Source organism: Rana temporaria, chromosome 10 (assembly GCF_905171775.1).
Source record: "Rana temporaria chromosome 10, aRanTem1.1, whole genome shotgun sequence".
In the NCBI taxonomy this organism is placed as follows: Eukaryota; Metazoa; Chordata; class Amphibia; order Anura; family Ranidae; genus Rana; species Rana temporaria.
In genome coordinates this window covers 115,383,628-115,527,806 of record NC_053498.1, presented here as the reverse complement: position 1 = coordinate 115,527,806, position 144,179 = coordinate 115,383,628, and the positions used below count along the sequence as shown (strand labels likewise).

The window sequence follows — 144,179 nt, the reverse complement described above, 5'->3', positions numbered from 1 at the left end:
GACATTTCTATAGAAAATGTTTTTTATTTGTATTGTTGGATCCTGGCAATATAAATACAAATCATTGAAAAAAAGGGTTAATTTTGTGCAGGGACTGTTATAAACACACGTGAAACCTGCGATACATTTACAGGCATACTATAGACAACCCAGGTACCAAATTTAAAGGAATATTTCACTTTTATTGTTTCACTTTAAGCATTATTAAAATCACTCCTCCCCCTGAAAAAAATTCAGTTTTTAAAACTTTTTTTGCATTGATATATGTCCGTTGGGGCAGGACCCAGGTCCCCAAATACTTTTTATGACAATAACTTCAATATTAACCTTTAAAATTTGCACTTTTGATTTCTCCAATAGACTTTTAAAGGGTGTTCCGCGGCTTTCGAATTTGCCGCGAACACCCCAAATTGTTCGCTATTTGGCAAACGGGCAAACAGCCGATGTTCAAGTCGAACTCATGTTCGACCCGAACATAAAGCTCATCTACTACCTACTAAATATGTATTGGAGAGGCTTAAAACATAACAATGGCTCCCCGTGTTAAATGTTTTAGTGTATTCTGACTTTGAGTCATATTTCATTTCAGTTATTTTTTACATTACAATTTTAATATCAAAAGAGTGAATATAAACTTGCAAGTTTCTAAATATTTTGCACAAAACTACAAACTTTCAAAGAAAAATAAGAGGGCTCTAGTGTAGCCTTGATACCAGAATAGTTGAGGACAGTACGGATGAAACAGGGACCAAAATAAATCCCATTTGTATCCATTTAACAAGCTAGTTTGTAATTTATACCACAGTGTAAGAATTTATCATGGACTACCATAAAGAAGAAAACACCCTTCATTTCTGGATTGCCAGCATATAAGGCATATTCAGAGACTCAGATTGGGTGCCAAATGAGTAATGAAAGCTTTCTCTTCTTTCAACTTTTTAATAGAAAACCTAATTGAATTTTGGAAACAATGTTGACTATCACTTTCTCAAAACAATGTTTGTTTGCTTGTAGAATTAGAACTTTTCTAGGGTATCATATGAGTTGGACACTTTTGGTTGTTTTACTATATTTCAAGTTGAATAAATTAAGGTTACAAAAAGTTGCAAAACCAATGATTATATTTTGAGTATTAAAGACAAGGAATATATCTTGCAATCTACTCAATAATAGCACAAAGCAAAACCATTTTTCAATAAAAATTATTATGTAATTCTTTTCTGTCCAAAGACTGCTAAAATCTGCTGTTTATTTCCAGTCCAATACATACATCAAAACACTTTCTATTGTATTTTTATTATTCTAGCTTATTCTTTATTACCTTTCACTTTTATTTAAAAATAAAACTTCTCTTTATTGCATGCAATATCTTTCCAGTTTGTTTTACAATACAAATTGTACTGGTTGATACAAATCTTTTTTGTAACCCTTTCTTCCTCTCAGACAGTTAGCTCTTAAGAGCAGGGCCTTTATTAACCTTGTTTTTCCAGTATTTTTATATTATATTAGCAAACATTTTCCAATTTATGATTGATTGTTGTAATTTTGCTCATGTGAAATATTTCATTTACAACATAACTGGACGCTAACAATGAGCTTCTCATATCAAATCTATTTGGTCTGCTAAATACTCTATACCAGGGATATGTAATTAGCGGACCTCCAGCCTTTGCAAAACTACAAGTCTCATCATGCCTCTGCCTTTGGGTGTCATGCTTGTGGCTGTCAGAGTCTTGCTATGCCTCATGTAGTTCTGCAACAGCTGGAGGTGCGCTAATTGCATATCCCTGCTCTATACCATTGAAAGCATGTTGTCACATTTGTTTAGTAAGTACAAAAAAGTACCTGTTGATCTTGCCAGAACCTAGTGAGCTGATAACAGTTAGTACAGGTAGAGAGCACAGAAAGTTATTAGTTACTTTTTTCTCTGAGCACTACAGAGCGTCACCCCATTCGAAAAGTAATGGGTTTCCTAGCCTGTTCTTGTTTCTGTTGTCTTGATACAGAAAGATGAGTGAGTCTTGTCATCCTGGGGTTTGTCCCTGGCAGAATCACCAGGAAAAAAAGAAAGAAAAAAGCTAAAAAAAAGAAAGCCCATCTAAAGACTGTTAACGTGATACTATAGGTTATTTTATAAATGTTTTATAACAAATACAGCATATCATACTTACCTCCACTGTGCAGCTCGTTTTGCACAGTGTGGCCCTGAACGCCGTCTTCTGAGGTCTCACGGCGGCTCTCTCGGCTCCTCCCCGCCTCAGATAACCCCCTCTGGGATGCGCTCTGCCAAGGGAGTTACATTGTGGGCACTCTCCGGTGTCATACACTCGGAACCCATGGACGCTGAGTGTATGATTCAGCTCAGCCACACGGTGCCCGCGTCATTGAATTTGATTGACAGCAGCGGAAGCCAATGGCTGCACTGCTATCAATCTAGCCAATGAAGAGCCGAGAACCCCGGGCAAAGATCCAGCACGTTCTCGATGCGGGACTTTCGAGGGCTCAGGTAAGTAAAACGGGGGGCTGGGGGCCTGTAATTGTCAGATGTTTTTTCACCTTAATGCATAGGATGCCCCTACAGTATGGGCTCTATTCACTAAATTTCACAAGGCATATCACTTGCGGTATTTGCGTCACGTGAAATATTTTTCCCAAATATTGCATGCAATACTGAAATTGTAAGTTCACTATGCCTTTATGTTGTATTTACCTCAAAAAGATTGGCGAATATCACATTTTCAGCTTTCAGCACTGTCACAATTTGAATGATAATTGTGCTGTCATGCAACCCTTTACCCAAATTAATTTTTTATAATTTCTTCCCACAAATAGAGATTTCTTTTGGTGGTATTTAATTACTGCTGTTTTTTTTGTTTGTTTTTTTTTTGCTAAAAAAAAAAAAAAAAAAAGAGCGAAAAGTTTGAAAACAAAACGTTTTTTTTTTAGTTTCTTTCTGAAAATTTAGTAAATAAGTAATTTTTCTCCTTCACTGATGTGGACTGATGAGGCTGCACTAATGGGCATTGATAGGCGGCACTGATCGGCCACACTGATGAACCACACTAATGGGCACTGATGGGCAGCACTGATGAACAAGCACTAATGGGCACTGAAAGGCAGCACTGACTGGCATCACTGATGGGCACAGAATGGCCTCACTGATGGGGAAAATTTGACATCACTGATGGGCACAGATTGGTGTCACTGATGGGCAGAGACTGGCATCACTGCTGGGCACTATTGGGGCTGTATTGATAATCAGTCAGTAAAAGTCTCCCCTGTGAGGAGATGCCGCTGGTCGGCTTTCCTCTCCTCACACTCTGTCAGTGTGAGGCAAGGAGAGTCGATTAAAGACTCTTGTGTGTACATGTGATTGGCTATTTACCGAGATCGGGGTTCCGCCGTGTCCCAGGGACACAGCACGCCCCCCGAGGGCACATGATCATGGTGAGACTGGTCGACATCATTTGATGTCGTCTCAGAACTAGAATGGATTCCACCCGCCGTCATTGGCTATACGGCTAAGGAATGTATGAATTTTCAGTTGGATGTTCAGGAGCAGGCCATTTTGTTTTGGTGAATGAGTAGTTTAGTAATTTATATGGGGGTGCCGGGATCTGAAGACACCCTTGTTAAAGTGGGCTTTCACTACCATCAGGGTAAGGGGTTGTAGGGAAGAGGCCCTTGTCCTTATCAACATGGGAATGAGCTGCGTTAGAGAAGAGTCCCCCCCAAAGAACCCCCCATATTGAGGGCATATGATCTGGTGTGGTCCCCTTCCTTTCTTGGCTGGGCTGCACACTCAATAAGGGTCTGGTATATGTTTTAAAGGAGGACTTCACACCAATTAAAAAAAAAATGGTGTGAGATTTTCTTCAAAATCCAATCCAAAAGAGTATAGATTGAGAGGGACTCCACACTTTTTGCCGTTTTTTCTTTTGTTTACATTTTGTTTACATTTTGCTAAGATGATTCATCTTCAAGGAATCAAGCATGCAGTATTTCAGTACAATTTGTTAGTGAATTGCTATGTTTGATGAGATGATTTTCATACCAATGGTGGAGACATAAGCAAAAATCTGATATGTGAAATTGAATATCACTATAAAGGTAGCATCCAGGGAATAGTGGATCATTGGTTGGAAATTGTCATCAGTGTTCTACCACAGGTCACAGAACAATCATCGTTCATAAAGATCATCTTTAATCATTAACCCTAACAAACAATAATAAAAGAAGAAGTCTAGGCAAACAAAGCAGTAAACTTTATCTCCTATATTTAAGCACCTAATAGGACAGCACAGTTGACACCAGCAATAGCCTTCTGTTATAAATTCAAGACTATGCTTTGCAGCACATGTCAAGTTCATAAATGACTCACGCATGTAAACTGCTTGTTTAAAAATCTATTTTGCTTTATGGCACAGAAGAAAAATGCTCATATGAGCAGACGTACAAGGTTACTTTTGAAGTGACTGCTTTATGGATGTTTAGTCCTTTTAAGATTTGAGGCTGAGAACAAAACATCCATTATTTATTATCACACTTAAGCCTTCTATGGCTCTCCGTAAAAATTCAAGCAGACAGAATTCTTACATCTGAGCTGTGAAATGACAACCTGTCACCTTCCCATCACAGGCATCATTGGTTAGAATCTTCAATATTAAATTGTTATTAATAATTATTTTAAATCCTTCACGTCCTGGAATAATGTTCAGAGTTTTGCTTTTCTTTCAATTTGTGTTAATTTATTATTATGTTGTGGTTGCAAAGGCTGTGCTGTGGCAGCACTATAGCAGTGGGCTTCTCACTGCAACTTCATAGTCAGACACACAAAAATACTTAAGACAAAATAGGGTTTAAAGAAAACTAAATGGGATAAAGGAACAGGTTTTCTTGTAATAAGAACCCTCCAACTCCCTAATATTCATTTTCACTGTGCTCCCCTGACCCTCTTGCTCCTTTAGAGCTCTCAATAATTACCTGATCCTACCAGAATGAGCGTATGATTTGCCAGGCCCACCAGCAATGAACACACAAAAAGAAGTAAGAAATCTTGTATATGCTCTAACACTACCTGACACAAGGTTAGAACTCTGCCCTGAAGAGGCAAAGTGACAAAAAAGTGTATGTATACTCTCAGAAAGAGTCTCTCGATGCAATTCTATATCAAATTAATAGTACATTCTATTGTTTCTCATCTTGGAAATGGTGAAGGTCCTCCCATTACAGATACAGCTTTTGGGGGTCGTCTCCATCCTGCAATTTACAAGTTTCGAGATAATGCCCCTCTAGAAGACACTCCGGGCCAATCAAACTGTGTGTATGCACATTATGTCCTCCCCTGGCTCCAGATTAGTAGTGGGCCAGTCAAACCACATGCTTGTGGATTATGCGGTCATCTTTTCTAGCTGAGCTCAGGACATAGAGGAATAAAAAAAATATTCTGGAGAAGATCCCCAATTGCTGCATCTGTAATTACATCAATTGCAACAGAAGGAGCCCTGGTATGTACTTATCACTGAATATAGAATTGTACATGAGGATTTTATAATAATCTTCCTGAATGTGAATTTACACTTTAATCCCTTGATGCTGACATAACAGAAATATGTGGCCCACTGCACTGGGCTTTTTGCCATGGGGCCACATATTTGCTAATCTCTCTTTGTGCTGGGAGCGCACCACAAAGCGCACTCCCAGCACCGAGCCTAGGGTCTCACTGAGAGTCCCGGACCCTGCACTAATGATCAGGACCTGGAACTCCCGATTCCGGGTCCTCTGATTGGCTACCACAGCAATCAGTCACTGTGAAGCTTGCGCCTGTGTTTCTCTTGGTGAATGGAGAGGAAAGATACATCGTATCTTTGTCTCTCATGGCAGAGAGAAAATAAAACTTTGGAGTGCTGATCTCTCATCAGTAGACAATGTTCCCACCTGAGTTTCCTAATGTCATTGGTGACTGCTCGTACAAAGCAGACCACCATGGAGACTGCAGACAAAGGGGGAAAAACTCTTGATCGATTTTACAAACCCACATCCCTCAATGTAGTGACCTTAACAGAGCCCGTACTCGATCCCTCCATAACCTTCCAAGGTCATATTCAGCATAAGTCCTGCAGGATCTACCTCTGATTCTTCATGTTGGTCCACATGTCCCTCCTCCCATAGATCTATCATATCTCTAAAGGTTTGATATTCACGCCTGGTCAAATTTGACCAGTCACCCAAGGGTCCTAGTGGAGTACCATTCTTTTTTCTATCATGAAACACTAGGAACATCAACTTTCTAGCAAATAAGTATGTAAGTGTCTTTCACCATGTTGAATATGTAACCTTTCATGGTGGGACAGAAAGTTGGGCCCCTGGTCAAAAGTGTGGTCTGTGTGTCTGTCAATTAATATGTGGATAAATTCAAGATTTTCAATTGATCCTGTCCCCCCCTGGTGTCACATACCTGTCCATCCCAAATTTCTTCATTATTGGGGTACTCAGAGAATGTGTACGGTGGGGGCGGATGGTGTGGAGTAGGGGGTTGAGGGATTTGTGTACGTCCATCATCATGGTTGACTGAGGGAGTCCCCTGTCTGCATTCTCCCCACGAGGCCTGCAGACCCCCCCCCCAGTTTTTTGCTACATTTGCATCCGCCAATGAGCCTCTCCTCTCCATCTTCTGACTGCAATGTGTAAGTATTATCCAGGTCCTCTAATGCTTTTATCTTCCTTTTCTGGGAATTTACATTCTTATTGGGTCTACCCTGGCCTCTGCCCCTCCCTCTACCCCTCTGGGTTGGTAGGCCACTCCCACCACCATGAGAGGGTTCTGATTCTGATTGATTACATTCCTTATTAGTGTTGTAATTTCTACGGGGTATCCTTGTTTATTAATGTTGTGAGAGAGATTCCACATATATGCCTTGTTAGTGGTGTAAGCAAATCTGTCTCTGCCCAGTCTAAAACTTTTACTACTTACTATTTCTTTACTTGTTTTCTCAATAGAGAGACAGATAGCCTTCTCTTTCTGTACACATGTGGGTCTTTGTCTAAAGGGAGTGAGTAAATCCAGAGTTTCTTGTATTTCCTTGTTGATTTGGAGTAATTGTTGTTCATAAAAGTCCACTAATAAAACAATCATATTTCTAGTGCACTGTTGTAAATTATGTTCCCATTTTACTCTGAAGTCATTACTGACCTCTCATATCTTAGGAAATATCTGGATTCTCAATCCCTTTGGATAAACACTCTCTTGAATATATTTCCCCCAAAAATATATGTTCCACCAGATTCTGGATTTTCTCTCATAAAGATCTTTGGCTCCATACACATGTCCGAGGAACTCGACGGGCAAAACACATCGTTTTGCTCGTCGAGTTCATTGTGAAGCCGCCGAGGATCTCGGCGAGCCAAGTTTCCCTGTTGACTAACGAGGAAATAGAGAACATGTTCTCTATTTGGCCCGACGAGATCCTCGTCGGTTTCCTCGGCCGAAAGTGTACACACGGCCGGGTTTCTCGGCAGAATACAGCTCCGATCCAGTTTCTGGATGAAACTCGTGTGTACGGGGCCTTTGAGTTTGAATAATAATGTATTCTGTTCCCTTTCATGTGTGCCTTCCTTAGCATCTCCCTGACTCTGCATTTTAAGAGTTCTAAACATGTCTTCCAAGGAGTGGGGATCCATTACTGCTGAGGCGACGATACAAACACAAAAAAAATGCTTAAAAATTAAATAAATCTACCAAAACGCATGCATATACATGAACACCGTTAAAGGGGTTGTAAAGGAATTTTTTTTCCCCTAAATAGCTTTCTTTACCTTAGTGCAGTCCTCATTAACTTACCTCATCCTTCCATTTTGCTTTTAAATGTCCTTATTTCTTCTGAGAAATACTGATTGGTCAAGTGTGTGCTGGGCTTTTAGTAGTAACCCGTCAATGGATCTGGGATCCACCCCAGCACACAGGAAGTCTGAGTACCAGGAGTCAGGAGGACTCCACAGGGGACCCAGTGCAGAAAGAGGCTGTTAGCTGTGTGCATCAAGGTGGTCGGTGAAACAGTCTGTACGAGACAGACAAAGGGAGTGTAAGGCCAGAGCAGCAATGCTGCAAGTGAGAACTAACTAGGCTGAATGTCATTTTGTTGATGAAAAGGAGTGCTGAAACCCCTGCGAGGGAAACCTATCTTTGTTTGTTGAACTTTCTTTTAATAAAAATGGGCAAACAAAGCCCTTAAAAAGAAGAACCAGCGAGTGGCGGTGTCCTTCAAGCTCTACATTTGATGCTAGTCCTTTACAACTCTTATTGCAATTTTTTTTTACAAAAAATATGTGGAAGAATACATATCAGCCTAAACTGAAAAAGAAATGTGTTTGTTTATATATTTTTTGGGTATACTTATTATAGCAAAAAGTAAAAAATATTGTTTTTTTTTTCAAAATTGTTGCTCTTTTTTTGTTTACAGCACAAAAAATAAAAACTGCAGAGGTGATTAAATACTACCAAAAGAAAGCTCTATTTGTGGGACAAAAAGGACATCAATTTTGTTTGGGAGCCATGTCGCACGACGGCGCAATTGTCAGTTAAAATGACACAGTGCCGAATCGCAAAAAAATGGACCGGTCATTGGGCAAGCAAATCCTCTGGGGCTGAAGTGGTGTTGTCTGTCACCATTTCATAGGTGTGCACAATTTTAAATCTTGACATGTTTCTTATCTATTTACTTTAAGCAACATCAACCTTTATACTGTACCAAAAATTGGGTATTAAACAGCGGCGGTGCATCCATAGTGGGCGCAGGAGCGCCGCCCCCTCTCTCCTGCACCTGTCAATCAACAATACATAGATTCATGCATTGCATGAATCTATGTATTGTCGCCGCTGCCGCCCACTGTTCAGGTGTCTGGCCCCCTGTTGAGCGCCGGCCATCTGAATAACAGCAGTGGGTGTGTTTTGGAAGTGCCTGATTAGAGCCAAATGGTTAAACAGAGGGCGCACGGCTGTGCGTTCCCTCTTTAAACAGTGCAGTGTTAGGGAATCCCTTCCCTGAGGCCGCGTACACATAACCGGTCCATCCGATGAGAATGGTCCGATGGACCGTTTTCATCGGTTCACCGCTGAAGCAGACTGATGGTCTGATGTGCGTACATCCCATCAGTTCAAAAACCGATCGGGTCAGAACACGGTGACGTAAAACACACGACGTGCTGAAAAAAACAAAGTTCAATGCTTCCAAGCATGCGTCGACTTGATTCTGAGCATGCGCGGGTTTTAAAGCAAATTCTCTAATTTTTGTCCGAAGGACAACAGGCCGATGGGCCGTACACACGGTCGGTTTGGACCGATGAAACTGAACTTCAGTCAGTTTTCATCGGTTTGGACCGGTCGTGTGTACGCGGCCTAACACTGACCCGCATCTCAGCCAATCAGGTGCACCTGGTCTGGTTACCGGTCACCTGATTGGGTAAAGCAACAAGCGAGCAGAGATGACATTGAAGAAAGCATGGAGAGGGCGGCTGACCCGAGAAAGGTAAGTGCCGGGCGGGGGGGCAAACTGGCTGTATTTAAGGGTCAAACTGGCGGCATTTGAGGGGGCAAACTGGTGTTATTGGGGGGCAAACTAGCGGTATTTGAGGGGGCAAACTGGTGGTATTTGAGGGGGCAAACTGGCGGTATTTGAGAGGGCAAACTGGCTGTATTTGAGGGGGCAAACTGGCAGCATTTGAGGGGGCAAACTGGCGGCATTTGAGGTGGCAAACTGGCTGTATTTGAGGGGGCAAACTGGCGGTATTTGAGGGGGCAAACTGGCGGGATTTGAGGGGCAAACTGGCGGTATTTGAGGGGACAGACTGGCGGCATTTGAGGGGGCAAACTGGCTGTATTTGAGGGGGCAATGGCTGCATTTGAGGGTGCAAACTGGCTGCATTTGATGGGGAAAACTGGTGGCATTTGATGGGGCAAATAGGCGGCAATTGATAGGCACAGTGGCTGCGTTTGATGGCACAGTGGCAACAATTGATGGGCTCAGTGGCTGCGTATGATGGCACAGTGGCGACAAATATATTGGCACAGTGAGGCTGCAATTGATGTTTATTTATTTTTTTCAGTTTGTTTGCGCCCCCCAAAAATGTGGGGCACCAGCCGCCACTGGTATTAAATTGCGTTTGTGTGCATTACAATTCATTTAAGTGTATTTTTTCCCGAAAATATGTGTTTGATAGACACATGTGCAAATATTGTGTGAAATAAAAAATTGCAACAGCTGCCATTTTTCTAAATATATAACGTTTGAGGGTTCTAAACAATTTTCTAGCAAAATAATGCAGATCTTAACATATGCAGTACTGTATGTGAGAAATTTCAAAATTGTGGTTAAAGAAACCATTATTGAGAGGAATATACAGTATTGGTTGCTACTGCTGCCCATCTCAATGCTACTTCCCTGAATCTTGTAATAGTCAAGTGTCTTTAATGCTTTTTCAGGCTCTGGCCTGAAACAAGGGTACAAAAAAGGAATTCTGACTTCAACTCAACTTTTTTTATATGTTTTTAAAAAAATTCTAGCTAGGGCTAGATGAGTGTGGCCCCTGTGCTTTCACTGTGACCTTTGCGTCTAGTTAAGAGACAAACAGAACACATGTACCTGTATACTTGTGGACAGATCTGCCTTATTTAGTAGAACATATTCCCACAAGAGCAAGGAACAGAATGTCAGCCTCCTCTGGGTGAATATCCACAGAGCAGTATCAAGAACATTAAAGTTTAATAGTGCACACACAAAGCAAAAGAGAGTATTCAAACATGACCCATCTAGACAAGACAGTGAATAAAGAATTTTACGTCTCTCTTTTATGTTTTCCTGGAATACTGCATTTGATTTGGCTTAACCATAGATCCCTACTTTCATAGACTAAGGCCCAGATTCACGTAGATCGGCGTATCTTTATGCCGGCATAGCACATCTCATATGCGTTACCCCGACGTAACTGTGAGAGACAAGTGCAGTATTCACAAAGCACTAGCTCCCAAACTTGCGCCGGCGTAACGTAAATTGGCCGGTGTAAGCCCGCCTAATTCAAAGAAGAAAGGTAGTGGGCGTGTTACATTTAAATTAACCATGACCCCATGTAAATGCATGGCCGAACGAATGGCGCATGCATGCGCATGCTCAGAATCACGTCGCATATACGCCCTAAGATACGACGGCTCAATGCCTTTGAGATGATTGTAACCTACGCCCAGCCCCATTCACGTACAACTTACGCAAACGACGTAAAATCCGACGGCTGTTCCCTGGTCCATACCCTAACATTACTTACCCCTGCTTTATGAGGCTTAACTTTACGCCGGACGTACGCCTTACGTAAACGGTGTAGATTACAGCGACGAGCGCAAGTACGTTCGTGAATCGGCGTATCTCAGTCATTTGCATATTCGATGCGTAAATAAATGGAAGCACCCCTTGCGGCCGGCGGAAATATGCGCCCAAGATACGACGGCGTAGGAGACTTACGTCGGTCATATCAAGCCAAAATTCAGGCGTATCTTGTTTCCTGAATAAGGCGCATAGATACGACGGCGCATCTGTGGACTTACGCGGCGTATCAGAAGATACGTCGGCGTAAGTCCTTTCTGAATCCGGGCCTCAATGTTTATTTCATGAAGCAGTATAATAACATGTTGATACATTTTGGATGCTGTTCTTTTAATTTGAAATGTTGAAAACCGCATTCACTGTATATGATTTTGAAAATATTGGTTAATTTTCACATATTAGCTGTTTATTTATTTCTCATCAAAAGTCTATCAAAGCCTTTATGGATACTTTTTGTAACTGTGAAGTAGAGAGAAAAAGATTAATTTTTAAAGTTGCCTTAATATGGTATGAATTTTGCTATTTGATCTTTGAAGAAAGTTCCCTTATAAATTCACTGTATATATAATATAATACAATATAGGAGACACACTCCTAAACCTTGTGCAAAGGGGGGGCCAACTCAATATTGAACCCTACGATCTAAGACTGGGATGCCATTAACGTTCATGTGTGTAAAGACAGGCATTGCATTACTTTTGTTGATATAATGGGCCTGATTCTCAAAAGAGATACGCAGACTTAACTGCTGTTCAGCCTGCGTATCCCTGTGCCTAACTTTGGAAACGATTCTCAAAAGGCTTTTTCCAAAGTTAGGCAGAAAATCTGACATGTGTAAGACACTTACACGGTCAGATTTTAGGATGCAGTACCGCATCCGCCACTGGGGGCATTTCTCATTGAAATGCAGCTTTGCGTAAGCAAATGAGGACTTAAGCAGATTTTCAAAGCATTTCAGCACTGTGATTTCTAGGGCTGGTTTTATAATGTGGAAAGTTAGTCACACATTGTAAAGGCCCGTTCCAGCGACGGCATTTGGTATGCATTCCTGAGGGAGAACTCCACGGCAATTTTTAAATTCAAAACCGGCATGGGTTCCCCCCCAGGAGCATACCAGGCCTTTAGGTCTGGTATGGGTTGTAAGGAGACCCCCCCACGCCGAAAAATTGACGTAGGGGGTCCCCCTACAATCCATACCAGACCCGTATCCAAATCACGCTACCCGGCCGGTCAGGAATGGGAGTGGGGACGAGCGAGCGTCCCCCCCACTCCTGAGCCGTGCCAGGCCGCATGCCCTCAACATGGGGGGGTTGGGTGCTCTGGGGCAGGGGGGCGCACTGCGGGCCCCCCCACCCCAGAGCACCCTGTCCCCATGTCGATGAGGACAGGACCTCTTCCCGACAACCCTTGCCATTGGTTGTCGGGGTCTGCAGGCGGGGGCTTATCGGAATCTGGGAGTCCCCTTTAATAAGGGGGCCCCCAGATACCGGCCCCCCACCCTAAGTGAATGGATATGGGGTACATCGTACCCCTATCCATTCACCTGGAGGCAAAAAGTAAAAGTTAGTAAACACACAACACAAGGCTTTTTAAAATAATTTATTATTCTGCTCCGGATGCCCCCCCTGTCTTCGTTATTAGCTCAATTACCAGGGGGGGCTTCTTCTTCCACTCTCCGGGGGTCTTCTCCGCTCTCCGGGGGGGGTTTCTTCTTCCGCTCTCCGGGGGGGGCTTCTCCGGACTCCGGGGGGCTTCTTCCATCTTCTCCCCTCTTCCGCTGTTGACTCGGCGAACCCCGGTTCTTCTGCAGCTCTCCGGTGCCTTCTTCTTCAGCGCTGGCTGCCTGCTATGTTTGTGTGTTAGCTCAATTAGTAACAGGCAGCCGGCGCGGTCTTCTGTGACGTCAGGGTCTTCTGTTCTTCTCTCTTCCGATGTTGACTCGTCGCCTGTTGTCGCTGTAATGATGGAAGCGCGCCTTGCATTCCATTTATATAGGCATCACCGTCCCATCATGCTCCGGCAGGTACCCACGTGGTGGGTGCCTACCCACGTGCACCCACCACGTGGGTACCTACCGGAGCATGATGGGACGGTGATGCCTATATAAATGGGATGCAAGGCGCGCTTCCATCATTACAGCGACAACAGGCGACGAGTCAACATCGGAAGAGAGAAGAACAGAAGACCCTGACGTCACAGAAGACCGCGCCGGCTGCCTGTTACTAATTGAGCTAACACACAAACATAGCAGGCAGCCAGCGCTGAAGAAGAAGGCACCGGAGAGCTGCAGAAGAACCGGGGTTCGCCGAGTCAACAGCGGAAGAGGGGAGAAGATGGAAGAAGCCCCCCGGAGTCCGGAGAAGCCCCCCCCGGAGAGCGGAAGAAGAAACCCCCCCCGGAGAGCGGAGAAGACCCCCGGAGAGTGGAAGAAGAAGCCCCCCTGGTAATTGAGCTAATAACGAAGACAGGGGGGGCATCCGGAGCAGAATAATAAATTATTTTAAAAAGCCTTGTGTTGTGTGTTTACTAACTTTTACTTTTTGCCTCCAGGTGAATGGATAGGGGTACGATGTACCCCATATCCATTCACTTAGGGTGGGGGGCCGGTATCTGGGGGGCCCCCTTATTAAAGGGGACTCCCAGATTCCGATAAGCCCCCGCCCGCAGACCCCGACAACCAATGGCAAGGGTTGTCGGGAAGAGGTCCTGTCCTCATCGACATGGGGACAGGGTGCTCTGGGGTGGGGGGGCCCGCAGTGTGCCCCCCTGCCCCAGAGCACCCAACCCCCCATGTTGAGGGCATGCGGCCTGGCACGGCTCAGGAGGGGGGGGGGACGCTCGCTCGTCCCCACTCCCATTCCTGACCGGCCGGGTAGCGTGCTTTGGATACGGGTCTGGTATGGATTTTAGGGGGACCCCCTACGTCAATTTTTCGGCGTGGGGGGGTCTCCTTACAACCCATACCAGACCTAAGGGCCTGGTATGCTCCTGGGGGGGAACCCATGCCGTTTTTTTCTTTGAAAATTGGCATGGAGTTCTCCCTCTCAGGAATGCATGCTGAGCGACGCTGTCATTTTTTTTTATAATTATTTGTTTTCCCGGCGCGTCTTTTTTTTTCACCCGTCGCAACTTTAGTGTCCCGTCAAAATTCTCAAAGCCGCCCGGCGTTAATTACGTTCGCGCGCTGCACGTCGGGAAAATGACGTCACACGCATGCGCAGTACGGCCGGCGCGGGAGCGCGCCTCATTTAAATTTAAAACGCCCCCAGGAGAGGAGGACCGCCTTATGACGGCGGCACTTAAGTTACACAGCCTGAAATTTCTACCTAAGTGCTTTGACGATCGGGCACTTAGGTAGAAATTTTAAGTCAGTGTAACTTAACTGCTGAAATTTAAGTTACGCAGACTTTTTGAGAATTTGGCCCAATGTGTATACATATATATATATATATATATATATATATATATATATATATACACACACACACTGCCTATTTATAAAATGTTGTTTTAAATTCTTCACAGTTCATTTGGGTGCTATTGTTTCATAATTCTGCATATTTGTTTCAGTAGACTTTACCAAGAAAGTTGGAGTTAAACTGGAAACTTGATAGCACTTTCACTAGATTAACAGGATCACTCTGAAATGTATCAGTGGTCAACTCAAGACCTGGTGATGTCAAGTGCGCGTGAATTTTCTTACAGATGAAAATACTATATCTGTCTAGTTGCCAGGGCTTTTCTAGACATTCCTGGTTGACACATAAATTTTTAACCTCCCTGGCGGTATGATTCTTTCAGATTTTTGGTGCTGAAAGCGGTAACATTATTTTGCATGGAAATTTGGGCCCAGATTCTCATAGAAGTACGTTGCTCCTGGGCAGCGTAACGTATGTGATTTACGTTACACCGCCGCAGGTTTACAGCGTTAGTGCCTGATTCTCAGAACACTTACCTGTAAACTTGCGGCGGTGTATCGTAAAAGCGCTCGGCCAAGCCCGCCCAATTCAAATGGGGCGGCACCATTTAAATTAGGCGCGTTCCCGCGCCGAGCGTACTGCACATGCTTCGTCGGGTAAATTGCCCGACGTGCATTGCGCTAAATGACGTCGCACCGACGTCATTTGCTTAGACGTTAACGCAAATGGCGTCCAGCGCCATTCACGGACGTCTTACGCAAACGACGTAGATTTTTAAAATTTCGATGCGGGAACGACGCCCATACTTAACATTGGCTGCGCCTCCATAGACCCAGGGGCAACTTTACGCGTCGCAAAGGCTACGGAAACGACGTAAATTCTCTGCGTCGAGCACGCGTACGTTCGGGAATCGTCGTAATTTGCTAATTTACATAAGCGACGGGGAAAACGACGTCGGCAACACCTAGCGGTGGGAAAAAAAATTGCATTTAAGATCTGACACAGTAAGAGCCTTACGCCTGTCAGATCTAATGGGTATCTATGCGTAACTGATTCTAAGAATCAGTCGCATAGATACCCGGGGCCAGATTAGGACTTACGACGGCGCAAATGGTGTTGCGCCATCGTAACGCCTTTGAGAATCTGGGCCTTGGTGTTTTATATTGTAGGCCTGTTATTCCTAGGTATAACTCACTTAAATCTGTCCAAACAAGAGTCTAGTAGACATCCCGGGTATGATAAAGTTTGAAACACAAAATCATAAATTATAATATAATAAAAAACTATAAATAATTTAACAAATAATAATGTAATTATAATAAAAATTATTCAATAACGTAATCAAATCAAAAACACTGAAATTTGCCAAGTTGCAGAATTGTCGCTGTCATTACTTTCAATTCTGCAAGTGATTCTAATTTATTATCGTTTTCTAGCTGTTCTAAAACCACTTTTGACGTAAACGGACACTTTTTGGTTGCTATGCACAATCTCTAGTTTCCAGGCAGAAAGAACAGTTTTTATGCATCACACTGGGCAGACCACTAGGGACAAGGGGGATGTGTAATTATTTGATACAGTACTGTAATCTGTAAGATTCAAGTATACTGTATCTATACTGTGTTTTTCATTTTTTGAATTTGGTGCCGAACTCCGCCCCTGTGCGTCGCGCCGCTCGGGAATGGAGCTTGGCACTCGCAGTCACCAGTGTGTGAATCAAGTGAGATGACAGCTCGCACACACTGCGGGGAGACATCGCAGGATCCAAGGACAGGGTAAGTAACTTCCCCTGTATCCTGCAATGCAATCCCAAGTCTGACTCGGGGATACCGCTTTTGGTATGTAAAATTCACCCCGAGCCAGACTCGTGAATACCGCCAGGGAGGTTAACTAAAGCAGACCTTCACCCTTTTTTTATGTTCCTCTCCCCTCCCTGTAACACAATTGCAAAAAGAAAAAGCAAAGTAAAAGGCAGTAAAGTAAAACGTTTTTCCCCCAAAGTTCAGGTCCACCATTTTTATCTAGGCTAGGAATACCTACTTGGACTCCGCACACATGCAGGAATGCTACAGGTTACTCTGGTATCCATTGTGGCATTTCTGTATATGTCCCATTAAAATGGATCCTGGGATTTCTACTTCACTAATCCCAGGAGGCAGCTTGCTGGATCTTGCACATGCACAGAAATAATGCAGGGTCTTTGCCAGTTTACTGGCAGGCCCATTATATGTCTGCTCAAGTGATTGTTTCTTCTTTTTTTTCACTTCCATGGGGAACATTTAACAAAACAAAAAAAATCTAATAAAAAAATACATCAATGAGAGAGTCCATTTAACGTGACAAAGAAAAAAAAACATCAGTTCTTTAAATTACATGCTGGGAAGATGCTTTTAGGCTATATGAGGTGTTATGGAATGGTTTGATTTTCACACATAGCACCAGTGGCACCATATTCTGGCATCACATATTATGGAATGTAATTGATTTTTTAATTGTTACATTTATCTTGGCCTAAATACAACAAAATCACCCTAATCAAATGTATTTTAACTTGAAAGAAAAGTATTTTCAGGTAGTTTTATTTTTATTTATTTTTTATTTTTTTATCAACAGTAATAGGTCGAAATTAACAAGTGCAGCTACAACAGATTTTAAGCTATTTAAATGTTTACACTTATAGAGACCATTAACCATAGGAGATTTTACAGGTGCTAAAAAGATCAAATATATAGATAGCAGAATAATTTATGATGTTTAAATGTTTAAAAAATATGCAAACTTATTTTTAAATGTTTTAATTTTTATGACAAATACAGATACATAGTATAAAACCATTCACTGATCTACAAAGATAACGTGAAAAATATGATCTGGTATATTTGGGAAGAATTGTGGGAGGATAAAGCATTGTAAACTAAGTTTGGAATCCTGTCTTTTAGCCAGATTCAGAGAGAGTTACGCCGGCGTATCAGTAGATACGCCGTCGTAACTCTGAATCTGCACCGTCGTAAATTTAAGCGTATTCTGGAAACCAGATACGCTTAAATAAGGCTAAGATACGAGCGGCGTAAGTCTCCTACGCTGTCGTATATTAGAGTGCAATTTTTCCGCTGGCCGCTAGGTGGCGCTTCCGTTGAGTTCGGCATAGAATATGTAAATGACTAGATACGCCGATTCACGAACGTACGTGTGCCCGTCACAGTAAAGGTATGCCGTTTCCGTAAGAGGTACGCCGGCGTAATGATAAAGCTGCCCCTAGTTGGCCTAGTCAATGTTAAGTATGGCCGTCGTTTCCGCGTCGAAATTTGAAAATTTTACGTTGTTTGCGTAAGTCCTCCGTGAATGGGGCTGGACGTAATTTACGTTCACGTCGAAACAAATACGTCCTTGCGGCGTACTTTGGAGCAATGCACACTGGGATATGTACACGGACGGCGCATGCGTAAAAAACGTCAATCACATTGGGTCACCAATCATTTACATAAAACACACCCCCTCATCCTCATTTGAATTAGGTGCGCTTACGCCGGCCCCATTTACGCTACGCCGCCGTAAGTTAGGAGGCAAGTGCTTTGTGAATACAGCACTTGCCTCTCTGACTTACGACGGCGTAGCGTATATACGATACGCTACGCCGCTGGAAAGATGCCCGCCGTACCTGAATCTAGGTATTTATCTAGAAGCGTTTGCATTATTGTTTTGAGACATCGCTATTTACAGGAAATGTGAAAAAAGCACCAAAGTTCTGGGTCTTGTTTTTATTTTATTACCAGGTGAAGAAAAGATTTGAGGAGGGTGATATAGGATGGGCTGATCGAGAGTGGGTGTATGGAAAAGGGGATTATGGGGCATTGGAGGAAGGGGGTGATAGTGGTGGGAGGTGTGGAGAGGAGGACATATCAGGTCAAAGAAGGGAATATAGGGGAAGGGGCATGGGGTGTGGCAGAAAGAAATGGCTGGAAGAAAATAGGAGGAGGAAGAGTAAGGTAATCCTCTTGTGGGTGCCAGGGTGAAGGGTAAATGGGCATCTTTAAAGAAGGGCTTTTCCCTTTTCTGAGAAAGTGAAATCATGTAGTAAAACTATGGAAATGAGTATAAGTCTTGCCTGCTTTGAGTGTAAAGAATGAGGTCCTATTCTGATATCTTTTACCACACTGAAATCAATAGCTGAGAGATGTCTATCCATTTCAGGGGAGTACAGGATTTGGCAACATTTAGGAGGTAACAAAAGATGGATTTATTTTAGGTTTTAGTGAATAGTGCAGAAGGCCTCGGTCATCTGGAGTGTTAAAATAAGTAATATTTTGGGAAATATCTCGGGACCTTAGATGCCATGAGGGCCCAACCACTGGGAGTGTTTTAGGATATATAGGTAGCCCCAGGCATGTTCACTTAAAGCAAAATTTGAGTTGGCTTTTTCAAGAGTGACTCATTGTTCAGTAATATCATGTTTGCACCAATCAGTCAGTCTAATTACATGGTAAGCTGCATGATATTTGGGTATATCAGGGAATTCTGGACCTCCGTGAGATTTGGAGAAGTGGGGGAGACAGAGTTTATTTATCATGAAATGTTCACCACATGTCGGTAACAATCCATGTAATCCATACATATAAAGAAAGCAAATAAATTCAGAAATTAAGTTATGTGTAATAAAATGGAATGGCACAGCGAAAAAGTATTGAACACATGAATAAAGAGAGGTGTAAAAAGGCATGGAAAGACAAGACACCAGCTGAAATCTATCAGTAATTAGAAAGCAATCCTGCCCCTTGTCAGTGCAAGTTAAAATCAATTAATTTAATCTCACCTGGGGGGCTATAAAAAGGTGTCTCATTACCAGGGTGTCACAAGAAACATCGCATGATGGGTAAAAGCAAAGAGCTCTCTCAAGACCTTTGCAACCTTATTGTTGCAAAACATACTGATGGCATTGATTGCAAAATGAATTCTAAACTTTTGAGTAAGCACTGTTGGGGCCATAATCCAGAAGTGGAAAGAACATAATTTCACAAAGCTTCAGAAAGACCTGGAATTAACAGTATAGCAGTACCCCCATAGGGACTGCTAAGTGATGTGGTCCATCTGTCACCCTGCCCAGCTGGGCATTCGCTTGGAGACAATGAACAGTCCAGATGTTTGTTTTGTTGTTTTATTGAGGGACTAGAACTTGGATGGGTAGGGGAATTTATGGGATGTCCCATGGAGCAAACATTTGGACAATTGTATAGCAATATAAATGTTTAACCGCTTAACAACCACCGCATGTATATGTACGTCCACAGAATGGCACGTACAGGCATATGGGCGTACATGTACGTCCCTGCCTTTCCGCGGGTCGGGGGTCCAATAGGGATCCCCCCCGGTACATGTGGCGGTCGGAAATCGCCGGGGAGCGATCCGGGATGAGGGCGCGGCTATTCGTTTCTAGCCGCCCCCTCGCGATCGCTCCCCGGAGCTGAAGAACGGGGAGAGCCGTATGTAAACACAGCTTCCCCGTGCTTCACTGTGGCGGCTGCATCGATCGTGTGATCCCTTTTATAGGGAGACACGATTGATGATGTCAGACCTACAGCCACACCCCCCCTACAGTTGTAAACACACACTAGGTAAAACATAACTCCTTCAGCGCCCCCTGTGGTTAACTCCCAAACTGCAACTGTCATTTTCACAATAAACAATGCAATTTAAATGCATTTTTTGCTGTGAAAATGACAATGGTCCCAAAAATGTGTCAAAATTGTCCGAAGTGTCCGCCATAATGTCGCAGTCACAAAAAAAATTGCTGATCGCCGCCATTAGTAGTAAAAAAAAATAAAGAATAAAGAATGCAATAAAACTCTCCCCTATTTTGTAAACGCTATAAATTTTGCGCAAACCAATCGATAAACGCTTATTGCGATTTTTTTTACCAAAAATAGTTAGAATAATACGTATCGGCCTAAACTGAGGGAAAAAAATGTTATATATGTTTTTGGGGGATATTTATTATAGCAAAAAGTAAAAAATATTGCAGTTTTTTCAAAATTGTCACTCTATTTTTGTTTATAGCGCAAAAAATAAAAACTGCAGAGGTGATCAAATACCACAAAAAGAAAGCTCTATTTGTGGGGAAAAAGGATGTCAATTTTGTTTGGGAGCCACGTCGCACGACCGCGCAATTGTCTGTTAAAGCGACGCAGTGCCGAATCGCAAAACCTGGCCTGGGCATTTAGCTGTCTAAAGGTCCGGGGCTTAAGTGGTTAAAGTTTTCTGCACAAACATTTAGACAAGCCTGTGAAATACTGGGAGAATATAGTCAGATGACACCAAAATTTAAGTCTTTGGATGCCATAATACACACCATGTTTGGAGGTCAAATGGCACTGCACTCACCCCAAAAACACCCGTTTTCCAGCATACAGTGCTTGCAAACATCATATCATTGAAGGAAGATTGAATGGGAAAATGTACCAAGACATTTTTGAAAAAAATATGCTGCCATCTACCACGATGATGAAGATCTAATTTCAATAATTTTTATTAGGGTTTAACACATAATACAGACAAAGTGCAAGTATTCAGATTCTCCACATCGCAGTGTGGGGGAGACATCCAGCTTTACAGTGCGTTTACATGACATACGTACATACTAACAGGTCTATGGATTATCCACAACAAGAAAAACCATGTAAGAGTATGTATGCCATCGGTATATAGTCACCACCCCATCAGGGAAAGATAATGCACTTTACTAACGGATGTCCTGTATTTTTAACCAATAATAACTAAGAAGTACCAATAAGTGCTCATTGGTCAAACGAAGAGAGAAGCTAAAAGAGAGGAAGGGATGTGAGAATAGAGAGAAGAAAAGAGAAAGGAAAAGAAGAAAAAGAAGAAGAAAAAGGAGGAGCCACGTCTAGACCGAAGTGAGGAGTATGTAGTTCAGATATAGACCATTAATGAGTACCAGTTGGAATGGAGGGGACACATAATTAGTTAATTGTTGTACCAGTTATTCCAAAGTTCCCAGCATTTACCTACGCCAGATCTGCCTCCCATCCCAGAGTCAAACATTTGTTCATAAGTACCATGTGTATGGATTATTTGCACAGTTTCGGCCAGGCCCGGAGATGACAAGTCTCTCCAGTGTCTAACCAGTGCTAGTCTAGCCGCCATTAATATATGGGACAGCAAGGATCTTAGATGGTGTGGCACCGAATCCATCTCCAGGGAAAGCAATGCCATCCCCGGCCCTGGGTTCAGAGCAAGACCTGTCACTTGTCGTACCAACTTGAATACAGAATTCCAGTATTGTGAAACTCCAGGACATGCCCAAAGCAGATGATACAGTGTGCCAGTGTTCCCGCACATCCTCCAACAAAGGGAGGATCCTCCAGGGGAAAACTTGGAAATACGATAGGGTGTGAGATACCATCGCAGCAGAAGTTTTTGATACAACTCCCACAGGTTGGCACTCCTGGTGGATGAATATGTGACCTTGAGGGCTAATTGCCATTGGTCCTCCAAGTACACTGTATTAAAATCTTTCTCCCATGCTCTCATATTGAGATTCTTTTGAAACCCACATTTATTTTGCAAAAGGGAGTAGAATAAGGAGATGCCTTTCACTTTTGGTGACTTGGACATGTAGTACTGGGAGATCTGCCACGGGAGAGAGATAGAGGTCTTCTGAAATGTTTTCAGGAGGTGGCCTATTTGTAGATATTTGTAGTGATCGGTGGAAGGTATCGCTAATTCTAATTGGAGGGTTCTAAAGGTCTTGATAGCAGGCCCAACATATAGATCCCCGATATTCAACCCCCTTTCCCGGTCCCACGTGGAGAGGGACAAGTTGGGAATGAGCAGTGACAATGCTGATATGGGGATCTGCAACGGTACAGATCTCTGCTCAGGGAATGAATGCAGCACTAGTGACCTCCAGGTAGCTATTGAACTATGAATTGTCGGACTCATCATGGGAGATGGGCGGGGGAGGGAGGTACTGGACATTAAGTAATTATGTAAGTTTCCCCCTGGGACCTGATGGCTCTCTAGCATGGACCAAAGACTAGGTGGCGTGGATGGAAACCAACCCCTCAGCTGGGCGAGAATGGATGCAGAATGATAATCTCTAATATGCGTATGTCCTATCCCCCCTGCTGATCTATGCTTGATTATCTTGCTAAATGCGCAGCGGGCCCTCTTGCCTCCCCATAGGAACTTATTGATCAGGGATTGCAAGGAAGAAAAGAAAGAGGCTGGAGCTGGTATAGGTACTGTTCTAAAGATGTAAATGATTTGTGGGAGGATTTGCATCTTGAAGGCCGCTAGGCGGCCAGACCAAGAAAGTTCAAATCTTGCCAGGTTGTTTAACTTAGAGGGAAGTGATTGCAAGAGGGGGTAGTAATTTTCTTTAGCCAATTCAGAAGATTTAGGAGTGAGAGTGATACCTAAGTACGAGACCCCCTTTTCTCTCCAAACATATGGGAATCTCGAGCTCAAGGATCGTTGAAGCTCTGGAGGAATAGCTATTCCCAGGATGTAGGACTTGGTGTCATTGACCTTGTAGTAGGACACTGATGAGAACAGTTTTAGTGCTTCCTGAACTGATACCAAAGAGTTTTCTACATCTGTAAGCATCAGGATGATATCATCCGCGAAGAGGCTTATAGTATGCACTGAGTCCCTGCTTCTAATACCTTTAATCTGGGGATGCGATCGAATGTACGAGGCCAGAGGCTCCATAAGGAGGTTAAATATAAGCGGGGATAATGGACACCCCTGTCGAGTCCCATTAGTGATACTGAACGAAGAGGATAGCATACCGGACATATATACTTGTGCTGAGGGGTTGGTATAAAGCGCCATTATTGCAGAATGGATTTCGCCCATAAAACCAAATTTGGTAAGAACCTTTGTCAAGTATTCCCAATGGATCCTATCAAACGCCTTCTCTGCATCCAAAGCGAGGAGCAGAGAAGGCGTTTTGGTCACATTTACTGCATGGATAACATTTATCAGACGTCTTGTTGCATCTGCCGTCTGCCTCCCCTTCGTGAATCCCGATTGATCCATATGGATCAGGGATGGCAATAGATCCACCAACCTGTTTGCGATGAGCCTGGCATAGAGCTTCAGATCGCTGTTCAACAAGGAAATCGGTCTGAAATTCTGTGGTGTGGTTGGGTCCTTCCCTGGTTTTGGAAGCGCCACGATAAGAGCACGGAGCATCTCAGCCGGGAAGGAGGAGGAGGAGACAGCTGTATTGTATACCTTGGATAAGTAGGGAGCTAATTCAAATTTAAAGGATTTAAAATATTCCCCAGTGAACCCATCAGGTCCCGGAGACTTGTTGATAGGAAGGGAGTCAATGGCTGTAATAATTTCTTGGATTCCAAAAGGTGAGTTAAGGTCTGCTAACTGGGACGGTGTAACTCGGGGGAGATTAACCTGATCTAAGAAGTTTGTTATCATGGAGTCGGTAGGTTGAGTCGTAGTTTGGTCATCTCGCAAGTTATAAAGGGAGTTGTAATAGCAACTAAACGCATCTGCTATGGCCTGTGGATGATACAACTTTTCCCCCGTGAAAGGATGTAAAATGTAAGGCACTTTGGTCTTGTATCTAATCCCTCTAAGGCGGTTGGCTAATAGTTTCCCGGCTTTATTGCCACTAACATAATACTGCATCTTAAGGCGCTTGGTTGCAAGGTCAAAGTTATTCAATAAAACTAGTCGCAAGTCATACCTGAGCTGCGATAGTTGAGTAGATAATATCGGGGAAGTGTCTTTCTTATTTTGAACCTCTAGGGAGTGAATTTTGGTTAGCAAGTCTTGTATATGCTGTCTCCTCCTTCTCCGCACCCCTGCCCCCATTTTAATCAACACTCCCCTCATATATGCCTTATGGGCATTCCAAAGAGTCATAGGGTTGGCAACAGAGTCAGCATTGTTAGTAAAAAAGGTAGACAGTTCTTCCTGCAGCAAGGCCCTAGAGTCCCCATCCTGGATCAGCCTCGAGTTGGACCGCCAGACGAAACATGAATTCACGCCTGGCGAGTCAGCAACCGACAGCGTCACCGAGGCATGGTCAGACCACGTAATGTCATTAATTTTAGATGCAGAAAGTTTGGGTAATAGCCACTTGTCTGTAAGAAATAAGTCCAGCCTGGTGTAGACTTGATGACTGGGTGAAAAATAAGAAAAGTCCCTCTCTGACCCATTAAGGCATCTCCAGACGTCGTAGAGTTCTTGTGTATGTAAAAGTGGTTGCAACGAGAGGCGATGTCTGTTTGAGCAGGACGTTGAGTCCACTAGCGGGTCAGGAGGGAGGTTGAAATCTCCACAGAGGAGAAGATAGCCCTTTTGCACCTGCTTGACCTTTCTGAGGACTTGGTGCAAAAATCGGATCTGGTGGTTGTTGGGCGCATACACATTTACTATGGTGTACGTAGTGGAGGCAATGTCGCATACTAGTATATGGTATCGGCCTAGAGGGTCGGCCGTTTCACTGTGTTTGGTGAATGAAACCGTGTCCCTAATCGCAGTAAGCACCCCTCCTTTCTTGGCTGGTGCACTTGCCGTGAATACGTGAGGAAACTTAGGGTGATTGCAGGTGGGCATTTTCTGCTTGTGGAAATGAGTCTCTTGGGCACAAAGTACGTCACCTTTATGAAGGATGACCTCATTCCATAGGGATTTCCTCTTCACCGGATGGTTCAAGCCCTTGGCATTAATTGTCAGAAATGTGACTGGCATGGCGGGTCAGAAGAGAAAGTCATTGCTAAGCATAGAATGGGTGCATCACTTACAGTTGTCGAGATTTGCGTAAGATGGAGGGACTCCTTCCTTATCCGGTAGGATCTTGGTGCGCTTTGTGACTTTTCGAGGTCTAGAAGAAATGTGGTGTCGCCGGCTGTGGTAGATAGGCTCCAAACAAAAACAGAAGAGAAAGAGAAAAAAACGTGAACCAAAACAAACATCATAATTAAACGGGTGAGGTAGGTCACGACTACCCGAGTGTAGCGTGTACAAACGCTAGATCAGATCAGGGGAAAAAGTCTAGCTTGGTGAACAAGCTCCTCAACAGGGGTTTACAGCTGTAGATAAAGTGATGCATGTGTTTATCTCAGCGGGCACTTCAGCGGTGCGAGCAGGGGTTTTTTGCGTCGACTAGGTGCCATTCATCCCTGACACGTGATGGATCCTCTCTGTTCGGGCCCCGTGTGTCTCCCTCAGGGATAATGAGCCAGGATTTGAGCAGGTCGAGCCCTCTGGAGAGGGAGTCAACAACAAAGTCTTTGCCTTTATTGGTGATAATAAGTTTAGTGGGGAACCCCCATTTATAGGCAATATTGTGGTTACGTAGGGCCTTGCAGATGGTGTTCAAATTGCGTCTCTTCTGCAGTGTGTACTGGGACAAGTCGGCAAAGAACTGCAGATCTTTGCATTGATCAGGGACCAGATCCTTGTTACGGGCTGCTCTCATCAAACGGTCCTTTATGTGGTAGAAGTGGAGGCGTAGTATAACGTCCCGGGGCACATTGTCAGGCAAATGGGAAGGTTTGGGCAATCGGTGTATCCTGTCTATAGTAACATCCATCTTGGAAACATCAGGCAAGATAGAGGTGATTATAAGGGTAACATGGTCTTGTAGGTCTGACTGCTGAACCGTCTCAGGGACCCCCCTTATTTTAAGGTTGTTCCTCCTTGCACGGTCCTCAATGTCTGCGATTTTGGCCCTCACTGCTTCCATCTCCTCATCTCTAGCATCATGTGCGTCTACCAGGTTGTTAATGGTGTCTGCATATTCCCCCATTTTGGTCTCCACATGGTCCACCCTGGCTGATACATTTTGCAGGTCTTTGCCAAGTTTACGCATGCAGGACATCATATCGCCATGAAGCGAGGTCCTGAGCGAGACTAACATGTCCTTAAGTGTCGTATCCAGCACTGGCTGGTTAGTAGTAGGGAAGCGGTCTATGGATTCATGGAGTTCCCTAGTGTCATCCCCAGAGTCTAGGCCCACACTAACCTCCGGAGCAGGATCCGTGCCATCCAGCTTAGGCCGCGACTTTTCCGGACTCCCCGAGGCAGAGGAGGACACAGGAGATTGTTTTCTGGCTGAAGGTGAGTTCCTTTTAGCTGCTTTGGCGTTGGATTGAGCCGCCTGTGGAGTGCTGGCTGCGGATGGTCCGAGAGGCCCGGCGCCATCTTGCCTCTGCTCCCATGCAAAGTACTCCGTCAGTTTTTGGGGCCTCTGGAGGCCTTTTCGTTTGTTCGGCATCCCGTGGGAGGTCAGCGGGACCCGGACGCCCGGTCAGTGAGTTTTAATCGCCGCTGAGTTGGCTGTAGTTAGGCGCTGTATCCCCGTTGTTGCTGGAGCTCTCCTCTCATGCGGCCATTCCGGTCCTCGCCAAGCTCCGCCCCTACGATGATGAAGATCTAATGATGGTGGACATTTCAGCAAGACAGATCCCAAACACAAAGCCAAGGAAACTCTCAATTTATCTATGGAAAGAACTAAAGATCAGAGTTCATAAAATAGGCCCATGGAACTTTCAAGATTTGAAGGCCAAAATCACACCCAAGCAATGCATGCGACTATTTTCTCCATACAGGTCATTACCAACAAAGGATTTTGTACAAAGTATTAAATAAATTGCAGTTAGTGTGTTCAATACTTTTTCCCTGTGTCATTCCATTTTATTACACATTTATTACACATAACTTAATTTCTGAACATATTTGTTTTGGTTTCTTTGAATATATGGATTGCGTGGGTTGTTACTGACATGTGGTGCAAATTTAATGTCAATTTCACCTTTAGAAATATATTTACCTAGAAAAATGGTGACATGTTCAATACTTACTTTACCCACTGTGTATATGTGTATACTATGGGCGCATCTTTAGAGTGGCATAGCGCATCTCATATGTGCTACGCCGACGTAACACAGGGAGACAAAAACAGTATTCACAAGGCACTTGCTCCCTTTGTTGCGCCGGCGTAACGTAAATTGGCCGGCGTAAGCCTAATTCAAAGTAGGAAGGTAGTGGGCGTGATCTATTAAAACTGAGCGTGACCCTATGTAAATGAAGGGCCGAACGAACGGCGCATTCTCAGAATCACGTTGCATATACTCCCTAAGATACGACGGCTCAATGGCTACGACGTGAACGTAACCTACGCCCAGCCCCATTCACGTACTACTTACGTAAACGACGTAAAATATGACGGCTGTTCCGTCGTCCATACCTTTGCATGGCTTGCGCCTCCTATATGGTGGAATAACTTTACGCCGGACGTATGCCTTACGTAAACGGCGTAGATTACAGCAACGGGCGCAAGTACATTCGTGAATCGGCGTATCTCGGTCATTTGCATATTCAACGCGTAAATCAATAGAAGCGCCCCTTGCGGCCAGCGTAAATATGCGCCCAGGCTCCGAGGGCGTAGGAAACTTACGTCGGTCGGATGAAGCCACAATTCAGGCGTATCTAGCTTTAAAAATCAGGCGCATAGATACAACCGCGCATCAGTGCACTTACGCGGCGTATATAAAGATACGTCGGTGTAAGTGCTTTAAGAATCCCGGCCTATATATATATATATATATATATATATATATATACACACACACACACACTATATTATATTACCAAAAGTATTAGGACGCCTGCCTTTACATGCACATGAACTTTAATGGCATCCCAGTCTTAGTCCGTAGGATTCAATATTGAGTTGGCCCACCCTTTGCAGCTATAATAGATTCAACTCATCTGGGAAGGCTGTCCACAAGGATTAGAAGGATGTCTATGGGAATGTTTGACCATTCTTCCAGAAGCGCATTTGTGAGGTCAGGCACTGATGTTGGATGAGAAGCCCTGGCTTGCAGTCTCCACTCTAATTCATCCCAAAGGTGTTTTATCGGGTTGAGGTCAAGACAAGCCAGTCAAATCCCTCCACTGCAAACTCGCTCACCCATGTCTTTATGGACCTTGCTTTGTGCACTGGTGCGTAGTCATGTTGGAACAGGAAGGGGCCATCCCCAAGCATGAAATTGTCCAAAATGTCTTGGTATGCTGGTGCCTTAAGAGTTCCCTTCACTGGAACTATGGGGGCCAAGCCCAACCCTTGAAAAACACACCATAATCTCCCCTCCACCAAATGATTTGAAGGGTTGTCCAATACTTTTGAGAGAGTTTGGGGTGGAGGAACTTGATTTGCCTGCACCTCAAATCGATAGTTTATTTTTCTTGGGTTTAAAAATGCTTTAACTTCTTTTAGAAGTAATTGTGCACAATCCTAGCAAACACCCCATTTTCCTGAAGCTTATTCAACAGATACATCTGAAACATAAAACAGGCCAAGGGTGCACAGGTAGCATAACAATATTTTTGGAATTCCTGAAAAACCCTCCTAAATCGAATTCCACCAGCATAAGGTTGCATTCAACAACAATATTGAAGAAACTGAAAACAGGGCAAATAGACTGTAGTTGCTTTTTCCTAAATTTTTTGTATTTTAGGTACACAGCTGCTTACTACTGCCTTCCAAATAATGATTGAAGCATTGAATAAATTTGACATATTTTCAAATATTTAACAAGACTCAACTATTGAAGAATAGAAATAAGCTTAAATACAGTAATATGTAGAAAAAAAACATACAGAGTGAATACATTATGTACATCATATTTACACATTTAATTAAAATGGTTCCTGCATGCACGCACGCACCTATGTATGTGGTAAATTGTATGTGTGTCCAACAACAAACAGATACCAAATATTTAAAGCCCAACTGAAGTTGTAGTAATAGTTGTGGAGTCAGATTGTACTAACAAAATCCATTTCTAAAGCCTCGTACACACGCTCAGTTTTCTCGCAGAGTAAACCGAGCATGTGTACGAGGCTTTCAGGTTTCTCGTCAAAAACACTGCCTAAAATCTTGATGATTTTTTCCAGCTAAAATGTTGGTTTTGGAATATACTCGCCTTATAAGACGACCCCCCTTCTCCCCTCACTGTGCCATTGCATGCCTCACTGTGCCATTGCATGCCTCACTGTACCATTGCATGCCTCACTGTACCATTGCATGTCTCACTGTGCCATTGCATGCCTCACTGTGCCATTGCCTACCTCACTGTGCCATTGCAACCTCACTTCGACGATGTCAGCCTGATGAGATGACGTCTGTGATAGGCGGAACACTGAACACAGGCTTTGCTGTGAAACTGAGTGTTCCACCTATCACAGAACAGCACAAGGAGGAGGCGCGGCTTTTGAACAATGGATGCCCACAGTCTGATTGACTCTGCATCCAGCGTATAAGATGACCCCCGATTTTCGAGGCATATTTTTAAAGGGGTGGTTCACCCTAAAAACTACTTTTTTTTATTACACTGGCCCCCCACATTACAATACGATTAAGGCTATTATTTTTTTTTGATGCTGTACATACCTTTGTACAGCATATTCACCCGTGGCTTCCGGCTTGCGAGTCCCGCGGGAGTGGGGGCGTTCCTAACATGTCTGTGATTGACGTTTTGACCAAAAACGAGCTCCCCCCCGTTGCGTAAGCCGCGTCACGATTGGCGAAAGGAGCCGAACGGCGATGCGCATGCGCAGTATAGCGCCGACTCTCCGCTCGGCTCCTTTCGCCAACCGTGACGCGGCTTACGCGACGGGGGGAGCTCGTTTTTGGTCAAAACGTCAATCACAGACATGTTAGGAACGCCCACTCCCGTGGGACTCGCAAGCCGGAAGCCACGGGTGAATATGCTGTACAAAGGTATGTACAGCATCAAAAAAAAAATAATAGCCTTAATCGTATTGTAATGTGGGGGGCCAGTGTAATAAAAAAAAGTAGTTTTTAGGGTGAACCACCCCTTTAAGTATAAAAGGTTGTCTTATACGCCGGAAAATACGGTATGTCAAGAACAACTTCAATTGAATTGTACAATCTATTATTTATAAGTCTTTACAGAAAAATTATGGTGTTAGTTCTCTCTGAACTAGTGTTCCTTGTGACACCTAGCTGGTATTGATTTGTTTTCACTTTTCACCCAATTCTGCAGGTAAACCTTTAAGTATTGAAAGGAAATCCGACAAGGAGAAAAATTGTAGAACACACACGTGAATTGAAAATGGGGTTTGAAGATGGCTTTCACTATTACTAATGCTCTAAGCAATGGCTCACAAATCTTTATGAAAAAATACAACCTTAATACGAACCATCTCAATCCAACTACACCTCTTACTGCTCATGCACTATGTACCTGTCAGGCCCCGTACACATGGCCGAGGAACTCGACGTGCCAAACACATCGAGTTCCTCGGCCAGTTCAGCCCTGAAGCCGCCGAGGACCTCGGCGGGCCGAGAGCTCCCATAGAACAACGAGGAAATAGAGAACATGTTCTCTATTTCCTCGCCGAGGTCCTCGTCGGCTTCCTCGGCCGAAAGTGTACACACGGCCGTGTTTCTCGGCAGAATTCAGCCAGAAACTCGGTCGGAAGCTGAATTCTGCCGAGGAAACTGGTCGTGTGTACGGGGCCTAAGAGTTATTCATTGAATTTTGTGGAGTATTTTTTGACATGGTGAGGGGCACATGAGTGAGCAGTAAGATATCATGGATGGAAATGTCACAATGGCATATCATCCCAGGAGAAAAATTTTAACAATATATAGTATAGGTTTCCAACATAATTTACATAAAATCTGAAGTTCACACATAGTTTTTCCATAATTAACCTGTAATAATATAATAAAACACAACAACAAACTTATGTTCTTCACATTAAACAAGTTGATAACATATTGATAGTGTACAGTATATAAATTGGTAGAACTGTAAATTCACATATACGTTTTCAAGTAGAAATATGAATTTTAGAACCTCTAATTGTGCAGAGTTAAATCTTGGAAATTCAGGTAAGGTCCCAATTCTTCACTTACTTCCTCTGAACTGGTAGAAGAGGTATCTAAACCTCCCTCCAGCAGAGTGGCAATGCTGTTTTTATGATTCCTTACTGCCAGCTGTAAGGGTGTGCAACCGCTACTGTCTTCTATATTCTGCTTGGCATTAGCCCGGAGAAGAGTCTTTACAATGGCTGCATTAGCATTTAGCACTGCCACATGTAACGGAGTCCAACCAAACTTATTTTGAGCATCCACATTAGCTTTCTTCTCAATAAGTTTGATAACATTGCCAAACGAACTCCGCTGCACTGCAAGATGCAGCGGTGTCCAGCCAGACATTTCTGCAAAATTTGGGTCAGCTCCAAAATCCAAAAGAAGAGAAATGATGGAGTCTTCACTGTAGCGTACTGCCAGGTGGAGTGGTGTCCATTTCATATCACCTTCAGCATCTAAGGCAGCATCATTGTCCTTAAGCAAATGTATTATTTCAGTATGTCCTTTAAAAATTGCAAGATGCAGTGGTGTCCAGCCCTGATTGTTTTTGATGTTCACCTGAGCACCATGCTTTATGAGGAGTTTACAGATCATGCTATTACCTTTTACAGCCGCCATATGCAAAGGGCTGTAATGGCTTTGATCACCACAGTTGACATTAGCTCCTTTTTGTATTAAATGCTGTACCACTCGGAAATATCCTCTATCTGCAGAAATGTGAAGGGGAGTCCTGAGATTCTTCTGCTTGGCATCTCGGTCAGCTCCTTGGCTAATCAGTAGTTTAACAAGTTTGTAGTGACCAAAATAGGAAGCTATATGAAGAGCTGTTTTCCCATCTGTTTCCTGGCAATTTGGGTTTGTCTGACGGGTGAAAAGGACCCTGGCAACATTTTCAAAGCCATTTTGAGAAGCTAGGTGAAGTGCTGTCCAATCATCTCGTTCCACTGCATCTACCTGAGCTCCATGGTCCAACAGCAGACGTGCTATCCGATCATCTCCAGCCTGGGCTGCAAAATGTAAAGGTGACCATTTGTCCTCATCGATTATGTTTACATCTGCCCCATTTTCTATTAAAATAGCACAGATGTCAGGGAGCTTTTTCTGCACCGCCAAGATGAGCGGTGTATATCCACTCACCGTGCGGCTATTAATGTTAGCATTCAGGCTGAGGAAATGGTTTACTCTCTCAGGGTTTCCTTGAGATACTGCAAAGTGAAGAAGTGTGAAGTTGTTTTCATCTACCCAGGATATGTTATCACTGTTGTTTTGAAAAATTTCACTAATGAAGATCTCTGTTAGGAGAAAAAAAATTGTTTTAGTAAGGCTATTGAACTTTTCTCTGTCTACCTATTTTCCTTGAAAGAAAAAACTTGATGATCAGGGAGATTTAACATTGTGAATATTATGTGGAAAGTAAAGTGTATTTGCAGTTGAGCACATCATTTTTAATATCAGTGTTTACTTTATAGTAGTTTTTGATATGCATTCCCAGACATCGGGAGCATATCACTTTCTTCTCTTGCTTCTACAATGTAGTATATGGTGCCAATCTCGAACCCCAAGCTCTGCCATGCGAGGGCAAGGGTTAGGTCTTGCAAAACAGGAAGTAAAAAAATGCACATTGCTTAGTAAAAACAGCACACACAGTAACACATGCTGTCCACACATTTAACCCCTTGATCGCCCTAGATGTTAACCCCTTCCCTGCCAGTCTCATTAGTACAGTGACCGTGCATATTTTTAGAACTTTTTACTGTATTGGTGTCACTGGTTCACAAAAAAGTGTCAAAAGAGTCAGTCAAGCCCTGTACACACGGTCGGAATTTCTGATGGAAAAAGTCAGACGAACCTTTTCCATCGGAAATTCCAACCGTGTGTATACCCCATCAGAGTAATTCCATTGGAAATTCCGATGAATTCCGTCAGAGTTTATATAGAGGACATGTTCTCTTTCCCTCCGATGTGAATTTGGTCGGACAAAGGTCCGATCGTGTGTACAGGGCATTAGGAGTCCGATTTGTCTGCCGCAATATCGCAGTCAATTACTAGAAATACTAATGCCACATACACACGATCGGTTCGATGGATTTTTTCATCAGATATCCGATGAAGCTGACTTTCATCAGTCTTGCCTACACACCATCAGTTAAAAATCCGATCGTGTCCAACGCGCTGACGTAAAACACAACGACTGACTTTTTCTATCGGATATTCCGATCGTGTGTAGCCCCATCAGAGTTTTTTTATCGGAAATTCCTATGAATTCCATCGGAGTTTACATATAGAACATGTTCTATTTTTCTCCAATGGAATTCTATACCCCCTTCACTTCACCCTTCTTTACCCATCTTTTTTTCCCCTCCCCCTCTTCCCAACCCTTCCCCTTCCCTCTTCCACTTTCCTCCCCCCTTTCCCCAAACCCCCCCTTTGTCCTCCACCTCTATTTGGGCACATAGCCTTGTATAATTAAATATATCATCACCAATGACATATACCATGGGTGCTCAACCTGTGGCTCTCCAGCTGTTGCAAAACTACAATTCCCATAATGCCTCAGCCTTTGGGAGACATGCTTGTACCTGTCAGCGGCTTGCAATGCCTCATGGGAATTGTAGTTCCGCAACAGCTGGAGAGCCACAGGTTGAGCACCCATGACATATACCTATACCAATAGGTGCTCCTCAAGATCTTTATCTTGGCCTCCGTGCGAGTCATCAACTCTGCGACCGCTTTGGATCTCTCTGGGGCTCTCTGACGTTACATACATAGTTACATAGTTACATAGTTACATAGTTACATAGTTAGTCAGGTTAAAAAAAGACACAAGTCCATCCAGTTCAACCTCAAAAAAATAAACAAACAAAATAAAAAACACAATACAATCCCATACACCCAACTCCATACCCACAGTTGATCCAGAGGAAGGCAAAAAACCCCAGCAGAGCATGATCCAATTTGCTACAGCAGGGGAAAAAATTCCTTCCTGATCCCCGAGAGGCAATCGGATTTACCCTGGATCAACTTTACCTACAAATCTTAGTACTCAGTTATTTTATGTACATTTAGGAAAGAATCCAGGCCTTTCTTAAAGCAATCTACTGAGCTGGCCAGAACCACCTCTGGAGGGAGTCTGTTCCACATTTTCACAGCTCTTACTGTGAAAAAACCTTTCCGTATTTGGAGGTGAAATCTCTTTTCCTCTAGATGTAAAGAGTGCCCCCTTGTCCTCAGTGTTGACCGTAAAGTGAATAACTCAACACCAAGTACACTGTATGGACCTCTTATATATTTGTACATGTTGATCATATCCCCCCTAATTCTCCTCTTCTCAAGAGTGAATAGATTTAGTTCTTCTAATCTTTCCTCATAGCTGAGCTCCTCCATGCCTCTTATCAGTTTGGTTGCTCTTCTCTGCACTTTCTCCAGTTCTCCGATATCCTTTTTGAGAACTGGTGCCCAAAACTGAACTGCATATTCCAGATGAGGTCTTACTAATGATTTGTACAGGGGCAAAATTATATCTCTGTCTCTGGAGTCCATACCTCTCTTAATACAAGAAAGGACTTTGCTCGCTTTGGAAACCGCAGCTTGGCATTGCATGCCATTATTGAGCTTATGATCAACTAAAACCCCCAGATCCTTCTCCACTACAGATCCCCCCAGTTGTACTCCCCCTAGTATGTATGATGCATGCATATTCTTAGCCCCCAAGTGCATAACTTTACGTTGTGCCCTTAGATATGAGACATGATCTTTAATCCCCCTACTAATAATGTTGTACTATGTTTTCCAGGGGTTGTCCATCGTATACACCCCCTGGTTGAAGCTGTATATACATTTTTGATGTTAATGTACTGTTTTTGTATTTTAATCTCTAGATTGTCTCCTGACGAAGCGATAGTAATCGCGAAACTAGTAGAGACTCGAGATTTTCTGTCTCATGGCTCCAACTCTTCACCTGAACCCTCCCCTCCCTGTTTCAGGGATTGCACGTTTGGTGATTAGATTGTTGTCACATTTTGTGTATTGCTTTTTAATTGTCCATGTATGATTTTAATTCTTTTTCATGTATACCATGCTAATAGATTTTGCTAAATTTACTTATGTGATAGCTCTGGTTTGAGTAGATTCACTTTATCCAGTACCGCTATAGAGCTCCCAGCCCATCCCTTCTTTGTTGGTGTTTCAGGGTCTATGGGGGTTTCCTGAACCCTTCGAAAATTCTATGAATATTAGGATGATGGTACACTCTCAATCTTTTTGTATTTTTCTAAATGCTAGAGGTTAAAATCTTTTTCCAATGGAATTCTGCCTGAATTCCGATGTGATTTGGACGGGCAAAAGCCTGATCATGTGTACGCGGCATTAGAGGTGCCTCTCTTCTCTTTTATACCCTGTAAAAAAAAAATGCTTTGATATACAAGTGCTTTGGATTACAAGCATGTTTCTGGAATGAATTATGCTTGCAAACCAAGGTTTTACTCTACTTCAATGATATTTCAGAGTTTATCAGTGGCTGTATTTAGCCTTCAGCTGACCTCCTTTTGAACTGTATTTATTACTATAAAATTAGGTAAAGTTTATCTCAAACTTACCACTGCTTATCGAACTGGAACATGATGGATTGCAACTTCCCTGTAAAAATGTGATAGTAAATCAACATATTGTTATTTGGAACAACCTTGATAAATGACTTTATATCACTGATAAATATTAGTACCATCATTCAGTATACCAACTTCCCTATATTTCTAAAATATTAAACCTAGTTGCAGTAGATTACAGTACTTTAGAAGTCTTCGCATTTGTCTTCTCTATCTGCCAATGCTCAATGAGATCAGATGTTTTCCATTGTTGACGGGGACAAGGGTCTCTTCCCGATAACCCTGTCCAGTGGTTGTCGGGTCTACGAGCAGGGGGCTTATCAGATTCTGGAACCCCTTTAACAAGGGGGCCCCCAAATCCCGGCCCCACCATGTGAATAGGTATCGGGTACATCATACTCCTACTCATTCACCAAAAAACAGATTATGACTCATGGTAGTTAAGTATGAAGATGGCCGGCTTCCTGGCCCGGTGCTTAACAACCAACAATTTTTTCACACAGAATTCAGATCATTTAATAGTTTTTCAACTGATCAGAATTCAAATCATTCTGAAAAGTTGAAATTCGTTAGAAGATTAATGAAGCAAATTTTAATGAAAACAAAATGAAATTTTATGAAAATGAAACAAAACTAAATTAACCCTCCTGGCGGTATCCCCGAGCGTGACTCAGGGTTGATTTTTTTGGCTAAAATCGGTAACCCAGAGTCACGCTCGGTGTAGCTGTGCAGAGCCTGCAGCGCGCGCTGGCTTACCTTCTCCTGGATCCAGCGATGTCACGGCGCAGTGTGAGCGAGCGGGACCTCACTCGATTCACACAGCGTCCTCCTGCGACGTTACGACGCACGGGAGCGGAGATCGGCGCCAAATTCAAAAACGTAAACAAACATAATACATACAGTATACTGTAATCTTATAGATTACAGTACTGTATGTAAAAAAAACACCCCCCCTTGTCCCTAGTGGTCTGTCCTGTGTCATGCATGTTCTTTTATATAATAAAAACCTTTCTTTCTGCCTGAAAACTGTAGATTGTCCATAGCAACCAAAAGTGTCCCTTTATGTCAAAAATGGTTTTAGATCAGCTAGAAAACAGCGATAATAAATTATAATTACTTGCAGAATTGTGGGATAGCGATTTGTGGGGAAATTCATCATAAAAAATAAATAATGACAGCAACAATTCTGCAACTGAGCAAATTTCAGTGATTTTGAGTTGATTACATTATTGAATAATTTTTATTATAATTATATTATTATTTGTTATAATTATTTATAATTATTTATTATATTATAATTTATAATTTTGTTTTTAAAAAAATGTCATACCCGGGATGCCTATTAAACTCTGGTTTGGTCAGATTTAAGTGAGTTATTCCTAAAAATTACAGGCCTACAGTATAAAACGTCAAATTTCCTTGCAAATAATGGTACCGCTTTCAGCATGTTTTTTATGAAAGAATCATACCGCCAGGGAGGTTAAATCTGAAACAGAACTAAACAAATGTTATAATGAAACAAAACAAATTTGAAACATATTTTTCCATTCTGCACCTCTAGTGATTATATAGTAGCAGGGGTTATTTCTGGTATTAGTAATTACTAACATACATTGCTGTATGGGATTTCTTGATAGAGGATTTTGTTGTTGTTTGGTTGTACAGATTGGTCCTATTTCCTTGCACACCCAGTGGTGCTGTTTCATTCAGACATGGAACAGGTTAAAGCTGCAAGGCACCTGGCAGGCAAAGAACACAGATCAGTGCAGTTTATGTCTTCTGAAATGCATCACCTGACTCACGTACCCATGTAAGCTTGTTATACATAGTTACATAGTTAGTCAGGTTGAAAAAAGCCCATACATTTTATTCCAAAACACAGGGCATTGATAGGTTAATGTAATGTGCACTTCAGATTTGTTATTTGCACTGCTATACTGAAATAAAACTGACCCTTCTGAGTATCTTTAAAAAGATGAATATAAAGGAAAATAATATAATAAGAAATAATGTTATTATCCTTAGAACTTACATCACTGCTTATGTTGTTGACTATTAAAGCAGAAGACTTGACATGATCTTTATCATCTTTGGACCATGAACCTACTTGCTCTGGTAATGGGCTTTGTACCAAACAGAGTAGCATATGGGATTCAACAATAATATCTAAAGAAGGAAATCAGAGAAAGGTAACTAGTACAAAGGAATTTGAATTGTAGAAAGTAAAATGTCAATAATAAATACATGGCAAAGACCACGGTGCATACAAAAAGTAAAAACATTTGAAAGGATCGGTGGACACAAGTCCATATAGCTGAGCAGTTATCAGTATTGATACAGCATAAATATTTATCCACTTGCCTACTGGGCACTTTTACCTCCTCCCTGCCCAGGCCAATTTTCAGTTTTCAGTACTGTCACACTTTGAATGACAATTGCACGGTCATGCTACACTTTTTTCATATAAAATGTTTATAATTTTTTACACTAATAGGGATTATTTTGGTGGTATTAAATCCCTGCTGGGTATTTTTGTTTTTTTGCTAAATAAACAAAATGAGACCAAAAATTTTGAAAAAAAAGTTATTTCATAGTTTGCACTAATGGGTACTGATGAGGCCACACTGGTGGGCACTGATGAGGCCACACTGGTGGGCACTGATGAGGCCGCACTGATGAGGCTGTACTGATAGGTGGCACTGATACTTGCCACTGATGGGCACTGATAGGCAGAACTGAAGGACACTGATAGGTGGCATTGATGGGCACTGATAGGTGGCACTGATAGGTGACACTGATGGATGACACTGATGGGTGACACTGATAAGGAAGTACTGATGGGCATTGATTGGCAGCACTGTTTGGCATCACTGATAAGCACTGAATGGCAGCACTGGTGGGCACTGTTGGGACTGCACTGATAATCAGGACACTGATAATCAGTGCCCTGATTATTAGTGCCAATGTCCCTTTCACACAAGCCGGTTATCCGGTCTCCTCTCCTCATGCTGAAATGCCGATAACCGGTTTGTGTTTACATCCGTGAACAGCTGTGATTGGATACAGCTGACCATGTGGTAAGAAGCTGCTGATTAGCTCTTTATTACTATCTGTGATCAGTTGTGTCCAAAGGGAGCGATCACTGAAAGACGTCATATGATGGCCTCCCAGAACTGGCTGGCCATGCTGTAGGTGTTATTTGCCTATAGCATGGTCGACAAGTGATTAAAGTGGTTATAAACCCTTAAATATACCCAGTGAAGTTACTGGCAACAGATGATACACAGAAATGAAATACATCCTCCTACCTAAGGTGTCACTGTCTATCTGCAGTCTTTTCTTCTCTACATCCATTCAAACTCCATAACTTATAAAGCTTTTCTTAGCTGTCAGAAAAAAGCAGGCAGAGAGCTGACGTTATATTCTGTAGAGCTCAGTGAGGAGAACTCTGAGAGCTTATTTGAGGTAAGGAACACACCCCACCCCCTTCACACAGCACACAGGAACAGAACTGAAGCTGTAAATCAGATGGAGCTCCCTCCCCTGTCACCATTTTCCTCTTGGTGTCAGGAAAACTTGTCAGAAGTGATTCATGCTGATAGCAGAGAAATAATGCATCAGACAGAAATGACACTTAATGCTCTGGATTGACACAAGCATATATTATAGAGGGCTATGCTTTGTTCATATTTCATGTCTAAGGTTTACACCCACTTTTAAATGAAGGAGGTCTAGATATGTAGTACGGCCCGCCATCAGGGCCGCCATCAGGGGGGTACAGGCAGTACACCTGTAAGGGGCCCCGAGGTCTCCAGGGCCCGGATGGCAACCCCCTTTATAAAAAAAAGGGTCCGGAGGTTCCCAGGGGCCCGGAGGCCCACAGGGCCCCAGATGGCAACTCCCCTTTTTTTAATTTATTTTATTTTTTATTTATTTATATATAGATATATATATATATATTTATATATTTTATTATTATTATTATTATTATTATTAAAGGGCCCAGAGGTCCCCAGGGCACCGGATGGCAACCCCCTTTTTTTTTCTTTCTTCTTTTTTTTCTTCCTTTTTTCATATATATATATATATATATATATATATTTATTTATTAAAGGGCTCAGAGGTCCCCAGGGCCCCATGTGGCAAACCCCCTTTTTTTATTTTTAAATAAATGTTTATTTTTGTTTATATATTTTTTATTTATTTTTTTATTTTTATATATTTTTCTCTTTATTTCTTGTTTTTTTGTAAAGCCCCCCCGCTTCTCAATTTCAGGCGATAGCACCCCCCCCTGGTTCTCTGCTCCAGGAGGGCCCATGCCTGAAGCTGTGTAAGGGGCCCCATAATTCTTCATGCACATTTCTATGGCCTGCCTAAATTTGACTTTGTATCAATTATTTATTTGCATTTACTGTATAGCAGAGTTTAGACTGAAAGATGGGCAAGACCTGTAGCTGTTACTTATTTGCAGCAGAACAATCAGGTCTTCTTCCCTGACAGACAGGGGTGTGCTATTTGTCAGTGCTATGAAAAATCTCAGTACTGGATGGAGAGTAATACTATTTTGTTGATAAGTAAAACAGGCCCCTTATACAGTATTTATTTTATCGGTGCATTTAGATGTTTGCATTCCTTTTCTGACACCTCTTAGGCCCCGTACACACGGTCGGACCGAACCGATGAGAATGAACCGAAGTTCAGTTTCATCGGACCAAACCTACCGTGTGTATAGGCCATCGGTCTGTTTTCTTTCGGTCCAAAATTTCAAAACATGCTTCAAAACCGAACTGATGGACCGCTGCCCGATCGGACCAAAACGATGGTTAGTACAGAAAAGCATCGGTTTAAAACCCGTTCATGCTCAGAATCAAGTCGACGCATGCTTGGAAACATTGAACTTCGTTTTATTCAGCACGTCGTGTGTTTGACGTCACCGCGTTCTGACCCGATCGGATTTTGGACTGACGGTGTGTACGCATATCAGGCCGTACGGCCACTTCAGAGGTGAACCGATGAAATAGGTCCGACGGACCAGTCACGTCGGTTTGGTCCGACCGTGTGTACAAGGCCTAACAGTATGAAATTGAAAAGGTCAACTGATCTTACAAAGCATTTTGTATGATTGGCACAAACTTCTTACCAGAGAAACTTGGTCTTTTATTGGGGTTTTGATTCCAACATCTCTGCATCAGGTCAATTATCTGTTGACATTCCACAGGTCCATCCTCAGAAATATCCTCTAATGGAGGTCTCTGCCCACCTGCCACTTTCACAATGACAGTCATCATGCTGTTACCTAAAGAAAATGAGATTCCTATGTATTATCACTAAACGTAAGCCATTAAAGTGAAACTTTCGCTACAAAAGAAAAGACCACAAAAGATTGCCTGCAAAAGAAGATGATCAATACTATGGGCTAACATTGATCAGCACTGCATTCAATAACAATGGCAAATTAAGTGTCTTTAGCACAAAGCAGGATCATCAACAAAGAAAACAAAAACAGGGGCCTAGGGCATGGGAATGTGTAATGGACCCAGCTACAACCTTGATGCTCCTTCAATTAACCAGGATATAATGTGATTAAAGTTGTGATTTCACAAGAGAGGTATGCACTTGCAAACAGCTGATATCTTATGGAATCTGCTATGCCAGTACAGACAATGCTAGTATGGTGGCTCCTTAGTGCATTTCCTATGAATATATATCAAAAAGATTAAAGGGGTGAAGTACACAACTTCCTTCCTGTAGTGAGGTAGGGGCTACTGGATGGAAACATAGCATGCAGCAAAGGGACTGACATCCAACACTCCTGGATGTATTTCAGATTCTGAGGATATTTCAGCTGCCATACCTCACAAAGACAGAGACAATCCAAGGAACTACCCTGGTAATCTCCTGCTTACATGATTCTTGACTGCATTTCTCTTTAGTTTGACTTTTTTTTTACAAAACTGTGACCGATAATGCGATTTTACCAGGTAGACCCTTCTATTCAAGAAATAGAATGTGACTGCGGGAAAGAAAGAATCAAAGAATGCCATGTGTCAGTAGGTATTTTGTAATGATGTTTTTTTTATCTTTGAAATATACACTGATCAGCCATAACATTAAGATCAATGATAGGCAAAGTAAATAACATTTATTATGTCTGTTCAATGTCATTTGAAAGTTGGTGGATAAAGGCAACAAGTAAACTTTTTTCCATTAAGTTGATGCGTTGAAAGCAGAAAACAATGGGCATTGCAGTTTGTTGTTTATAGGGCTGTATAGTTGCAAACCAGGCAGGGTGCCTATGCTAACCCACATCCACAGCCAAAAGCGCCTATAATCGGCACATGAGCATGACAACTGGACCATGGAGAAATGGGAGAAAGTAATCTGGTCTGATGAAAAACTTTTCTTTACATCATGTGGTTGACCAGGTGCATATGTGTTACATAACTAGGGAAGATATGGCACCAGGATGCAGTATAGAAAGAAGACAAGCCAGTAGAGGCAGTGTGATGCTTTAGGAAATGTCCTACTGGGGAATCATGGTCTTGCCATTAATGTAGATGTTACTTTGATGAATACCACCTACAGTACCTACATACTTGACCAAGTACATAATTTCACCGAAACAGTGTTCTCTGATGTCAGTGGCCTCTTTCAGCAGAATAAAGCATCCTGCAACATTGCAAAAATGGTTCAAGAATCATTTGAGGAACGTAACAACAAGTTTGAAGTGTTGACTTGGCCTCCAAATTATCCAAATCTCTATTCATTCAGCACCTTTGGAATGTGCTGGAAAAACAAGTACAATCCATGGAGGTCGGACCTTGCAACTTACAGGACTCAAAGAATGTTCTACTGGTGTCTTGGTGCCAGATACCACAGCATACCTTCAGATGTCTAGTGGTGCCCACGCCAAAATGGGTCAGGATTTTTGTGGGGCAAAAAAAAGATCTTCCCAATTTTTGGTGAGTCATCTTAGGCCCCATACACACGATAGAATCCATCCGCTGAAAAATCCCAGCGAATGGGTTTCAGCGGATAGATCCTATGGTGTGTACACTCCAGCGGATCTGTTTCCGCGGATATTTATCCCCTGGGATGGATTTCTAGCGGATAAATATTTGATGACATGCTTTCAAATCTATCCGCTGGAATCCATCCCAACGGATGGATCCGCTGGTCTGTACAGACTCACCGGATCCATCCGTCCAAAGGGATCCCCCGCATGCGTCGCAATGATTCGACACATGCGTGGAATTCCTTATATGACAGCGTCGCGCACGTCGCCGCGTCATAATCGCGGCGACGGCGCGACACGTCATCGCCAGAGGATTTCGGCGCGGATTTCGATTCGATGGTGAGTACACTCCATCGGATGGAAATCCGCGGAAATGCTCGAGAGGATTTATCCGTGGAAACGGTCCGCTGGACCGTATCCACGGATAAATCCTCCCGTGTGTATGGGGCCTTAATGTTATGGCTGTTTAGTGTATATAACTTATAAGAGAAGTATAATATAAGAGATACCAGGTGTCAGGGGATCAAGGGCACCACATCCCAAACAAAACAAATAGAAAAAGTAAAATTAGGGATTTTTAAGGTGCCAAGCATACTGTGTATTACAATAATAATTTTATTGTGTTTACAAAATATTAAAAACAACGCCATCAAGGTATCATTTTAAAACCATCACAGAAAATCTATGCGACTTGAACACGGCAGCAGTAAATTCAGCTCTACATGTCTTACCAGAATATGGCTTTTCCAGGAGTGTTACGAATACTACAATAAATGTGAATAAGGCAGCCCTCAGTTGAAGTCCGGAAGTGACGAAACGCGTCAGGGCGTGACTCTCCATACACAACAAACCGGAAGTGACGCTTGCGCTCCACGAGGAAGGAACCAGGAAGCCGCCGCAAGGAAACGAGATAGAGCGGTCTTCAGGGTCAATAATCGTGAGGCAAACGTTTTACATTACATGCCTGTTTTTTCATTTATGTGGTACGCATACTATTGAAGGGGAATTTATATTTGGGGGAGTGTTTTTCAATAAATCATCCAAACGGTACTACTCTATATGAGTTTTCTTTCTCCTCATACATGCTGAATATCATTATGGTGAAAGTCTGACGATTACTAGCGAGGTGGATTATATGCTGTTTCTTATCAGTCATCTGGTAAGTGCATCCCCTGAAGGGGTTTCCTATCCCCCACGTGGAGAACAACAACTGGTGATTGGAGCACATCTTTTCTACCTCTACACTGTATAGGATCACAACAAACGTAGAGTTTGCAGCGCTGCTGCAGGACTGCATTGGACTCATTGGGAGTAATTTTTTCATTTCTGCCTTATTCACTTTTGGACTGTTTTTTTAGCAGCAGCTTTTCGATCCATGGTATTGGGTCATTGACGTTGGACAATTTGAGTGTGTTTATCCTAAAGCGCAGAGCTGTACATAGATAAGCTGCGCCTGATATTTCTGTACATTTTCTTACAACTACAATAAATGTCACTGGATAAAACATATAATTTAAGAGTAAAGTAAAACAAAACCAAAAAAATAAAATAAAAATAAAATAAGAAGAAAGAAGGAAAAAAAAAATGTGTGTAAGAGAAAATACTCACGCTAAAACAACCTGTGAATAAATCCTGTGCAAAAGTCTGAAATCTGTAGTGCACCAAAATAAACAGTGTATCCAACAAAAATAAGAATGCTGGTTGAAATCACCTACATAATCAAATGTAAAGGACTAATGAAAAGCATAAACCAAAATGAATATAAAATAGAAATTAAATCTATAAGTCCAAAGTTCACACTGGTATGCAATAGATGAATAAAAATGAGGAAAAAATAATTAGTGTATACAAAGTGAAAAAAATGTCAACGAAAAAATGGGAAAATATATTAATACAAAGCGTCCAATTCCAAAGAATTAGGAAAACAAGATGGTGTGTGAATACATTGAATAAGTTGTGATTGAAGAAATAGATGTGTATCCACCGACACCGCAGAATAATCTTTTTTCCGTGATGAACACCAAAGGCAATGGGTAACCTTACCAGATGGGCCCTTTGAGAATGTCAAGTGTGATGAAACATGTCAGGGCCGTGCTACGTACTGACGTCACTACGCACTCACGTGACCCCGGAAGCCCTGTGTTCGCCTAGGCGTTATTTTATGCCGGCTTTTTTTAATATATTGTACACATCTTTTACTGTTATTCTTTACTTTTGTATTATGTTTTGTTTTTCTTAACTCATTAATTGTATGTTTTATTCATAGTCACATTTATTGCAGTATTCCTAAGACTCCTGAAGAAGCCATATTCTGGTGAAACATGTAGAGCTGAATTTACTGCTGCCGTTTTCAAGCCGCATGGATTTTCTTTGATGATTTTAAAACTATACCTTAATGTTGTTGTTTTTAATATTTTGTAAACACAATAACATTTTTATTTTATTATCTATATAATGGTCTTGTGAAATGTTTGCTTGTTATATTATATTTGATAAGAGAAAAACATTTTTGTTTTTGTTTTTTTTATTTAAAATATCACTAACAAGGATGAAAACATGCCTACAACTTATTGCAAAGCCACAAAGTATAAGGAAAATAAAAGCTAACTTTAAGGATAATCTTAAAAACAAATTTCTTGGCAAATTGCCACAATAACCATGGCTAAATACAAACCCACTATCACTTTCACCTTCTGTTGTCTACATTACAATACCATACAATAACATATCCGTTTACTTCATTTCAGACAGCATTTTCTTACTCTTTTGTTTGCTTGCCAGCTATTGAATCTCATGTTGTCATTCATACATACATTTATGTGCACTCTGTGCTCCACTTACAGTGCATTGTAGAAATATGTGTTTGACACAAAAGGAATGAAAAGCATGTTTACCTACAAATGGTTTCTTCTGAGTCAAAAGCTCCCAGATAACAATGGAGTAGCTGCAAGATGAAAGAAAACGACAATATTGGTGCCAGGTATGACAACTTCAGTAGCTTTTTTTTCTTGGCAATCCTGACCCTTTTCAGTGCAGTTCAATAATTCAATTTCAGGCATGGAAATGACCAACTGATGGTTCTAAGATCATTTTGAACAGGTATACGTTGTAGATGTGAAAGGAATGAACATAATCCAGAATTCTAATTCTTAAGTGCTAATTCTTATGAACCAATGCCTCGTACACACGATCGGAATTTCCGATGGCCTAAAATCCGATGGAATTTTTCGTCGGAATTCCATTCAAGCTGTCTTGCTGTCAGACCAAATTCTGACCGTCCAAAACGCGGTGACGTAAAACACTACGACGAGCCGAGAAAAATGTAATTCAATGCTTTCGAGCATGCGTTGACTTGATTCGGAGCATGCGTGGGGCTTTTCTCCGTCGGAGTTGCACACAGACGATGGGAATTTCCTATCGTTTTTTTTTTTCATCTGAAAAAAAATAAAGCATGTTCTATTTCTGAACACCAATGGAAAAAAGTCCAATGGGGCCCACACACGATCAGAATTTCCGATGAAAAAAGTCCATCTGACTTTTTTCATCAGAAATTCCGCTTGTGTGTACGCAGCATAAGACTCTTCTTTTTTACTTTCAGTGCCTTTACAACCACTTTAATATAGAAAGTCTGGATAAACCCTTAAATTATATTCTTTTTTAAATATAACATAATAATAATAATAATTTAACTCCCATTTATTTGCTGTTTTTTTTTATATCTTCCTTTACCTTCATTTTGAAAGTGTCTCCAAGCCACGCTGACACACTCCCAGTTCTATAGTTTCCCCATAGAGTCTCATAGAAGTCACGCCTCCCCTCTGTACAGTACTGAAACTGTACATATAGGGTTTTGAGTGCCACACATACACAGGCAGTGCCAGAGTGACCCACAGAACAAAAATCATGCCACAGCGGGGGTTGACAGTGGCTTTTTACCTTTTTGTCTCTTGTGCTGACTGGGTGTGCAGTGTTTGGAACGTTGCAGTGCAGTTGTAGTACAGAGCAGGGCTCATGTGGATCTAAAGCCATTGGGGCCACATAAAAATGAATGGAGTTAAAAGCCCAGTTGCATGATCTGTCAAAGTCATGTGACCAGGCTCTCCTCCCATCAATGAGTTCTCTCCATGACATACTGCAGGTTTCATAACGGAAATGGTCAGTAAAATGCAGATTGCAGTGTGAAGGTAACTGTGTGGTATATAAAGATAATTGTTTATGGCTCCCTAAGTCAGGGGTGCCCAACCTTTTGAAGAGCAAGGGCCACTAAAGCGACTTGGTAACCAGTCGCGGGCCACAATGAGTGGAGTGGGTGGATGGCAGCCCACTCGGCTCTATAGAGCCCACTCTACTCTCTGCACACCAAACTCGCAGGTAATATAGATCCGTTTGAAAGCAGCCCAGTAACCCCTGCAGAACAGATATGCCCATATATACAATGTGATTTTAGTAATAAAAACTTACCTTTAAAAACAGTATCCTATTCTATTTTATTCCATCCCAAAGCAGGAGGTTGTGGGCAACATCAGAGGGCTCCGCGGGCCACGTGTGGCCCCCGGGCCACTGGTTGGGCACACCTGCCCTAACTAACTAGTTTAAACATTTGACCTGCAGAAGATTTACCCCTCTTCATGACCAGGCCATTTTTTTGGCAATACAGCACTGTGCTACTTTAATTGACAATTGCACGGTCATGCAACGCTGTACCCAAACAAAGTGTGTGTTCTTTTTTCCACAAATAAGGCTTTCTGTTGGTGGTATTTGATCACCATTGCATTTTTTTTGCACTATAAACAAAAAAAGACCATCAATTTTGAAAAAAAATAAACAAAACAATATTTTTTACTTTCTGTTATAAAACATATAATGTAAAAATTTAAAAAAAATCTAATTTCATGATAAATTTAGGCCAATATGTATTCTGCTACATGTTTTTGGTAAAAAAAAATAATCCCAATAAGCGTATATAGATTAGTTTGCGCAAATATTACAGCGTCTACAAACTATGGCATATATGCTTGAATTTTTATTTATTTATTTTATTAGTAATGGTGGCGATCAGCGACTTATAGCAGGACTCCAATATTGCAGTGGACATTCCGACACTTACTTACTGTCACTGTACTAATAACACTGGTAAAGGGTTAAACATCTAGGGCAATCAAAGGGTTAAATGTGTGCCTAGCCAGTATTTTGGTGTACTGTGTTAGGTGCTTTGCAGGGAAAGAAAATCTATTACTTCCCCACTGAAAAACTGCTGCCTGAGTGTACACACAGTCCTTTCAAAAGAACCGCAGTTCTTTTGAAAGGCAAGAACGTGGTGACGTCATTGCGTACGACGAGCATGCGCTCGTCACATTCGATGGCGTCGCCGCTATCTTGCTTCACATTACCTATGGCGTGGAAGCTACCGCACATGCGTCAAAGTCATTTCGAGCATGCACAGGTTTTCACGGCGACAGGTAAGTATACACACTGTCGGGTTTCTCGTCGGGAAACAGGCCGACAAGAATCCAGACGAGAAAATAGAGAGCAGAATCTCTATTTTTCTCGTTGAGATTCTGGCCAGATTTCCCAAACAGAAACCTGGAAGCCTCGTACACACGCGCGGTTTACTCGGAAAACCGAGCGTGTGTATGAGGCTTTAGTCTTGTTTACAGAGGCTCTGTCCTGTGAAAATTCATGATGATTGCTGGGTGATGGCGGTAATCCATTGACCAACACCAGCGGATTGACATCTTCTGTGTTTAATAACGGCACAGCTGAGTTTTAAGTGGCGCGCACACGTGTTCTCACTTGGAAGTGTCAGATCATGCACCCAGTGTGTGATCTGACGCAGCCATCCTACATATATGTGTGTTAGGTTTAATGTACTTGAACTACTTAGACTGCCAGCCATGGGAAAATGCAAAACGCTGCAAAATTGCGGCACGATTTTACATGTTTTGCAGCTGGCGGTCAAAACGTTCCTATCCTGAATGTGATTCTTCCACGTTCAGGAGAGGGAGGTTAGGGGAGGTTGAACCTCCTCTAACCTCAGCAGCCCCTAAATTATCCCAAAAGCCTACACATACGGGGTTATTTACGAAAGGCAAATCCAATTTGCACTACAAGTGCACTGAAAGTGCACTTGGAAGTGCAGTCGCTCTAAATCTAAGGGGTAGATCTTAAAATGAGGAGAAGCTCTGCTGATTTTATCATCCAATCATGTTCAAGCTAAAATGTTTTTTATTTTCCCTGCATCTCCCTCTTAGAGTTACAGCAACTTTACTTTCAAGTGCACTTTCAGTGCACTTGTAGTGCAAAGTGTATTTGGCTTTAGTAAATAACCCCCATAGACTTTTATGGAGTTGAGTTTAGGAGCTTTGGGAAAATGTTTAGGAGCTGCTAGTGTGCATGGAGCCTTATACAGTTGGCAAGTGGTTAAAAAGCAAAATGTATTATTCCTAAGATTCCATCTCCCAATTAGAGACAAGTACACTATGGCCTCGTACACACGACCATTTTCCTCGACAGAATCCATCAAGAAACTTGGTGGCAGAGCTTTTTTGCAGAGGAAAACGGTCGTGTGTATGTTTTTCGTTGAGAAAACTGTTGTCTCAATTTCCTCGTCGTGTTTCTCGTCGGGCTGGTTTACGACGAGGAACACGTTTGTGTGTATGCTTAGAAACCTGCGTATGCTCAGAATAAAGTATGAGATGGGAGCGTGCCTTCGGGAAAAGTAGGGTTTGTAATGGAGATAGCACATTCATCACGCTGTAACAGACTGAAAAGCGCAAATCGTCTCTCACCAAACTTTTACTTAACACGCAGTAACATGAGATTAGCAAAAACAGCCCCAAGGGTGGCGCCAGTGGAATCAAACTTCCCCTTTATAGTGCCGTCGTACGTGTTGTACGTCACCGCATTTGAGAACGACGAGATTTTGTCCTGACAGTGTGTACGCAAAGAAAGCTTGACAAGATTCTCGACAAGCCTGACAAGGAACTCGTCGAGGAAAACGATGTTTCATTTAGGACAAGTTCCTTGGTCGTGTGTACGAGGCCTATCACTACAAATATAGAATACATCACAGATGACTTGCGTATGAGTATAGCACAGGCAGTATGGTAATATATCCTGGAATTTAGTTGGCCATTGTATCCATTTATTTGGAGTTATAATGAATGGTCTCATTGAAGCCCTTTGTGTAGTCAGTGAAATTATGTACATTTGTCATCATACCTGTACACATCATATTTGGTCCCCATTACTTGGCTGCTTTGAAGAAACATTTCTGGAGGGATATAATTCAGAGTTCCTTTGATTGCTGATCTTTCTATGTATTCCTTTCGGGTCGAGTTTTCTTTCCATTTAGAGAGGCCAAAGTCTGAAATCTGAAACAAAACAAATACATTAAAGATGAATATTGTATGTTTTAAGTGCATGCTTTCTAAAAATAAACATCTACGGTATAGCCTTTTCAAAAACCTCTGTGTTAATGCACAAAAATATCTTTGCCCACTACTTCATTTTATGATATCATTTCTACAGTAAATACTTATTCAGTTTTAACCGAACGACACTATATGATAAATGAAACATGCAGCGTCAAAATATGACAGCTGGCATTGTTGACGTACCCCTTCTAAATGTTGTAGGATCAGGTCCTGTATCTTTAAGCAAAATATTGTTTACTTACCGTAACTAATGATAAGATATAACTACACACTTTTTTTACTTTTGTGGCTATGGTATAATATATGATAAACAAGGCATAAAAAATTTAGCGCTTCAATACCAGGCACTTTCTTCCCCTTCCTGTCTAGGACAATTTTCAGCTTTCAGTGCTGTCACATTTTGAATGACACAAAATAGAGCGTTCTTTCAGTGTTTTTTTTTATTATTTTGCTAAATAAACAAAAAAATATTAACATTCTGAAAAAAAATATAAAATTCTTAGTTCCTGTTATAACATTTTTTAAATAAATAATATTTCTTCATAAAATTAGGCAGAAATGTATACTGCTACATTTCTTTGGTGAAAAAAATAACCTACATCAGTGTATATTATTTAGTTTGTAGGAAAGTTATAGCATCCACAAACTATTTATATATATATATATATATATGAAAATCGATCAATCCTGATGTACTGACGACATATCTTAATTTTTGAGGGCTGGAAATGCCAGGACAGTACAAATATACGCCAAATAAACCATTTTTGAAAGGTAGACAGTCCAGGGTATTTAGTAAGAGGCGTGGCAAGTTTTTTAAAGTTTAAATTTGTGCCACAATTTTTTTAAAGATAAGAAATTTTTAAAATATATATCTTTTATTTTTTTCATACTGTCACCAGTGCAGTACAACGTCATCATATAACTGGTTTGGCAGTGATTAGGGACACAGACTGGTGACAATATGTAAAAAAACTGTGATCAGAGCCATACAATGTTACCATAGTAACATTGCATTACTCTAGGGAGGTGATCAAGATTTTATTTTACACACTGATTATTTATAACTGTGAATTTTGCAGTGATAAGCAACTATTTTTTTCTGACTGAAAGCTATTCAGTGTAAAGGGGAGGGTTTTTTTGTGGGACTTTAACCACTTCCATACCGGGCCTATTCTGGCACTCCTCTCCTACATGAAAAAATCATAATTTTTGTTGCTAGAAAATTACTCAAAATCCCCAAACACTATACTGTATATATTTTTTTAGCAGGCACCCTATGAAATAAAATGGCGGTCATTGCAAATTTATATCTCACACAGTATTTGGCCAATAATTTTTCAAACGCCTTTTTTGGGAAAAAAACGGTTTCATGAATTAAAAAATAACAAAACAGTAAAGTTAGACCAATTTTTTTTTATAATGTCAAAGATTATGTTATGCTGAGTAAATATATACCAAACATGTCATGCTTTAAAATTGCGCACACTCATGGAATGGCATGAGTGAAGGAGGAAAATTACTAACAACATGTACTGACAGAAACTAAGAGAAACTTTATTTTTTCAAAATGTTCAGTCTTTTTTCTTTTTTTTTGTAAAAAAAAAAATCCCAGCAGTGATTAAATACCACCAAAATAAATCTCTATTTGTGTGAGGAAAAAGATAAAAAAACTGCTGCATTTTATAATCCCAAAACGTAAAGTATATAATGCTGATTGATGAACATATCAGAAGGTCATGCAGTAGTATACAAAATATTAACTTGTATCAAAGAAATAAACAAAGCCTCAAGTATGTACTTCTGAGATGCACACTCACCCAGTCATGTCAAAAAGACAAGTGTTCCAAACCAAACATATTGTACAAAGAAGTGCATTAGAGTTAGGGTCAGGTATATATGGCTCTTGAAAGAGAAATTATTCCCTGGGAGGGACATGATTCACAACATTTTAACAAAAGCATGTGTTTAACAATATACATTATATTACCAATCGAAACACCTGCCTTTACACGCACATGAACTTTAATGGCATCCCAGTTTTAGTCCATATATCCATTCAATATTGAGTTGGCATACTTTTTGCAGCTATAACAGCTCCAACTCTTCTGGGAAGGCTGTCCACAAGGTTTAAGAATGTGTCTATGGTAATATTTGACCATTATTCCAGAAGCGCATTTGTAATATCAGGCACTGATGTGGACAAGAAGGCCTGGCTTGCTGTTCTAATTCATCCAAAAGGAGGTCTAACGGGTCGGGATCAGGACTCTGGTTCACAGACTAGTGCACAGTCATGTTGGAACAGAAAGGGGCCATTCCTAAACTGTTCCCACAAAGTTGGGAGCGTGAAATTGTCCAAAATGTCATGGTATGCTGACACCTTAAGAGTTCCCTTAACTGGTACTAAGAGGCAAAGCCATACCTCTAAAAGAACCAAAGGGATGTCTGTAGTTTAAAGTCTAAGTTTAGCATAAAAAAATAAATAAAAAACAGCACAAGGGACATGACTCCAAATCCAATAAGTCCCTTATGCTGCTGGCTTCTCGTTTAGTTGAAATCTTCTTCCTACAAGCTCTTCCACCCTCCGCCAAAAGTTTGACAGGAATAAATAGAGTCAGGGGACTTGTGATTTGCAGTCATCAAGAAAGCTGACTATGTCTAACTGTACTATAACTTTAATGAATGAAAAACAATTTGAGTAGGAGACTAATAGGTGGATGAATGAAAGGTCTGCCTCCTCAATTCATAGACTGAATTGCTTGTATGAATGGAGGAGGTGGGTGGAAAAGGCTGCCAAAGTCAATACTCTAGATGAGTGCGAATCATAGGTTCCTTTTTTTATTACTAAACTCAGGCTTAAAATACAACATGGACATCAACTCTTGTAATTACTAATAGGTGTAGCAGATTGTGAGATGACAGTACAATGTATAAACAGGCTTAATCAAAATAGAAAACTATTAAATGCAGTAACCAATAAAGAAAACTTTTAGTATTAATAATTCAGCAATCTGACTTGAGAATAAAAAAGATTAATTTGTTGCTTGGGTTACTGCATAATATATTTTAAATATTGTCCTTCGTATTTTTGTATCTAATAAGCATGAAAGTATGCAAAAAAGACCCCTCTAATAACTTTACTTTAAATTGTAGTAACGATTACATGTATTGATAAAAAAACTAATTTAATTTTACAATGCAAATCTTCTAAAGCATAGTTCTGCCCTCATAAATATGTGCAACATAATACAGGGCAAAGCTTTGTGGATCATCATATCCCATGTGAGTATGGCTAAAATTATATGTCACTGCTGTAGTCTGGGGGACTAGCATGTACATGTAAACTAAAAAATGCAAACGTATTATCTGTCAATATGATACTCCTCAATGTCATTCCTAGGATATTTGCCTGTAAAATAAGACAGAGTAACAAGACCAAGTCTTTGGAAACAAGACAACTGCATTGTAAGTTGTAATCTACGAATCTTGTTGTATTTCTGTGCATTTTTGCTATATAGAAGGCTAATTAACTGATATATAAGAGGTTGATTTTAAATATCAATTTAAAGCAGAAATAAACCCACCCATGTAACTGTTTACCCAAAAGCTCAATCTAGAAATGTTCAATAATCATTAATAAAAAATGTAAACAAAATACCAATGTGGTGTTATGCATTGTTTTCATTTACATTATGCCTTCTAGCTTATGCTAGCTTATGCTACATTCAAGGCATGCCTCAGATGTATTCATGCCACCTCTCCTTCTTTCTTTCAAGACTTCAAATGGCTGATGCCATAGCTGGTCAGGCAACTACAGATCTTAACAGAGGCTAAGATGGCACTGTCCTTGGGGTATAGGAGAACAGAAGGGTTTAGTGCCTCTTTAAAATTGTGAGATTGAAAAATTATGATGCGTCATATATTTCAGTGGTTCCCCATAATGCATTAATTAGTATTCAGAAAGGTATTATTATTTATTCAGGGGATGCTTGTATTTCTTTAGTTATATATTTATTGGTTATTATTATTATTTTTTCTATACAGGATTTTTATAGTGCCAAGAGTTTGCTCAGCACTTTACAATATAAAGGGAGACAGAACAGTTACAATATAATTTAAGACAAAAGGGTTAGGAGGGCCCTGCTCATTAGGCCCTGTACACACGATCAGTCCAAACTGATGAAAACGGACTGAAGGTCCGTTTCATCGGTCCAAACCGATGGTGTGTAGGCGCCATCAGTCAGTTATCCTTCAGTCAAAAAAAATAGAACTTGCTTTAAAATTGAACTGATGGACTGATAACCGATAGGTCAAAACCGATGGTTAGTACGCAAAAGCATCAGTTCCAAACCCGTGCATGCTCAGAATTAAGTCGATGCATGCTTGGAAGCAATGATGATGACATCTCATTGACACGACACTTACCCACCTGGGTCACAGTGACAGTCTTTCTCCATGTCAGGCGGTCTCTTCTGTCCCCTCCAGTCCAAACAGCACTGACAGTCCTGCTTTCGTCCCGCAGACCCACACACTTGGCTCCACTCCCTTGCACCATGACATCACACAACATGCTCAGATAGCACCTCCACCAGGCTTTTCCCCTGTTGGCACCGCCTGGACACACTGTAGTAGGCACTCAGCCAAACTTTTTACTGGCAACCTTTTCCTTTTACTGACATTTACTGGCAGGAGAAAAGTGACAATTTTTTACTGGCTGCCAGTAAAAATACTGAAGGTTGGCAACAATGCTGTGTATAAGTAGGTTAATGAGAAGGGAGTTGCAATAGTTGAGGTTAGAGATAACAAGAGCATGAATAGGTAGCTTGGTGGTTTCATTGATTAACCACTTCCTTACTGGGCACTTAAACCCCCTTCCTGCCCAGAGGACTTTTTGCGATTCGGCACTGCGTCGCTTTAACTGACAATTACGCGGTCGTGCGACGTGGCTCTCAAACAAAATTGGCGTCCTTTTTTTCCCACAAATAGAGCTTTCTTTTGGTGGTATTTGATCACCTCTACGTTTTTTTTTTTTTTTTGCGCTATAAACAAAAATAGAGCGACAATTTTATAAAAAAAATAATAATTTTTACTTGTTTCTATAATAAATAGCTCAATTTTTTTTTTTATTTTTTTTTTTTTTTATCCTCAGTCTAGGCCGATACGTATTCTACATATTTTTAGTAAAAAAAAAATCGCAATAAGCGACTGGTTTGCGCAAAAGTTATAGCGCCTACAATTATTATTATTATTTTTTACTAGTAATGACGGCGATCTGCGATTTTTATTGCGACTGCGACATTATGGTGGACACATCGGACACTTTTGACACATTTTTGGCACCATTCACATTTATACTGCAATCAGTGCTATAAAAATGCACTAATTACTGTATAAATGTGACTGGCAGGGAAGGGGTTAACACTAGGGGGTGAGGAAGGGGTTAAATGTGTGTTCCCTATATAGTGTTCTAACTGTGGGGGGGGAGGGGGGGTGACCGATCTGTGTCTCTATGTACAAGAGACACAGATCGGTCTCCTCTCTCCCTGACAGCACCGCTGTCTGTGAGAGCCGGCAATGAGAAATGATCTCATATGTAAACATATGAGATCATCTCTCATTGGCCGCACAGATCGCCTAGCAAACGGCCACTCCGATTGGCCGTTCACGGCGATCTGTGATTGGCTGTGTCCAAGGGACACGGCCAGCACAGCAGTTCCCGGCTGCGCGCTCGGGAGCGCACGCGGGGAACGTGGAAAGGGGCGGACATCAATTGACGGCGCCTCAGAGAAGTAGAACCACCCTGCGGCCGTCAATAGTCGTACGGCCGTCGGGAAGTGGTTAAAAAGGAGCATGTTGTAGAAATGTTATGGAGGAGAAGACTGCATGATTTCAACACTGACATGATTTAGGGCTTAAAGAATGTAATGGAACTGTAGTGAAGCAAAAGAAAATTAAGAATTGTCAATTTCCATGGTAACAAAGCATGTTCTATTCTATTGTTATCATAGGTGGGAGCATAGTCTTGCTTGATTTTTCTGCAAAAACACTTTAGAAGAAATTGGACTGTAGTTTCACTGTATGGCACTGCTGAGCAAAAATTGTTTAAAATATTGCCCATCACTGTGTGATATGACTTTGTTTAAAGTCACATCACTGGTGACTTTATTGCTCATCACTGTGTGATATGACTTTGTTTAAAGTCACATCACATCACTGGTCACTGCGTAGCACCGCCCTGACCAGTTTTGACAGAATTGTCGTTTTTAAAGGGCTTATTTGAAAACGACAATTCTGTCGAAACTGGTCAGGGCGGTGCTACGCAGTAACGTCACCATGCTCCCACGTGACCCCGGAAGCACGGGCGCTCGTATCTTTAGCTATGCTGGCTTTATTTTTAATTTTTTATCTTTTTCGATTGTGTGTATGTAATACATTGGAGCTTTACAAATAAACTTCCCCCTGTTTTTAAGAAGATAACACACATGCTGCCTCTTCTTTGGTAATTTTTCCATGACCTACGGACTCATATTTGCTGGAGTAGATGACATCACCCCTTGTTCGGTCCCAGTGGAGGAGATCCTGAGCGGACTGTTATCTTGAGGTCCGAGTCCATCTATAACCTTTGCAGAGGTTTGGATCTGCAAAAGCGCATCAGACCTTACACTTGAGGTCCAACAAATCCGGTAAGGGTCCCCCCTCAACATTTTGTTTTGCACTGGAGAGGATACAACTTTGGTGGTGGTGTATAGTGGCTTCATCCTTGCCTTCACACATCTATCCCCTGCTGTATGGAATCTGAATGCAGTTTTCCCTGATACTTGACTGGTTTTCTCCCCCTTTTCTGCTTCAATATTGGAACTGTTTGCTACTACTTTCATTTATCTGCGTATCTAATTTTATTGGCCTTTATGGTTGTCCTGATTAGGACTTTTTCACATGTATATATTTAATTCTTGTCACTCTCTTGTATTTATTTGAGTCACTTTCATATGTTTATATTTATGGCAGAGTGGCCAGAAGAAATCCATTACTTTCAGCAAAAAACAAAATGGCACATTTTGAGTTTGCGAAAAAGGCATGTGTATGAAGGAAGGTGCTCTGGTCTGATGAGACTAAAATTGAACTTTTTGGCCATCAAAGAAAACGCTATGTCTGGCACAAACCCAACACATCACCTCACCCAAAGAACACCATGATGTTTTCAGCAGTCGGGACTGGGAAACTGGTCAGAGTTGAGGGAAAGATGGATGGTGCTAAATACAGGGATATGCTTGAGCAAAACCTATACCATTCTGTGTGTGATTTGAGGCTAGGACGGAGGTTCACCTTCCAGCAGGACAATGACCCCAAACACACTGCTAAAGCAACACTTGAGTGGTTTAAGGGGAAACATGTAAATGTGTTGAAATGGACTAGTCAAAGCCCAGACCTCAATCCAATAGAAAATCTGTGGTCAGACTTAAATATTGCTGTTCACAAGCGCAAACTATCCAACTTGAAGGAGCTGGAGCAGTTTTGCAAGGAGGAATGGGCAAAAATCCCAGTGGTAAGATGTGGCAAGCTCATAGAGACTTATCCAAAGCAACTTGAAGCTGTGATAGTCGTAAAAGGTGGCTCTACAAAGTATTGACATTAGGAGGGGGTGAATAGTTATGCACATTGACTTTTTCAGTTATTTTGTCCTATTTGTTGTTTGCTTCACAATAAAAAAAATCTTCAAAGTTGTGGGCATGTTCTGTAAATTAAACGATGCAAATCCTCAAACAATCCAGGTTAATTCCAGGTTGTGAGGCAACAAAACACGAAAAATGCAAAGGGGGGTGAATACTTTTGCAAGGCACTGTATTGTATCAGGGTTATCATTCTGTAAATGGAGGTGACATCCAGGCTGGGTTTTGCTAGGAGCAACAGGCATGGTTTTCTTTTCAGAGTGCTCACGCATAAAATTCAGTGAACACATTATGAATGTTTTTGAGCACCCTACAACATATGTAATATTTTATTTTGCCAATGCACACTTTATTTTTTAGCTGGTATAAAGTCAGTGTATTGAAGTTAGTATAGTTGTAATAGTTGTATAGTTGAGGAATGAGTGAGCTGCATATAGAGATAGCACTTTATCACCAATACCATCTTCAAAAAAAAGAAACACCTTCATGGTTCTTTTGCGATGTACAGTATATAGTAATTTATAAAATGTTGTCATGTATTTAGAAAATATGTCTACGGTGTATGTATTTTGTATATTTAAATCCTAAAGAAAAAACTAAATCAGCTTTAGACAATAACCTACCTTAACATGTAAATGTTCATCCAGAAGAATATTTCCAGGCTTTAGATCCAAATGGAGTAATGGTGGGTTCATTATATGGAGGAAGTTCATTCCTAGCGCTATTTCATGGATGAAACGAAACTTGAGCTGCCAGCTGAGGGTGTGTGTCGGGATGAGCTTCTCAAGGGATCCATTTTCCATAAACTCCATTACGATTCCAAGTGGATCAATGCAAATTCCGTAAATTTGTACAACGTATCTGAACTTTATCTTCTCCATCTTAGATGCTTCCTCCATTAGATTGTTGTAAGTTGTGCTGCATAAATTGAATTAAAACAACATTTCATGGTTAACATTTTCTAATAAGGGAATTCAATCAAAAAATAATTAAGTGCTTATATGGATTGCTGGTAGTCTGCTTTACCCTGAGATATATTTTAGCAGAGAGGTAAAAACACACTATAAACTTGCAATCTTTTTTGGTCTCTGCCCTTCCTTCTGACAAGTTTGAAGTTGGCATTTTGCCTTTGAACCTCTTTACATCTCCTGTAGCACCTAAAATATCAAAGTGCCAAAGCTACAGCATGTGAAGCAGTCAAACAATCAGTGAAGTGTGATCTAATGCCACTAAGTTTCTCTTAAGACACATCTCCAAATGCAAAACTGCAGTTAGCGCTTGCTTATAGTGATTAATCAGAATGTTGAATTAACAATTATTTGTCTTCTTTTTTATAACGTTGTCACAAGTATCATTTCAAAAGATTTTTGTTACTAATACTGTTGCAACATATCCATTTGTAAAACAAGGTCTTGATTTTCCCCTTTAAAAACACACTGGGATTTTGATAGGCACATTATATGGTCAAACGTATGCAGACATACATCCAAATTATTTAGTTTAAGTGTTTCCATAGAAGGGGGAAGGAATTTTTTTGACAATTAATGGGCTCCCAACCAGGTAGCAACAATCTTGGGAAGACAGCTTTCTGTTTCAGCATGACTGCGCCTCTGTGCACAAAGCCAGTTCCACGTGTGTTTGATGTGTTTAGTGTGGAAAAGTCAAGTGGCCTTTAAAGGGCCCAGACTTCAACCGAATTGAACACTTTTAGGATGAATTGGAGTGCAATTAGGAGCCATGGGCCAGATTCACAGTGAGAGTACGCCGGCGTATCTACTGATACGCCGGCGTACTTTCAAATTTGCCGCGTCGTATCTTTATTTAGAATTCTCAAACAAAGATATGACGGCATTTGGCTAAGATCCGACAGGCGTACGGCTTCGTACGCCTTTCGGATCTTAGGATGCAATACTTCGGCGCCCGCTCGTCGCATTCTCTTACGCCGGCTTTTCCCGTCGTAAAGTTATGCATGCTATTTCAATGGCTTACATTTAGACTAGCCATGTTAAAGTATGGCCGTCGTTCCCGCGTCAAATTTTGAAATTTTTTTTGCGTAAGTCGTACGGGAATAGGAAAGGACGTAACGCACGTCGCCGTTCAAAAATTACTTCGGTGCAACGTCATTTCGTGCAAAGCACGGCGGGAAATTACAAAACGGAGCATGCGCAGTACGTTTGGTGCGGGAACGTGCCTAATTTAAATGATACACGCCCCATTTGAATTAGGCGGGCTTGCGCCGGACGGATTTACGTTACGCCGCCGCACGTTTACAGGCAAGTGCTTTGTGAATCAAGCACTTGCGCTGAAAACTTGCGGCGGTGTAATGTAAATGGGATACGTTACGCCGCCGGAATTCTACGTGAATCTGGCCCCATGTTTTTTGTAGTCTTTTTGTATGTGATTTTCAAAAGCATCAATAAGATCAATAAGATACTGTATGTGATCTTAATCTATTGAGTGCTGTCATGATACATGCTTCATGCATTTTCACATAATATTTTTGATGCATGTTTGTTCAACTTGGAGGTCCAGGGGAAAGATAGAGCCCATATCCATCTTTTCTTGGTTGTTTGTATTACTATGCATTCTGTGGAGGGCTCCCTCATCCTACTAGAATAGACATTTGCAGACCTTGCAGGATTAGGTAAGAATTTGGTTACATTCCAATTAGGAGCCATGGCTTCTCGTACAACATCAGTACCCTTACCTCAAAAGTGCTATTTTGACTGAATCAGCACAAAGTGTCACTGACACACTCTAATGCCACATACACACGACCATTTTTAATGTCCTAGAAAAAACAAAGTTTTTCTCGATGTGATTTTTGTCAAGCCTGCCTTGCATACAAACGATCATGAAAAAAAAAATCCTTGAGCAAAGCGCGGTGACGTACAACGGCACTATAAAGGGGAAGTTCCATTCAGATGGCGCCACCCTTTGGGCTGCTTTTGCTGATTTCGTGTTAGTAAAAATTTAGTGAGAGACAATTCGCTCTGTTCAGTCTTCGTGCTTTTCAGTCTGTTACACAGCGTGACGAATGTGCTATCTACATTACAAACACTAGTTTTACCAGAACGAGTGCTCCCATCTCATAACTTGCTTCTAAGCATGCACGTGTTTTCCCGTCATGAAAAACGGCAAGAAAAATTAGAGCATGTTCTAAATTTTTAATGGCCATTTTTCACGTTATGAAAAATTCTCTGGAGCCTACACACGGTCATTTTTAATTACCAATTTAAAAAATTGCATTTTTCACATCGACTGCTGAAATTATGCCAACAAATGAATGTCCAACAAGCTCAAAATGATGGTTAGGTTTTGTTGTGTGTTTTATATGAATTGCATCTTATTTTTAGTTCATTCTAATTTTATTAAATTATTAAATTATAGCACTGTAGAATATAGTACAAACATTGGTGAGTTCATATAAGTAATACAATCGCCTCATCAAGTCAATTTCGGATATAGTTTCCATATATAATTAAAAAACAACTGTACAATATAGAAAAAAAAAAACAGGATCTACAGGGCAAAAACAAAACAAAACATAACGAAACCGAATAAAACAATGGGTTAATGGATGGCAGCAAAAGCCCCCCCATCCGCATCTCATTTTTGTTTTATTTCCTTAAGGACTTTCTAATTCCTTATTGTTTCTCTGTATGTCCTCCAGGAGACCCAAATCCGGAGGTGTATCTAGTTCATGTGATAAGAGTGATTCCATCTTCTCTATGTGATCCATCTCACTGACCCACTCCTTAATTGATGGGATTTGTGTTGAGCGCCAATCAGAGTATCTTTCATTATTGATTTTTGTTGTGTGTTTTATATGAATTACATCTTATTTGAAATTGATATCAAATGTCATGCTTGCACGTTCATGGGAAATTTTGGATTATGACAGTACTAAAATAAACCAGTAATGTCAGATTCCTCAATAGCCTGTAAGTTGCCTGCAGCAAAAATGCATGAAATGCTTTTTTCACAGTTGAAATAATCACAAATGCTACTTATATGGTATTTATAACTCTGTATGTTTGTAAATACAGTAACTGTATCATTGATATAATTAATATATCACCATTGACGCCTTAGTAAACATTGAAGTACATAGTGGATACTCACTTTCTGTAAATGTATGTTAAAAAAAACAATGTTGTTCATTATGACATAGCAAAAGACCTCAAAGACTATCGCTACACAAATATTGAGGATTGTCTGTCATGTGTACGAAGCAGTCTTTCCTCGTTCTGTACACCATGAAGCCAGATGTTTCAGGTTATAGCTGTACTCTCTGGTGGTTCTAAAAGTTATGTCTTATTGATTAAAGGAACACTAAAGGCACATTTTTTTTTTTTTTTTAAATAACAAACATGTTATACTTACCTCCACTGTGCAGCTCGTTTTGCACAGAGTGTCCCCGAATCCTGTCTTCTGGGGTCCCTCGGTGGCTGTCTCGGCTCCTCCTCGCAAAAGCTTTCCACCTTCATGCGAGCGAGCTCGCATGGTGGAAAGCTTTTGCGGGCGTGCTCCCGTGATACAGCGGCGGGCATAGCCCCCGACTGTATCACTCGGCCCCGGCGAGCCGCGTCTTCAGATGTGATTGACAGCAGCGCCAGCCAATGGCTGCGCTGCTATCAATCCGTCCAGCCTAGCCAATCAACGGCCATGTTTTTGCAAGCTCGCATGTTTTTTCACCTTAATGCATAGGATGCATTAAGGTGAAAAAACATTTACCTTTACAACCCCTTTAAGCATTTGGTCATCTTGTGTGTAAGTGCTAAATGACAGTAACTCTGGCATCTATAGTGTGCATGTATGGTAAAAAAAATCAGCTTGTTGTTGTTCTGGAACCTAAAAAAAGTGATCACCAGGAAAATCCTTGTAGTCACTAGCAATCTGCGAACCCCTAAAAGTTGGAATACATTTACAAGCCATTAAAAGTTATTTTGGCTCAAAGTTTTAGAAAGAACTGCCATTATCTTTAAATTTAATGAAGTCTGTACCCAGGAATGCATTTAACTGAATAAATATATCTTTATTTAGTAATATACTGCCATGTAAACTTTTATCTAGGACATAAACTATAAGTTAAGTTGTAAAAAAAAAAAGCAAAAGTAATAACGTACCTCCTATTGTTAACAGATAATAAAGAATTCTCAAAGCTATTGTAACCACCACACCACCATGATAGTTTATGTCCTAGATATAAGTTTACATGATAGTATATTACTTTGCATGAGAGTGCCCCAGACTACGTTATTTGTGTGACGAAACGTGCGTAGGGAGGAGACGTGCTGACGTTTTGCGTGACAGTCCGAGTGGACGGGCGTTCGTTTAAGCCGGCCGGCTTTATTTTATGCTTCTATGTGATCGATCTTTTGTAAGTGTTTTATCTCATTCAATTTTACACTTTATGCTACGGTGAGTCCCATTATTTTCTGGGTATCCCATGCATCTGGTGACATCTGTGCCTTGAGGATCCATTTCCACTGGTGTGTGCTACAGTTCATGACTAAAGGCCCGGGCTGGGGTTTACAGCCGCAAGCCATCTTTGCTTGCCATCTGGTAAGCCTCCATTTCTTGTGGTGTCTTCACTTTTGGTGGTGGATTTTTTCAACATTTTGAATTATAATTTGAACCACTGAAGAATTTACTTTAATTGTGTTTTATCTTTGGACTTCACTGAACACATGATTAACACAGTTGTCATTGCTTCATTTAATATTTTTTGTCATTTGTTCAGTTTATTTAGTTTTTTATTTTATCATAGCGCAACTACATTTTTGTCTATTCTACTTTGCATGAGACCCTAAAATACTTTGTATTTATGTTATCTTATATGGGCTTTGAGTATTTTACCGCAAAACCTTTTTACAACATATTTTCTATATTATTGTGATATATGAGGCCTTTTTGGTCCAGTTGGCCCTCTGTTTGCCTGATTGATGAGGTCCCTCCTTTGTGGTAACATGCTGGATAATTGTATTCACTCATCGCTGGGATGTCTTGTTTTTAACAACTGGGTTATTGCTGTTCATGAGGTAAGTCTTTTGACTTTGGTGTGAAATCATATGCTATATTACTTTATTAGATATATTACTGTATGTTACAAATATGCTGGGATTTGCTTTACAGAATGCTGTCCTTCTATTAGTCCTAAAGAATCGGGCATTGATACGAGAAACACTTGAATTTCAGGTAACCAATGCTTACTTGAATCATATAATTGAATAATGTAGTTTAAATTAATTAAATATACTTTAATATGAGTATTGGGATATCTGGGGTTGATTGATGTTTTTTAACCTCCCTGGCCGTAATCCCGAGTTTGGCTCGGGGGTGGAAATCCAGTACCATTAGCGATATCCCCGAGCCAGGCAGAGGTTACTTACCTTGTCCCCTGGATCCTGCAAAATGTCTCCATGCTGTGTGAGCGAGCTGTCTCCTTGCTCGATTCACACAGTGCCCGAGTGCCACCGAGCTTCATTCCTTGCGACATTATGACGCACGGGGGCGGAGATCGGCGCCAAATTCAAAAAAGAAAAACACAATACACATACAGTATACTATAATCTTACAGATTACAGTAATGTATAAAATAATTACACTTCCTCTTTGTCCCTAGTGGTCTGTCCAGTGCCCTACATGCACTTTTATATTATAAAAACTGTTCTTTCTGCCTGGAAACTGGAGATTGTCCATAGCAACCAAAAAGTGTCTGTTTATGTCAAAAGTGGTTTTAGACCAGCTAGAAAACAGTGATAATAAATTAGAATCACTTGCAGAATTGAGCAATAGTGATTTGTGGGGAAATTTGTTATCAAACACTGAAAGTAATGACAGCAACTGAGCAAATTTCAGTGTTTTTGATTTGATTACATTAATTTTTATTGTTATTATAATTTTATTTGTTATAATTATTTATAGTTATTTATTATATTATAATTTATGATTTTGTGTTTCAAACTTTATCATACCCGGGAGGTCTACTAGACTCTTGTTTGGACAGATTTAAGTGAGTTATTTCTAAGAATTAAGGGCCTGATCCACAAAAACCCGGCGTAACTTAATTTTTCCCGTTTAAGTTACACCGCCGCAAAATCTCTACCTAAGTGCCCGATCCACAAAGCACTTACCTAGAAATTTCGAGCGGTGTAACTTAAATCCGTCCGGCGCAAGGCGTTCCTAATCTAATGGGGCGAGTCCCATTTAAATTAGGCGCGCTCCCGCGCCGGACGTACTGCGCATGCTCCCGACGTTATTTTCCCGACGTGCTTTGCGCGGTTTTACGTTGTGCCGGGTTTTGAGAATCGCGACGGGCGTAAAAAAGAGTTGCGGCGGGAATTTTTTTTTTTTTTTAAAAATGACAGCGAAGCGGGATAGAAGGGTATACTTTTACAAGGTGTAAACAGTTTACACCTTGTAAAAACAGCCCTAATTTTGCGACGGCAAACTAATACTTACAGAGAAAAAACAAAGCGTAAAAGCTTTGTGGATCTCCGTAAGTGCTAATTTGCATACCCGATGCTGGATTTCGACGAGAAATGCCCCCAGCGGCGGCTACGGTACTGCATCCTAAGATCCGACAGTGTAAGTCCCTTACACATGTCGGATCTTCTGCCTATCTATGAGAAACTGATTCTGTGGATCAGTTCCATAGATAGAAACAGGGATACGACGGCGTATCAGTAGATACGCCGGCGTATCCCTTTTGTGGATCAGGCCCTTAAGGCCTACAATATAAAACGCCAAATTTCCATGCAAAATAATTGTACCGATTTCAGCACCTAAAATCTGAAAGAATCATACCGCCAGGGAGGTTAAGTCTATACATACTTGGAACAGCATTTAACAAGTGTTTTTCATCCAATACGTCTTATGATATGAATAAACAAACATGATTTTACCTAATATTGTTATGACTTGGTACCAGGGAATTGTTATGTTTTTTTTCTATTATGCCACGGACACACCATCACGAATCCTGAAGAGAAAAGTGCGAAAAGTGCGAAAAATGTGAGTTATTTGTTGCAAATTCTGAGGCCCTGTACACACGACCGAGTTTCTCAGCAGAATTCAGCCAGAAACTCGGTCGGAGCTGAATTCTGACGAGAAACCCGGCCGTGTGTACACTTTCGGCCGAGGAAGCCGACGAGGACCTCGGCGAGGAAATAGAGAACATGTTCTCTATTTCCTCGTTGTTCAATGGCAAATTTCGGCTCGCCGAGATCCTCGGCGGCTTCACAGGGAACTCGACGGGGAAAACGATGTGTTTTGCCCGTCGAGTTCCTCGGACGTGTGTACGGGGCCTGACAGTGTGTATGCTCCATCGCACTTTTTCTGTCAGAATTCCGGCCAAGAAAAGATTGAGAGCAGGATCTCAATTTTCGTGACAGGAACAATTCCTGTCGCGAATCACGTTCGTCTGTATGCAATTATGACGCCTAAAAAAAAAGTGCATGCTCAGAATAAAGGAGAAGAGCCGAACTGCCTATTGAACTTCATTGATCTCGGCTCATTGTACGTGTTGTACGTCACTGCGTTCTTGACGTTCGGAAATTCGTCCAAGATTAGTGTGACCGTGTGTAAGCAAGACAAATTTCATCAGTTTTTCTGCTGAAAAAAAAATTGGTTTTCTTGTGGGAAATCGCGATCGTGTGTACGAGGCATTAGAGTTCCTCTATATATCTTCAGTTTAGGATATGGTACCTTTAATGACATTATGGATATTGTCTTGCCCTTTTTCTTTTTTTGGATTGCACTAAACCACTGTGTCTCCTCCACATATGATGATTGCATATGCTATTAAAATTATGAATCCATTATATTACTTGCAGTACAATGCAATAAGCATATTTCATATTTGCCGTTTTCAGAATGGAACCTTAAACTGCATTCATTGGTTTGGAATTATTAAACATCATCTATCTAAACTGTTATAACACAATTCACTTTTTACTGTCTTAAAAACACAATACATTTAAAAATTATATTATGAGGATGACTTTAACTGCAGAGCAATGTGTCATGAAATCAGGAATAGCGAGTTACAAGAATGCTCTGTGATTTGAACACTGTAACAAAATATCACATTTGTGATTGGTACGTAGTTTTGAGCATCGATGATAAATTACCAAAAGCTAAGTAACAAATACTAAATCTGTACTTTTAAATGAAATTGCATAAATAAAATTTGATCCCCCCCCCCCAATACAATTGTAATTTTATACATATACCAGCACAATAATTGCTGTACTGTTTCATCTCATATTGCTTTTAAGTACACTTTGTTGCATTACCTATTGAAAGGGTATTAATATCACTGACCATATCCAATAGCAATTTAATTAGGTACTTAAAAAGTAATTCTAGAGTTTTGTAATGAGAGCAAGAGTTTAATATTGCTGTCATTCTCATTAATTCTCTTCTCAACAACTCTTCTCAACAAATACAGCTGCACTTTTAACTATTTAGTTACTTTCTTGGAGGCATAGGATTGTTAAGTAACTTTTCAAGTGAAATCTCACCATTCACAGACAGGTCTCATACAGTATACTAAACCTGTATGCTTATTCTGACTCATACTTTTGGAATACTTTAAGTGATGCAGTGAAGGAACAAGGAATACCAACTCTCCTTCTAAACATTCATTTTGAAAAATATTGTTTTTCAATAAGTATTTACTGAATTTAATTAATTTTAAATATTTGAAAACTTTGCATTGAAACCCATTAGAGGAGATGTTGTTTTTCAAAGCTGGCAATTTGTAAGTCCAGTAAGGAAACTATTGCCAAATGAAAAGCATGGGAAACTGATCACTGCCATGGGGGACATGTACCAATGCCAAAATTAAAATCACAGCATAACAGAGAAGCTTTACATAAACAAGCTCTCCCTATCAACATAGAAAGACAATAAGGCACTTGTGAACTCACCCTTTTATAATGAGGGTATTGGATAAGTCTGCAAAGTTTTTGTGCCAAAAGATGTCAAATGACATACAGTACCCAGCAAATCCAAGGATCTCCTGCAAATCCATCAGTACCAAGAAGAAAAAAAACTGCTGCAATGCTAGCATCAGATTTTTTTTTTTTTTTTTTTTACAAATACAGCACACATACAAAATGACAGAATTCGTCAACCTGAAGCCATGAAAATACTAGTGTATTTCAACTTTTGCAATCACACTTCAAAAACAAACAAAATATATTTGCCATGTGTTCCCATTCACACAGTGTGCTCAAAAATAATTAAAATCATTTCATAACCACTTCAAAACCAATTCTGACATTTCTCACATACATGGAAAAATAATAGTTTTTTTTTGCTAGAAAATGACATATATATATATATATATATATATATATATATATATATATATATATATACAGTACAGACCAAAAGTTTGGACACACCTTCTCATTCAAAGAGTTTTCTTTATTTTCATGACTATGAAAATTGTAGATTCACACTGAAGGCATCAAAACTATGAATTAACACATGTGTAATTATACATAACAAAAAAGTGTGAAACAACTGAAAATATATTTCATATTCTAGGTTCTTCAAAGTATCCACCTTTTGCTTTGATTACTGCTTTGCACACTCTTGGCATTCTCTTGATGAGCTTCAAGAGGTAGTCACCTGGTGCAGCACCCCATCACTCTCCTTCTTGGTCAAATAGCCCTTACACAGTCCTGTTGAAAAATAAATGATGGTCCAACTAAACGCAAACCGGATGGAATAGCATGCCGCTGCAAGATGCTGTGGTAGCCATGCTGGTTCAGTATGCCTTCAATTTTGAATAAATCCCCAACAGTGTCACCAGCAAAGCACCCCCACACCATCACACCTCCTCCTCCATGCTTCACGGTGGGAACCAGGCATGTAGAGTCCATCCGTTCACCTTTTGTGCATCACACAAAGACACGGGGTTGGAACCAAAGATCTCAAGTTTGGACTCATCAGACCAAAGCACAGATTTCCACTGGTCTAATGTCCATTCCTTGTGTTATTTAGCCCAAACAAGTCTCTTCTGCGTGTTGCCTTTCTTTAGCAGTGGTTTCTTAGCAGATATTCTACCATGAAGGCCTGATTCACACAGTCTCCTCTTAACAGTTCTAGAGACGTGTCTGCTGAAAAAGGTGGCTACTTTGAAGAACCTAGAATATGAAATATATGTTTAGTTGTTTCACACTTTTTTGGTATAATACCACATGTGTTAATTCATAGTTTTGATGCCTTCAGTGTGAATCTACAATTTTCATAGTCATGAAAATAAAGAAAACACTTTGAATGAGAAGGTGTGTCCAAACTTTTGGTCTGTACTGTATATATATATATATATATATATATATATATATATATATATATATATATATATATATATATATATATATATATATATATATATATATATATATATATATATATATATATAGCACAGGTCTTCTACCAAAGTTATCATTTGAGAAATGTATTGCTTCTTTAGAAAGGTATGGCTCCCTCTGGTGGCCATTGAAACTTTATCAGGATATTTCCTTCTGGCTAAGAAAAACAGTTATGCATTGTGGGATATATAGGACAATAAGGAAGTACTCATGTTGTTAAATCAGGCTGGGAACTACAAACCCACAATGCCAAGCTACAAACCCACAATGCCAAGCTCAGAGAACAGCCTGCTGGGTAAGCAGATAAAAGGACAGGCATGGTCTGCTTTCTCTCTCTCTGGACACAATTCAACAACCAGCAAGATGCCTGTGTGTGTGCCCAGAGCTGGGAGAGCCTGTGGCCTACAGCAGAGAGCGGATCGCCTGCCTCAGAGGGATCCTTGTAAACAGCCCTGCTGATCGAGCAGGAGAACCGGCCAGTGCTTCAGAGCTTTTGAAGCCACCGGCTTTCCTGCATACCGGATGGAGTCCACAGACAGCGGGGGATCTAAAGTGGTGAGAATGCATTTGCCTATCCATGTAGTGGCTGTACTATTGTTAAGTGATTGCCTGCTATACAGACTGCCGCTGAGACCTGTGGTTCCATGGCTGTGGATCTATTGCATCTTAGTATTTTATGCAGTAGCACGATCCGGGGGTTTTCTGTTTCCTTTTCCCCTATGATGCAAGTTACTGTTTCCTTTGCTATTTTGGATTACAAATATGTGCACCACCTCACACTGCAGTATAATTGAGCTAGCTGAAGACAAGAAAACTGAAACTGGAGGAACTTTCAATACTTTATTCTTTCACAAGGTTTTTACTGCTATATAATTGTGTATCACTCTGAACTGCACTCTAGAGGGAGCCATTTAGCAACATACAGTTGGAACTTGTACTTATATTACTGTGTTCACTGTTGTGCATTCTGCGTGTAGTGGTCTGTGTGCTGAGGCCTCAGTGGGGAGGTGCTTCAATACAGGTATTAAAGTGTTGAGGATCTATTTCACTGTGCACCTGTGCATACCTTTATCAGGTTGCTATTGGATACAACAGTATGACGTTATTGCTTTAAACAAATATCTCTGCCAATCAATACTTGTGTTATTTATCTGTTATTCACACCATTTCTTTATGTCATTCTTCACTATTTTTTCATCATAGTAAACTTTTCCAATTTTTTCAATGATATCTTGTGTGAGTCTCTATTTACTGCCACAACTGACGGAACCCAGGGTCTCGGTAAATATACTATATGCGCTTTCATTATTGTGTCACATTCTGTTGGTGTCTTGGGGTTGAGCGGCAGAGTTCAGAACCAAACAAATATTAAGCGGCTCCTACGGGGGTAGCGCTACATATATATATATACTGTATATGTATATATATATATATATATATATATATATATATATATAAATATATATATATATATATATATATTAAGCAGAAGCCCCTGAGAATAAAATAGGGGTTGTTGCAATTTTTTCACACAATATTTGTGCGGCCATTTTTTATTTCAGGAGAAAATACAGTTTAATCACTTCAGCCCCGGAAGGTTTTACCCCCTTCATGACCAGGCAATTTTTTGCGTTACGGCACTGTGTTACTTTAACTAACAATTGTGCGGTCGTGCAACGCTGTACCCAAATAAAATTGATGTCCCTTTTTTCTCATAAATAGAGCTTTCTTTTGGTGGTATCACCTCTGCTTTTTTTTTGCGCTATAAACAAATAAAGACCAACACATTTGAAAAAAAAAAACTATATTTTTTACTTTCTACGAAGGTACATATCAAATAAAAGAATTGAAAAAAATCAAACTCCTTCATAAATTTATGCCATAATGTATTTTGCTACATATTTAAAAACAAAAAAAAAACAATGACTGTATATTGAATGGTTTGCGCAAAAGTTATAGCATTTACAAACAATGTGATATTTTTATGGAATTGTTATTTATTTATTTTTCTAGTAATGGTGGTCATAAGTGATTTTTTATCAGGGCTGCGACATTGCGGCGGACAAATCAGACACCTACCTGACACTTCTTTGGGGACCAGTGACACTAATACAGTGATCAGTGCTAAAAATATGCACTGTTACTGTACTAATGAGACTGGCAGGGAAGGGGTTAATTAACGCCAGGGGCGATCAAAGGGTTAAGTGTGTCCCTAGGGCTACTTGCTAACTGTGTGGAGGTTGCTCTGACTGGGGGGATCGCAGAGATCCATGTTCCTGCTTAGCAGGAACGCAAGATCTTTATGTTGTCCCCTGTCAGAATGGCGATCTGCCTTGTCTACATTGGCAGATCGTTGTTCTGCCTCTCTGGGGAATAATCACGAGGGGGCACCAGACCCGCTGATTGGCTCCCCCTCTGTCCAATCAGCGTGTGCACACCACCATAGGCTTCTGCACGAAGCGACGTGCAGGTACTGTACGTCCTTTCACGCAGCCAAGCTGCCTTGCCGCAGTAAACTTGCAGAAGGCAGTCCGGAAACGGTTTATGAATTTTAGGGCATAAAAAAAATAAAACCATATAATATGCATAACAATATATATACATATGTATAATATATTTTTTGTAAAATATAAAAAATGATGTTATGCTGTCTTGTGTGTTTACATATGGATGCTGTACCTGTATCTGTGTTCAAATTTGTGCATGAGAGAATTCTTTTTTTATTACTATTTATTTTATGTCATTTATTAACACTGTCCCCTTATTTTTTTGTTACCATCTTTATTACTATTACAAGGTATTGACAACTATTAGACCTCAGCCCTCTCATCTGTAATGGTTTGTAAATAAAGAACCAAAACTGACTAAGGCCCCTTTCACACATGCAGATCGTTTGTTCATTTTTCATACATCTGTTGACGAATGAAAAACATTTATCAATGCATCTTTATGGAAAAACTGATGTAAATGGATGCTCATCTATTCACATCTGTTCACATCTGCTTCTGTCAACATCTGTTTTTTTAAATCAATTAAAGCGGGACTTCACCCAAAAAAATGTTTTTAACATTAGATTGATGCTCATTTTGTCAAGGGGAATCAGGTAGATTTTTTAAAAACGAAGCAGTACTTACCGTTTTAGAGAGCGATCGTCTAAACCGCTTCCGGGTATGGTCTTCAGGACTGGGCGTTCCTATTTGATTGACAGCCTTCCGACAGGCTTCCGACGGTCGCATACATCGCGTCACGAGTAGCCGAAAGAAGCCGAACGTTGGTGCGGCTCTATACGGCGCCTGCGCACCGACGTTCGGCTACTTTCGGAAAATCATGACGCGATAGATGCGACCGTCGGAAGCCTGTCGGAAGACTGTCAATCAAATAGGAATGCCCAGTCCCGCAGCCCATACCCGGAAGCGGCGGAGAAGATCGCTCTCTAAAACGGTAAGTACTGCTTCGTTTTTAAAAAAACTACCCGATTCCCCTTGACAAAATGAGCATGAATCTAATGGTAAAAATTAACATTTCCAGGTGAACCTCCACTTTAAAGCCTTATTTTTCTTCTGCTAAAAAAAAAACCGGATCAGATGAAAAACAGACATAAATGGACAAACGGTCCGTTTTGCATGTTAAAATGACTGTGGTGCATAGTTAAGGACTGTAGCTGGAGGATGTAAAAAAATGATGAAAAATGGATGAAAAACCAATGACAAATTGATGAAAAACGAATGCAAACTTTATCCGTTTCTTTTCTTTGAAAACATGTGACTGAACTGATAAAATGAATGGTCCACATATGGGTGAAAGGAGCCTAGGGCCCCTTTCACATATGTTGACCATTTTTCTGTTTTTCATCCATCCATTCATAGATGAAAAAATGGACATTAATGCATCTCTATAGAAAAACAGATGGATATGGACGATCAAAACTATCTAGTCTTAAAACTGATTCCGACACCTATTAACTACCCTGTAGAAAAATGTATATACTTACCTATTCTCACACCATTCTGGTCACATGATCTTCACTGTATCAGCCAGTAGCCAGCTACAGGAGAGAGGAGGGAGCGCTCTGGTAACAGCTGAAATGCCTAAGCGGTGACGTCACTTTTAGGCTTACTATGGGCCATCTTTTGTTGGCGCTTCTTCCTCTCCCATGAAGCTACTGCTAGCTGAGAGAGAAAAGACTGGACTGGAGGTGTTAGAAGTGGGATGGTTTTAAGATTAGGTAGTTTTATCCTGGCATTTAGCTTTTATGAGAAACACGCATACGGTACTTAGAACCATAATACCAGTTTGTCCAAAATCAGGCAAAAAATCTTTGTTTGTTTAGATATTGTGCCTTTAGGTTCCTGTTATAAATCCTGTCTTGTATATGACCACATTCTCAAGCATACAATGTAGCTGCCCCTTAGGACTATGTTATCCCAGTTACTATTTGCATGAGATGCTCATTTTAGACATGTTGAGCTCCATGGGTTTCCTGAGAGGTTGTGAAATAATTAAAAGCAAGAACATTTTAAAATAATCAGTTGATTTAATCTCCCACTAATCAGTATAATCTATTCTCAACGTGCTCAAGAGACTTTCATGCAAATTAGATGTTTCTAACACAATGACGGCTTTATATGATTGTCGTTCTTGTTTTAATTGAAGTCATAACTGACGTTCTAGTCATAAATGATTTACATGGTGGAAAATTTTAAAGAACAAGAGTCAGTACTGGTAGCTATCTGAAAAGTTGGCTTCTGTGGAATGTTAGCGATTACTGAGCATTTACTAATGTATCACTGTTATTTCAGGGCAAGCCGACAGCTTTACTTGTTAATCAAGCAGAAAAAGAAGAAATGTGCAGAGAAACATAAATAGGTAGCAGTATGAATTTTAAATAGGCGTTCATGCAAAAGTATCCAAGTTACAATCCTTCCAGAGATCTTTTAGCTTATACATGTATATCGCTTTGCATCTGCATTAACATTTCCTACACAGTAATGTTAATACTAGAAATAAGATAAATCCTCAGACTTTTGAGAGAGCCAAGCACAGGGTTGGCCTTAAAGTCCAATTGAAGAAGCAGAAATATATATTTAAACAGATAAATATTCTACTAACAGCCTCCATTTTCATATATGCCCATTGCTAATTGCAGTTACTACTTCGCCATATAGGAAGGAAGTAAGCTACTCTACCGAACTGCTTTGAAGCTTAGCTCTTGGCCGTTATCAAATAATTAAATGCCACATTTCCAGATGGTGAAGAATATATTGCACATTTTCTTTAGGAGATAGAAGAAAACAGAGTAATACTTACTCTTCCACCCCTTTGGTTCCAGTTATCACCACTGGTCCCCTGAATTAATTCTTCTTGTCTGTCTTCAACTGGTATTGTCTCTATCCATCCCACATCCATTAAATCCAAGTACAAAGCAAAACCAGAGGCCGTGTCACATCTTGATGATGTGGTTCCTGGTCCTAAATTGTATGTGATGAGGTAGTTCCTACTGCTATTTCACGGTTGGAGAAAGTACTGTAACATTGCGCCTCTAGTGCATTTTTGATGCGTTCTAGTGTATTTTTCTCCTCTTCATTTTCTTCATGTTCCACATGTTCTACGTTTGTTGAATGCACTTGATTGCACTACACTGATGTGAACTAGGGCCATTGGAATTCAGCTATCACACTTGCATAAGCTGTTATCAGAACAGGCAGGGTCAGGATGTTAAGGGCACAGATTGACACAATGTCAACTTGTTCATTAAAACTCCAAAGGACATTATGTTTCTGCCAGCACTTGACAGTCCCACAGTAAACACAAGTGTCATCCAGATGGGGGGGGGTGTTTATATATATATATATATATATATATATATATATATATATATACAGTACAGACCAAAAGTTTGGACACACCTTCTCATTCAAAGAGTTTTCTTTATTTTCATGACTATGAAAATTGTAGATTCACAATGAAGGCATTAAAACTATGAATTAACACAAGTGGAATTATACATAACAAAAAAGTGTGAAACAACTGAAAATATATTTCATATTCTAGGTTCTTCAAAGTAGCCACCTTTTGCAGCAGACACATCTCTAGAACTGGTAAGAGGAGACTGTGTGAATCAGGCCTTCGTGGTAGAATATCTGCTAGGAAACCACTGCTAAAGAAAGGCAACAAGCATAAGAGACTTGTTTGGGCTAAAGAACACAAGGAATGGACATTAGACCAGTGGAAATCTGTGCTTTGGTCTGATGAGTCCAAACTTGAGGTCTTTGGTTCCAACCCCGTGTCTTTGTGTGACGCAGAAAAGGTGAACGGATGGACTCTACATGCCTGGTTCCCACCGTGAAGCATGGAGGTGTGATGGTGTGGGGGTGCTTTGCTGGTGACACTGTTGGGGATTTATTTAAAATTGAAGGCATACTGAACCAGCATGGCTACCACAGCATCTTGCAGCGGCATGGTATTCCATCCGGTTTGCGTTTAGTTGGACCATCATTTATTTTTCAACAGGACAATGACCCCAAACACACCTCCAGGCTGTGTAAGGGCTATTTGACCAAGAAGGAGAGTGATAGGGTGCTGCGCCAGGTGACTACCTCTTGAAGCTCATCAAGAGAATGCCAAGAGTGTGCAAAGCAGTAATCAAAGCAAAAGGTGGCTACTTTGAAGAACCTAGAATATGAAATATATTTTCAGTTGTTTCACACTTTTTTGTTATGTAAAATTCCACATGTGTTCATTCATAGTTGTGATGCCTTCAGTGTGAATCTACAACTTTCATAGTCATGAAAATAAAGAAAACTCTTTGAATGAGGTGTGTCCAAACTTTTGGTCTGTACTGTATATATATATATATATATATATATATATATATATATATATATATATATATATATATATATATATATATATATATATATATATATATATATATATACTGTACAGGTGCATCTCAAAAATGTTTAATATCATTAAAAAGTTCATTCATTTAAGTAATTCAATTAAAAAATGAATCTATATAGATTCATTACACACAGAGTGATATACTGTATTTCAAGCATTTCTTTATTTTCATTTTAAAGATTATGGCTTACAGCTAGTGAAAACCCAAAATATAGTGTCCAAGAAAATTTGAATACTGTGAAAAAGTTCAATATTGTAGACTCAAGGTGTCACACTCTATTCAGCTAATTAACTGAAAACACCTGTACAGTTTTCCTGAATCTTAAATGGTCTCTCAGTCTGGTTCAGTAGGTTACACAACCATGTAGAAGACTGCTGACTTGACAGTTGTCCAGAAGACAGTCATTGACATTGTCAGGGTAAGTCACAAAAGGTCATTGCTAAAGAAGCTATTATAAGAACCTTAAAATATACATAAGTGTCTCCATCAATTGCAAAAATTTAGGGCTAACACAAATGAAAAACGATGGTCAGAGCAGAGGAAAATGTAGAGTAATCAGTTCCTTGTTTAGCAATTACTTAGTGTAACGTCTTAAGGCAAGTTTCCATTCCAACTCATCAAAATGGAGTTCCCTATATGCCAAATCACTAACAATACGTTTTACCCAAACAAATTGGCACATTGGAATCCAGTTGAAGATATTAGGAGGGTAGAAGCAACTAAAATGTATTAACTGGTTGTGATTTGCTGGTTTCATACATATATTCTGGTCAAGAAATCCACAAACTGCAATTTTTATGTCAAGAAATGGGATTAATTCCGTCTCTGTAGTGATATTAAACTCCAATCCAGGAACAAGACAATTCAAGGCATAAATGAAAAAGATTCATGGATTTCCTGTTGCTTCAACAAATAGCAAACACATTGGGGTTGAATTACTAAAGGCAAATAGACTATGCCCTTTGCAAGTGCAGTTGTATAATGTTCCCCAGAGGTTAGTAAATGTCGTAAAGCTTTGCTGATTTCTAGCATCCAATCATGCGCAAGTAAAAATGCTATTTTTGTTTTTTATTTTACATGCACTTCATTGGGTATTGTTTACAAAGCAAAGCTTTACCACATTTACTAAGCTCTGGGGAAAAACAGTGCAGCTGCACTGGCAAAGTGCACAGTCTATTTGCATTAAGAGCCTTTTCACACTGGGGCGGTGGGGGCATCGGGGGTAAAGCACCACTATTTTTAGTAGTAGTTTTTGCGGCGCTATCCGGCCACTAGGGGGGGGGGCGCTTTTAACCCCCGGTAGCGGACAAAAATGGGTTAAAACCACCCGCAAAGCACTGCTGCAGCGACGGTTTGGCGGCACTGCCCATTGATTTCAATGGGCAGGGGTGCTTTAGGAGCAGTGTATTCACAGCTCTTACAAAGCGTCAAAGATGCGGCTAGCACACCGACCTTGGGCTTTTACACTGGAGTGAATAGAGCCGCTCTTTCAGGGCACTTTGCAGGTGCTATTTTTAGCATTATAGCGCCTGAAAAGCAACTCAGTGTGAAAGGGGTCTTACTGTAGTAAATCACCCGATTGTCTCTTGGAGTTACCAACTACAGTCTGATTTAAACAGGCAGATCTGATAATAAAAATATTTTTCTATCATGTCCATGAATATTTTTTGCATATGGGAAAGAAAAATGTATTATCTGAACTGTCTTGTACCTGTATTGGAGTTACGTTCAAAATAAACACAATGCAGAAGCATTGCGTTTATAGTTGTAGGGATCTGCTGCCCTCTACTGTCTGGATTGGTAAATGTCTGTACATACATTATGTAAGCACTTCCTGTCCCTGGATTGTTGGCTTTGAATGCCTGGAAGGTAGAAGTGTAGAGGGAAATAAAATCTCAGCCACATATCCTGTCCATGCTGCTAATCCCAATTTCAGAAGGGACTATTATGCAAGTATTAATATGATCTATTAGTTTAACTGCAGCTGTGCAGTGTATATATAAATCCTTGCAACAGACAGAATATCTCTGTCCTGTCCTTGTTATTATTTCACCTGCACAGTGCTGACTAGCTAGGTCTGTGCTTCTCTTTTAATTGTATTCACGTGCCAGCAAATACTAGTTATTCTAGTCAACCTTGTGCCTGCTATGCTGTGATTCTATAGCTAATTTTAGCTTAGGGCTTGATGACCAGTGTGACGAGATCCTTTCTCGCCCTTTTCTGCTCTCCTGACACTCCTCTGCTTCTATTGGATCAGCTTGCAGATTGCAACGTCTGATGGTCCAGTCATCCAAGGCTCCGGGATCCGAATTACAGCTATGTGCCATTCGGACCCATTAAGAACAAACACCAGGCAGGCTGTATGCAAGTTCAAACAGGACTCTTTATTTTCAAGTACACAGCACACTTTTATACAGAATTTGGAACATCCCACCCCCAACAACTGCTTTCCTATTGGTCAATTGTAAAGTATATGCAGTCTTCACTCAGGTCCTCCTTGACCATGCAAATGAGGACTTGAAATAGTCAACAGGGATTGGTCCAATAGCTTGGATAGAACAATAAAGTGTCACACTATATCAGTCTAATCTGACATGTATCCAGACCTCTAAGCTTATGATTCCAGCATGTCCACTGAATATCTAACCTGGCTATAGTCTATGATTAGAATAATGCCACGTACACACGATCAGAATTTCCGACAACAAATGTTCGATGGGAGCTTGTTGTCGGAAATTCCGACCGTGTGTAGGCTCCATTGGACATTTGCTGTCGGAATTTCCGACAACAAAAATTGGAGAGCTGGTTCTCAACTTTTCCTACAACAAGTTTTGTTGTCGGAAATTTCGATCATGTGTACACAATTCCAATGCACAAAATTCCACGCATGCTCGGAATCAAGCAGAAGAGCTGCACTTCCTATTGAAATTCATTTTTTTCAGCTCGTCTTACGTCTTGTACGTCACCGTGTTCTTGACGTTCGGAATTTCCGACAACATTTGTGTGACCGTGTGTATGCAAGACAAGTTTGAGCCAAAAAAATCCACGGTTTTGTTGTTGGAATGTCCGATCATCTGTACCCTGCATAAGAGTCTTGCGAGCTATCACATAAATTCCACTAATGTATCAAAATGTGATATATATATATATATATATATATATATATATATATATATATATATATATATATATGTGTGTCCACATGTGTATATACAAATAACAGCTGCTGACACTGTTCACAGTTTCATAATGTGCAAAAAATAGTAATATAACAAAAAAGTGTCACGCTATATCAGTGAATCAATCTTATTATAATATCATGCATTTAATACATACATATACATCCAGATATCATATAAAAATAAAGTGCTAATGTGCTCAAATATTCCATATCATTCTGTGTAAAAACATGCCTAATGGTGACAGTCCATAATGAACAATGTGTAGACATAATTCATATAAGATAAGTGAAGATCCTTGTGCAAAAGTGCTCCAAACTTAGTAATAGGTGCCGACACTCTTTGTGATTGCCCTCACCTCTAAGCGTGTGACCGCGAAATTTGTTTGGTCTATACACGCTAATGAACCACACCTGAGCTCTATACATAAGGCTGCTCAGGTGTCCTGAATCCTCCTAGAGTAGTATCCTCATAGTAACAGAGAAAGAGACAAACTGCAGAGTGTAATACCATTTAAAATACTTTATTAAAAAACTCAAATAAAAAGGGGAACTCACATATTCAAGGTGCTGACAGTGCACCAAACTTTAAGAGGAAAATCTGTGTAAACCCGTGGGGATATCGTTCCATTTTGGGGTTCTCCGCAGACAGCACCAGAGCTGCTGCTGCTATTAACACCACCCTGTCCCCTCCCCAACGTGTGTCGACACTGTGTGTCTTCTCCAGGGGAAATGCTTAGCACAAAGTGGGGAGCACGGGAGTGTTGTCTCCTACCACTAAGTTTGGAGCACTTTTGCACAAGGTCCTTTTCTTTATACTTATATGGATTCTGTCTATACATTGTTCATTATTGACTGTCACCATTAAGCATTTTTTACACAGAATGATTTTTACACAGTTTAGTCAGGTAGTGGTACACTTTAAACATACAGTAGATTCCAACCCTAATGCCTCGTACACACGGTCAGACATTTTACCATGCAAAAGTCCACCGTAAATCTGTCGGAAGTCCGACAGAAAGATAGAGAACAGGTTCTCTATCTAAGGTCCATCAGACTTCCGACCAAAAAAGTCAGATGGAGGCTACACACGGCCGGACTTTCTGAGAAAAAAAGCCTGCCAGACTTTTTTTCTCGGAAAGTCCGACCGTGTGTACGAGGCATTAGGAGACCATTCAGTCTGATTATGTAAACTATTTACAATCTCTATTATATTTTCTGACCCTTGCATTATATAGTTATTGGTAAATCTGAAGGGGATTGCACAATCAGATTCTAATTGCACTTTAGAGTGTATCCAAACCCCAGACAAAATGTAACATATTTTCCAAAAATGTTTCCCCAAACTTTAAAAGTGATGCATGCATTAGTTTTCTTATTTTCAGGTTTTAATTTCACATATAAGTACTGTAATATGATTCAGTATCAGATTTTTACAACAGCACAGACTGCGAGAAAGAGGGACAGCACTTGGAGCAACAGGTTTGCTGCATGAAAATATGCCATAAGGCATCCTCAACATTGGTATAACTGTTTCCACTTGGCATACAACGGTATACTAAATGTATCTCTGGTAAAGCGAATGTGAAGGTTATGACCAGATGGTATACGGTTCCTCTTTGTCTCTCAAAACTATATTCAACATCCTTAACGCTGTGTTTCAGAGGCTGTCATTCCTATGGTACCATGCTTCATGTTTGGTAGGAATGCTCTATAATACGGAGGCTTCAGGAACAAGGACTTTGCCTTAATAAGAAATGTTACGGGGGCACCAGTGCCACAATTACTACATACATACGTAATGAACTATTGGAGAAGATCTCCCTTTCCACCCAAAAACTGGTATTATTTATGCTCTCGGTGACCAAATTCACCATAGCTTGCTTGTGGAAAAAGAATAAGGTACCTATTTCTATGTTTAGGCCCAAGGTGTCTTGGATTATGCCCTTGAAAAGCTTGCCAACAAACTTAATGAGACTGTACTACCAAATGGTTTGCAAAAGTCTGGAGTCCATGGAGCAGCTATGTACATAGTCATCTTGAGAGACCATAGCCACCTTTAGTGCTCTTCTCCCCTATTTACCTGGCTCTTTATATTTTTCTCTCGTCTCACTCTTTTTGGCTGTTGCCCTGAGATTCACACCGTGTGTGACTCATGGAGCTATAGTTTGTTCTTATTACATCATTTCTTTGTATAACTGTGGTGATATTTAAACAGCAATTATGGTTCCAGTCCCACATTGGGCTGGCTCCATTTATTGTGGGATTTTTTTTTTCAAATTTTTTTTTTATCATGGCTCACCAGGGTTCTGGCTGCTATACTGTTTGTTGGTTGTTAGTTCAACTTTATTAATACAACATATTAAAAGAAAATATGTCATAAGGGATATACTGGTAGGTAGGAGTAGAGAGTAGAGTATGCACTGTCTAGTTAGCAAGATGGTACCAACAGCCACAGAGAGCGCCTCAGGCCTCGTACACATGACCGAGTTTCTCGGCAAAAAACAGCAAGAATCTTGCTGGGAGATAGTTTTTTGCCGAGGAAACCAGTCGTGTGTACATTTCGTTGAGGAAACTGTCAATTTTTCCCTTCCCATCCCTCCTTGGCTTCCCCTATCCTTGTGAGCAAGCCAGCAGTGGTGAAACATGTCGAGGAAGGTTGGTTTCGGTAGAGAACATCAATGGTAGCAGTATTTTCCAACAATTATTAAACACATAATGAAGAGCTAAGTTTTGGAGTGTGGCTTGCATTCTTTATTCTTTTGTCAGAGAATGGAGACAGGCTGCGGCAGCCAGCATCCAGGTTGGGTGGGATGACAGAGGCAAGTCTGGAGTGAAAATGTGGGTGTGCTCCCGTAAAGCCTTTTATCATTAAGATGCAATCAACAGCTATCCCAGTCGGGTTCCACAAACCAGCCGTCAAAAAACCATAGACAGAACTAAAAGCTGAAAATTTCACCAGAATTTCTGACTACTTTTTTTCAGTCTAACAAATTCCTTTTTCCCTTCTGTATCCTTTCTCTGCCACCAAACTCTTTACATACAATGAGAGAAAATCTGGGGATTTCGTAAAGGGTTGAGCCTGATGGGGAACTGAGAGATTAGTTCCCTATCAGGTATCAGGTCCTCTTCACTTTTGATTGACAGAGCAAAGGAGTAGGTGGATCCAATATTTGGTGGCATTTTATAGGTGTCTAATCTCTCAAAGACTAAACACATGCATATAGCAGTTAACATGTCCCCTTTATTATTTTAGCTCAATCCAGACATCGGGGTGAGCAATAAAAGATAAACAACAAAGGTGAAAAAACACTCAATAGGGGGTCATCATTATGAAAGCTAACCGTATCTAAAATAGACATATACAGTATATGTTATATGGAAAATAAAGATGTTGTGTCAGGACAATATACCAAATTGTGGAAAATAAACCAGATTACCAAACAATTAGTGACACATAATAAACAACTGTACAAACCATGTATACACAGCAAGCAGGGAATGCTAACGGTGGTCGTAACAGAGCCAGGGTCATACACAGAGATCAAGTAGAGGGAGTTGGGAGCAAGACAGGACAGGAAGAGGGCAACAGTAGACAGAGAGAGCAGGTGGGAAAGGGATCAGGCTGCAGGGTCGGGATCATGGTCCAGGAACAGGATGCAAGATGCAGGATGTAAGATGCAGGAACACTGGAACGCAGGTCAGGGCACATGGTGACAGAACACCAAGGCAGGAATGAAGAGCATAAGCAGGGCTTAAATAAACATTTTGCAACAAGCATCAGGTGATGACTGATTACATGAGATCATCTGCTGGCTGCTGAGAGACACCTGCTGGTGGACACCAGGACTGCAGCCTATCGATCTTAGAGCCACAGTGCCTCCAGCAGGAGAGCCCTTTCCTCAAATGTTGGCTTTAGAGATGTTCTAAGATCCCAACGTGTATGCTTCTTCAGTAGTGGGCTGTAGCACATGCTGTGTAAGCAATTCATAATAATATCAGCTTGTGAGACACCATATAGCCAGCAGTTATAATAAGGGACACCATTGAATGTTATAAGAAACCAGAGTATTATGGATAATCAATATTTATCAAGGGAAGGGTATCTCAATGATCAATTTGCAAGGGTCATACCGAATTCAGAAACATTATTCAGTTTAATATCGGCCTTTAAAATGACCTGATGTTGTATGCTGTTAATCAAAACTGAAGCAGACCTAATGGGGATCTAATCTCTCAGTTCCCCATCATGCTCTTCTCACCTGTAGAATAAAACTCATTGGTCATGGATCTGTCAGTGTGATGGGGACAATGGTGGGGAGGGAAGGTGAAAAGATGGAAGAACACTGAGGAAAGAATATGCAGTGTGGACACTCCTTAATCAGCACACACATGAACAGATGCATATACTTGTCTGTGACAGGTGGTACATGTATTGAGCGTAAGCACCGACACTATTGGTGGTGCGCTGATATTTGGAAAATTGCATCAACGGTGTACATGACAGCTTCCCAGTGCGGCACTGCCCACAATTAGTACCTGGAGTACCTCTGTACGCCAGCTCAAAGTAAGTCTTAGATACCACCATTTTCCTAAATGGAGAACAGGTGGTAATTCTTTAAGACTTTGTCACTGCCATAGTGACTGTTTCCTAAAGTGGAACTAAACCCAACAGTAAACGGTTTCAAAAAAGCTTGCTTGTGCCCTCAACCAAACTGTCAAACCATGAAATGTCTGGTGTCATAAATGATTACATGTGCGGCACCATGGTAGCTGCAGATCAAACAGAGGTTAACCCCTTTGTGCCTAATACCACATACACACGATTAGAATTTCCGATGGACTTTTTCCATCGGATTTTCCGATCCTGTGTACAGTAGCCCCATCTGAGTTTTTTCATCTGAAATTCCGATGAATTCCATCAGAGTTTAGATATAGAACATGTTCTCCGATGGACCCCCGATGTGATTTGGTCGTGCAAAAGCCCGATCGTGTGTACGCGGCATAAGGGTAAAACAAATCTTAATGCCTAAGCACAATTTTGCAACTTTGACATGTGTTAGTAAAACTGTACATATCATCACAACTATTCTGTGCATTCAGGTGAATTATACCGCGTTTTTCTCAGGACAAGTTGGGCTTTCATTTGGTGTTAAATTGTAATCTCGTGATATATTTTTTATTATTGTTATAGGAAAACTGTCCCAAAATAGAAAAATATTTCTTGCTACTACCATAACCTTTCACCAAAAAACAACCCAAAATAAATTCCCCTGCTCCTGACAATCACAGCAGTAAAACATATGTATATATTAGTTGTTGTTTGTACCTGTATTACAGTCCAGAAACAATAGTGCATGTTATGCATTTTTTTTATCCTTCAGAAAACACACTGACATTGACACTAACTGACACTGATACACATTTTTTTAACCACTTGCTGACCGGCTCACGCCTATATATGTAGGCAGAATGGCACTGCTGCGCAAACCTCCTTTAAGAGCTGTAGCAGGCACGTACGCGCGTCCACTGCACAGTGTGGGCACGAGAGCCAGAACAGGGATTTGTGTGTGTAAACACACAAATCCCTGTTCTGACTGGGGAGGGGAGACAGAGAGTGTGTTCCTACTAAGTAGGAACTTGGGGCCAGATTCACAAATGAGATACGACGGTGTTTCTCCTGAAACACCGTCGTATCTCTGTTTCTATCTATGCAACTGATTCATAGAATCAGTTACGCATAGATATCCCTAAGATCCGACAGGTGTAATTGTTTTACACTGTCAGATCTTAGGATGCAGTACCGCGGCCGCCGCTGGGGGGAAGTTTGCGTCGTAAACCAGCGTCGGGTATGCAAATTAGGAGTTACGGCGGATCCACAACGGATTTTCACGTTCGCTACGTCGCCGCTAGTCTAGTTTCCCGTCGCAAAGTTAGTCGTTTTTTTTGGTGCCCTAACTTTAGTCAGCAAGCGTATTGCTGTCTAAAGTATGGCCGTCGTTCCCGCGTCGAAATTCAAAATTTAACGTCTTTTGCGTCAGCCGTCCGGGAATACGAAAGTACGCTACGTGCGTCGCCGTTCAAAAAAATGACGTCACGGCGCGCAAAGCACGGCGGGAGTTAAGAAACGGAGCATGCGCAGTAGCTCCGGCGCAAGAGCGCGCCTAATTTAAATGGCACACGCCCATTTAAATTGGCCCGCCTTGCGCCGGAGGCCGCCGGCGTAGTTTTCATCGCAAGTGCTTGGTGAATCAGGCACTTGCGATGAAAAATTGCGGCGGTGTAACGTATCTAGGATACGTTACGCCGCCGCGATTCTACGTGAATCTGGCCCAATGATCTTGCTCTTCCTCTAGTCAGTCCCATCCCCACACAGTTGGACAGACATCTAGGGAACACATTTAACCCCTTGATTGCCCCTACTGTTAACCCCTCCCCTGCCAGTGACATTTACACAGTAACCAGTGCATTTTTATAGCACTGATCGCTGTGGTATAAAATGGTCCCAAAAAAAAATAAAAGTGTCTGATCTGTCCGCTGCAATATCGGACTTCTGATAAAAATCGCTGATTGCCGCCATTACTAGCTCTATTTGAGGGGAAAAGGGACATAATTTGGGTACAATGTCGCACGACCGCGCAATTGTCAGTTAAAGCGACGCATTGCCGTATCGCAAAAAAATGACCCGGCCAGGAAGAGGGTAAATCCTTCTGGGGTTGAAGTGGTTAAAAAAACTGTCCAAAAAATACTGACCCTGACCTTTGACCCCAACATTGATGTTTTACCCTGACCTTGACCCAAATATTGATCCTGGCATTGACCAAGATCAAACTTTGATCTAGGTACACACACTTTTTTTTTTCTCTGCCAGGAAAGAGGAAGATATGATGTATCTTTCTCCTCCATTCACAGAGAGAGAAAACATGGGGGTGGGCTTCACTGTGACCAATCACTGTGGTAGCCAACCAGAGGCTATGACAGCAATCAGTGACCCGGGTGTTCCAGGTCCCGTTTGTTAGTATGGGGCCCAGGGCTATCTGTGAGCCCCCGGTCTCTGTATTGGGAGCAAACTGCAAAAAGGAAGATATGCAAAAATCCAGCCACACGTAAAAAGCTCAGTCTTGTGGGGCTGCATATTTGTGTGAGGCTGGTGTCAAGGGGTTAAAATGGCAGCTTCCTTGGCTGAAAAGAAAAGAGGGTTGGCTGAAAATAAAAGTGGCAGTAGAAAGGATGACCTGAGTCTGTTGCACATGTCAGTAATATTACCAGAGAGGAGATAAGGGCGCTGTGGTGGAGGTGGATCAGTGGTCAGAGGGATGATAGTGCATCTCATCACCATCTGGAAGCACTTTGGTTAGAGGAGAAGCAACTCTGAAGATATAAAAAGGAAAAGAAAGGCGCCCCTAAGTGCAGTATGCAAAATTGTATAACGCGCACAAAGGGTTAAAAGCACTTACAAGATCGTTGAGTGTTAAAAAACATGATAAAATCAGAAGTCCTCATCTGTGGCATGTGTCCATCCTCGGCACAGTGGTAGAGAGCAGTGTAGAGCCATCCAGCAGCTGTAAAGCGTTCTTGTTAGAGAGAGGAGGCAGCAGGGAAGCCTGTGTTCACTGCGGGACACACAAGGCTGATGGCATCAGTGGGGAGAAAGGGGCGGTAACGCGTTTCGGAGCATGTGGGGCTCCTTCGTCAGACCACTGGACGGCTCTACACTGCTCTCTACCACCGTGCCGAGGATGGACACATGTCACAGATGAGGACTCCTGATTTTATCATGTTGTTAAACACTTAACGATCTTGAAAGTGCTTTTAACCCTTTGTGTACTTTATTAAAGGGGTAGTTCACCCTAAAAACTACTTTTTTTTATTACACTGGCCCCCCACATTACAATACGATTAAGGCTATTATTTTTTTTTATGCTGTACATACCTTTGTACAGCATATTCATCCGTGGCTTCGGGGTTGCAAGTCCCGCGGGAGTGGGCGTTCCTAACATTTCTGTGATTGACGTTTTGACCAAAAATTAGCTCCCCCCGTCGCCTAAGCCGCGTCACGATTGGCGAAAGGAGCCGAACGGCGATGCGCATGCGCAGTATAGCGCCGACTCGCCGTTCGGCTCCTTTCGCCAACTGTGGCGCGGCTTACGCTACGGGGGGAGCTCGTTTTTGGTCAAAACGTCAATCACAGACATGTTAGGAACGCCCACTCCTGCGGGACTCGCAACCCCAAAGCCATGGGTGAATATGCTGTACAAAGGTATGTACAGCATAAAAAAAATAATAATAGCCTTAATCGTATTGTAATGTGGGGGGCCAGTGTAATAAAAAAAAGTAGTTTTTAGGGTGAACCACCCCTTTAAATACTGCACTTAGAGGCACATTTTTACTTTCAGTAATGTTACCGACATTGGTGCAAGTGCTTGCTTGAATTAGCCACAAATAGTTCTTAAAGCGGGGGTTTACCCTAAAAATAATACATGGACCGACCTAGGAGACCGACAGTATGCTGTTGTTTGTGGGTTTTTTTTTCGTACATACCATTATAGGGCTATTTTCGGCCCCCGGCTTTCCCTCGGGAGTGGGCGTTCCTAATCACAGGCTGTGATTGACGTGCTTCTGACCGGCGCATACTGCACGTCACAAGTTTCCGATAGAATCCGAACGTCGATGCGCATGCGCTGTATAGAGCCGCACCGACGTTCGGCTTCTTTCGGCAACTCGTGACGGGCAGTATGCGCCGGTCAGAAACACGTCAATCACAGCCTGTGATTAGGAACGCCCACTCCCGCGGGGAATAGTGATGGACAGGGGAGAAACTGCTGCAGTACTAAGGTAAGGATCGGCATTAAAAAAAAACAACAACGGATTAGTTATTGTCTCTGCCTGCTAGTTGACTTGAGCAAAAGTCAAAATTTCGGGTGAACCTCCGCTTTAAGGAAATTACCCACAGAAAAGTGACGTTAGGGCTGTTTTTGAATTCCCCTGTATATGTTTATAGTAAAAAGTAAATTCCCAGAAAAGTGAAATAAGACACTGGCAGTGAAATTCAGGGATTCTTAGTGCCTTTCTTTGAAGCTGCCTTTGTAAACATGGCTTGGGATTTTCATTCTGTCACTCTAGAGATCAGTGTGCTTGCTGTGTGTCACACTGTAGAAACTACGGTGCCAAGGTGACATGCTGTGTAACTGGTTTGACAGGTCAGAAGAGCAGGTCTGGTCGAGTGTCATTTTTTGAAATCCTGCATAAGAAAATTTCTAAGAATGAATGAGCTTAATAAGGTGATATATTTCAGATGTCATCCCCAGCAGCCAAACAGCATTTCAAAGTGAAGTGTCATGTTAAAAAACAAAAAGTGCACAAGGAGCATTTTAAGTGGAGCTCGTCTTTGCACTAAGGTCAAGCTGCAAACCTGCAGAACTGCTTTTGTTTTGTTAGGCTGTATTCTGGGAACCTATGCTTCATGTCAGATCTTTACAAGGTCACATATGAACATTTGCCTGAGAAATATCATGAATTAAAGGAGTTGTAAAGACAGAGGCGTTGGGATTCAAGCCCACTTCCACCTACGCCGGCCTGCACCTTCGAAACCTATGCCATGCCAAACCTATTCCTATGCAAGCATGGAATTCAGGAAGCCAGTGCTCCCAACGCTGCGTCGGCGTAGCATAGGTTTCGAAGGCGCAGGCCAGCGTAGGTGGAAGTGGGCTTGACCTATGCAAACCCATGCAAATGAGGCGTGACCCCATGCAATTGATGGTCCGAGCACCAGACAAGTACGTTTAACGAACTGCGCATGCGCCGCGACGTGGACGCATCTCCCTGCGCATGCTCACAACCACGTTGGAACAACTGCCTACGATACGCCGGATCAAAAATGGAACCTCCGCTTTTCGGAACCCTCAGGTGTCACATTTGGCACCTTTCAGTGGGGAGGGGGGTGCAGATACCTGTATAATACAGGTATCTACACCCACTTCTAGGCATAGACCCCCGCAGGGGTTACGCCACTTCCCGCCCCCCCTTCTGTCTTCTGGGAGACACACGGGTCCAAGAAGACAGCAGGGACCATTTTGATTGTGCAGCGCGAGTTGCACATGCGCAGTAGGGAACCAGGCTGTGAAGCCGCAAGGCTTCACTTCCTGATTCCCTTACCGAGGATGGCGGCGACGGCATTCGAAGACCGAGGGACGGTTCGGCCTCGGGTTCCCTGGACAGGTAAGTGTCCTTATTTTAAAAGTCAGCAGCTGCAGTATTTGTAGCTGCTGACTTTAAAATAATAAAAAAAATTGGCGGACCTCTGCTTTAATGCATTCTATACATTTTATACATTAAGATAAAAAACCTTCTGCAGCAGCCCCCCCCTTCTAGCACCCCCCTAATTACCTACCTGAGCCCCTTTTCTCTCCAGCGATGTCCACGGTCCCCTCAGTCACACAGGACACTCCTCCTGATTGGCTGAGACAGAGCAGCAGCGCTAGTGGCTCCTGCAACTTTCAATCAAAGTCAGTCAGCCAATCAAAGGAGAGATGGGGCAGGGCCAGGTTGGGGCTCTGTGTCTGAATGGATACACAGAGCTCTGATTCGGCTTGGGTGCCCCCTGTAGCAAGCTGCTGGCTAAGGAGCACTCAAAGGAGGGAAGGGATAGGAGCAGCCAAGAGGGACCTGAAAAGAGGAGGATCCAGGCTGCTCTGTGCAAAACCAACTGCCCAGAGGAGGTAAGTATAACATGTTTGTTATTTAAGAAAAAAAAACAAGCCTTTACAATCACTTACCTAACCCTAAGAACCTCATTCCCTCACCAACTCTTATGGTGGCCATACATGCTTACTTTTTGTATCCAATGCATGTGAGTCTCGATCAAAACGATTGAATCCACAAACACTTAACCATAACACCCTTCTGGTCAATTTAGATTCAGTTTAGATTGGCTTGGTTGATCAGCCAATGACAGAAAACAATCAATTGTTTTGCATAAATTGGTAGCACTAAGTTACTTTGTTGATGGCACAATTGCATTTTGATGGATCAGATTACATGACTGCATGGTTGAAACAGGGATGCACTCTATAACTTACAATCACAAGTTACTGTATAATGGCAACATCCCATTGTGTCATATTGATGAAATGTATTTTTGAATTTAAATCAATTATTCCCATAAGAAGAGATCAATTGAAAAAAAAAAAAAGAACATTTATCAAAGCGTGCATCACTAGGCCATCATTAGGCTCTATTCGCACAGGCAATTACACATGCTGCTATTTCCATCTGCAGGAATCTGTGGATTCTTTGGCTGGAATTGACCTGCATGCTTTGTGTACATGTAGCCTCAATCACCGCAGGTATTCGCTGACTGTGCGATTGTATGGGTTCAGAGATTGCAGCTAGTCACATATATCTGTCAATTGCAGCTTGAAGCAGAGCTCTGGCCCCCTACCAAAAAAATTTAGGTCAGCAGCTCCTAAAAAAGTGAGACACTTATCTGTCCAGGGATCATGTGATATCGGCAAAACAGACGATTTTTCAATTGGCTCTTTGGTGGTGCCGCCGCCATGCAGCCTTCACAGCCAGTTCACTACTTAGCATGCATGAAGTGCATGGTGCTTTCTGTATGGCCCGGCGGCGGTGGAAGGAGGAAGGGGGCCTAACTTTCGGGGGACCTCACCGCGGCAAGGTCTCCTGGAAGTGTTGACAGGTACCTGTCAAAACAGGTACCCGCTACCCCCCAAAAGGTGTCACATGTAGCAGCAGAGGTGTGAAGAAGATAACAAGTGGAGCTTCCGCTTTTGGGTGGAGCTCTGCTTTAAGAAATCTGCAGATCCTTTCTGCTGGATATTGCAACATGTTTAATTGCCCATGTGAATTCAGTTTTTTGTTAACTATAGGTGTTGAGGAGAGCATGCGGAGATTTAACATGACTGCTGAGGGGCAATAAGCCCAGGTACAAATAACTGTAATATAGATGTATAGAAAAACCTTCCCCCTTGCCCCTTCACCCTATTAAATAAACACACTTACAACCATTAGGTTGGAAAAGGACAAAGCCACAGCTTTATTAAATCCAAACATAACATGTGAACACTTTTCAACCAGTGCCAGTCACAGTTGTACTGTGAGCACACAATTCCAAATGGGGGGGGGGATATTGTCCTTAACATAAGTGCTGGACAGGCCGCCTACTTCCAATTTACATGAAGGGCATGGCCCATAACAGCCATTTTATGCTGGCAAGGTCATGAAACCGCAGCAAGCTGTGACATACCATAGAAAAAAGGGGGCGGAAGGGTGGACAGCTCTTCCAAACCCATTTCCTGAAAGACCCAGAATTCCCTGGGGCAATACTTTTACCCGAGCTCAGGCCCATCCCATCCCCCCTAACAACTAATCCTTGTTGACCACCACCTTGTCCTGTACCTGACAATGCCCCCATCAGTCAAGGCTCTCTTTTCCTGAGGGGCTCAAAAGGCCTTCATTAGAACCATACTGCTATTTAATTGATCTGAGAGTGGTCACCATTAGCTTTGTGCTCTATTCTACTCCCCTATTGACTGCCTAAATTATGCTATTTAAAAGCAATGCTTGATTTTTTAAACTGGATTGGGGGGGGGGGGGGGGTGGGGGTGAAGGGATGCAGTTTGCTGTACTTTTTCACTGCATTGAATTGTACTGCAATGTGAACTATTCCCATTAGATATCATGGATTTTGGACCGTATATGCAGTGGGAATGCAAAATTCATCCCAGAACACCTCGCGTGAATGGGTTCTTAAAGTAAATGTAAACACAATCACTAAAATCGTATACACGCTTTAACATGATTGCTTATTGAATTGCGTAAGGTTCCTGCAGAACAGTGCTTTCATGATTTTTGGTATTTTGTCTAATGTGGATATGCTCTAAATAAATTTAGTGAAATTGAAGAAATGGAAAATCCAATTAGATGCATGAGCTGGTTAGCTATTCTGACAAATAGAGTAGGTAAGGGTTTAAACTTCCATAAAACTTTGAGTGCTGTCTTTGTTCCAACTGGGGAGAACTGCCCTCGCTATTTTTCATGGTGACCAAAGTCACTGAGACAGAAGGTGAGGAGAAATATGAAATCTACACTGAGACAGCAGTAGAGGAGTTGGGTTATCCTCTAATGTGTGAACTGTTTTGCCGCGTACACACGATCGGAATTTCCAACAACAAATGTTCGATGAGAGCTTGTTGCCAAAAACTCCGATCGTGTGTAGGCTCCATCGGAAATTTTTTGAACTTCATTGTTCTCGGCTCGTCGTACGGCTTGTACGTCACCGTGTTCTTGGTGTTCGCAATGTTCGGCAACATTTGTGTGACCGTGTGTATGCAACACAAGTTTGAGCCAACATCCGTCATAAAAAAATTCACGGTTTTGTTGTCGGAATGTCCGATCGTCTGTACGCGACATTTCAGTGACAGTTGGCAAAGACTGGTTTTCCCCTTCGTTTGGACAGATTTTAACTCACATAATATAACAATGATAAGAAAGAAGGTGCAGGAATATATTTCCAATGGGGGCAAAAACAGCAATTAAACATGGCACATATTGTAACCCTTCCATATTCTGTATAAAAAAAAGTAAAAGGAAGATTTTTGTAGGTAGATGATAGTTGACTTAATGGTATGTACTTCAAGTGATTGAGAAAACATGAATTCATGCAGAAAACCCGCAGGAAGTATAGAAATCTCTCACTAAACCAACATTCTGAAGTGCAGACAACACAGCAAACATTACCAGGAACAATAAGCTTCTTTTTGCAAAAAGAGATACATAATACGTCTGTGTTTCTGTATGTTGCACTTGATATTTAGGCCCCTTTCACACTGGGTGGATTCTGTTCCGATCAGCTCTTAGATCCCCTGTAGGAGGATGACAAATGTGTGTGTTTCTGCAAAGTGGACACAGACAAAGTCTGCTCTGCTCTAAAAACAGCCAGGAGTAAACAGACTCCACTGTCCATTCACACCTGACTAACCTCCAATTCACCATCCTCCTAAATGGAAGAGGACGGACACCCTTCCTTTTTTTGGAAGGCTGGATCGGATTCAAAGGAAGATGGCTGTAAATGGACACTTCCATTTCCATCCTTTTGTCCAAAGGAATGACTGTACCTCCTGTTTAGGTCCACCTGATAGGCATGGGAGGTCCGATCAGGTCCACCTGTCAGTTTAAGGCCCCTTTCACATGGGGCAGATCCGCTGGATGGACTCAGCGTAGGATCGGTCCATTGATCCCCACTGAGCAAGCAGATGACAGGTCTGTCTCTGCTCACTGTGCAAGGATGGACCTGTCAGACCTCCGCTGTTCTCTATGGGGAGATTGGATGAAAATGGAGCATGTCCGTTTTCATCCCATCGGATCCAATCCGCGGGACGGATGGTGAATGTATCACCATCCATTTGTTTTGAGCGGATCTTGTCGGATCTGATGGCAGGCAGTGTCAGAGGACACATCTCCACCGACATCCGCCTGCCCATAGAACGAGTGCCCCACTTGGATCTGGCTGAAAAACGGACAGGCGGATCTGAGTGGGCCCATCATGTGAAAATCTGTATAGTAAATATTTATTTAGGACTGTGAATTTAATGAGCCACTTTCAGGAGAATCTATAAATCTTTCAAAGTCAAACAACTCCTACATTTGAAGCAACATGTTCCATTAAACAAGCTGTAACAAATGATACAATCAAGTAAAGTTAGAGTTTAACCACATCCTACCCAGCATATAGCAAAATGCCGGTGGTTAAATTGTTATCACTGGACATTATATGACGTCCTTCACAACATGGCGGTAGTGTGTGCCCCTGGGGGCGTGCAGTGCGGCGATCAGTGGTGCAGTGTGTCACTCAGACACACTACATCTTAGATCACGGTAAAGAGTCTTTGACGTAGGCTTTTTAGCATCTTATCAGCTGTGTCCAATCAATGTAACTAGGAATTCCCTGATAGAGTGTGAGTAGAGGAGTGCCGATAAGCAGCTTTCCTGACAGGGGAGATCTGCACTTATAATCAGTACAATGATTATCAGTGCATCTCAGTCAGCAATGCCTGCCAGTGCCCACCAGTGATGCCTTTCAGTGCCCATCAGTGTTGCCTATTAGTGCCTATCCGTGCTGCATATCAGTGCCATCTCATAAGTACTGCCTATCAGTGCTACCTATCGGTGCCCATCATTGCCACATATCAGTGCTCATAAAGGCTGCCCATCAGTGCTTCCTATCAGTGTCTATCAGTGCTGCATATCAGTGCTACATATTAATGCTGCCTCATCAGTCCCATCTCATCAGTGCCCGTCAGTACAGCCTCATCAACGCACATGAGTGAAGGAGAAAAATTACTTATTTATAACATTTTATAACAGAAGCTAAGAAAAGGTTTTTTTTTTCAAAATTGTTGTCCCTTTTTTATGTGTTTAGCAAAAGATAAAAAAAACTCAGTGGTGATTAAATACCTTCAAAAGAAAGCTCTATCTGTCTCAATTTTTTTTTATAAAAATGTTGTTTGGGTTCAACAGTGCATGGCTACGTCATTCAAAGTGTGAGAATGCTAAAAGGTGGAAATAGACCTGGGCAGGAGGGGGGGAACAGTGTCTGGTATTGAAGTGGTTAAAAAAACATGTGAATATTTAAAAAAAAAAATCCCTCCGTAATTACTGTAGTAAAGTGCCCATTTACTTACCTTCCTCAGATGCAATAGTATATAGCAAACCCCTTTCATTCCTTTTTCCATACTCCCCTGGATTCTTGGACATGTTTAGAGAAGATGCGTTTTTCTACTTCTCTCACTCAGCAGCTTAGATAGGCCAACTTGATGAGTCAGAAGTAGCTGGACATGTGATCTGCAGGCAAGTGTGAGGCCCTCCACAGTCAGAACCAGCATGTGGGCAGCGAGTGGATACAGATTCGCTAGAAGACCAAACCACTCCCCAATTGTTCCTAGAGTACTCCAGTTACAGTGGGGTGCCCCCATGGTCTGAGATACCTAAAAATGTCCAACTGTGTTATCAAAGATACCCTGGATTTCCCTGTGAAGGGGCTGCTTATAAAGATGAGTGCAAGTGGCTGTGTTCTGTGCTAATTTACTGAAGTAGTGATTCTCGCCTTGACTTTGTTGTTATAAAGTTCATCGAGACTATGCTATGCAGCCACATGTTACCCTGATTGAGCCACAGAGACATTGCTGGTGAAGAGTTATGCCGCGTTCACATGATCGGATTCTCCGATGGTCTAAAATCCAATGGATTTTTCATCGGAATTCCGTTCAAGCTGTCTTGCATACACACTGTCAGACTAAATTCAGACTGTCCAAAACGTGGTGACGTAAAACACTACGACGGGCCGAGACAAATTAATTTCAATGCTTCCGAGCATGCGTTAACTTGATTCTGAGCATGCATGGGTTTTTCCACCGTCGGAGTTGCAAACAGACGATAGGAATTTCCTATTGGTTTTATCCGATGGGGCCTACATACACACGATCGGAATTTCCGATAAAACAAGTTCATCTGACTTTTTTCATCGGAAAAACTGATCGTGTGTACACGGCATTAATGTTGATCCATCTATAAAAAAATGTTTTGCAATATTCTCCAGTGTGTGCTTGCTCTTTGCTGTCCCGACCCTGCTGCACACTATTCCTTCTAACCTTGGACCTGTTTAGTAAACTGCAAGTTACAGTTACCTTCTCCGTCATTATTTGGCCAATTACCTTTTTCGTTATACTATTTTGTCTATAGATTAGAATACATGTAAATGAAAGTCTGAAATATTGAAATTACCAAAAACCTAATAATAATCCATAATTAGGAAGCAGCTTGACAGTAACTACTGAAACAGTCCGACCTCAATTTACATAATGAACTTATTAATCAAGTAGTATTATCATAAAGATGGAATTTCAGTGGCATGGGAAAGAACAAATATGTTGGATTAACTAGATATTTACATATCCATTAACCCCCCATGGCCTCTATTAGATTTAAAACATGTTAAATCTGAAAAATATTAATTGTAAAACAAGTGGAAGAATAAGCTATCAAATGTACTAGAGAAAGAAAAAAAAAATGAGTTTCTGCATTTCCCATTTCTATTTTTCTGCTTCCCCAGTCTAAGCACTGCAAATGTGATCCCTATAACTGATCCAGTTGTTGTGAGATAGCTGTAACTTACAATCTCAGTAGGGTTGGCAGAGACTGACTTAATCCAAATGATATCTTGCAGGCCATAGGAAGCTTAATTAAAAACTTGTGCAGACCTTGACAGCTCAGAAAGGTCAAAAATCATAATGTTTAGTTCCATCAATTAAATGTTCTCAGAATAGCAACTAAAGACACACTGAAAAGATTGTAGGACTAATCATATGGAGCTACGGAGTGAGAAAGGGACAAATTATTTAAAGGCAAACGAATAACAATGCATATTTAACGTGACATCTATAAAGGGACAGCGACAAGGACATTGACCACCCATACATATGAAATCAAAACTGTCAAGATTGTGCAACAGTTAACTCATGCCACCTGCCGACCATCAAATGATGGCTGGGCGGTATGGCTCTCGTTCTGGCCGGGCATCATATGACATCCTCGGCCCTCTAGGGTGCACACCGGCGGCGGCGTGCGCACACACCCACTGCATTACAGATGCACGTGCCCGGCAGCCGCGTTGTCCGCCGGGCACCCGCGTTTGCCCGGTAATAGAGCAGGACCGTGCTTCTGTGTGTGTAAACACACAGATCCACGTCCTGTCAGGTAAGAGGAGACCGATGGTGTCTCCTCCCCTTGTGAGTCCCCTCCCCCTACAGTTAGAATCACTCCTTGGATACACAATTAACCCCTTGATCGGCCCTAGTGTTAACCCCTTTCCTGCCAGTCACATTTATACAGTAATCAGTGCATTTTTATAGCACTGATCGCTGTATAAATGTGAATGGTCCCAAAATAGTGTCAAAAGTGTCCGATATGTCCACCGCAATGTCACAGTTGCAATAAAAATCGCAGATCGCCACCATTATTAGTAAAAAAAAATGCCATAAATGTATCCCCTATTTTGTAGACGCTATAACTTTTGCGCAAACCAATCAATATACGCTTATTGCGATATTTTTTTACCAAAAATATGTAGAAGAATATGAGGAAACTGAAGAAAAAATTATTATTATTTGAGATATTTATTATAGCAAAAAGTAAACAATATTGGCCCAGATTAACAAAGCACTTATGCCGACGTATAACACGTTATGCCGACGTAAGTGCCAATGTGCGCCGGCATATGTGTGCGGCAGACCCACGAACCAACATGCGCCTAAAAACAGGCTACAGCCCGTCGACGTAGCTTGCACAGGCCGGCGTAGGGTGGGCGCACATATGGGCTGGGCGCATGGTGCTACTCCCATTGATTAGCCATTCAAACATGCAAATGAGGGAAATACGCGAACGTGCGTGTGCCCGGTGCATGTCTCGCGAGATGCGCGTAAGTTGTACGTCAGGCGCAAAGTTATTCCCCATAAATGAGGTGCAACCCGGCAACAGACATGCACAGGTCTGCACCAGGGAACACAACCCGGCGTACTGTGCGTAGGACTTGTGTCTGGCTGGGCGTACATTATGTTCACGGCGTACGCGGTGATCCGGCGTAGCTTAGGCAGTTGTGTTGGCGTGGTTGTGAGCATGCGTCCACGTCACGGCGCATGCGCAGTTCGTGATACTACCTGTCTGGCGCTCGGCCCATCATTTGCATGGGGTCACGCCCACTTCCACCTACGCTGGCGTGCGCCTTCAAAACCCACGCCACACTGGCGCAGCGTTGGGAGTACTGGCTTGCTGAATGCAATGCTTGCCTCTCTGCGCTACGTTGGCGTGGCGTACGGTGTTCGCTCTACGGCGGCGTAATGTGCGCCTTGCTCTCTGTGAATCTGGGCCAATGTGTTTTTTTAAAACTTGTCACTATTTCTTGTTTATAGCGCAAGAAATAAAAACCACAGAGGTGATAAAATACCACCAAAAGAAAGCTTTATTTGCGGGTAAAAAAATTATAAAATTTCATTTGGGTATAGTGTTGCATGACCACGCAATTGTCATTCAAAGTGTGACAGTGCTGAAAGCTGAAAAATGGCTTGGGCAGGAAGGGGGTTTAGGTGCCCTGTATTGAGGTGGTTAAAGGAAGGCTTCAAGCAATATAACAAGAAATGACAAAGCACGGTACGTGTAAAATATTAATTACATTTACTTCAGCGTGACCTTTTTGAGTTATAGTTCTCTGAAAGCTGAGCAATGTGCAGAGAGAGTATCTATACGATTGCAGTGGAAGTCTGGGCTAAGTCTATCTAATCCTAAACCTGCTCCCACCCCCAGTCCTATGCTAACTATCCGGTAGAGGAAAGATACCTCTACACACCTATACTTAGGACGCTCTGGTCTGGTCACATGATTGACTCTCAGTAGTGGGCTTCATGGGAAAGAGGAGGAACAGCCAACAACGGATGCATTCAATCTGTTTTCGGTGATCTCTCCTCTCCACTGAAGTGCACAAATAAGGTCAATAAAGACATGAATGAGTGAGTTTGGGCTGGAGGAACTTGGCTGGCCTGCACAGAGTCCTGACCTCAACCTCATAGAACACCTTTGGGATGAATTAGAGTGAAGACTGCGAGCCAGGCCTTCTCGGCCATTTCAGTGCCTGACCTCACAAATGCGCTTCTGGAAGAATGATCAAACATTCCCATAGACACACTCCTAAACCTTGTGGACAGCCTTTCCAGAAGAGTTGAAGCTGTTATAGCTGCAAAGGGTGGGCAAACTCAATATTGAACCCTACGTACTAAGACTGGTCTAACTACCTTGTAAATGAAAGATGTCTATAATTACCTATTCTGAGGGCGCCCCAGTCCATTCACATGATTTTTCCAGTGCCCGGCTTAAGTGAAGAGTAGAGGTTGCCGAGAATGGATGCAGACTGAGCCTATCTGATAATGTCACTCATAGGCTAACTATGGGGCATCCATTGTTGGCTGTCCCTCCTCTACATTGAAGCCTGTGCTGGGAACCAATCATGTGACCAGACTCGATCGCCTTCGGCATGGGTAAGTATGCACATCTTTTCTTTCACAGGGTAGTTGGAATAGGCTTAGAATGAGGGTGGGAGTATAATTTGGTATATCTGGAATGTGACCGGAATGCTACTTTAAACAATCATATCCTCCCATGGTGCTCCACCAAACGCCAATCTGCCTTGGAAAACGATGGCTGAAATTTGAAAGGATGAATGTGATAGGGTGACTTTTGCCCAATAAAGCCAGGGGGCCAGATTCACAGAAAAAGTACGCCGGAGTATCTGCTGATACTCCGGCGTACTTTCAAATTTGCCGCGTCGTATCTTTATTTGTAATTCACAAACAAAGATACAACGGCTTTTGGCTAAGATCCGACAGGCGTACGGCTTCGTACACCTTCGGATCTTAGGATGCAATACGTCGGCGACCGCTGGGTGGAGTTTGCGTCGTTTTCCGCGTCGGGTATGCAAATTAGCTGATTATGGCGATTCACGAAGAAACGCGCGTTCGTCGCATTCTCTTACGTCGGTTTTTCCTGTCGCAAACATAAGCCTGCTTTTTCATGGCTTACATTTAGAACAGCCATGTATGGCCGTCGTTCCCGCGTCAAATTTCATTTTTTTTTTTTTTTTGCGTAAGACGTCCGGGAATACGAAGGTACGTTACGCACGTCGCCGTTCAAAAAACACGTCGGGGCACCGTAATTTTGCGCCAAGCACGGCGGGAAATTTCCTAACGGAGCATGCGCAGAATGTTCGGCGCGGGAACGCGCCTAATTTAAATGGTACATGCCCCATTTGAATTAGGCGGGCTTGCGCCGGACGGCTTTACGCTACGCCACCGCAAGTTTACAGGCAAGTGCTTTGTGAATCAAGCACTTACGCCGAAAACTTGCGGTGGTGTAACGTAAATGGGATACGTTACGCCGCCGCATTTGTTCCTGAATCTGGCCCAGAGTTAGTACATAAGGACATGAGATTCATTAAAAATTCATTCCCGAATACTGCATTAAAAAAATTGTCAGTTAGCTTATATTAGCCAGTATTTTTTAAACACAACACTTATGTTCTGTTTGTAGTTCTTTATTTAAAAGCACAAACCCTTCAAATTCTTCTCTTAAACAAGCAGTGTAGCGTGTCATGCTTGTGTGAAGCTCTTTTTCTACGTTCAAAGAGTTATTGTATAACTTCACACAAAAGAATGTTTTCATTTGTTAAGTCCAACTGTAACTCCTCTACCTCATAGAAAATACGCAGTCCTCTTTGATACCGGCATGTAATGTTCCAGAGTCCAATCTTTAATTTGCACCTCAGTTTTTTTTCAAGGACAATGCAACGTGCAATGGAGTGTTTTGACCAGTGGATGAGATATGATATGACTTGATATGAAATATGAAAATATAGGTAAATAATAGGTAGGATATAATTTGTTATATTGCTTTTGACTTCGCTGAAAGTAGAGGTGAAAGCATATCCCTGTGTGCCAAAGAATGTGATAAAGGCTTGTCCTCATACCAATCCAGAGGGCTAGTAAATGTAGAGAGAAAAGGATTGCCACTACTACTGACTTGCCTATTTCTCCACCAAACCACACACACTGATGCATTTCGCCCTGCCCAGCGGGTAGGTCGACCCTATGATTAAGCCCCATTGAGCAGAAAAAAATTCATCAGGGTGTGTGGTTTGGTGGAGACACGACCGAGGAACTCGACGGGCAAAACACATTGTTTTCCTCGTCCAGTTCCTTGTTAGGCTGTCGAGGAACTCGACAAGCCAATTTTCTCCATTCCCGTCAAGGAAATAGAGAACATGCTCTCTTTTTGGCTCGTCGAGTTTCTCAACAGTTTCCTCGATGAAAATGTACACACGACCGGTTTCCTCGGCAAAAAAATATCTCCCAGCAAGTTTCTTGCTGTTTTTTTCTGAAAAACTTGGTCGTGTGTACGAGGCCTGAGGCCGCTCCTTATTGTTTATTTACCTGGGTAGTCAGATCAGTGAAAGATTGATTGCTGTGGCTTATTGCACTTTGCACATGTATAAAATCAAAAGAAGCAATAAAGTCTTGTTAACCAAAAGCCACTTCCACCCTTCTCTCCTATCACCCTCTCACCATTTGGCAGCTAAAATAAAATAAACACCTTCTGAAGCTTTTTATACTCACCTTTGCTGGCCCTTGCTGACACTGCTTTCATTACGTGGTGTCCAGTGATCCAGTTCTGCAGTTTATGCCCACTAACTGGTCCCTTCTTCATGATGTCATCTCTCTACAGCAGTCTTCTGGATTTTTTTTATAGGGCTGAGCTTTGGATCGAACATGAATTTCACCTGAATCCAATTAGTTCAAGGTTCAGCAAACCCCTGAACAAAATGGCCAGATTTGGCCCATCTGAATCCCTGGCTGCTAAAATGCAAACAAAGCAGCTGGTGTTCCTGGCCGACGTTACTAACCAAATTTGGTCATGACCATATTTCCATATTTGGTCAATAAAGTCACCAAGGAACCTCCAGGACTGTTTACATTACAACAGTGCTAGGAATTCTGGGCCAGATTCACGTAGAAGTGCGTCGGCGTAACGTATCGTAGATATGTTACACCGCCGCAAGTTTTCATCGCAAGTGCCTGATTCACAAAGCACTTGCACTGAAATCCTACGCCGGCAGCCTCCGTCGTAAGCCCGCGTAATTCAAAGTGGCGTGTGCCATTTAAATAAGGTCCCGCACTCCCACGCCGGACCTACTGCGCATGCTCACTTTTGAATTTCCCGCCGTGCTTTGCGCGAAGTGACGTCATTTTTTCAAACGGCGACGTGCGTAGCGCACTTTCGTATTCCCGGAAATCTTACGCAAGAAACATTTTTTTTGAATTTCGACGCGGGAAAGACGGCCATACTTTAACATGGGCTGTGTAAAGTTAGGGCAGCTAAAACGACGACTAACTTTGCGACGGGAAACTAGACTAGCAGCGATGTAGCGAACGCGAAAAACCGTCGTGGATCGCCGTAAGTACTAATTTGCATACCCGACGCTGGTTTACAACGCAAACTCCCCCCAGCGGCGGCCGAGGTATTGCATCCTAAGATCCGACAGTGTAATTCAATTACACCTGTCGGATCTTAGGGCAAACTATGCGTAACTGATTCTATGAATCAGTCGCATAGTTAGGAAGCCCCTAAAACAGACGGTGTATCAGGAGATACGCCATCGTATCTCTTTTATGAATCTGGCCCTAAGTCATTTAGTGGCTGGGCAATATTGCGCCAGCAGGGAAACATTGTTAGGTCATTATGATTAAGGATGGGATCTAGATTAGACCCTGTATTGTGCTTATTCTCCTTATTATCAAGGGGCCTTTCAGATTTCTAATAGTCTACCCTGAAACACTCCGTGTATTCTTGGAGGACCAGATGTGGGAAAGAGGCCCTTGTTCCTCACTTATTGGTATCCCACTATTGTTGACAGGCACGTGGCCTGGTGTGATTTAACCACCTAAGACCCGGACCTTTAGGCAGCTAAAGGACCCGGACACTTTTTGCGATTCGGCACTGCGTCGCTTTAACTAACAATTGCGCGGTCGTGCGACGTGGCTCCCAAACAAAATTGGCGTCCTTTTTTTTCACAAATAGAGATTTATTTTGGTGGTATTTGATCACCTCTGCGGTTTTTATTTTTTGCGCTATAAACAAAAATAGAGCGACAATTTTGAAAAAAATGCAATTTTTTTTACTTTTTTCTATGATAAATATCCCCCAAAAATATATAAAACATTATTTGTTTTCCTCAGTTTAGGCCAATAGGTATTTTTCTACCTATTTTTGGTAAAAAAAAAAACACAATAAGCGTTTATCGATTGGTTTGCGCAAAATTTATAGCGTTTGCAAAAAAGGGGATAGTTTTATTGCATTTTTATAAAAAAAAATTTTTTTACTACTAATGTCGGCGAACAGCGATTTTTTTCGTGACTGCGACATTATGGCGGACACTTCGGACAATTTTGACACATTTTTGGGACCATTGTAATTTTCACAGCAAAAAATGCATTTAAAATGCATTGTTTACTGTGAAAATGACAGTTGCAGTTTGGGAGTTAACCACAAGGGGGCGCTAAGGGGTTATGTGTGACCTCATTTGTGTTTCTAACTGTAGGGGGGTTTGGCTGTAGGTGTGACGCCATCGATTGTGATTCCCTATAAAAGGGAACACACGATCGATGACAGCGCCACAGTGAAGAACGGGGAAGCCGTGTTTACACACAGCTCTCCCCGTTCTTCAGCTCCGGGGATCGATTGCGGGACTCCAGCGGCGATCGGGTCCGCGAGTCCTGCAGCCACAGTCACGGAGCTTTGGACCGGGTCACGTGCACGCGCCCGCGGCTGGGCTTAAAGAGCCAAGTACATGTATGTGGATGTGCCTAGCCGTGCCATTCTGCCGACGTATATTGGCGTGAAGGGTCCTTAAGTGGTTAAGGAAAGCAGGGCTGCATGTTCACCCTTCCTTTCCTAAGCTTAACCTCCATAGCGGTATGATTATTTCAGATTTTAGGTGCTGAAAGCGGTACCATTATTTTGCATGGAAATTTGGCGTTTTATATTGTAGGCCTGCAATTCTTAGAAATAACTCACTTAAATCTGTCCAAACAAGAGTCTAGTAGACATCCCGGGTATAATAAAATTTGAAAAACAACATCATAAATTATAATATAATAAATCAATATAAATAATTATAACAAATAATATAATAATAATAAAAAGTATTACTATTAATTTTTTGATGACAAATTTCCCCACAAATCGCTATCGCACAATTCTGCAAGTGATTATAATTTATTATCGCTGTTTTCTAGCTGCTCTAAAACCACTTTTGACATAAAAAGACACTTTTGGTTGCTATGGACAATCTCCAGTTTGCAGGCAGAAAGAACAGTTTTTATTATATAAAAGAACATGTAGGGCACTGGGCAGACCACTAGGGACAAAGGGGGGGTGTATTTATTTCATACAGTACTGTAATCTATAAGATTACAGTATACTGTATGTATTGTGTTTATTTACTTTTTGAAATTTGGCGCCGATCTCCGCCCCCGTGCGTTGTAACGTCGCAGGGAACGGAGCTTGGCGGCACTCGGCACTGTGAATCGAGCAAGGAGACAGTTCGATCACACAGCGGGGATGCATCGCAGGATCCAAGGACAAGGTAAGTAAATTCTGCCTGTGGACACTGCAAGGCGATCCCGAGTCTGACTCGGGGTTACCGCTTTTGATCCTAAAATTCCACCCTGGGCCAGACTCGGGAATACCGCTGAGGGGGTTAAAGTGGATGTAAACCCGAATTTCTATTTTAAATTTTTTTGTCACAATGTACAGTATAAGATTTCCTATCATATGTGCCCAGTCTTGCCACACAGAGTTAATCCAGCTCTGAGCAATCCTCTTTTATTGTTCAGTGAAATAAATCTTGACAAACAAAATAACGTCAGGACCATGGAGTAAACACACAGATCTATGTCCTGTCCGAGGAGACCGATGTGTGTTCCCAGTACTGAGGAACACACATCGGTCTCCTCCGCTTGTGAGTCCCCTCCCCTTACAGTTAGAATCACTCCCTAGTAACATTTTAACCCCTTGCTCGCCCCCTAGTGTTAACCCCATCCCTGCCAGTCACTAATCGCTGTATAAATGTGAATGGTCCCAAAAACGTATCAAAAGTGTCCGATATGTCCGTCGCAATGTCACGGTCACAATAAAAATCGCAGATCGCCACCATTACTAGTAAAAAAAAAAAATCTATCCCATATTTTGTAGACGCTATAACTTTTGCACAAACCAATCAATAAACTCTTATTGCAATCTTTTTACCAAAAATATGTAGAATATGTAGAAGAATACATATCGTATTAAACTGAGGACATTTTTATTTATTTTTTAAATTGTGGATTTATTAAATCAAAAAGTAATTTTATTTATTTTTTTCAAAATTGTCTCTTTTCTTTTGTTTATAGCACAAAAAATAAAAACCACAGAGGTGATCAAATACCACCAAACGAAAGCTCTATTTGTGGGGAAAAAAATCAAAAAGATTTCATTTGGGTACAGTGTTGCATGACCGCGCAATTGTCATTCAAAGTGCGACAGCGCTGAAAAAAATTGGTCTGGGCAGGAAGGGGGTGAAAATGCCCGGTGTTGAAGCGGTTAAAAAAAAACACAAAACCCTATTGAAATCCTTGCCTCCAGCATCCTGCATGTAGATTAGGGGCCGGGCGCATGGATTAGGGGGGGGCGGCGTCCCTGTGCCCCTAATGGACCGGCCGCCACTGCTTCCTGATACAAGTGGAATGGGAATTCAAAATCAGTTTGAAATAGGTGAAAAATGAAGGTCACCTGCAAAGCCCAGGACAGCAATAAACCAGGGATTGTAGCCCCCCTGCCACATTATCAAAAAAAAAAGTAGTTTTGCAGAGGCACATACTTTAAAGCGGGAGTTCACCCGAATTTTTTTTTTGAACATTAGATTGATGCTAATTTTGTCAAGGGGAATCAGGTAGTTTTTTTAAAATTGAAGCAGTACTTACCGTTTTAGAGAGCGATCTTCTCCGCCGCTTCCGGGTATGGTCTTCGGGACTGGGCGTTCCTATTTGATTGACAGGCTTCCGACAGGCTTCCGACGGTCGCATACATCGCGTCACGAGTAGCGGAAAGAAGCCGATCGTCGGTGCGGCTCTATACGGCGCCTGCGCACCGACGTTCGGCTGCTTTCGTAAAATCGTGACGCGATGTATGCGACCGTCGGAAGCCTGTCAATCAAATAGGAATGCCCAGTCCCGCAGCCCATACCCGGAAGCGGCGGAGAAGATCGCTCTCTAAAACGGTAAGTACAGCTTCGATTGTAAAAAAAACATCCGATTCCCCTAGACAAAATGAGCATCAATCTAATGTTAAAAAAAAAGGTTTTTGGGTGAACCTCCACTTTAAGGCATGGAAAAATAACCCAAATATGTACAAAAAACACCATGCACTTTTAACACAGCTTCAGTCCAATCTCATTACCAAATAATAGATCTTCTCGATTTTACTGAATGATCATTATGTGTGCCTTCTCTCTTAAAGGGTCACTAAAGGAAAAAAAAAATTTGCTGAAATGACTGTTTACAGGGTATAGAGACATAAAAGTTAACTGATTCCTTTTAAAAATGATTACAATTAGATTAAATTCTATCATATAATGTGCCTCTAGTTTCACTTTCGGTTTTAAACTGGTTTCATGTTTCTGTGAAGTAGAGAGAGACACAGAACAAAAACAAACAAATCCAGGGCAGTGTTTTGTTTTTAAAATGAATCTGATTGGTTCTGAGGAGTTTTAGACACACAGCTTAGACCATGATTTTTTTCATAAGGAGCCAGACAAGCAGGAAGTGTGGAGATCACAGCAGAATTACAGCTACTTCAAAGCAAAAACGAACAATGAGGACATGAAACCAGCACTGCAGTAAGGTAAAGGAAGCTATTTAGCTAAAAAAAAAAATTCCCTTAGTGATCCTTTAAGTGTTGTGATTATCCTCAGAAACTCAAGCGAAAAGAATGTAAGGCAGTGTAAGCACCCTGGCTATGAGCCATTATTTGAAATTTGCATATTACTGAGTCATGCATGAGGAAGTAGATTTGAAAATTCTCCATACGATGAAATGAACAGTCGCAAACTTTACAAATTGCAGAAACCGTAGCCTATACAAATTACAATTTCATATCAGAAGGAAACAAATCAGAAACTCTGCCAGATCAAAGTATATCAGAACAACTAAAAATATATTGTGAAAATGTTTATATGTTCTTTGACCCTCACTACATTTTAGTTTTGTACTGATTTATTGTTGAATTCTAGGGGGGAAAAAAATAAAAAAACTTTACATATATTCCTTAACCACTTGACCTCCGGAAGAATTACCCCCCTTCATGACCAGGCCATTTTTTTGCGAGACGGCACTGCGTTTTTTCCCCCACAAATAGAGCTTTCTTTTGGTGGTATTTGATCACCTCTGCACTTTTTTTTTTTGCGCTATAAACAAACAAAAAAAAAAGCCGACCATTTCGAAACAAAAAAATTTTTTTTGCTTTCTGCTATAAAACATCCAATATTTTTTTTTTTAGAAAATGTAATTTCTTCATAAATTTAGGTCAATATGCATTCTGCTACATAGACATCTGTCACTGCCTAAAGCTATCACACAAGGTCTTGTTCACCCCTCATAAAAGCATTAAAGTTAAATAAAATAAAAAAATTCAAAAGTGTTTTTTTTTTTTATTTAAATAACATAAATTTAAAAAGTACCTCTTTGCTCACGTGTAAATGCAAACACACATAGGTTCAGCACACATATGTGAACATTACATCACACATGTGATGTGTCCCTGTGACTGAGGAGACATGACAGAGATCTGGGGCTAGATTCACATAGCTCGCCCTAACTTAGCGGCGGCGTAGTGTAGCGTGTTTACACTACGCCGCTGTAAGTTAGCGAGGCAAGTACCTGATTCACAAAGTACTTGCCTGCTAAGTTACGGCGGCGTAGCGTAAAAATGCGGCGGGTGTAAGCACACCTAATTCGAAATAGGCTGAGGGGGCGTGTTTTATGCTAGTTCGGGTTGACCTGACGTGATTTAAGTTTTTTTGGAACGGCGCATGCGCCGTCCGCCTACATATCCCAGTGTGCATTGCGGCTATTCACGGACGACTTACGCAAACAACGTAAAATTTTAAAATTTTGACGCGGGAACGACGGCCATACTTAACATTGGCTACGCCACCTAGGGGGCATGTTTATCTTTAGGCGGCCTATCTGTTACGCAAACGGCGTGTCTTTACTGCGACGGGTGGACGTACGTTCGTGAATAGGCATATCTAGTGTTTTACATATTCTACGCCAACCGCAATGGGAGCGCCGCCTAGCGGCCAGCCTAAATATTGCACCCTAAGATAGGACGGCGCAAGCCGTCCTATCTTAGATAGGTTTAAGTGTATCTCTGTTTGAGAATACACTTAAACTTAGGTCGGCGCAGATTCCGAGTTAGGTCGGCGTATCTACTGATACGCCGGCCTAACTCTTACTGAATCTAGCCCCTACTGTTCCCAGTCATCGGGAACAGTGATCTCTGTCATGTCCCTGGCAGCCCATCCCCCTACAGTTAGAACATACCTAGGTAACAGGTTAACCCCTTGATCGCCCCCTAGTGTTAACCTCTTCCCTGCCAGTGTCATTTTTACATTGATCAGTGCATTTTTGTAGCACTGATTGATGTAATAATGTCACTGGTAAAAGTGTCATTTGGGGTCAGATTTGTCCACTGCAATTGCGTAGTCCCACTAAAAATAGCAGATCATCACCATTACGAGTAAAACAATAAAAAAAAGGCCCTAAACCTATGCCATAGTTTGTAGACGCAATAACATTTGCGCAAACCAATCAATATATGCCTATTGCGATTTTTTTTATCAAAAATATGTAGAAGAATATATATCGGCCTAAACTGATGAATACATTTGTTTTTAATATTTTTTGGTATACAGTATGTATTATAGCAAAAAGTGAAAAAAAAAATCAAAATTGGCTCTGTTTATAGCGCAAACAATAAAAACCGCAGAGGTGATCAAATACTATCAAAAGAAAATGTGGGAAAAAAAGGATGTAAATTTTGTTTGGGCACAGCGTTGCATGACCGCACAATTGTTAAAGCGACGCCGTCCTGTATCACAAAAAATGGCCTGGTCATTAAGGAGGCAAATCCTTCCAGTCCTTAAGTGGTTAAACAAGAAAATAATTAATGGCAAAGGGTTTATTTTATAATTTACTTCTGTTATCACATGAAAATATCTGGCTATTCTGCCAATAAATGGGTTTTCTCTTACCAGGATAGAAAATACGAAATATCCTATTGTGAAATCACCGTAGCATTGTACAGTAAGACTTTGATGTATATCTTTATTTATACTGATAACCTAGCTTAGTATTTTTTGGGATGAAGTAAGGTCCTTTTGGGGGCACTAACCCAGCTTTTTTTGAGCATGCACCTTTCCTCTTCGGCCGCCAATCTCATCGGGACTCTAAGTGTAGGCACAGATTGGAGGGAGATTGGTCATGCAGCCCTGTCATCACCCGCCCCCAGCTTAAATCCACTCGCCAAATGCTAGTAGGCGAGTGGAAATTTTGAGGGCTGATATACAGTATTTGAAACCAGGCTTTTTCATATTGTTGGATCATTTTCATAATTTTTGGTGGCTTACAGCTAGCCCAAAGACCTCTACAATAATTTGCCATACAGCCAGCATTCATATTCTGTCTTTTGGGACAGAAATAATACAATAATTATCACTACTTATTTAGTTGAATTAAATAGAAGAAATTCCAAAAAGCTTAATTACCAGTTCTACCAATACTTGATAATTTTTTGTTTGCACAAACCACTTTTAAGGAATCAGTTCCTGACCGCATATAAGAGCATTTACCTCTTACAAATTGTTAACCTATACTCCCGTGACAAATTAGAAGTATTGTGATATCTATGCAGTAAGAACAAAGCACACACATTGGAGTCTACTTAGAAAATAGAGGCTGCTCACCTAGCAATGTCAATCTTCACTTTAACAAAGTAAATGTTAGCCCCGTTCCCCAATTCTGCCCACGATTCCAAATTGCAGCAAATTTTTTTTCTGAAACACGTCTGGGTGTCGTGCGGTGTAATTTTACAGCTACTGTCGCACCACAAGCTCGAGTGTAAAATCGCACCTGGCTCAGGTACAAAATTTGGTCCCTGAGCTTCTTTGACATGACAGATGCGCATAAGGTAACCTACTCAAATGAAAGGGCTGTCTTATGCTTATGCTTTTAATCGTGTGGAACCTGCCTCTTGCTAAGCAATATGTAATAGGGCCTTAGTAAATAAAGTGAAGCTGTGTTTACCTAATCAAATGCAAAATATATATATATTTTTTTATATTTATAACGCATTGTTGAAACAATTGAGTACTGTCCGAGATACTTTTTTTATTTGCGCTAACATACAAATTTTTAGGACAAGCTTTCAGAGTATTTCTCCTTCTTCAAGGTCCAAGCAGTATTAATACACAATTTTTTTTCATAATGTTGAAGTAAGAAAGTCATTGAGGGGCATAAAAAAATCCTCAAACAAACATATACAGCCATGGTAATTAAACTAGGATAGTTAGTGAAATAAGACAGAGAGCAGTGGCGACTGGTGGTATATTTTTTGGGAGGGGTGGCAAACAATGCACCCACAGCCACCCAAACTTACCCCATTGGTCAGCCACCCCAGCTCCTCACTTACCCCATCTAGATTGTGGGCAGCATTTCCTCTGGGTGGCGGCTTTCCCTGTGTCTCCTCCTTCTCGACATCATGGCGGCTTCTGCTATGCGTCTCCTCCCTCCTCCTCCTAGGCTGCCAATATGATCGCTTCTCCACTTGGCCAGTTGGGTGATGGTTCCTGATTGGCCGGGAGGAGAATCAGGAAAACAATAGTGAATATTAATTCATTATTGTCACACAACTGGATGGTCTCGGGGTGCATTGCTCTACGCCCCAAGCCCACCCTTTTTTGAAGGCAATTAGAGCCTCAAGCTCTAATCATGTGCTTCTAAAAAAAAAAATTGTAATCAATGCGTTCGCTGTCCTGCATGTAGATTAGGGGCCAGGGGTAGGGATTGGGGGGTGCGCCCCTGTGCTCCGTATGGAGGGGCCGCCACTGACAGAGAAAGAGCTAGTGAAAGCACCTAACACACAATTGGGTATTTAATGTCAACAAAGCTTCAATGTATTCACTTACATTCACTTTGTTGATCAAACAGCCTCTACTACGTTAGTAAATCAATCCAAACGTGTCAGCATTTGTTAACTTACAATGCAACAACATCACCATAATAACTGCAATAAAACTGATTTTATGGCCACATTCAAAGTGCTGCCGTAATGGGAATTTTTACACAAGGTATACAGTATAGAGTGCCAACTACCTTACATGTTACATTCTTACCAAGACAGCCGCATAGATGTGTACGTTATCATAATGCTTCGGCAAAGCTACAACCTAGCACTAAAATATACTTACTGTGTACTGTTTAGATTGGGAAGAGATAAAATGAAATTTTATTTTTTTGGTGGTACAAAACTAGAGTATGGTATGACAAGCAGTGGTGATTTTAGTTGCAAACCAAAAGTAGTATATATATATATTTTTTTTATAAATTGTATCAGAAGCCAATGATGGTCAATGGTTATAGCTAAAGAATTGAACCATCTTACATTCTGCGTGTTCAGATGTAACAATTGTTTTTATGTTCAGTATAAACAATCTCGGTATCATTTACTCCAGTTTTGGTTTTTAATATTATTATTTTATTAATATTTTGTTTTTTATTATTATTTATTATTATTAATTTATAATTAATTATTTTTCCGAAAAAAAAAGTCAGACAGGCTTTTTTTTCTAGGAAAGTCCGGCCTTGTGTAGCCTCCATCTGACTTTTTTTTACGGAAGTCCAACAGACCTTAGATAGAGAACCTGTTCTCTTTCTTTCCGACGGACTCACGGCGGACTTTTGCACGGTCAAAAGTCAGACTGTGTGTACAAGGCATTACTTAGAGATGCACAATTATTACCATTGTCCTATCATAAACTGCCTCACAACTCTAGACGGTTAGGCTACTGACATACACAAAATGCTCTTTCATACAGTACATTGCTCACCTGGTCGTTTTTGTATAGTAGAAAAAAAATCTACACTACTATTAGTGACTCGTATTTTAGTTTTAATTAATCTATTCTAAGTTTAAAGTCTTTTTCTGTTCCTATAGTATCTCACCAACACAATGCCTGAAATGTGACTTGTATCTTAGGGCAGACTTCAGGGAAAATCGGGGATCCAATCACACAAGCAGGAAATTATGTTTCTGGGGGGCGTTCTGTACACATTCTTTGTACAGAACACCTCCAGGTAGCCATATTGCACTGCATTCTACAGCAAATTACAGAACAGCAGATTGAAAAGGAAAGGTCATTGTTATTAACATTCAATTACAATACGATTTGTGTCGCAATTGTATATGCTATATAATTTTTTCATTATTTGCTTTTTTTCCCCCACGAATGTGGAATTACACTTTAAGGTCACAACAAAACCAGTGATGCCCTTTGTTTGGAAGGAAATTTCAGCAATAGGATCAAACTGCTTTTTGGTGACACAGTAAAAACTAGCAATAACTGCTTGTACTGCTTGTACTGTACTGTAGTGCTCAATTGTAACACATTAAAAATGTATGGCGATATCAATTTAAATGTTTTCGACGATTTACAGAGCAAATGTGGGATTGTTACATAATGAATAATAAAATAATTAGTCTGTTTGAACGCTAATGCTTTCCTTTATCAGGGACCACAGGGATTTATAATGGATCCCTTTTGCCTTTTCTTTTGAGCATGTCAGTAGCACTGGAGGGAAATGCTAAAACTATATTTTCTCCAGGGAAAGTAGGTAGCTCAGCCCTTTTATGACTCTTTATTTAGCAATCTCGGCAAGAATGTTAGCTTAATTTTAGAATTAAGGTATCCAGGTTGTGAACATATTTTCTTTTCTTGCATTCTCTATTAGTATATAAGAGCTGAATCTGTACCGTCACAGGAAACAGGATGGAACACAGGCATCCCCTAAATGCCAGATGTGAATTGGAAAGTAGTCCAATGAGCAAGTCAGTTTGCCAAGGCCATTCAGCTTACTATGTCTTTTTAGAATGGTCTGATTCAGTACAATCAGGGCCGGCCCTACCATGGGACCCGATGGTACCCTGGTCCCAGGCGACACTTTCAGGGGGTGTCAAATTGCCGCCTGCCAGCCCGATCCGCTGTACATGTGCCTGGGTTTCCACCCGCCGGAAAACCAGGCACACGTACCAGTTCAGTGTCAGCCGCCCCCCTCCTCCTCGAAGTCAGCCGCCCCCTCCTCCTCCATGTCAGCCGCCCCCCCTCCTCCTCCATGTCAGCCGGCCCCCTCCTCCTCCATGTCAGCCACCCCCCCTCCTCCTCCATGTCAGCCGCCTGTACAATACCTAGTTCAGGCTGACACACTCATCCCTAGTTCCCAAGCAGGATTGTTATTGGTATGATGAGTTGGTAGCCTCACAAGAGCTCCAGATTTCTCATATCTACTGTCCTAATTCAGAAACAGGTCAGCAGTCATAGACCTTTTGTTTTGTACATGCCATCACCTGCTACTATTTCCCTGCATCAGCTGTAATGCCTAGTACACACGTACAGGTTTCCCGGATGACTTTTTACCGCCTGGAACCCCGAGGGAAAAACCAAGAACCTTGCTTGGTTACTTTGTCCCCCTACACACGGCAGGGAGAGCGTTGGTCAGGAAACCCAGCCGTGTGTATGCTCCACCAAAGTCTTTTCCCATAGGAAAACTGCCTGCTTAAAAACCGCCGGGAAACCCATAGATGTGAGGAAAATGAGATGACAGAGTTGACTGGCACTGGGAGTCCAGTCCCAGCTTCAAATATTTTTATGGCTGTAAACATGGTGGAGTTAAAGTATCAGTCGACTTAAAAGTAATATTTAAATTAGTTAATATTAAACCAAAAGTTAAAATATATTTTTTGGGTCAACTGACTTTTTGAAAACCTGTAGCTCTCCTACAAATTATCCTACTTAAAGTGTAAGTTCACCTTTACGGAAAGTCTGAAAGGTGAAATAACACTGGACCCTCTTCCCACCCCTGGTCCTGAAGCCGGTGATCACCCGCTAGGAGACATCGGGTCGCCGCTTCACCGGTCCGGGACTTTTAAATCCCGGTGTCTTTCTCTCTTCTTCTCCCCTGCTGACAGGATGGGCTAGGTGGGTTCTGATTGGTTGGCGTCATCCATGTGATGGCGCCAACCAATTAGAATGCCTCCTATATGTAATCTGCGGGGCATTTAAAATCCTGGGGGGAGGGTCCAATGTAAGTTCACCTTTACGGAAAGTCTGTAAAGTGAACTAGCACTGGACCCTCTCCCCATCCCTGGACCCACTGTACCTGAAGCCGTTGATCACCGGCTAGCAGACATCGGGCCGTCGCTTCACCAGTCCAGGGATTTTAAATCCCTGTGGCTTTCTCTTTTCTTCTCCCCTGCTGACAGGATGGGCTAGGTGGGTTCTGATTGGTCGGCGTCATCCATGTGACAGCGCCAACCAATTAGAATGCCTCCTATGTGTAATCTGCAAAATGCTGGGGGGGGGGGGTCCAGTGTAAGTTCACCTTTCAGATTTTCTGAAAAAGGTGAACTTACCCTTTAACAGCCTCCAACCTTAAAGTAGTGGTAAAGTCATGCTAAATAAAATCTGCTGCCAGGCAGGGCCTTCATAACAGATGAGACCCTAGAGGTTTCTTATGTTGTAAATGTTCGGGCACACAGGGGGGCCCAAACCCCAGAGGGAAGGAGGGGCAATTACAGGATGCCCTGTGTGGCACTTGGCAGCAGCTGAAAACCCTCCCGCTGACTTTTAGCTGTTGCAGGGAGAGACACAGACACAATTGCCGACTTCCTTGTCCTGTTAAAACAAAAATAACCCTGTATTGTTTTAATCCATTGTAAAAAAAATTATAGAAAATTGTATAAAACTAATTAGTAAAAAAAAATTATCAAATGTTTTTGTTCAAAAATGTTGAAAACGATTTAAAAAGGGGCTAATTCACACAGCTTCTCTGTTATCTGTGTGTCCGCTAAGAATGATTTTAGTATATTTATTGTGAAAATGTTTTTTTTATATATATTTGAGGGGGGCCCTGCCAGGTAGGCTGTACTGGGCCCCGTGATTTCTAACAGCAGCCCTGTCTGAGCCACACATGCTCAGGTCACATTTATGGCTCTAGGTGCCGCGTTGTTATGTGCATGCGAGGGAGTGACGTCACCACAGACAGCCCATTCAATCGGCTGAAGATACAAAACCCAGAAGAAAGCCAAAGGCAAAGATGGAACACCGGGGGAGCCGGAGGAGTAATGACAGTGCTGTGCTGGACACTTCAGTTTGCAGGTAAGTTTGTCTTAATGTGCTAGTTTGCAGTGCATACTAGTAAATCATGACTTAAGCCTCCAAGGGGACCAGATTTTTTATTTTTATACGACTTTAAATCTTTAATCTGTATCTGAAAATATGTTCCTCTAAAGCAGTAGTAAACTACCAGTTTTCTTATATGTGCATCTGCTGGTCTCTACCATAACTATAATGGAGTTATCTTTTAAACTGAGCCATCCAGTGCTGAACCGAAACTGCTCACGGCGCTTTCATCTTCACCTGGTCTGCCTTCCAAGTTTGGGCTCTCAGGCATTTGAATGGTCGAACTGTGTTGACATCATTCCCACACATATGCATGGGAGTCATAATCCTGGCACAGCATTCTCTGCATTCAGGGCACACTTTGGGGAGGATTTACTAAAGACAAATAGAATGTGCACTTTGCAAGTGCAGCTTCTCCAGAGCTTAGTACATGATGTGAAGCTTCACTTTGGAAAACATTTTTATTTGAATACTATTGGATAATGAAAGTCAGCAGAGCTTCCCCCTATTTACTACGCTCTGAAGCAACAGCACATGCAAAATGTACACTCTATTTGCCTTTAGTAAATCCACCCCAAAGTGTGCCCTGAATGCACAACGCACTGCATATGGGTAGAGCTGAAGCCAATGTGAATATCTCCTAAACAGTGCAAGTTTAGGACATTTTCACTGTACGGACAGGTAACTGTTATTATAAGCTTATCTGCAAGTACAAATTCTAAGTTAGGCCTCGTACACACGAGGAACTCATCGGAAAAGACACATCGTTTTCCTCGACGAGTTCCTTGTCAGGCTTGTGGAGAAACTTGACAAGCTTTCTTTGCGTACACACTGTCAAGACAAAATCTCCTCAAACGCGGTGATGTACAACACATACAATGGCAGGGGAAGTTTGATTCCACTGGCACAACCCGTGGGGCTGCTTTTGCTAATCTCATGTTACTGCGTGTTAGTAAAAGTTTGGTAAGAGACGATTTGCACTTTTTAGTCTGTTACAGCGTGAACAATGTGTTATCTCTATTACAAACTATACTTTTACCGAAGGTGCGCTCATACTTTATTCTGAGCATGCGTGGGTTTCTTAGCATACACGCGATCGTGTTTCTCGTCGAAAACCAGCCCGACGAGGAACACGGCGAGGAAATTGAGACTCCTGTTGAGGATAAAAGAGTACTTGTTCTCTTTTTTCCTCGTCGAGTTCCTCGGCAGTTTTCTCGATGAAAAGCATACACACGACCGTTTTCCTCGGCAAAAAAGCTCTGCCACCAAGTTTCTTGATGGATTCTGTTGAGGAAAACGGTCGTGTGTACGAGGCCTTAGAGTTTACTACTGCTTTAAAGGGGTTGTAAAGGATTTTTTTTTCCATAAGTAGCTTCCTTTACCTTAGTGCAGTCCTCCTTTACTTACCTCATCCTTCCATTTTGCTTTTAAATGTCCTTATTTCTTCATAAAAATCCTCACTTCCTGTCCGTCTGTCTGTAACTCCACACAGTAATGCAAGGCTTTCTCCCTGGTGTGGAGAAAGCCTCTTGAGGGGAGAGGGGGCGAGCAGGCAAGTCAGGACACTCTCTACTTTGCAGATAGAGAAAGGAGCTGTGTGTTAGTGGGCGTCCTGACACTCCTGCTCGCCCCCTCAAGAGGCTTTCTCCACACCAGGGAGAAAGCCTTGCATTACTGTGTGGAGTTACAGACAGAAGAACAGGAAGTGAGGATTTCTCAGAAGAAATAAGGACATTTAAAAGCAAAATGGAAGGATGAGGTAAGTGAAGGAGGACTGCACTGAGGTAAAGGAAGCTATTTAGGGGGGAAAAAATCCTTTACAACCCCTTTAAGTATCTGTACACTCTAACAAAGAACTTATATGTGTTCCCATTGGGTGTGCTAATATACCATCTAAAATGTCTTGTTATATCTGTGCAAAAAATATCTGTTGATTTTGCAAATATGTCAATGTTTTATGGGTGTTTTGGAATTGTGTATGCAGAATGTTGTTTCCATAATTTTCTGATTAGATTCTCAATGTTTGAGGTTGAAACACTGGTTCCTTCCAATGAGGTGTCTAAATATTTGTAAATATGCTGAGATCATTTTTTAATCCTCCCTGTCTTCTGCATCAAACATACATAGTAGAAATATATATAAGCCTCCTGTTAGCTAGAACACCTATTCAAACATTGACAGAAATGTTTAGCATGGATTAACAAAAATAAATAACTTGGATTTATAGAATATTGCTGCTACATTGTTACAATCGCCAACCAGTTTATGTAATATTTATGCAATGATACTCTTTGTTGGGTGGTTATGTTTTAAATTATCAGCCAAAGTTCATACATTTGTTTCTATGTACTGTTCCGTAAGAAAACAAGAAAGATAAGGGATAATGTTTACCGTAATGTTATGTGTCTCTCAACTGCAATCCTGGCAAGTGTGTGTAAATAAAGAACTCGTTCAGCCTGGTCTCAGGACATCAGGAAATTGTAATTAACGCTGTTAGTATAGCCTGAAAGTAGTTTACTCTGCAGAAGTTTTTGTCAATGACAGCAAACATTCAAAGTTTCTAAACTCTAGAAAAAGCCGATTCGTACACAAGGCATTACTGCTAAAATCCACAGTGCCAAAAAATTGTCATAAGAAATCATTGATTATTCTACTTGGTCCCCTTTCACACTTTTACGACTTGTCCTACGATTTTGGACTGCAAAATCGCAAGACAAGTCATTCTCCATGATTTTCAATGACTTCCATTCATATTGGCATGACTTTAACCCTCCTGGCGGTGTTCCCGAGTCTGACTCGGGGTTAGATTTCTGTGCTGCGATCGGTAACCCCGAGTCAGACTCGGGCTTGCCTCGCAGCATCCACAGACAGTGTTTACTTACCTTGTCCCGCTCGATTCACACAGCGTCCTCCTGTGCCGCCGATCTCCGTTCCCTGCGACGTTACGACGCACGGGAGCGGAGAACGGCGCCAAATTCAAAAACGTAAACAAACACAATACACACAGTATACTGTAATCTTATAGATTACAGTACTGTATGCAAAAAATACACCCCCCCCCCCTTGTCCCTAGTGGTCTGCCCAGTGTCCTGCATGTACTTTTATATAATAAAAACAGTTCTTTCTCCCTGCAAACTGTAGATTGTCCATAGCAATCAAAAGTGTCCCTTTATGTCAAAAATGGTTTTAGAGCAGCTAGAAAACAGCGATAATAAATTATAATCACTTGCAGAATTGTGCGATAGCGATTTGTGGGGAAATTCGTCATAAAAAAATAAAAGTAATGACAGCGACAATTCTGCAACTGAGCAAATTTTTAGTGATTTTAAGTTGATTACATTATTGAATATTTTTTATTATAATTATATTATTATTTGTTATAATTATTTATAATTATTTATTATATTATAATTTATAATTTTGTTTTAAAAAAAAATGTCATACCCGGGATGCCTACAAGACTCTTGTTTGGTCAGATTTAAGTGAGTTATTCCTAAGAATTACAGGCCTACAGAATAAAACGCCAAATTTCCTTGTAAATAATGGTACCGCTTTCAGCACCTTTTTTCTGAAAGAATCATACCGCCAGGGAGGTTAAGTCGATCCGACTTCAAAGTAGTCCCTGCACTAGTTTGATCCAACTTCCATGCGAGTTGATGTCCATAGACCTCAATGTTAAACCCTCAAGTAGCATGAAAATCGTACCTGAATAATATAGACACGATTTCAGTACAACTTTGTAAGCACAAGCTGTAAGCACAAGCAGCTTTTTGACCCTTGTCCCACCCAATCCTTTCAACATAGTAGCCCCTCTCAAGCACATTTTTCTAGCACACATTCACTTCCTGGTTATTCCCTCGGGAACAATGTGCTCCAAACAGCCCAAAAAAAGAGATGTTCTTGTCCTTGTCCTCCGCTTCTTCTCCTCTTCTTCCTCATGCACTGCTACTGCTGCAGCAGCAATGACAACTGCTGTGACAATATATTGAGTAGCAAACATTTTCTGTCACAACACATCACACCACAACAACCAGGAAGCAAACAGGAACTGGAAACAACTAAGGGAGGAGAAGGAATTATCTCACACCATGTATGTTTTCATTGGTTAATCCCAAAGTTGTGGCAAACAGCACTGCTTAAAATATGGGATGACGCTCTCGAGGCAGCAGACGAAAGAGAATCTTGTCTCCTGATACTGCTGGACCTAAGCGCAGCTTTTAATACTGTAGACCACAAATTATTACTGACTCGGCTAGCTGAAGCAGCCAGAGTCGCGGAATGTGATTTATCTTGGTTCTCCTCCTTCTTGGAAAACCGATCACAAATAGTGAAACTTGGTCCTTTCACTTCTGAAAAACGCACAGTGTCATGCGGAGTCCCTCAGGGATCCCCTTTGTCGCCGGTTCTCTTCAATATCTATCTCCGCCCTCTTTTTGAAATCATCAGTAACCAGAAGTTACTTTACCACTCTTATGCAGATGACACACAACTGTATTTTCGCATCTGCAACAAAAAGGATCATTATCTCGGACTAGAGGAATCCCTTACTTTGATAGAAAATTGGATGATGAAGAGTTATCTTAAACTCAACGGTTCGAAAACAGAACTTCTCCTGTTTCACGCCAATCTAAAGAATCATCCAGCAACAACCCATTCTGGGTAAAACCATTACCCCTAGCACCAAAGTCAAAAGTCTCTGAGTCATTTTCGACACCTACATGACAATGGATGCACAAATAGGGTCAGTAGTCAGCGGATCGCACCATCTGCTGCGCCTACTATGCAGACTCACCCCCTTTATCCCAAAAGAAGACATAGCAGTCGTGGTGGGAACAATTATCAACACCAGACTTGACTATGCAAATGCTCTCTATCTCGGACTCCCAAAATACCAAATCACTCGTCTGCAAGTCGTTCAAAATACGGCCGCTCGACTTGTGACTGGGAAAAAAACATGGGAATTAATCTCACCTTCACTGAGATCCCTTCATTGGTTGCCAGTAAAAGACAGAATCACTTTCAAGGCACCCTGTCTAACGCATAAGTGTGTTCAAGGAAATGCCCCCTAATATCTATGCGAAAAACTAAAAGCTCACAACCCCAATCGCGTTCTGCGATCCAACAACCAAAATCTACTCCAGATACCCAAAGCCAGATACAAGTCCAAAGGAGAAAGAAGATTTGCAGTCCAAGGACCTAGACTATGGAACGCTCTACCAACCAGCATCCGACTGGAGGTGAACTACTTGGCCTTCAGAAGAAAAATCAAAACCCTTCTCTTCTGAGGGCAAAAAAAAGTTTACTCAGGGAATGGATACTAATCGCCCAGAGGCGATTCAGTTCGCATGTGTTGTGCTATATAAGTTTCGCACTCACTCACTCAAAGTAGTACTGATCCAAAATTGTGGCAAAATCACACATATGAAAAGCAGTCCTCTTTGAGATGTGCAAAATATCAATGTGAATTAACACCAACTTCTCCACCACAGTGATAAATGAGAGATCAAGCCCCTTAAGAAACAGGCTCACCAGATTCTGTTGCCATTCACTGTCGTGTTTGGCAAAATAAGCTCAGGATTTAATATGAAGAATCACTTGTAAACGCCACACTCCATTTTCTTGTCTGAATATACACTCCACGTGTAGGGAACAAAGCTAGAGACAAAGCCTCCAATAGTGTAAAATCACTTAGGATGAAACGTGTATTAAAATATATATTGCACATACATCAAATCAAAATAAAACAAGCCTTCATGTTACATGGTACAAGACAAGCCTGCGATCTCACCACTTGGTAGACGTCAGTTCACCTTCCCAGCCTCAGCATACTGCCTCAGCATACTCTCCAAAGCGTTTCGGCACTTCCGACTTTGTCACATTGTCCCCATGTGACAAGGTCAGAAGTGACGAAACACGTCACATGATTTGCTGTTATTGATCACAGAGATAACATGGTATTGGCAGAGGGCCAATACACTGATCAGTCATCTGCTGTGTCTGGTGGACACAGCCAGTGACAGATCATAACGCACGGCCCCATATGAGGCACGTTCCGAGAGGAGCAGTTCCCTGCGCCACGCGTAAGTCTCAGAACAATACAGTACAATCTCTGAAAATCACTGCGTAGGGAAATGACAACATTGTATAATTCAAACCTTCATACTGGTGCATACAATTTCAACATAAGCTACATACAGCCCTAGATTGGTCTGCGGCCAGTCAAACAAATATCATCCTGGGGGTTAAGTAATTGGCCAACCTTGGCTGGTTTCCCGGACTTCACCGGAGACTTCAGGACGGAGGGATCATGTAAATATTCAATGTCAGTTAGTGTTATTAACTGTTAGTGTTATTTAAACTTGCCTTGGTAAATAAGCATGATGTTTAAACTGTAGACAATTATGCTGTAGTATTGACAATACCCTTTTATTGGAAACACCTGAACTCAATTATTTGGATGGATATCTACATACGTTTGGTCATATAGTGTATGCATGGTAATTTATGGTAATTTCTGGCCAGTGGGTTTTTATTTGGTCAAACCAGGTCCTAATATCTTAGTATATGTTTACATGTGTGAGGTGGAAGCAGAAAAATAGCACCTAAAAACATAGTGGTTGATTTACTAATACTGGAGATTGAAAAATCTAGTGGAGCTGTGCATGGTAGCCAATCAGGTACTAACTTCAGCTTGTTTAATAAAGCTTTGTAAAAATAATAAAACATGGAAGCTGACTTGTTTTTATGCAGAGCTGCACCAGATTTAGCACTCTCTAGTTTTAGTAAAGCAACCCCATAGTTCACCTTTACCAAAAAACTGCCTATGCAGGTAAGGGGTGTCTGTAGATAAAAACAAACTTTGCAGCTTTGACTAAAGTTGAATAAAGCCCCTGCTATATGTGTAAGCCGTTTATGTACCTCCCGAAACCAGACTACAAAATCCCAGAGATGGCATCATGCCATCCTGCCTTGTTGCTAGGGTGTTGCTAAGAGACTCCTAACCTTTCCTGTTCACCGTCACCATCACATCAGTGAGCTTCTTTCTCTGATTCAAACCCCCTCACATGCACTTTCTCTGCCCTGTCAAAGTAGCTACAGTATGAGCTCAGTGTTTGAGAGCTCTCTACTGTGATGGTAGAGGTGAACAATAACAGCTAGGAGTCTCTTAGAAACATCCTAGCAACAAGTTAGGTACTTTATATTGGTACTCTGATACCTGAAGGGATACATTGATTTTATATTTTTTTGGTATGTATTATAAATTTCTAGGCAGAGCCCTCAAGTCTCCTTATCAGGGGCCTGATACAATGTAAATGGTAGTATTTTCAAGTATTTTGCATCATTCTAAAAGCAGCTTCATGTGCCACATGACAGACCCAAGGAGACACAATGAAAGCAGCAGGATTATTCTCTGTATGGTCTGCCTATTGAATACAAAAGACATTACAATACAGAGGGCAAGGGATAAAGGCAAAGTTGTTTTTAACGGTAACTGTACTTTTATCAGTGGCAGCTGGTGCTCAATATTTTTGGGGGGCGCAAACAAACTGAAAAATTCTGAATACCGTAATACTGAAAAAAAATATATATCAATTGCATCCTCACTGTGCCCACCAAATGCAGCCACTGTGCCCATCAAATGCAGCCACTGTTCTCATCAAATGCAGCCACTGTGCTCATCAAATGCAGCCACTGTGCCATCAATTGCAGCCACTGTGCCCATCAAATGCAGCCACTGTGCCATCAATTGCAGCCACTGTGCCCATCAAATGCAGCCACTCTGCCATCAATTGCAGCCACTGTGCTCATCAAATGCAGCTACTGTGCCCATCAAATGCTGCCACTGTGCTCATCAAATGCAGCCACTGTGCCCATCAATTGCAGCCACTGTGCCCATCAATTGCAAGCACTGTGCCCATCAAATACAGCCACTGTGCCATCAAATGCAGCCACTGTGCCCATCAATTGCAAGCACTGTGCCCATCAAATACAGCCACTGTGCTCATCAAATGCAGCCACTGTGCCCATCAAATGCAGCCACTGTGCCCATCAATTGCAGCCACTGTGCCATCAAATTGCAGCCACTGTGCTCATCAAATGCAGCCACTGTGCCATCAATTGCAGCCACTGTGCCCATTAAATGCAGCCATTGAGCACATCAAATGCTGCCACTGTGACCCCATCACCCCCCTCTCCCCCACTCGCTTGCTCGCTGTCTGACCAGAACTTACACCATCTCAGTGGTGGGTCACAGCAATGAGCTGTGGGACGGGCAGTGGGTCAAGTTGTGGCTCCTGTGTCCTCCATGCTTCCTCCATGCTTTTCCTCCCGCTAGGTGTCCAATAGGAACGGGTAACAGACCCACGCTTCATGATAGGTGGAGAGACGGTTCAGTGTTAGAAAAAGATAATATCCATTTGCATTGCTTTTCTAACACACCTGGGTGGGCTCCAAGCGCAGTGCTCTGTGCTCTGAGTCCACCCTATTTTGAAGCCTAGGTGCTTCAAAAAACACCCCAGCCGCTGTAATTCAGGCACCTGGCATCCTAAAAGGGGCGGGATGTCTGAATAGCGTTTGGCTGCGGCGGCCATGGATAGATTCATGCTATGCATGAATTTATCCATTAGGCATATATGGGGTGGCCTGGGGAGAGGGGGCGGTGCCCAGGCGCCCCTACTGGATGGGCCGCCACTGTTTATCATATAATGCTTATAGGATCCACTCTTTATTTAATAAGTGTCATGTATGTTCTAAGTGGGAGGAGAATGTGATGTGGTTAGCAAGGATGTGGACACCACAGGCCAGGCAATTCTAATAGTATTTCTGCTGTGTAATATATTCTCTTTAGGCTTTAAATATTAAACTCTTTAATGCAAACCTATGCTTGCTACCTAGCACTGCTTCGTGAAATTAAAATGGGCATTGCCAAACTTTGTGGAAATGCGTTACTTATTGTAATGCTATTAACACCTGCCTATTAAGAGTAGGAGTGAAATATGGACTTTATTTTAGTCTGCGGTTTCATTTACATAACATTTTACCTTATGTTTGTTCTCTAACGAGGTGTGATGGGGCCCCTTTGCAAAAATAATTGAGGGGAGGCCTCCCTGTCTTTTTATCTTCTAAAGAGATGAATCTAGCGTGACACCACACTAATTGCTTTCATAGCACTCAGCATTCCCCAACTATATAAACATTCACTTTAATGAAATGATATTGCCACCTGCATCAATCATTGTTTGCTGGGCCCCGTCGCAGTAGCAAGCCCTACTATTGATATACATTAGTTATACTTTTTCTCCACAGTTGTAAATGAAATAACAAAAAAAACAAAAAAAAAAAAAACAGAAAACAAAGTCACGTAAATGATACTGATTTGTCAGTACAGTGATAGTTAAAGATTTTTTTTTGAGAAGTGGTAGCTAAAGTCTTTAAAGTGTTTCTAAACCCACAACAGTAAAATCAGTCTGTACAGGCATACCCCACTTTTAAGTACACAATGGGGTTTATTTACTAAAGTTATAAAGCGCAAAATCTGGCTCACTTCTGCACAGAAACCAATGAGCTTCCAGGTTTTATTACCAGGCTTAATTGAACAAGCTGGGGTTAGAAGCTCATTGGTTTGTATGCAGAAGTTAGCCTGATTTGGCGCTTTCCAACTTTAGTAAATAAACCCCATTGTGTACTTAAAAGTGGGGTATGCCTGTATATGCAGTAAAGCATGATTGTTATACTCACTGGAACCTAAGGAGTAAATCCCTAGCATTATGTAAAAAGACTGTTTGATCCTGACTTCTCTGATACTCCCCTCTTTCCACTGTCCCCAATCCATCTAGAGAGAGTTTTTTTTTTCTTGGGAGGGTGATCAGCACAGGGCCAATCAGCACTGTCCAGACAGAGGGTCAGAGGTCTGACCTGCAGCCAGGACAGTCAGAGGTAAATGAAAATTTCTCCTACAAGCTTTACCAGACACTGAGAGAAGTCACTGCTATATACTGCTGATGAGAAAAGGTTTTTAGCAGTTTATATTTACTAAAATTAGTGCATTTCTATGTTCTGTGTACTGTAGGAGACCAGATATAGTGAATGCAGGGTCCTGGGTATAGTAACAGTAACGATTCATATATCTTATAATTGGCTATGTGCCCTGCTGACAGCAGTGTCCCCTATTCAGAAAAATTATCAGAGAATGATGCTGATATCCTAACTGTCTCTCATTTGGAGAGACTGTCCCTCTGTCCTTCTTCCCTCCTCAGTTGTCCTTCATTTTCGTCTGATCTATAGATCTCTATAAATGTTATAGCCCAGTAAACCTTTCATTCAACCTCTAATTTATTGCTATTGTTATTTTGAAAGAGCCAAAATAAAGAAAATGTAGTGGTGAAAAAAGCACTCTTCGGCTTCAACCTTCTTAACAATACGGCTTCAACCAACAAGACATTTAGCTATTTGGAAAAAAAAGGAAAAATTTTCCTGAAATTCAGGTTCTACTAGATGAAATAAATACCTAACACAATCACAACATTGTTTAGATTTATATAAATGGCAAGATCTTAAATAGTCATAATAACTTTTCAATAAAGTCTTACCTCTCAAGTTCAGGGTCTCCATGGAGGGTCGAACATTTCACAGCATAGATGGACCACCATTTTTTGTGTCTCACTTTGTAAACTTTCCCAAATCCGCCTAAAGCTATTGGAGTCCAGTCATTCTCGAAATCTTCTTTCTTAAATTGTGTCAGGTTGCCGATCTGCTCACCCCCTGCATTAGTCATGGCAGCAAAGTAAGAAGCATCCAGTCTCTCGTGTACATTTGGACAGACTTGTATCTCTGTTGAAGTGTGTGTGCTTTTTAAGAGCTCTGCTTCCTGGTTGAGAGCTACCTGTGTTACACATAGAAGGAGGGCCCAGCACTGTAATGCAGGCAGAGTTCCATCCTATAATGATATTTGCATATACATTTCACAATCCTCAGTTATGTTGATTGTGCAGTCTATAACCTATTAAATAAAAGTTTCTCTTGTTCTATAATCCTTCTATTACAGAGACATGTTGAGAGCATCGTGAAGATGACTCACTGATTATTTACCAGAGTTAATGCTTTCACTGTTTTTTTTTTTTTAACGCTATATATAAAACTGAAAACAGAAATTAAAATGCTATTTTAGAGGACTTTGTTTAACCTCCCTGGCGGTATGATTCTTTCAGAAAAAAGATGCTGAAAGCGGTACCATTATTTGCAAGGAAATTTGGCGTTTTATATTGTAGGTCTGTAATTTTTAGGAATAACTCACTTAAATCTGTCCAGAGTCTAGTAGGCATCCCGGGTATGACATTTTTTTAAAAACAAAATTATAAATTATAATATAATAAATAATTATAAATAATTATAACAAATAATAATATAATTATAATAAAAATTATTCAATAATGTAATCAAATTAAAATCACTGACATTTGCTCAGTTGCAGAATTGTTGCTGTCATTATTTTTTTTTTTATGACGAATTTCCCCACAAATCGCTATCGCACAATTCTGCAAGTGATTATAATTTATTATCGCTGTTTTTTAGCTGATCTAAAACTATTTTTGACATAAAGGGACACTTTTGGTTGCTATGGACAATCTACAGTTTGCAGGGAGAAAGAAACGTTTTTATTATATAAAATGACATGCATGACACAGGACAGACCACTAGGGACAAGGGCGGTGTGTTTTTTTTACATACAGTACTGTAATCTATAAGATTACAGTATACTGTATGTATAGTGTTTGTTTACTTTTTTGAATTTGGCGCCGTTCTCCGTCCCCGTGCGTCGTAACGTCGCAGGGAACGGAGATCGGCATCACACGGAGGCACTGTGTGAATCGAGCGAGGTCCCGCTCGCTCACACAGCGCGGTGGCATCGCTGGATCCAGGGACAAGGTAAGTAAACAGTGCCTGTGGATCTAGCGAGGCAAGCCCGAGTCTGACTCGGGGTTACCGCTCGCAGCAGGAAAATCTAACCCCGAGTCAGACTCGGGAACACCGCCAGGCAGGTTAAGACAGTAATATAAAGGTGTATACACTATTTTTTTTTTTATAGAGATGTCAAGTATTGCATTGCTGAATATATAGAAAAAAACAAACTCAATGACACAAACAATTACAATAAGTCCCAAGGTAAATAAGTCAAATTAGGGAGAAAAGCTTTTATAATGGCTGCAGCTCTTCCAGCAGAGTATTACCATATTTTTCGGCGTATAAGCCGACCTTTTAAGCTTGAAAATATCCCCCAAAAATTGGGGGTCATATTATACTTGTATGCAGAGTCAGTCTGCGGGCGTCCATTGTTCAAAAGTTGTGCCTCCTCCTCATCCTGTTCCGTGATAGGCGGAACACTTTCCCAGAAGAGCCTGTGTTCAGTGTTCTGCCTATCACGGATGTCGTCTCATTTGAGGCCGAAGACGAGAGGACATCCTTGATAGGCGGAACACTCATTTTCCCAGCAGAGCCTGTGTTCAGTGTTCCGCCTATCACGAATGTTGCCAAGGACGAGAGGACATCCATGATAGGTGGAACACGGAACACAGGCTCTGCTGGGAAACTATCACGGAACAGGACGAGGAGGAGGCGCGGCTTTTGATCAATGGATGCCCGCAGTCTGACTCTGCATGACAAGGGATAAGGTATGGAGATCAGCAAAGTGAGGCATGTAATGGGCACAGTGAAGTGAGGCATGTAATGGGCACAGGGAATGTGAGGCATGTAATGGGCACAGTGAGGTGAGGCATGTAATGGGCACAGTGAGGTGAGGCATGTAATGGGCACAGTGAGGTGAGGCATATAATTGGCACAGTGAGGTGAGGAATGTAATTGGCACTAGTTGGAAGGGGGGTAGTCTTATACTGAGTGTTCCGCCTATCACGAAACAGGACGAGGAGGAGGCGCGCATTTGAACAATGGACGCCCGCAGTCTGACTTTTTAAACTTTTTGTACCGGTATTTTAAGTGTACTGTGTGACACTATTTTAATAAAGCCCATCCTTGATGGTACTTCACTATTGAGCCCTTAATTTTTTCCTGGGTGATCCCATTGGATCCCATTGGACATTGGAGTTTTGAGCAGTGAGAGTGCCTTGAGTGGAGAGCGGATTTCTACACAGACCTAATGAGGAGCAGCGGAGGCAGCAGAGAATGCAACCCTTCATCCCCATTTTGAGTGGATCGATATGCCGTTTTAAAGTTGCTATCTGCTAAGAGTTTAAACGTACTCCTCTTCCGGGTGTACTGCTGGATTCTCCTTCCTATCTACTGAAGTTGGTGGTGGAAATCTTTTCATCCTCGTTTCTTCAATTTTCCTTCTTGGAATTTGTAAATGAACTTGGACAATTGTTGTTTATTGATCCTATCACTGTGTGAGGACTGATTTACACTCCTGAGTGATTCACTGGGAATTGCCTCCATTCATTGGCTCCCAGTTGATGGTGGCTTCACATGTGGACTCTCTGATCAGAAGTGCATTCTTTGATCAAAAGTGCGAGTTAAAAACCAGGATTTGGCTATCATTTGCTTCTGCTTGCAGATTTGTTTTTTCCCCTCTTTTTCTCTGACACTTTTTAAACAGCTTTTTTTTCTTTTTCCTTTCTGCTAATTAAGGGGAGGGTTTAATTGTTCACAGGTGTGTGTTTGTTCACAGGTCTTCACAGGTGAGTATTAAAGTGGCTGTACAAGCTCCCAGAGGAGCTGGCTCCCAGTTGATGGTGGCTTCACATGTGGACTCTCTGATCAGAAGTGCATTCTTTGATCAAAAGTGCGAGTTAAAAACCAGGATTTGGCTATCATTTGCTTCTGCTTGCAGATTTGTTTTTTCCCCTCTTTTTCTCTGACACTTTTTAAACAGCTTTTTTTTCTTTTTCCTTTCTGCTAATTAAGGGGAGGGTTTAATTGTTCACAGGTGTGTGTTTGTTCACAGGTCTTCACAGGTGAGTATTAAAGTGGCTGTACAAGCTCCCAGAGGAGCTGGCTCCCAGTTGATGGTGGCTTCACATGTGGACTCTCTGATCAGAAGTGCATTCTTTGATCAAAAGTGCGAGTTAAAAACCAGGAGTTTGAAACAGGAGGTAAGACAGGAGTCTTCATTATTTTTTTCAATCACTGATCCAGAACAAGCTTGCAGCTAATAAAGTTGGAACTCTTGCTATATAGATTCAGCGGTGCAGCAGACGCTCTCATCTTAGTCTGCTCACCCCAGGGATAGTGAGAGCAGGACGCTCTCAAACGAGTCGGCTCTCCCCAGGGATAGTGCAGCCAGGCAGGGTCCACCACACCCCCCTAGCCAATTGATCCAGGGTTGCACCGATCGCCGTTAAGGGGTCAGGAAGGAATTTTTTCCCCCGATCGCTGCAGATTGGCACAGCACGCCGGGGGTTTTTCGCCTTCCTCTGGACCAATCGGGGAGAGAAGACTCAACGAGTGACGGCTCACTTGGACAGTCTTCCACCCATCACGTCCGGCGTCTCGCGGCTCTTCCCGCATCCGCGCCAGACCAGGCCTCATTCGCGGCCGCCGCAATTAGGAAAGACTGATGACAATGTGACTGGCGACAATGGCTAATCTGCGATACTCTGCGCACTCTATTCGGGGTCTGAGACAATTCGCAACAGCATTACCAGCCGTCACCAAAAAGGCCTTAAAAATAGAGCAACTTTTGAGATTCGATCGACGATCGACCATCAAAAATTTTAACTATTTAACCCAGCTCGAGCACATATCATGTGCTTTGATCAACACAAGATCGGCAGTAAAACACCGATTAGAAATCCACGATTTCTTACTACAAAACGATCTAGACTGCCTCTTTATTACAGAAAGCTGGCTCTCAGACGACTGCAACACCATTCTCGGAGAATTGGTGCCAGAAAACTATCGCATTATAACGGAAAACAGAATAGGGCAAAGAGGAGGAGGCCTGGCGGTGATCCACAAGAATCGCATTACAATCACTAAGCCAGCCCTTCAAAATCCTCTTCCATTCATGGAAACCCTTACTCTTCAACTTCAAACTTCCCCCCAGGAGACTGTTCACATTCTCCTCTGCTATAGGCCACCTGGGCCAAAATCGCAGTTTTTGCCATCATTAACGGAGTTTATATCCACTTATACCCTTAACAGCAAACACCTTTTGCTGCTCGGGGACTTTAATCTGTGGGCCAACTCCGCACAGGATCCCATTGCGGACGCCTGCATTGATCACCTGGAGGGATTAGGGCTACAGCAACTTATATGCGGGCCAACACATGCTTCAGGTCACACACTCGACCTAATTTTCAGACAAAATCTGAAAATAAGCATTTTAGAAAATGAACCATTGCCATGGACAGACCACCATGCAATTAATTTCATAATCTCCAAAATTCCCCCAGTGATAAAAGCACCCAAGCCGGTGACAATACACTGGGCTAGATCTCAGAAGAAGCTCCATTCGGAACTCTTCAAATCTACCTTGGGAAACAGAATCAAAACAATCCATCCACATCAAACAGCCGCAGATACACTGGACGCCATAAACGCAGCCCTGCTACAGTCAGCCGATTTAGTAGCACCGAAACGCAAAGCCTGCATTCGAAAAAGAAAGTCCGGCTGGTTCAACAACCAGCTGTCGCTTCTGAAGCAAGAGCGCAGAAGGGCGGAAGCCGCCTGGAAAAGAAGTCCTGCAGAGGATAACCTCATCATCTACAAGGCAATAACAACACGATATCATAAAGAAATCTTCAAAGCCAAGAAACATCATTTTTCTTTGGCGATTAACAGCGCCCTAAACCGCCCCCGCGAACTCTTCAAGATGGTCACCCAGACCATGAACCCAGGATGTCTTGAAGTCCCCAACTCAGACACCCAAGAGTTCTGCAATGAACTATCGGATTTCTTCATCAACAAAATTGAAAGAATCCGGGAAAGCATCATGCAAAACAATACCCCCCTCAACCCCACCGTCAATCAACCACAAAACACCCACAGAAACGCTCTACAATCAACAAAGTTCACTCTGGAACCGATCTCCATCGATACCACAAAAAATATCATTGGTGCTTTGCGGAACAGCACATCGCCCAATGATATCATCCCCACCAAACTGCTGAAGGAATGTGCCGACATCCTGGCACCACCCATCACACAGCTTATAAACCAGTCATTTAAGGAAGGCACAGTGCCATCCCTGTTGAAAGAGGGCACAATCCAGCCCATCTTGAAAAAACCTAACCTGGATCCCAAGGACCCAACTCACCGCCGTCCCATAACAGGCCTTAATGTTCTCTCCAAGATAATGGAGAAAGTAGTGGTACAACAGCTGCAACAGCATCTAGATACCCACAATCTACTGGATCCATTACAATCAGGCTTCCGTCCCGGACACGGGACAGAAACGGCCTTACTCAAAATATGGGACGATGCCCTCGAGGCCGCAGACGAAGGAGAATCTTGTCTCCTGGTTCTGCTGGACCTAAGCGCAGCCTTTGACACGGTAGACCACAAACTGTTACTGATGCGACTAGCCAAGGTAGCAGAAGTCGCAGAAGGTGATTTACCATGGTTTTCTTCCTTTCTTGAAAACCGATCACAAACAGTTAAATTGGGTTGTTTCACGTCGGAAAAGCGCACGGTGTCATGTGGAGTCCCCCAAGGATCCCCCCTGTCACCGGTGCTTTTCAACATCTATCTTCGCCCTCTCTTTGATATTATCAGTAGCCAAGAACTACTCTATCACTCTTATGCAGACGATACGCAACTGTATTTTCGCATCTGCAACAAAAAGGATCATCATCTCAGTTTAGAGAAATGTCTCTCTTTGATAGAAAACTGGATGACTAAGAGTTATCTTAAACTCAACAGTTCAAAAACAGAACTCCTTATGTTTCACGCCAGCCGAAAGAGTCAACTGGCAACAACCTGGACACCCCCGCCCATTCTGGGCCAAATCATCACCCCTAGCTCCAAAGTCAAAAGTCTCGGGGTCATCTTCGACACCTTCATGACAATGGACGCACAAATAGGGTCAGTAGTCAGCGGAGCGCACCATCTGTTGCGCCTACTACGCAGACTTATTCCATTTATCCCCAAAGAAGACGTAGCAGTCGTGGTGGGAACAATCGTGAATTCCAGACTGGACTATGCAAATGCCCTTTACCTCGGACTCCCAAAGTACCAAATCTCTCGTCTGCAAGTCGTACAGAATACGGCCGCCAGACTTGTGACTGGGAAAAAAAAATGGGAATCAATCTCACCTTCGTTGAGAACCCTTCACTGGCTGCCAGTAAAAGACAGAATTGCATTTAAAGCACTCTGCCTGACACATAAGTGCATCCATGGGAAGGCTCCGCAATATCTTTGCGACAAGATAGAACCTCACAATTCGAATCGCGTTCTGCGATCCACCGACCAAAATCTGGTCAGGGTACCAAAAACCAAATACAAGTCCAAAGGAGAAAGAAGGTTTGCTTTTCAGGGTCCTAGACTATGGAACGCTTTACCAACCAGCATTCGGTTGGAGGAAAACCACCTGACTTTCAGAAGACGAATCAAAACTCTGCTCTTTTGATGACATGAGACACGAACAACTAGCGCCCAGAAGCGATTCAGTTCGCATGCGCCGCGCTTTATAAGTTTTTCATTCATTCATTCATTCATTCATTCATTGTATTTGGCAATTGTTCCAGGTGTGCCAGCCCTGGCCCGATTAAGATATTGACATCTTTATTGATTTATTTATTTATTATTTATTTATTTATGTATACAATTTTTTCCTTTAGGAATTTAAAGGTGTAGTCACATATTTATGTATGGAATAATTACACACTTCACCAGGTGGTAATACTAGCGCAATCCTTACTGGATACTGAACTAGCAGGGGATAATAAATAGCTCAAAACTTGAAAGGTGACCTTTACTCAGTATTCTGTATTCAGAGACCAGAACATTTCTTTCATAAACTGCATGGTGACTTTAAAAAAAATAAAAATCTAAATGTACAAAGTTTTATCTACAGCACAATTGCTGCATATACAGCGATTTTTAAAATGTCAATAGTAGATGACAAAATAAAAACAGCAAAGTGAAATACGGAACAAATTATTACCTTACAACATGCATGGCAAATTACCTTTTTTGATTCAAAAAAGATCTTTGAAAGCTGAATAACGAACAGCACATCTATAACACATCTGTGACAGCTCACAAAACAGTAAATATACGAATGTACAGCACTACAGAGGAAAGAACAAAATCACATTCTACGTCAATCTGCCAATACAAAATATTCTGGCAACAAGAAATGACTCTCTCAAAGATTATGATACTTTTTTTTAGGCATGTCATGGCACAGACCACAATTATCTTTTTTTGTTGGTTTCAGTTATGTGATTAGCCACAGGCTATGAGATTCTTGTTTAATTTTAGATCTTGATAAACTGAAAAAAAAAAAAAAGATGAGACATATAAGTAAATACAGAATAACTGTGAATAGATTAGGTTATTTTAATACATGGATCATTAACACCTTTTCTTTTAACTTGGTTTAATTTTATGTATAGAAATAAGTGGCATATCTTGTGAACAATGACTGTCATTTATTAGCATTGTATAGAATATACAGTATAGCTTGTACCAAAACGTACATTTATATTGTGTTCTACAAACTCCGGTCTTCTTTAGTATAGAATCCTAGGTTAGTTGCCCCAACTTTAAATTATTAATGATTTTCAAGTGTTAATTCAATATTCTTTAGGTTTTGAAGAAAATCTATGCTTAAAGTTAAAGGACCCTGCATTCACTATATCTGGTCTCCCACAGTACATAGAACATGGAAATGTTATTATTTTAGTAAATATAAAATGCTAAATACCTTTTCTCATCAGCAGTTAGACCAGTCTTGTGACTTTCATCAGTGTCTGGGTAAAGCTTGTAAGAGGAGTTTTCATTCTCTCATTATTGCCCTTTGAGGATGCAGGACCCCTGATCCTTGCCTGGACAGTGATGATTGGCCCCGTGCTGATCACATGCACCCTCCCAAGAAAAAAAAATACTCTTTAGCAATACAAACCAAACTGAGCATGTGCAGCTTGTTCCCTTGCCTCTGTACTATCCGGAGATGGTTTTGGGACTCTGGAAGAAGAGGAGGATTAACTGCTTAGGTTCCACAGAAAAACTTTAACTGCTTGCTGGCCAGCCGCTGTCCTTATACAGTTGCAGGTTGGCTCTCCTGCGTGAATCGCCAAAGCTGTTCATCGCCTCGCACAGGCGCAGCTGTGGGCAGGTGCATGCCGCCACCCTTACGCACGGAGCATGACTCGATGTCCTCTGCCGACCCGCGATCGCCTAGTGCAGAGGCAGAACGAGGATCTGATTTTGTAAACAAGACAAATCTCCGTTCTGACAGGGGACATGACAAAGATCTACTGTTCCCAGTCATCGGGAACAGTGATCTCTGTCATGTCCCTGGTAGCCCACCCCCCCTACAATTAGAACACACCTACGGAACACAGTTAACTCCTTCCCTGACAGTGTAATTTTTACATTGATTAGTGCATTTTTATAGCACCGATCAATGTATTAATGTCACTGGATTTGTCCGCTGCAATCTCACAGTCCCACAAAAAATTGCAGATCGCCGCCAGGACCGTTTTTAAGGCAGGGAAAAATTGACAGTAGCCTTTGGCCCCATCATTGTCGTGGGGCCCAAAGCAGCTGCCTCATTCAAAAGAAGTATAAGCCATGTTTTGGCCATACTTCTCTTGTGGGTCTCAGAAGTGCTCTTTGCATTGCTCTCCTGTGACCCAGAGTCAGCTAATAGCAGGCTATTGCATGCTATCAGCTGACGGAACTGTACCTTTCCAGGGTCTGGAAGGATCCTGACACTATTGTCAAGATCTACCCAGGTCTCAGATTGGTAGGCGGCTCTGCCTCTCAGCTTGCTGATAAGAGTAAGCTGCTCCTGTCCTCTCACCAGCCTGTCGCTCTAGTGAGTACTGGAGGATCAGAGAGCAGACTAAAAACTGAGAAGTGGTCATGTGATCGCTCCGTTCCCAACGTTAGAGTCAACTTGGGACAGCTGCAGCATCACACTTAAGCTGCAGCATTGATGTGTGTTTGGATTTTTTTTTAAATCCCACACTTCTCACTTCCAAGCCAACCTGTAGTCAAATGACAGCTGGGCGAGACATTTATCAATCCGGGTGGACGTCATATGAGGTCCACCCGGATTACAAGGCCACGCTGTAGCACAATCTGTCATCGGCTGTGTTCATTGGACACAGCCAATGACTGGTCAGTGTACCAGCCCACTGCGGGTACCACGTGACCACTATAACCAATCAGAGCAGGTTACATGACAGTTGTAAACAATGGTTGACTTCCTTTCATGCCATCCATTGAGTAAGATTGTGTTGCTAGCTGTGATTGGTCACAATGATCACATGGTACAGAAAATGTAATAAAAAATTTAAATTTTTTTTTTTTTTTACATACTGTTACCAGCCAGTGTCCCTGATCACCGCCACACCCGTTATATGATAACACTGTACTGCACTGTTGACAGTATGTAGAAAAAAGTGAAGATTCGTTTTTTTAGATTCTTAATTTTCACAAAAATTGTGACTAAAAAATTTAACTTAAAAAAACTTGCCATCTCTCTTTCTAAATAGCGTAGCCTGTCTACTTTTCAAAAACAGGTCATTTGAGGGATATTTGTACTGTCCTGGTGTTTTCAGGCCTCAAGAAATGAGATTAGCTGTCAGTACATCAGGATTGATCAATTTTCAGATATTTACCATAGTTCGTGTTTAGTTTCTTGACTCTGAGATTGAAGACTTTTTCTAAGAAAGTGTGTCTTGTCATTCATGTTGTGCATTAGCTATTCTAAAAATGTAATACCAAGTATGTTCAGTTTCAGGTATATGGATTACATGGGTACTATTTTTAGATGTGCTCTTATATATTATATATATTCACAGTTTCTGTCTTTTTCTTTTTTTTTTGTGATCACAAGATCATCATTCTGCATTTGATCTGATGTAACATCACCATTAAAGGGGTTGTGAAGGTAAAAAAAATCCTAAATAGCTTCCTTTACCTTAGTGCAGTCCTCCTTCACTTACCTCGTCCTTCCATTTTGCTTTTAAATGTCCTTATTTCTTCTGAGAAATCCTAACTTCCTGTTCTTCTGTCTGTAACTCCACACAGTAATGCAAGGCTTTCTCCCTGGTGTGGAGTGTCATGCTCGCCCCCTCCCTTGGAATACAGGAGAGTCAGGATGCTCACTAACACACAGCTCCTTTCTCTATCTGCAACGTAGAGAGCGTCTCCTGTATTCCAGGGAGGGGGCGAGCACGACACTCCACACCAGGGAGAAAGCCTTGCATTACTGTGTAATACATATTCTTCTACATATTTTTGGTAAAAAAAAATCTCAATAAGCATTTATTAATTGATTTTCGCAAAAGTTATATAGCCAGATTCACGTAGAGCGGCGTATGTTTAAGCGGGCGTAGCGCATCTCATATGCGCTACACCGACTTAACATAGAGTGGCAAGTACAGTATTCACGAAACACTTGCTCCCTAAGTTACGGCGGCGTAGCGTAAATGGGCCGGCGTAAGCCCGCATAATTCAAAGTAGGCTGGTAGTGGGCGTGTTGTATTGAAATGAATCGTGACCCCATGTGAATGCATGGCCGAACGAATGGCGCATGCGCGCGCATGCTCAGAATCACGTCACAATGAAACCTCACTTACGCCCAGCCCCATTCACGTACGACTTACGTAAACAACGTAAAATCCGACGGCACTTCCGACGTCCATACCCTAAACGACTTAGACCAGTTTTTTGGTGGTTTAACTTTACGCCGGAAAAACTCCTTACGCAAACGACGTAGATTACAGCGACGGGCGCAAGTACGTTCGTGAATCGGAAGCGCCCCTTGCGGCCAGCGTAAATATGCACCCAAGATACGACAGCGTAGGAGACTTACGTTGGTCGTATCTTGGCCAAATTCAGGCGTATCTGGTTTCCAGAATACTCTTAAAGATACAACGGCGCACATTCGGACTTATGACGGCATATCTACTGATACGTCGTTGTAAGTCTCTCTAAATCTGGCTAATAGCGTCTACAAAATAGGGGATAGTTTTATGGCATTTTTATTAATAATTAATTTTTTACAAGTAATGGCGGCGATCAGCGATTTTTATTGTGACTGCGACATTATGGCGGACACATCGGACACTTTTGACACTATTTTGGGACCATTGTCATTTTTACAGCAAACAGTGCTATAAAATGACACTGGCAGTGAAGGGGTTAACCTGTTCCCTAATGTGTGTTTCTTACTGTAGGGGGGCGTGGCTGGGCGTGTGATGTCACTGATCACCATCCCCTATGACAGGGAACAGACGATCAGTGACAGGCTCACTAGGAAGCATGGGGAGAGGTTTGTTTACACTTACCTCTCCCCGTTCTTCAGCTCTGTGAACCGATCACAGGACACCAGCAGCAATCGGGTCTGCAGGTCCCGCGGGCGCGGTCACGGAGCACAGGACCGGGTCATGAGCGTGCCGCCGCCAGTGCGCTCACGACCCACGGTTGTGCCATCCTGCTAACGTATTTAGTAGTGCGGCGGTCCTTAACTGGTTATGGTAGGAGAATTGAAGGCAAGTTCTCCTGGCTTGTCTTTGGCTGTGCCATGTTAAAACCAAAGGGAAAGGAATGCAGCTCTGTATCTAGGGGTCTGATAGGGCAGACCAGCATGCCATGGGAACATGACACAGGGCTTTCCAGGAACCTCTGATAATGGCGGCCAGCAGTACCCACCAGCAGTACCAGCCAGAAGTACCCAACAGAAGAACAAGTCAGTGGTACCCACCAGCAGCCAGCGATACCTGCAGGAATACTGAGGAAGAAGTGAAGACTGAGGTCAGTTGAGGTGCAGGTAAACCACAGTGCATCAGTGTGTAGCGCCCGTTTCCAATGATTTGGGTGCTATTGTAAATTTAGGGGGTGTCTGAGCCAATAGTTGGGCTCAGACTTTACCAATTTCATGGAAATTAGCCTCTGTTCTGGCTATGGTTGTGCTTGATAGAAGTTTTCCCTTGTTTCCTGTAGGTGGCATTACCACCTCAGGCCCATGTTGGAACTCGGGCGAATCATGATGTGTTAAGTGACCCTTCTTGGCAGCAGCCCAGTGGGAGTGGTGCCCCACTGTGCATGCTGGGAAGGAATACTTAAGGGACAGACGCCATTTTTCGGGGGCCTTCGCCTCGTGGCCCTCCTGGCGCAAGGCACATGTGTGTGATTCCAGTCCCGGGACCATGTTGGTCCGAGGCTGTATTCCTATGAAGTAGGCCCAGCTATGCTGGCTGGGGTCTATGGCTCTAGAAGGGATCCCAAGCTGTCCATCCAAGTGGGGGAAGCTGCTCAACGAAGGAAACCGGGGAAGGACCTGCCCTGGAGGAGACCAAGCAAGGCAAGCTGATGTCTTGGGATAGGCCTGGTGACCTTGTTACAAAAAGGATCCACTATTCAATTTGTCTTACAGTCCCCCAGATCGGCTTAAAGGCTCTTTTTCTGTAAGGCAGGAAGTTTGGGACTGAAATCCTGTGGCAGAGGATTCCCTGGCTATCCATCGGTTGTTCTCAGACGGTCTGTGGCAGAGACTGTTCTCATACTGTCCGTGCGTCATTCTGGCTGCTAGGCCATGTGAGAGGGGTCTATCCCGGTGAGCAATACCCACTTAGGAAAGAGTGGTGAATACTGGAACTAAAATACTTTTTGTGCATTCTGTGCCGCGTACCTGAACCTTCCACTTCTCTCCTCCTATACTTTCTACTTCCTTCACAAGTTTTATGCAGCAAAAATAAAACCTAACAGTTGAAGGTTTTACATCTTGTGTGGACATTGCATTTTCTACAAATAAAATAAAGATGAATTCCGTTCTAAGGTGAGGTAGTGGGCTGCTGCCCCCGTGTCAAACCCCCCAGTCAAGGGGTAGAGTTTTAAGGTAAATATAATAAGGGGTGATGCTGCTGCCTTATGAGCTATCTGAGTGTAAATACAATACACAAATGTGTGGTGTCCCTAGACTAGTGGTCATCAACCCTGCCCTACAGGGCCCACTAACAGGCCAGGTTTTATGTATTACCTTGGGGAGATGCAGACTAGAATACTGCAATCACTGAGCAGCAAATGATATCACCTGTGATGTATTTCAGTTATCTTGCAAACCTGGCCTGTTAGTGGGCCCTGTAGGGCAGGGTTGATGACCACTGCCCTAGACCACCTGTGATAATGTGCACAGTGCTTTGTCTATAATATCCGATGTTGGGACACCCCTGGTAGGTGTGCTCATGTGAGAAAAGAGCCACCTTATGAATGACAGAAAATAGCACCATTTGAGGTACACCACTGCAATTGCCCCACGACCTGAGAGCGCAATACACCCAGGAGGGGACTACTATCTGGTAGGTGGGGATCATATAGGGGGAGCACGGAAGCCATCTGAAGAGTGAAACCCAGGATACCACCAGTAGCTTCAACATTGGTCACCGTTTAGGACTTACTATTGTTCCAACACATTATCACATATTGGAAGTGTGGAATACAGAGTGTTCAATCATAGACTGCTATATATCCATCCAGATCTCTTAACTAAACTGTCAAATCATCCAATGGCTTGTGTCATAACTGATCACATGTGTAGCATCATGGCAGTTGTAGATTAAACAGAGACAAATATGGCAGCTTCCTTGGCTAAAAATGATAGGGGGGTTTAATTACACTTTAATAATATTCCCCTTCTGTCTGGGTGTATTGGATCGGAGAGCTCATAGAGTAGAGCGGGCTGTGTTTGTGTCTGCTCTGCATATGCTCAGGGGCGGACTGACCATTTTGGCCCTCGGGCACTGCCATGCCACTAGGGGGCCCCATCAGGGTTGCCAGCCTCAGTAAAACCAGGGACAGTATGTAAAAAGTTGTGTTTTTTTTACATCTGTCCCTGAAATGACCCTTACCATCATCTTGTTGGTCAAAAAATCCCAAGATTATAGCTTCCCGGCCTCTCCAGTACCTTTTCAGTGTGTGTATGTGTATTCTGTGTGGATGCATTCTGTGTGGCCCCATAATCTATTGCCCGGGGGCCCCATAATATCCTCTTGCCCGGGGGCCCCATAATCTTCTATTGCCTGGGGGCCCCATAATCTCCTATTGCCCGGGGGCCCCATAATCTCCTATTGCCCAGGGGCCCCATGAGTTGTCAGTCCACCCCTGTGCCCGCTCCACTCATTATGGCCCGCGACCAGTTACCAAGTCACTAAAGTGGCCCTCGCTCCTCAAAAGTTTGGACACCCCTGCTCTTGATCCACAATGCTGCTAGGTAGCAATGCCAACCACTGTGTCATTGACCTTCTTTAAATATTGCTGCTAGGATATGATTGAAATGTAAAAAAAAAACAAGCCCTTTGGAAGAATTCTTGCATTAATGCAGACTTCAAAATTCCAGTTTAAAAAGGAACTAATTTTCCCACGCACTTCAGTTAAATGAATTACCAACAGTAATCTTCAGTTTAAATCCCTAGAATAGAATAGAAGTACTCTGTACACCAGAGCTTAGTAACCATACAGAAAATGCGAGGAGGTGCTCACTGTTGACAGGAAAAAAAAGAATGCAATCATAAGAAATATCCCCTGTCAGATATGTGTAAACAGTATTGTTGAAATATCAAGCAGAATACCTTTCTGTAAATCTGCATTCCAGAAATGTATAGGGGCTCCGCAAAACATTAAAAAACATTCATGCAGAAATCAGACTGCTGTTCAGTATTGTAGAGTGTGTTACAATAAAATGAATGATTTCCTGGCATTCTGGATATTTTAGATATTTATTTGAGCACACATTTAAAGGAAAACTCCACTTTCAGAAACAAATATAGAAAATACAAAATAATATAGCATAGACAATTGCTGCACAAGCCATATTGTAATTGACAAACAAAACTTCACTTCAGGTGCGTTTTATGAAACCAGTGGGCCTGTGTGCAAAATCATAAGCTGGGCCCCATTATTTGATAAAAAAAAACAAAAACTAAAAAAGTTGGCTTGCCTAGTGCACTATGGCAAAGAGTGTGCATGGTTTTCATGGTGGCTGGGATGTTGCTAAGGTTGTAAGAGATCTGGGGCATGTTTGGGAACCTTCATTGGATTATTAATGTGGCACGCATAGCGAATGGTCAGTGTGGCCAAATTACATTAACAGTGGGAGGGGCTTTAAGGGATGTAATATCCCTATAAGCAAGGATAACTTGCCACACATTTGTGGCAGTCTTGAATTGTAAGCCTGTTAACTTGCTGCACATTTTCTCTGGCAAGTTGTACAGTTGCAGAGCACTTAAAGCACAAGTTCTAGTTGACACTTTTCCAACTTGTAGCAAATTTGCGTGGCAAATCTCTAGCAACAGCAAAGTTGCAGTGGTGAGTCTACAGCAAGATCTCTGCAAGTCACGGTGACCCCTGTGGTGGGAGGACTGTTGCACAACATAATTAAACCATACCTTGCAGCAGACTTGCAGAATGTTCGCAGATAAAGTTGATCTGGAGTCATTCAATATGGACTTTCTGCAATTGTGCAACAAAGCCTGACAAGTCTAGCAATAGCTTAGAAGTCATTTTCAAACTTTCAGCTCAATTGCTTGCTATCTGGGTAAAATAAAAGCCTTCTTGAACCCATAAAATGTACTTACATTGCTGAGTCACAAGCAAGAATCTCACAGACATGTAAAAACCTCAGCGCAATTATAAAAAAAAAAAACTCTTCCATTACCTGAATATGTTGATATACATAATATATGCTGAACAGTACTATGGAGACTATACTTCAAAGAATATCAGTGCATCAATAAATCAAACAAAATTAAGAAATATGAAAAATTATGAAAACAATAAACTTATATAACCAATATTGCAAAGAGTGTCTGTAAGATTCTTATACTATAAGTGCAATAACCCATGATGTGTCCAAAACATCTACCATACACTACTTAGTGCTATCTTTTCCACAAGATGCAAAGTCCTCCAATATTGTAATCATTCTTATTGATTGACCGAAGAACGTCAAATATTAAAGTGCTCTCACTCATGCTCATACCATGTGCCCCCAATACACATTGCACTCACCAAAGCCTATGGACCCTAGGTTAAACATGTTCATGCTCCCTCATAAAGCATGTAGCAGCCTCCGCCAGCCTTCCTTCAGAAAAAAGTACCAGCTTCCTTGAGTCCAATCAATTTCCAAATTCAAGGTGCCTCAATACTATCTGGAATTGTGAGCAGAGAGATATTCTTGTCATATCCACCAACAGCTTCTCCTCAGCACAGAAGACTCCACCAAACACTATGGTGCCTAACTTGGGATTTCAGTTCAGCAAAGACATCACTGTCAACTCACTCATAGTAAAGTGTATGTCTGGGCAAAACAATACAATACAAAATATATATATAACAGACAGTACAGGCTGTACCATAAAACAGTACGTTTCTCATACAGTAGGATACAAAGCAAGAGATTATACACCCATACAAGAATTGTTGTGGAAATTTCAAGATGTATTTAATATGTATTGTCATAATGGCACCCAGTCTTAGTACTTCCGCAACCCGCTCTAAATAGAGCTGACTGGGGCAGTCTGAGGCTGGTTTAATCTCGTCTTGTAGTAGAAAATGTCTTGAGGTTGGAGTGTAATGTTTGCGGCGTGGGCGTATGTCCGCCGGTGAGGGGCCCTCTGTGCATTTAGCACCGACGATCTTTGAGGAGGGGATGCGCTCACTCCGCAAGCACACTATTGGTTATGGACAGATGTGCGCTCTTATCTGGGTCTTGTCTGATCAGCATGGCTTGGGATTTGTAGCGTACGCCTGTAGATAGCCTCCATTCCACCTTTAATAAGGGTATAATCTGGATATGCATTATTCTATGGAATGGCGCAGATTAAGGATTCTATCAGCGATTAATATGAGAGCTTGTGATCGGTTTTGGGCCAGGGGGGCACATGCACTCCCTGCCCAGACACGCCCATAAGACTTTAGCCAGCATTGTATGTATTTCTATTT

At 41.7% G+C, this 144,179-nt stretch overlaps 1 protein-coding gene across 2 annotated transcripts; it reads right to left on the bottom strand.

Annotated features, from left to right (window-relative positions):
* Nucleotides 1-31,331: 31,331 nt before the first annotated feature.
* ANKK1 (ankyrin repeat and kinase domain containing 1) lies at nt 31,332-126,943 on the bottom strand. Of its 2 annotated transcripts, none has more exons than XM_040326014.1 (8): nt 126,641-126,943; nt 59,034-59,328; nt 50,526-50,677; nt 46,199-46,248; nt 41,430-41,585; nt 38,322-38,455; nt 36,281-36,320; nt 31,332-32,977 (listed from the first exon to the last, which is right to left on the bottom strand). In XM_040326014.1, exons 1-8 carry the CDS (start codon nt 126,823-126,825, stop codon nt 31,671-31,673), a joined length of 2,319 nt encoding a protein of 772 aa, XP_040181948.1. In that variant the 5' UTR covers nt 126,826-126,943; the 3' UTR covers nt 31,332-31,670. The 2 variants fall into 2 exon arrangements, with proteins under 2 accessions (XP_040181948.1, XP_040181949.1); XM_040326015.1 differs by lacking the exon at nt 126,641-126,943 and adding an exon at nt 66,321-66,399.
* Nucleotides 126,944-144,179: the final 17,236 nt, after the last annotated feature.

Bases quoted from the DNA above. Each gene is read 5' to 3' on its own strand.
- ANKK1 (XM_040326014.1), bottom strand. From the start codon at position 126,825: ATGACTAATGCAGGGGGTGAGCAGATCGGCAACCTGACACAATTTAAG. The intron at 59,329-126,640 runs GTAAGACTTTAT...CAATTTATGCAG, and splicing joins GGAGACCCTGAACTTGAGAG to CACAACTTACAACAATCTAA. The intron at 41,586-46,198 runs GTAAACATGCTT...CATTTTCTTTAG, and splicing joins TCAGAAGAAACCATTTGTAG to GTAACAGCATGATGACTGTC.